The sequence below is a fragment of the Micromys minutus genome, assembly GCF_963924665.1.
Source record: "Micromys minutus genome assembly, chromosome: 1".
Lineage (NCBI taxonomy): Eukaryota > Metazoa > Chordata > Mammalia > Rodentia > Muridae > Micromys > Micromys minutus.
The window spans coordinates 204109978-204231873 of NC_137969.1; the positions used below are offsets into that span (position 1 = coordinate 204109978).

Consider the following 121896-nt stretch of genomic DNA (forward strand, 5'->3'; position numbering starts at 1 on the left):
AGTCCATGGGAGTTTGGGAGGGTTTGGTTGGTTGATGATGTTGTTCTTCCCATGAGGTTGTAACCCCTTTCAGCTCCTAAGGTCCTTTCTTTAGCACCCTCATTGGGGTCCCCGAGTTCATGCTCAGCTGTATCTATATGACTCTAAAATAGTCCCTGAGGAGGCATCTCTATCTGGTTTCTGCCAGTAAGCACTTCTTGAGATCAGCTATACTGCTTGGATGTGGTGGCTGCATATATGGTGGATCCCAAATTAATTAGTCTTTTTGTGCTTCGTTCTCACTAATTTATTTTCCCCCAAAATTCCATGTACATGTAATTGTGATTAGTTCTTTGATTTTTGTCTTGAATTTTACTGGTGATATTTCAATGTCTACATGCACCTTTTTATGTCACTTTTCTACATGGGCTTTCAGAAAATGCTAAAGGTAACATGGCTTAGATAGAAGGGGACAGGTTCAGAATCCTAACTGGAATAGTAACCATTTTCATCCTATCTTTCTGTATGGTTGTTAACCAAGAAGGTCAAATAAAAAATGAGTCACAGTTGAGAGTTTGTTGCTAGCTGGCACATAGGAGGCACACAACCTTGTTCATTATTCTATCTAGATTCAATATTAACATGTCTTGGGTCATAATGCTTCCTTTATTGTTTCCACCATTAACATGGTTCACCCAATGGGAACACTGGCCCAACACTAATGAGCTACTCACAGGCGAACCAAGAGCAAGGTTCCAGGAGCCAAGGTAAAACAATTAGAGGGAAAGGGGGATGGTTTGCTCCTGACCTTAATTGAATTGCTTTTAAGAGACAGAAACAGATTTTTAATTATGTAATCTCTTTGTTTCTCATTTCCTTTAAAATGTAAAGGTCAAATTCCCCTTGCAAATGCCAAGAGCCAGATCCGATATTTATCGTCTGTGATGACTGAGTTGACTAAAACCAGAAGTGCCCCATTTAGCCAGAAGCAGCAAAGCTTGTTTTGTTGTTGTTTCCTTTTTGTTATCATCTGAGTGCTATTTAGAGTAATTAATAACTGGTGTCTTTCTCCTTTCACATCTCATTTGTCTTTCCAAATACCATTCTAGGACAGGGAAAGAAGATCAGTGAAAGAGTGTTTCCCTAGCATGTGTGAAGTTTGGGGTTCCATCCCCAATACAGAAAAAAAAATTAATTACATAAATAAACCAAAATACTATTCTAAGAGACACGTTCTGCTTAAAGACATGAGGATTTAAAATAAGCAGAAGTCTAGCTAACTTCTACTTTTGCAAGTCTTCACTGTACTTCACTGATTGCTTTAATCTACTCTTCTTGGGCTAGCAAGATAGTTAAGTGGATAAAGGCACTTGACTCCCAATTCGATGACCTGAGTTCAATCCTCAAAGTATACATGGTGGAAAAAGAGAACAAACTCCCACTGATTGCCATCTGACCTCTGAGCATGGGTTATGACATATGCACACAAATAAATAGATAAGTAGGTGCAATTTAACAATTTAACAATGCAATTTTTAAAGCTACCCTTCCCTTGTTCACATCTCATTAAATTTTTATTTCAGCAAAGTAAAAGAATGTTCTTCTCGCTGCTGGTCAGCAGCCCTTTGATCCTCTCCCTCTGTACCCATCCTATCTTCTCCCTCTATCCTTGGAAGCCAGTGAAGATAGCCTCTTTAGCTGCAACCTCCTCAGTTACATCAGCATCTTGCTGCTCTACACATTCCTGTACACACTGTCCTTTCTGGCACGTTAGCTCACATTGCTTCATCTTTCACTGACAAAAAAGAGAGAGAGAGAGAGAGAGAGAGAGAGAGAGAGAGAGAGCGCAAGTGAGTTGTATTTGTTCATACAACAGAACAGGAAAAAATGTAAAGGAGCAGATGTACACAGAGCTCAGATCTCTGACATCAGACTCTTCCTCCTCCATTTCTTTTTTTTTTTTTTAATTGGATATTCTCTGTATTTACATTTCAAATGTTATCCTCTTTGCCCCCACTCCCATGCCCCCTCTTCCTTCACTTGCATGAAGATGCTTCCTCTCCCAACCACCTCAGTGCCTTGGCATTCCCAGACACTGGGAAAATGTGCCTTCACTGGACCAAAGGCCTCTTCTCCCATTGATGCCAGACAACATTATCCTCAGGTACATATGCAGCTAGAGTCATGAGTCCCTCCATGTATTCTCAATGGTTGGTGTTTTAGTCCCTAGAAGCTCTTCCTCCACCATTTCTTGACCTGTTTTCATCTCTGCAGTTTCTTTCTCATTTAAGCTCCCCCACAAAGCAGATTATAACTACCACTTGGAGACCCCAAGGAGAAAGGGGCAGGGAACCATCCTGCAGAAAATATGAAGATGTGTCCCCTACAGCAGACAAGCCTGAAACATCAGACAGACTCATTCTTGTCTTGACTTTGCACAGCTTTTTCTGCTTTGCTGTTAACGTGTGTATTTCTTTTCCTGCTGCCCAAACTTCCTAGTAAATCAAAAGCCATCTGGGGAATGATGAACGATGATGGCCTAACAAATCTCTAAAAACACAGGTATTCAGAAGCAAAATCATTCATCAGGGTTGTGGAGAATGAACTGTTGCAGTCTGGGTGACCTTGGAGTCACACAGTGAATTGTCTCCCTCTTAACAGTATCTACCAGTTTCACAAAACTTGGGCTCATTCACTCATGTGTACTAATTCTACTCTGAGACAAAACATTCCATCTTAGAGGGAAGCTTCTTAAGATTCCTGATGCTCTAAAAAGAAATGAGACACTACATCTTACAGGGAAATTTGCTGAAATTCAGAAACTAAACAAAGTAATTGCTTTAGAATGTTCCTGAAACTGAAGAAAATCACTAGGCCTTGCTATCCCCAGGTATGAGCAGTTAGAACTTGTAAGAAATCCAAAACCACAGGCCTGGTGAGACTGTGCTGTGAGTAGCCCTGGCGCTGAGAGGTCTGGGCAAAGCACACGGAAAGCACACCCCCACACCCCAATTGGTTCAGGGGAGCAGGAACTCTGCCTGAGGGACTCGTTTCCACCCAGAGGGCCCATGCCTGTGGACCAAACGCTCAGGCCATCTGTAACATGGAACAGCAGAGATCCAGGGACACAGACAAGGTACACGAGAGAGACGGGAAACAATCATTGACAACAAAACCACATATAATCACAGACAATGAGATGGCAAGAGGAAACCAAAAGAATTTAACCAATGGAAACCAAAACAACCTGACAACATAAGAACCAAGCTCTCCTATCACAGCAAACAGCAGAATGCCAAACACTCCAGAAAAAGAAGACTCAGATCCGAAATGATACCTCAAGATGATGATAGACATCCTTAAACAAGAACGGGAGGAAAGGCATAAAGAAATAGAAGCTTTTAAAGAGGAAACAAGAAAAACACTCAAAGAAATCAAAGAACTAGAGGAAAACAGAACCAAAGAGATGAAGAAATTGAAAAGGAATATAAAATGGAAATGGAAACAATAAAGAAAACACTAAAAGAGACAACTCTAGAAGTAGAAAACCTAAAAAAGAAATCGGGTGTCACAGATGCAAGCATCTCCAACAGACTACAAGAGATAGAAGAGAGCATCTCTGGGGCCGAAGACAACATGGAAAACATAGACAAAACAGTCAGAGAAGATACAAAAGCCAAAAAGCTCATAACCCAAAATATCCAGGAGATCCAGAACACAATGAGAAGACCAAACCTAAAGATAATATGAATAGAAGAGGGCAAAAAATATCAATTAAGAGGCACAGTAATATCTTCAACAACGTCCTAGAAAACTTCACTACCCTTAAGAATGAGATAACCATGAGCATAAAAACAGCCTACAGAACTCCAAATAGGATGGACCAAAAATGAAATTCCTCCTGACACATAATAGTCAAAATGCCAAGTGCCCAAACCAAAGAAAGAATACTAAAAGCAGTAAGGGGAAAAGGTCATGTAACATATAAAGGCAGAAAAATCAGAATCACAAACGATTTCTCAACAGAGACTATAAAAGCTAGAAGATCCTGGACAGACATCATGCAGAACCTAAGTAAACACAATTGTCAGCCCAAGATGCTATACCCAGCAAAACTCTCAATCACCATAAATGGAGAGACCAAGATATTCCAAGATATAAACTTACACAATATCTGACCACAAACCCAGCACTACAACGAATTATAGGTGGAAAACCCAATACAAGGAGGGAAACTACATCTTAGTAAAAACAAGAAAATACCTAAGCAAGAAAACTAAAAGGAGAAAGACACACAGGCACAATTCTACCGCCAAAAGCAAAAATAGCAGGAAAGAGCAACGACTATTCCTTGATATCAGTTAACATGAATGGACTCAATTCCCCAATAAAAAGATATAGGCTATCAGACTGGATACATAAACAAAACCCAGCATTTTGCTGTATACAGGAAACTCATCTCAGAGACAAAGACAGACACTATCTCAGAGTGAAAGATCAGGAAAAAAACTTCCAAGCAAATGTCCCCAAGAAGCCAGCTGGAGTGGCCATTCTAATATCAAATAAAGTAGATTTTCATACAAAAGTTATCAAAAATATAAGGAAGGACACTTTTTACTCATTACAGAAAAAAACTGTCAGGAGGAACTCTCAATCCTTAACACATATGCTCCAAATACAAGCACACCTATATTCATAAAAGAAACCATACTAAAGCTGAAAAATACATTGCACCCCACACAATAATAGTCGGAGACCTAAACACCCCACTCTCATCAATAAACAGATCATGGAAACAGAAACTGAACAATGACACTGTAAAACTAGCAGAGATTATGAGCCAACTGGAATTAATAGACTATTATAGAACATTTCATCCTAAAACAAAAGAATATATCTTCTCAGCACCTCACAGCACCTTCCCCAAAAGTAACCATATAAACGGTCACAGAACAAGCCTAAATAGATATAAAAAGATTGAAATACTCCCATGAATCGTATCAGATAACCATAGTCTAAGGCTGGTCTTTAATAACAACAAATAGCCCATATACACATGGAAACTAAACAATGCTCTATTAAACTGTAGCAGAGTCAAAGAAGAAATAAAGAAAGAAATTAAGGATTTTCTAGAATTTAGTGAAAATGAAACGACAACATACCCAAACCTATGGGATGTAATGAAAGCAGTACTGAGAGGAAAACTCATAGCTATGAGTGCTTCCAAAAAGAAACTGGAGAGAGCATACATCAGCAACTTGACAGCACAGCTAAAAGCCCTAGAACAAAAGGAAGCAGATACACTGAAGAGGTGTAGATGGTAAGAAATAATCAAAATTAGAGCAGAAATAGACCAAATAGAAACAAAAAAAGCCATTCAAAGAATCAATAAAACCAAGAGCTGGTTCGTTGAGATAATTAACAAGATTGATAAACCTTTAGCCAGACTAACTAGAAGGCAAAGAGAGAGCATCCAAATTAACAAAGTCAGAAATGAAAGTGGAGACATAACAACTGAAACTGAGAAATTCAAGAAATCATCAGATCCTACTACAAAAGCCTATACTCAATAAAGCTGAAAATCTGGAGGAAATGGGTGAATTCCTAGACAGATACCAGATACTAAAGTTAAACCATTTAAATAATTAAATAAGAATTCTATCAGACATTTATTGACGAACTAATACCAATACTCTCCAAACTATTCCACGAAATAAAGTCAGATAGAACACTACCTAACTCATTTTTTCAGGACACAATAACACTCATTCCTAAACCACACAAAGACCCTACAAGGAAAGAGAACTTCAGACCAATCTCACTTATGAACATTGATGCAAAAATACTCAACAAAATCCTTGCAAACTGAATCCAAGAACACATCAAAACGATCATTCACCATGACCAAGTAGGCTTCATCCCTGGGATGCAGGGATGGTTTAATATATGGAAATCCATCAATGTAATCCACCATATAAGCAAACTCAAAGAAAAAAATCACATGGTCATCTCACTAGATGCTGAGAAAGCATTTGACAAAATTCAACACCCCTTCATGTTAAAAGTCCTGGAAAGAACAGGAATCCAAGGTCCATACTTAAACATAATAAAAGCAATATACAGCAAACCAACAGTGAACATCAAACTTAACAGTGGGAAACTTGAAGCAATCCCACTAAAATCAGGGACTCTACAAGGCTGCCCACTCTCCCCCTACCTATTCAACATAGTACTGGAAGTCCTGGCTGGAGGAATTAGACAGCAAAAGGAGATCAAGGGGATACAAATTGTAAAGGAAAAAGTAAAAACATCACTGTTTGCCAATGACGTGATAGTGTATGCAAGTGACCCCAAAAATTCCACCAGAGAAATTCTACAGGTGATAAACAAGTTCAGCAAAGTGGCTGGATATAAAATTAACTCAAACAAATCAGGAACCTTCCTCTACTCAAAGAACAAACATGCATAGAAAGAATTTAGGGAAAAGATACCCTTCACAATACTCACAAACAATATGAAATACCTTGGTGTGACTCTTACTAAGCAAGTGAAGGACCTGTATGACAAGAACTTCAAACCTCCAAAGAAGGAAATCGAGGAAGATCTCAGAAAATGGAAAGATCTCCCATGCTCATGAATTGGAAGGATCAACATTGTAAAAATGGCCATCTTACCAAAGCAATCTATAGATTCAATTCAATACCCATCACAATTCCAACCCAATTCTTCATAGAGTTGGAAAGAGCAATATGCAAATTCATCTGAAATAACAAAAGTTTTAGAATAGTGAAATCCATCCTCAACAACAAGAAAACATCTGTGGGAATCACCATCCCTGACCTCAAGCTATATTACAAGGGAACTGTGTTAAAAACTGCACGGTCCTGGTACAGAGATAGGATCAATGGAATAGAATAGAAGATCCAGAAATGAACCCTCACATATATGGTCATTGATTTTTGACAAAGGAACTGTAAACATTCAATGGAAAAAGGACAGCCTCTTCAAAAAATGATGTTGGTACAACTGGCACTCAGCATGCAGAAGAATGAAAATAGACCCTTTCTTATCTCCTTGTACATAGCTCAAGTCCAAGTGAATCAAAGATCGTTGGGGAAAGATGTTTACCAACCCCACATTTGATAGAGGCCTAATATCCAAAGTATACCAAGAATTCAAGAAGCTAGACACCTGAGAATCAAACAACCCTATTTAAAAAGGGGGGTACAGAGCTAAACAAAAAATTCTCAATTGAGGAATATCTAATGGCTGAGAAGCATCTAAGGAAGTGCTCGACATCCTTAGCCATCAGGGAAATGCAGATCAAAACAACCCTGAGATTCCACCTCACACCAACCAGAATGGCTAAGATCAAAAATTCAGATGACAGTAGATGCTGGCAAGGATTTGGAGAAAAAGGAACACTTCTCTACTCTTGGTAGGGTTGTAAACTGATACAACCACTCTGGAAATAAGTCTGCCCATTCCTCAGAAAATTGGACATAGTACTACCTGAAGACCCAGTTATTCCACTTCTGAGCATATACCCCAGTGATGCTCCAACATACAACAAAGACACATGCACCACAATGTTCATAGCAGCTCTATTGATAATAGCCAGAAGCTGGAAAGAACCCAGATGTCCTTCAGTAGTTGAATGGATACAAAAATTGTGGTATATTTACACAATGGAGTACTACTCAGCTATCAGAAACAATGACCTTATGAAATTTTTAAGAAAATGGATGCATCTAGAGACTATCATCCTGAGTGAGGTAACCCAGTCACAAAAGAACAGACATAATATGCAGTCACTGATAATTGGATACTAACCCCAGAAAGCTCTGAACACCTCAGAAACAACTTACAGACTATATGAAGTTCAAGAAAAACAAAAGCCAAAATAAATGAAAAACCATTATGCTTAATCTTTACACACCAAGAAAACTTTGATTATTTCCAGGTTACATCTTGTTTTACATGTACTTTATGCTCATTCTAACTAGTAAGATTTTAAGGCATACTATCAAACCTTTAAAAAAAATCAAGTACTGACAAAAATGTATTCATATACTTTTATGCAAAAATGCTTTTAAAATCTATACATTTATCTTTGTTTTTTAAAAATAAAGTTGTTCAATTAAAGAAATTATCAGAGACACTCTTAGATGAGCTGAGCTGCTTAGAAGAGGCTCAATCCAGAAGACCTGCCTAGAAGAGACTAAGACCAGCCAAACTGCCTGAAAATGGGGCTCTTCAACTTGCCAAACTGGCTACAAATTGTGCCATGAGCTCCAGGTTCCAACTTTCCAGCCTGAATGAGCTGTCACTCATGCTGGGCTGGGCTTCTAGCCATACAATTGTCTTTGACTCATTTCTCCTCCTGTAAGTAACCTCAATCGAACTCAGTGGAAATCCAAAGTATCCTTACCTTGATCTGTTACTGGTTCCCTATCAGAGTAGATGCCTGTTCACGTCTTCTGAGAAACAGCACTCATTGCCATCCCTGACTTTTCCTGAGCAATATCGTGTCTTACAACAGTCTTCCTTAGCTGTGCTTTGGCACTTAAGAAAAGCCCATAGCCTAAACTCTTTCCTAACTCTACCTGTGTATTCTCACTCTCTCCAACTAAGATGTAACAATTAGACATCAATTTCACTCTTCCCATTTTCTTTCCATTATCAATATCTGTGGAAGTCTATGAGTAGCCCCAGTGACCAGTGTCTCCCAGGATCTGCACACTATGTTTTTATCTCATCTACCTGTTATTTCACCATGGGGCCAGCTTCAGTCACAGACTCCAGTAGAGATGATATTGGGTGAGTTTCAGCTCTTGGAAAGATCTGGGACTTCTGCATTTGAGCCCATGGGGATTATGAAGCACTTCAAAGGGGCCCCAACCATCCCAGTATCCGAATACAGTCCAATCTCTAGGTGACCCAAAAGAAGCCAGATGAGTGACAGCAGTAGCCACTGGTGAATCTATGCAACTATATATCTATATCTATACTGAAAAACTCTAAGAATATATGTATGTATACACACACACACACACACACACACACACACACACAATGTTTTAGCTATTATTAGTCATGCATATAACATAAGGATAGTTCAGTCAACATCATACCACATAAACATGGGTATATGTCAGAGACCAGCTCTGGCAAACAACAGGGGTTTCCCAGAGCTGGATCGAGGAGTGAAAGAAAAGAGACAAGTTAGTTAAAGTTGCAGTATGACTTCAGCAGGACTTGAGGCCTAAGTCTTGTGGCTGAAGTGAAGCTTGGTTTAATCCATCTCTTTTAAAATCTCTTTAATTACATGCAAAAAGGTAGCATCAGTTCTGAGACTGGGATCAAGTGAGATAACAACCAAAGATACTGTAAACGTCTTACAGGAGGTCAGGTGAAAAAGGTCAGAGACAAAAATGGATACTGTTGTGTGGACAATCTGAAACCCACCCTGCCCTGAGCTGCCTTCCTGAGGATACTGCCTGGAGCTACAAATACAAATATACTTCCCTATGCCTCATTCTTAAAAGCCCTGCCCTGCACTTCAGATGTAGATGTAGTAGTTCCTTATAGCCTCATTCTTGGAAGTCCTGCCTAGAGCTATAGATGCCAAAGTGCTTACAGGGCATAGCACAGAAGCCAGATTCCTGCCTTGGCCAGCCCCAAGATGTCCTGGGATAATATTAATATTAATATTACTCCACCATCAACTGTTCAGAGGTGCCAAAAATGTTCTCCACAGGTATATATTATTTATCCTAGGTGCGTAGCAAGCTACATGAACTAGGTTTGTGCAAACACAGTTATTCTAGTTAAAAATCCTCCAAAAGTTTCTTTCTATATTTGCATAAAAGTGTCTGTGGAAAATATGTGACAGGGACCATTGAAATGGTTTGCTGGTTAAAGGCCTTTGACACAAAGTCTGATGAACTGAATGTCTTTCCTTGATCCTCAAAATCTACATTGTATAAAAATAAAGTCAATTTCTGCAAGTTGACCCCCATATGTGCAATGTGACCTGTGTATATGCAAAGATAGATGATAGATGAATAGATAGATAGATAGATAGATAGATAGATAGATAGATAGATAGATAAATGTAAATTGTATGTGTGACCAAAGTGACCACACACTCTGAGTGATAAATAACAAGCTTAAATACAAGGAAAATAGTTTAACAGTGCAATATCAAAATATTATTGATTTATTTATTCATTTTTACATTTATCTGCATCTTAAAACCCAGACTATGTGAACAAAAACTGGGTGGGTAAAAAACCATGAGAAAATAAAAATCGGAAAGCAAGTCAACCCTCTTAAGTAAAGTAATCATAGACGTGGCTTTCACTTCTCAGCAACTGGAGAAATACAAGTGAAGGGATGCTCTGGAAAACAAAGGCTTGGAAAGATGGAGCTATATTAAAACAAAGTATAATGGTGTGGGGGGGGAGAGAGAAAGAGAGAGAGAGGGAGAGAGAGAGAGAGTCTAATAAAGATGAAAGCAAAAGAAAATAAGATCTGTATTTCAAAACAATGGAAATGTGAACTATGAAATATGGAAATGAAACATCAAACAAGACGAGAGACGAAATGCGCCAAAGTCAAAGGGCATCAGACAGAATGCAAAGCTGCTGTTTTTAAAGATCCATAGAACATAAAGGGGCATGGATAAGATAAAAGGAAACTAAAAGGGGGTGTAGGAAGGGCAGGGACAAAGAAGCAGTGGTGGAAATACAAGATGAAGGATATTTAATGCCAAGGCATCACATGAGGCAAAAAGATCGCTGTACAGTTCTAGTAAACATCTTCCTTAGGACCCCATTAGTAGTCACGAATGTAAATGCTGGCCAGGACTACTCTGAAATACATAGGAGAAGTGTTTTTAAATGCCTGGATACATTTTCAGTAAATCAGCAGTAGTTAGAGACTGGCACAGCCTCCATTTTGACAAATCAAGTAGGCAAAAATACAATGCTGTAAAAAAAAATTTAATAAGACCAATCTAATGGTCATTATCTGATGTAAATCACGTAATGCACCCCACAAACAAAACATTACCTCTAGAAATCTTCTGGTCATTTGTTTGAGAAAGAAATAAAACTATCACTAGAAGTAATTTAGAAATAACAAAGTTAAAACATGGCTTATAAAAAGATATATCAATGAAGCACTGAAAGAAAATATCCATAAACAGTAATAGTAAAAATAAGATATCAAAATCAATTAAGTGAGCACCTATAAAAATAAACAATAAAGCAGTTTAAGGGTTATCAGGAGGAAAAACTAATGAAAGAAAGGCAGTAAGAAAGCTGAAAATATTAAAGTTGATAAATAAGCTACCCAAAACATGGCTTTCTGAATGAACCAATAAAATAAAGACTTTTTTGCTCTTTAACAATTTCATATATGTATGCAATGCATTTAGAATATAGCCATCCCCTACTTCTCCCTACACCTTCTTCAGATCCCCATACATACACTTCAGCATTGTGCCCTTTCTTTTTTTAATAATCCACTGAATACAATTAATGTTACCTGTATGTAACGGGTTCAAGGCCATCTACTAGAGTTTCAGCAATCTTCCCTGGGACATAGAAGACAGAATGGCTTGACCTTCTGTACATCTTGTGCAGATACTTACAGACACTGTGATATCATGAGTGCAGTGCCCTGTCGTGTCCAGAAGACACTATTGTACTGCTGCGGCAACAGTCCTCTCTGACCAAAGACTCTCGCAACCTTTCCAGTCCCTCATCACCACACGGGCTTCCATGGGAGGGGTGGAGTGTGATGCTGGCGTTCCAGTTAGGGCCTAAGCTATATTTCTGTACTTTAACAAATGTGGAGTACCTGTATCAACTATATTCAACTATTAAAGGAGACTTCTTAGATAAGGAGTGAGAACAGCATTATCTGTGGGCATAAGGATAAATAGTTAGATTAGACGGCAATCTGATGCTGTGTCACTTAGCAGGTCCCCTTGTGACCGCCCCAGCCACAGGTTTTTGGTCAGGTTTACAATGCCAGGTATGAGTTCCCCCTGATGAAATGGGCCTTGATTTAATTAGAAAGCTGTTTTATTAATCCCATAATATGCATCCCACCATTATACTCGTGGGTATATCTTGCTAGACTTGCTAGTCAGGGACCACAGCTGATTAAGGCTAACTTTTCTCTCCCCTGGGGGGTTGTATAGAACCTGTCAGAACAATGAGAGTAAAGAAAAGAAAAGAATTCAATAGTAAAAACATAAACAACTGGCAGAATTACTGTCAAGCAGAAGCAAATGCTACAAAGCCTCAGGAGAATGAACTCCTACTGAGAAGGTGGAGGGGAGAGGAATTGGCCACTGTGATCCTACCCCAGCCCTCCAGTCCGAACCAGCCATCTCTCCTTCTAACAACTTCATATAATTATCTTCCTCTGGATACACCTTTAGTAACAGTTACTTTCCTTGGCTTAAAGAGAAAATCACTTGTCTTAAGGCATTGACTCCATTTTCACTTAAAATATTGTTCTATTAGATGAAATGAGATTTAAAAAAAAAAAAAAAAACACTTTACCCTAAAAATAAGAGACAGATTTGTGCAGAATCTAATCATGCAATAAGAATAAAAATATAAATGTAAAAAAAAAAAACTAGGTGTTCAGATTGGAAAGTATTTTAAAAATAAAAGATTGAAACACAAGGAGGAGAAATAGTTCAACAGGTAAAGTGTTCACCTTCCATGCACAAGGACTTGAGTTCAATCCCCAGGATGTACCAAAGAAAGGAGGGAAGAAAAACAACAACAACAACAAAAAAAAACTGAGCAGAGTGAATCATGTTTACAATTCACATTCTGGGGAAATAATGCATCTTTGGAGTTCACTACCCAGTTATCCTAGCCCACACGACACAGTAAGAGACCCTCTCTTAAAAAAAGAAATGAAAAGAAAAGAAAAGGGAAGAAAGGAAGGAAGGAAGGAGGGAGGGAAGGAGAAAGGGGGGAGGAAATGAGGAAGGGAGAAAGAAAAGAAAATAAGAAAAAAGAAAATGAATCTTTACAAATTTACAAAAGAATCTTTTGAAAGGTCTTTACAGAAAAAGATGCAATACCCTGAAGAGTAAAAAGTTGTCAAAGGACACTGATTCCTTGCCCTAGGGCCCTCTCCTCTGCAGGTATTCGCTCCTAGAACTTTCTTGAGATTTGAGTTCCCAGAATAACCACAGAAGGTCCCGATGACCTCTGTGGAATGTTTCAACGCCCTAGGTGTGCCCCAGGTGTATGATTCATGTGACACATGGTTTAACTAATAAAAAATGTATGATTCTTCCCCTTTGAATTTCCTCATTGTCCCCTTTGAATTTCCTCATTCTCCCCCTGTCCTCCCCCTCTTTTGTGGTTTTTGCCTTTATAAGCCCGTTACAAGTTCAGGCCGGGGTCAAACTCCTCTACCCCTGCGTGGTATATGAGTCTCGACCCCAGCATGCTGGCCTGAGATCTCACTCTGTTTCACTTTCAATAAACTTCCTCGTGCGATTGCAGCAAGTCTGGTCTCGGTGCCTCGCTGGGTGCGCGCCTCTCCTGAGATTTGAGTGAGGGTCTCCCTTCGGGGGTCTTTCAACCCCCCACACACATAAACCAAATTACTCTGCAAAATTCTAACTACCATTTCCTGGATATACCAAATTTGTTCCTTAAAAAAAAAAAAAAAAACTGCTTTGAATTTTAGGAGAGGAAAGACAAGAGATTAAGGAATTCAAGGTTGTTCCCCAAAAGCAGCAAATAGGATGCAATGATGTCTGCCCAGGAGGCACCAGGTGCAGGTGGTTCTCTGTGACTCTGTTGTATTTTATTTCGGCACACTGCAGTCTCTGTCTACCACAGTCAGAGGAGCATGGAATGAAAGGCTCCCTCACTTCTGTCCGCAAACACACTAAAACTGAGAAAACACCTTGAACTCCACCAGTCAACATGGATTACTGTGCCGGCTCTAGGGCTGGGCTTTTATGTGCACTGCGGGATCTAGGAGTTCTATTTGTGCCTGCTCAGGGGACTTCATGAAGAGGCATGGCCATCATCTTTCACAGAACAATACCTATAACACTCATTTTTAATTGATTCATTTCATTCATTAAAAAAGAGAAATTATCAGGCTTTTAGATGATAAACATTGTGATAAGCCCTAAAAGTTCAAGAGTTAAGGATAAGATTACTTGCTCTTAATAGGAAGAGTGAATTTTCATGGGAGGAATAGACACAATGGGAAAACAAATAGGTCATAATATTAATTATATCTGGGGAGCTAAGAAAGCAGGCCATGGAGATGAGCAAACTTCACTGAGATAGGATCTCTAAGAATGAATGTGTGGGGCCAGCAAGTCAGCTCAGTAGGAAAAAGCATTTGCCACCAACCCTGGTAACTTGAGTTCAACCTGAGATTGAACCCTAAAACCTACATGATGTATAGAAAAATTCAGCTCCCAAAAGTTGTCATCTGATCTCTACATGTATACACTACGTGTTCTGGTCGACATGGCCCAGGAGAAATCCACTTTAGGAAAGATTCCTGCTATTTATATGCTTTTCGTGTGTGTGTGTGTGTGTGTGTGTGTGTGTGTGTGTGTGTATCACTAGGTATTAGCCCATTTTTTGAGCAGATTTCTGCAGAACAACAAAGATGTACTGTCTTGTAGTAATACTATGTAGACAAAAAAAACCAAATTTTTATCACTAATGATGATCCTAAAAGAATTCCTAAAATTACATTAATTATTAATTTTTTTTATAACACACTACTATTAAATCCCTTCTGAATTTATGTAAAGTTGTGATGAACTTTTTACCATGTGCTATTTATTCTAAAAGATGTATACATGCTGAGGGCAAAGGGAAGAAAATACACTTCTTATCTTTTTTTCCTTAGCCTGAGTCCCTTAACTGCTTATGCCCCTTTCCTTACAAGCCCTTTTCCCCTTTTTTCTTAGAGGCTTTCATCGGAAACATTTTAGAACTTAGAAATAAACGCTACAAAAAAAAAAAAGAAAGAAAGAAAGAAAGAAAAAGAAATGCTAAAATCACTTTTCAACATGTCCCTTTTTCTTCCTTCAACTTCAACTATCAGGCTGAAAGTTGGAGCTGTATAGTTTTTGTAGAGATAAAACAAAGGCTACATTACTTTATCCCCAGTGGCTTTTAATCCTCAGAAAGTGCAGGAAAGTTTTGGGAACCTTTTAGAAGCTATCTACAAGCATTTAGTTTAGTTAGAGAACTAGAATGTCCAGAGACCATCTGTCTTTAAAGCCACACCTGAATCTGGCTCTGTGTCTCAGTTCAATCCACTCCAGGCTGGGAGGCTCCTGGCACACTTGTACACACAGACACACAAAATAGTTGAAATGTAAAGACAGCAAGTGTTTTTAAGAATGAGTGGGTTAAAGTAAAACAGTGGCACTTTTATCTCAGGTACAACCAACTGCTGTGTAGTTAAGGCCCACTCAACAAGGAACTGATAGCTGTTACTGAAGATGTAGCCTGTTACCCATATACATAGCTGGAGAGGTCATAGGCTCAAGAGGAGAACATACTTGTGCCAGTTTCCTAAACTAATAAAATGTTTTTCCTAAACTTCTATCCTTATACCCACATAAGTATAGCTCTCACCACCACCCCCATCATAGAAGGTTGCAATGTATGGAGACCGTTTCAAGGATCCACAACTAGTCAGAACACAAAGAATAAATGATTCCCCTGTGTCTAGCTCCAACTGATACATCTGCAATTAAACGTACACCTGAAGCTCAGGGGAAAACCACAGAACAGAAGGAGAAAAGATTGTTAAGAACCTGAGACTCTGGATGCCTGTGGATAAGTTGTACCCTCTAGGCACAGCAAAGAAAATACAGAAGCTATGAGAAAGTTTAGAATCAACACACTAGATCTGGGGTGGCAGAGAGCAGCCATAGTGGAAAAAGCTATAGATCAGGAGAGTTATGAAGGCCAACAGCTAGGTAAAGGACAAGGGACCTGGTCACCAGGACATCTGAGCTGATGTCTCCTGGGATGTCATTGAAAGAAAATCCCTAAAGAACAGTGTGACAGTCAGGTGATGGCAACCAGCAGGAGACCAAATGCAATGGCCTCCTAGGCAGAAGCCGTAGAAGACCCAACTTCAGTGAAGGTCAACACAAGCAATAGGAATCCTTGTTACTGGGGGTGTGGGGGGAAAGAGAAGGGAAAGAGTGTGTGTTCTCAGGCAAACATCCTGCAACAGCTCAGGTCATTCACAGAGAATGAATGAGATGGAACCTACGTCAAGGCATTCCTTAGCATGCAGACTGCACTGCGTGCAGGAAGTGCTCCCTTCCTGCTGTCAGTCACTGCCAAAGACATTATCAGTTTGTCCCTTGTAGAGCATCTCTTGTCCACAGTGTAATCTGTGGGTATTACTGTATGCCAGTCATGAAATTATTTCCTTCTCTGTAAAAGGCAGAAGACAAGACAGTGTAGCTCACACACAGTAAAGACTGAACAAGGCCTCCTGTGACCATGAGGACAGATAGTATTTGTAGAGCATTTGCTCCATGCCAGTGTTCTACTGCCACAACCCTCAGCCATGCAGCTCCTCCCCACCTTCTGCATAAACCCAGGGCGCCCCATCACACCTGTGCAGATGTACGTAGTAGCAGATGGTAGAGCTGAGCCTTGGACCCACTGGGTGTCCCAGAGTCTCTGCCACATGCTGTTACTTCATATTCATGTGTAACGTGAACATGAGTGGGACTTCTCCATAAAAGAACTGGCCTGTGTCTGTTTCCCCTCTTCGCTGTGTAAAGATACATTTGATTTTTTTATTCATGTTTAAAGGCTTTGATGCATCTTTTTGTAAGACACTTAGTGGATGAGACATACGAGAACTGTGAACCTATAAACTTGATTGAATATGGGAAATGAGGATACTACTAGAGCAGAAGTGAAATTTCTGAACTCAGGACCACAAAGACAAACCTGATCATAATATAGATGGGGTCTGTTCCTGTTAGAAATAGCACTTTATCTTTTAAATATCCTACATCTACATTGAAATGCATGACCACTAACACTCTAGAACAGTTGCTACATTTATTATAGCTTTTGAAAATAATCACTAAATAGCTTGACTGGTTCGCATAACATGGAGAGAATAAGGGAGAGAAAGGTGGGGGAGGAGAGAGAAGAAGTTCCAAGATAAAGAACCAGGTTTCTTCAAAATAATAACTCCAAATGAGAGGGAGGCGGGGCGGTCTGTGTTCTTTTTCTTTCAGAAGCAGGTTTTCTACTTAGCACATTCATCTTGGTAAAGGTCATTTCTTAAATGGTGTTTAGATGGTTGGACAATTAAAATGACCTCCCACACATGAGGCATTTATTATTTTCTTGCTGATAAGGCAAGCCTCAAAGGAAGGAATCAATTCTTCATTACTGAAAAAGGAAAACAAACCAAAAAGACAAGCAAACAAAAAACACTGACTTTCAAAATTCAAACAATTTTCTTTGCAATTCTGGTTTTAATATTTCATTTAACGATTATAAGAAAGACTAAAAAGCTACCATTATCCTCCAGTCCTGGTAATATAGTTTTAAGATTTATTCTTTTGCTTTATGTATATGAGTATTCTGCCTGCATATATGTAGGTATGTGCACCACAAGTGCCTGCTGATGCCAGAGGACCGCATTGGATCCCCTTGAACAGTTTTTATCGGCTGTGTGGATGCTGGGAATTAAACCAAGGTCTTCTGCAAGAAAAGCAAATATTTATTTTTCTGGGCATTATTTTTATTTTCTTATGGATATATATAAAATTATTATGATTTGCAACATATTATGATTTGGAAAACCTGGATTACTTTTGTATCCTTTTTCTTATTACTAAAATATCCATACAGAAAAAAATACCCATATAGTTAATAATACTCTTATTTTCCTCTCTTCAAAAATAATAGAAATAACCTTTATCCCTTCAACAAAAGCATTCAATTTCTTACTGTGTCAAGTTCAATAACATCTTATACTTTAAGTCTTTTATAAACTTCATAATATTGAAGCATTGTTTTGAACAGAATCTGTTTAACCAAGAAAGGGACAGAGCAACATGTGCTGAGAAAGCAAGGCACAGTCTTTCCCCTTAAATTTCTTAATCTACTGCACATTGTTCATTACTAACAAAAGCTGTGTGGGCACTGTCTTGGTCAACAATGGGTTTCTCAAGAGAGATACTTAGAATCACAAGAAATCCACAAATGGTCTGACAACGTCTCATCCATCTTTTTGGGCTGAGTGAAAAGATGTCAAACTTATAAGGCAGAGTGATGCTGAAAATTTATTTCCTTCTCCTGTTTGGTAGACATTAACTTCTACTCAATTCCTAACTCATCCAGTTGACGATTCAGCCCTTTCCTAGTATGTATTCAACAATAGGTCATTGGAGCATTTTTTATGTGCTGTATACTAATTTTATGTATTTCTCAGCCTTCGTTATATTAGTATCACACCTTGCAGATAGATTTTATCTTACTCCATTGTGGAGGTGAGAAAGTGAAAGCACATGAAGATTTACTAGGTTGCCTAATGAGGCAGCTTGCAATAGAGAGCCGGGAGGCCCACTAAGTCCCTGAGTCCACAGGCCTAGAAGCAAATATTCTCAAGTACTAAGGCATCTCTCCAAGCCTCTGGCAATACTTTTAATAAACTTCTAAGGACTGAAGATTTGGGTCAGTTGGTAAATTATTTTCCTAGCATGTGTGAAGTACTGGGTTAAGTTTCTATTACTACATAACCCCACTGCAGTCACACACACACACACACACACACACACACACACACACACACATACATACATACACACACACACACACACACACACACACACACACACCTGTAATCCCATCATTTCAGAGGTTGAAGTGGGTAGATCAAAAGTTCAAAGTTATCCTTAACAGCATAGTGAATTGAGGTCATTCCAGATTACTTGAGACCTTGTTTTTGTTGTTGCTGTTGTTTTAATGATTTTTTTAAATTGGATATTTTCTTTACTTACATTTCAAATGTTAATTTCCCAGTTTTCCCTCTGTAATCCTCCCATCTCCCCTCTCCCTGCCATTATGAAAGTGCTCCCCCACCCACCCACCTCCCCACCCTGTCATTCCCATACCCTGGGGCATTGAGCCTTCACATGGCCAAGGGCCTCTCTCTTATTGATGCCCAACAAAGCCGGATTATGCTACATTTATGGCTGGAGCCATGGGTCCCTCTATGTGTTCTCCTTGATGAGTGGTTTAGTCTCTGGGAGTTCTGGGGGGGTCTGTTTAGTTGATATTGTTGTTCTTCCTGTGGGGTTGAAACCCCCTTCTGCTCCTTCAGTCCTTTTAATAACTCCTCCATTGAGGACCCCATTCTCAGTCCAATAGTTGGTTGAGAGCATCCGACTCTGTATTTGTCAGGTTTTGGCAGAGCCTCTCAGGAGACAGCTATATCAGGCTCTTGTCAGCATGACTTTTTGGCATCCACAATATTATCTGGGTTTGGAGACTGTATATGGGCTGGATCTCCAGGTGTGGCAGTCTCTGGATGCCCTTTCCTTCAGTCTCTGCTCCACACTTTGCCTCTATATTTCCTCCTGTGAATATTTTGTTCCCCCTTCTAAGAAGGACTGGAGTATCTACTCTTCTGGCTCTAGAGAGTTCAGCAGTTTAGAGTATTTGCTGCTCTTGCAGAAGACCTGGATTCAGTTCCCAGAACCCTACATAGGATGGCTCACAATCTCCTGTGATTTCCAACTCTGCTGGATCTGATGCTGCTAGCCTGTGTGGGCACTGGCACTCGGGTGCATATACCTGGATATATAATACACACACATGCATATAATTAATAATAAAATAAATTCTTTTTGTAACTTTCTCTATATAAACTGTTACCCAAACTGGATCCAGCCAATACTTAGAAACTGCTGATAAGAAACAGCTAAGATTCTCAGTCTTCCCAACATTTACCTAAGTGGCACACCTGTACAGAGACCTCCACTCCTTCACTCACATGGTAATGGAGCAGGAGGTGGCTTTGAAGTATAAAAGTGGCCACTAAATGCAACATTCAGACGTGAAAGCCAGAACAGTCTTCCTGCTGTGGCTGGCTTTTGCTGGATTAAGAGTAGCCTCATACCTCGAGTGTATATTCAGGCTGTAAAGAAAATGTAAATGTGAAGATATGTTAGACATTCTATGTGAAGATGTAAGTCAAACTTGTGGTCACATCTAGAGATGCAAAAATGATGTGACCTTCATCACCACACAGACTTCCACGAGCTGCAGGCTCACAATCACCACTTTTAAATGAGTTGAGTCACAGAGAAAATTAAGGGCTTTCTGTATTTACCATTTTCCTTTGGGAACATAGACTCTGAAAGCTTTTCACTTAACGATGGAGAGCTAAAGTGTTTTCCCATTATGTACCCTTTCAGGAAATTGTATTTTACTTTGAGTCCAATTATTTCAGACAGAAACAGATATTAGGTTTCAAAAATCAAAGATTAGCAAAGCATGAATGTTGGTGGGGAGAAAAATCACAAAAAGTATTAGAAAAAAATCAAAATTTAAAGTCGAGAGTTTTCTGTTGTGTGGTAGCTACTGCCACCTGGTGGAATAAAGGTGCTAGTGCGGCCAAGCTGCTTTTGACTCTTGATGGACATGCCATTCGGAAGTGTTATCCAGTTTACTTTCAATGTATCTTTTCTTATTTCATTTCTTTAGTAATTGCATCTCTTCTTTGCTGAATGTTTCAGAAAGAACCAGGGTAAATGTAAATGTTCACTCAACCCAAGAGCTATGGGAGCAATTCTCCGAAACAGAGGACAACACAACGCAGAGAAACAATGACACATCTCCCAACGGAACAAAACACGCAGAATAATCTGCGTCTCTTGTTGAGGTTTCATCCCCAACCCTCTAAAGTTTAACAATAAAAAAATGCTTGGCATCCGGTTTCTGCCTGCGCCTGGAGCTGACCTGGTGCCAGAGCACTCTGTACCCAGACCCTCCTGGGAGAGAGTCTGTCTCATAGGAGCTCTGACACATCTGAGAGCACAGGGGAGAAAGCCACCCCTGCTCAAATTCCTGGACCAAGAGAAACTGGGCCAGCGCCCTCAAGACACAGGAACCAAGTAGCAATCTGGGACAGGAACCTTCCTGTTTCTGTCTGCACCCTGTGTTGACCCTATGCCTCAGATATATCTACCCAGACACTGCTGAGAGACAACTGCCCCCCCCCATAGTGCTGACACACAGGATTACAGGAGGAGCAAGCCACTGTCAGAATCAGCAAGATCAACTAACAATAGAAATAAGCAGAAGGTAAGAGGGAAATGCCCAAGAACCTAAGCAACAGAAACCAAGGCCACTGGGCATCATCAGAATCCAGTTCCCCTACCACAGCAAGTCCTGAATACCCCAACACACTGGAAAAGCAAAATTCTGATTTAAAATCACAACTCATGATGATATTAGAGGACTTTATAAAGGTCGTAAATAACTCCCTTAAAGAAATACAGGACAACACAGGTAAACAGGTAGAAGCCCATAAGGAGGGAAAAAAAAAGAAAAGAAAAAAACACAAAAATTCTTTAAAGAATTACAGGACAACAAGAGCAAACAGGTGAAGAAATTGAACAAAAAAAAATCCAGGATCTAAAAATGGAAATAGAAACAATAAAGAAATCACAAAGGAAGACAACCCTGGAGATAAAAACCTAGGAAAGAAGTCGAGAGTCATAGGAACAAGCATCACCAACAGAATACAAGAGATGAAAGAGAGAATTTCAGGGGCAGAAGATACTATAGAAAACACTGACACAACAGTCAAGGAAAATGCAAAAACTTTCCCAACCCTAAACATGCAGGAAATCCAGAACATGGTGAGAAGATCAAACCTCAAAACAATAGATATAATAGAAAACAAAGCTTTACAAATTAAAGAGCCAGTAAATATTTTCAACAAAACTACAGAAATCTTACCTATTCTAAAGAAAAAGATGCCCATAAGCATACAAAAAGCCTACAGAACTCGAAATAGATTGAACCAGAAAATAAATTTCTCAGGGCACATAATAGTCAAAACACCAAGTGCACAAAACAAAGAAAGAATATTAAAAAGCGGTAAGGGGAAAACATCAAGTAACATACAAAATCAGACCTATTAGAATCACACTAGACTACTCAAGAGAGACTGTGAAAGCTAGAAAATCCCAGGCAGATGTCATACAAGTCCTAAGAGAACACAAATGCCAGTCCAGGCTACTGTATCCAGCAAAACTCTCCATTAACATAGATGAGGATACCAAGATATTCAATGACAAACCAAATTTACACAATAACTTTCCACTAATCAAGTCTTACAAAAGATAATAGATGGGAAACTGAAACAGAAGGAGGGGAACCAAACTCTTTAAAAAGTAAGAAAGTAATCTTTTTTTCAACTAACCCAAAAGAAGACAGCCACACAAACATAATTCCACCTCTAAAAACAAACAGCAACAACAACAACAACAACAAAAACAAAAACAATCACTGGCCCTAATATCTCTCAACATCAATGGACTCAATTCCCCCAATAAAAAGATATAGACTAACAAACTGGATAGATAAGAAGGACCCAACATTTTGCTGCATACAGGAAACACCTCAATGACAAAGATGAACACCGCATCAGAGTAAAAGGCTGTAAAACAACTTTCCAATATAATGATCCCAAGAAACAAGCTGCCATGGCCATTCTAATATCAAATAAAATTGACTTTCAACCAAAAGATATCAAAAAGAGAAGTAAGGACACTTCATACTACTCAAAGGAAAAGACCACTAGGATGAAATCTCAGTTCCGAATATCTATGCTCCAAATGCAAGGGCAGCTACATTCATAACAGAAATCTTACTAAAAATCACAGTACACATTGTACCTCACAAAATAATAGTGGAAAACTTAACACCCCACTCTCATAAATTTACAGATTGTGGAAACAGTAAATAAACAGAAACACAGGGAAACTAACAGAAGTTATGAACCAAATGGATTTAACACATATCTATAGAACATTTCGTCCTAAATTAAAAGAATATACCTTCTTCTCAGCACCTCACAGTACCTTCTCAAAAACTAACCATATAGTCAGTCACAAAACAGGCCTCAACAGATACAAGAAGATTGAAATAATCCCATGCAACCTACCAGATCACCATGGACTAAGACTGGTCTTGAATAACAACAAAAATGACAGTAAGCCCACTTATGTATGAAAGCTGAACAATGCTCTACTCAATGACAACTTGGTCAAAAAATAAAGAAAGAAAGAAATTAAAGGCTTTTTAGAATGTAACAAAAATAAAGGCACAGCATACTCAAACTTATGGAATACAATGAAAGCAGTGGTAAGAATGCCTCCAAAAAGAAACTAGAGAGAGCATACACTAGCAGCTTGACAGCACATGTAAAAGCTCTAGAACAAAAAGAAGCAAATGCACCCAAGAGGACTAGACAGCAGGAAATAATCAAACTCAGGGCTGAAATCAACCCAGTAGAAACCAACAAAACTTTACAAAGAATCAACAAAACCAGGAGCTGGTTCTTTGAGAAAATCAACAAGATAGATAAACACCTAGTCAGAATAATCAAAGGGCACAGAGACAGTATTTGAATTAACAAAATCAGAAATGAAAGGAAGGCAGACAAAACAAGAAAAATTGAGGAAATTCAAGAAATTATCAGATCCTACTACTAAAAAGCCTATACTCAAAAAAAAAAGGAAAATCTAAAGAAAATAGACAATTTTCTAGACAGATACCAGATAAAAAAGGTTAAATCAGGATTAGATAAACCATCTAAACATTCCCATAACTCCTAAAGTAGTATAAGAACTCATCAAAAGTCTCCCAACCAGAAAAGGCCCAGGAACAGATGGGTTTAGTGCTGAATTCTATCAGATATTCATAGAAGACCTAATACCAATACTCTCCAAACTATTCCACAAAATAGGAACAGAAGAAACACTACCCAATTCCTTCTATAGAGCCACAATTACTATCGAAACCACACAAAAACCCAACAAAGAAAGAAAATGTCAGACAACTTTTCCTCATGAACATCAATGAAAAAATACTCAATAAATTTTTTTGCAAAGACACAGGCTTGGTGAGATTATGCTGTGAGTAACGAAAGCACAGAGAGGGCTAGGCAGAGCTCACAGAAAAGGTGCCCCTCGAGCCCACAGTAATGGCCTGGCCTCTGGCAGAGAAATTCGGGATCTGCCTAGAAAGCCCGAGCTCGCAGACTAAACACACAGGCCCATAGTAAGGCATGGGCCCTTGTCAGTGGAAACCAGGGTCTGCCCAGGAAAAGCAATGCTTGAAGTTCAAGTCTATAGGCCCTCTTATACCTGGACCAGAGGGGGGCCTGGCACATAGGCCCAAGGAGATCACACCGGGAGTTCTCAGAAAGCAGAAAGTACTGTGCTATCTGGAAAAGGGTCCAGTTTGGCCTAGAGAAAGAGCCAGATCCCTACCAGTAGTACTCAAGACCTGTGGATAGAAGGCTGATCTCCAGAACAGTCTCACAAGAACTCCCACACCCGAGCCCACAAAGACAGCTGAGTCCCTGCGACCAGAACTCACTGCTTGCTGACTGAAAGCAGAACACTCAGAAGCAATTTTCTTCCTGAGCCCACGGGCCCTCATATCAACAGGAAATACAGGTGCCAGTTACTGACTCAAACCACATAAATCACAGATAACAGGATGACAAAAGGAAAATGAAAGAACTTAAGCAACAGAAACCAAGATAGCATTGCAACATCAGAACCCAGCTCTCCCACCACAGCAAGCAGTGGATTGCCAAACACTCCAGAAAAAGAAGACTCAGACTTGAAATCATGCCTCACAATGATGATGGAGATCTTCGAAAAGCACCTTTTAACCAGCACAGAAGGACAGCCATAAACAAATGAAAGCTTTTAAACAGGAAACACATAAAACACTCAAATGAATACAGGAAAAGACAACCAAACAGATGAAGAAATTAAAAATGGAAATAGAAACAATAAAAAACAAAGAAAAAAGGACAATCCTAAAAAAAACCTAAAAAAGAAATCGGGAGTTACAGATGCAAGCACCACCAACAGACTACAAGGGATGGAAGAGAGAATCTCAGGGGCCGAAGACAACATAGAAAACATAAACAATCCGAGTAGCCGGGGAGCAGAGAGATCTCTGCCAAGCACACAGAAAGTGCGCCTCCCCCTTTCAACTTGGTTCAGGGAACCAGGAACCCTGCATTGGGCTGTCTGTTATCATCCAGCAGCCCGTGCATACCTAATAGATTCTCAGGCCATCTGCCACCAGGAACACACGGAGATCCAGGGACACAGGCCAGGTACAAGGGAGAGGCAAGAACCAATCACTGAAACAAGACCATGTATAAACACAGACAACAAGATGGCAAGAGGAAAGAGAAAGAACATACCCCAGGGAAACCAAGAAAACCTGGCAACACCAGAACCCAGCTCCCCCATCACAGCAAACAGCAGAATGGCAAACACCCCAGAAAAAGAAGAGTCAGACCTGAAATAATACCTCAAGATGATAGAGATCCTTAAACAAGAGCAGGAGGAAAAGCATAAAGAAATAGAAGCTTTTAAAGAAGAAACAAGAAAAACACTCAAAGAACTCGAAAAACTAGAGGAAAACAGAACCAAAGAGATGAAGGAATGGATGAAGGAAACTAAAACAGAAATGGACACAATAAAAAAAAAACACTGAAAGTGACAACCCTAGAGGTAGAAAACCTAAAAAAGAAATCAGGAGTCACAGATGCAAGCATCTCCAACAGACTACAAGAGATGGAAGAGAGAATCACAGGGGCAGAAGACAACACTGAAAACATAGACAAAACAGTAAGAGAAGATACAAAAACCAAAAAGCTCCTAACCCAAAATGTCCTGGAGATCCAGGACATAATGAGAAGACCAAACCTAAGGATAATAGGAATAGAAGAGGGCAAAGAATATCAACTAAGAGGGACAGGAAATATTTTCAACAAAATCATAGAATAAAGATTCCCTACCCTTAAGAATGAGATGACCATGAGCATAAAACAAGCCTACAGAACTCCAAATACATTGGACCAGAAAAGAAATTCCTCCCGACACATAATAGTCAAAACGCCAAGTGCCCAAAGCAAAGAAAGAATACTAAAAGCAGTAAGAAAAAAAGGTCATGTAACATATAAAGGCAGAAAAATCAGAATCACAAACTATTTCTCAACAGAGACTATAAAAGCTAGAAGATCCTGGACAGACATCATGCAGACCCTAAGTAAACACAATTGTCAGCCCAAGATGCTATACCCAGCAAAACTCTCAATCACCATAGATGGAGAGAACAAGATATTCCAAGACAAAACTAAATTTACACAATATCAGACCACAAACACAGCACTACAACAAATTATAGGTGGAAAACCCAATACAACAAGGGGAAATACATCCTAGTAAAAACCAGAAAACTCCTAAGCAAGAAAACCAAAAGAAGAAAGACACACAGGCACAATTCTACCGCCAAAAGGAAAAATAGCAGGAAACAACAACCACTATTCCTTAATAACTGTTAACATGAATGGACTCAATTCCCCAATAAAAAGATATAGGCTATCAGACTGGATACATAAACAGAATCCAGCATTTCGCTGCATACAGGAAACTCATCTCAGAGACAAAGACAGACACTATCTCAGAGTAAAAGGTCGGGAAAAAACTTCCAAGCAAACGGCCCCAAGAATCAAGCTGGACTGACCATTCTAATATCGAATAAAGTAGATATTCAACAAAGAGTTATCAAAAAAGATAAGGAAGAACACTTTTTACTTATTACAGGGGAAATTTGTCGGGAGGAACTCTCAATCCATAACATATATGCTCCAAACACAAGCACACCTATGTTCACAAAAAAAAACCCTACTAAAGTTCAAAAAATACATTGTACCACACAAAAATAGTGGGAAACATCAATACCCTACTCTCACCAATGGACAGATCATGGAAATAGAAACTGAACAAAGACACAGTAGAACAAGCAGAGGTTATGAACCAACTGGAATTAATAGATATCTGTAGAACATACATCCTAAAACAAAAGAATACACCTTCTTCTCAGCACCTCATGGCACCTTCTTGAAAATTGACCACATAATTGGATCTCAAAACAAGCCTCAATATATATAAGAAGATTGAAATACTTTCATGCATCCTTTCAGATCAACATGGTCTAAGGCTGGTCTTTAATAACAACAAAGACAGCAAAAAGCCCATATGCACATAGAAACTAAACAATGCTCTATTAAATTAAAGAAGGGTCAAAGAAGAAATAAAGAAAGAAATTAAGGATTTTCTAGACTTCAAAAAAAAAAATGAAAACACAACATACCCAAACCTATGGGATGCAATGAAAGCAGTAATGAGAGGAAAACTCATAGCTCCGAGTGCTTCCAAAAAGAAACTGGAGAGTGCATACACTAGCAACTTGACAGGACAGTTGAAAGCTCTAGAAAAAAAAAAAAGCAGATGCACCCAAGAGAAGTAGATGGCAAGAAATAATCACACTTAGAGCAGAAACAGACCAAATAGAAACAAAAAGAACCATTCAAAGAATCAACAAAATCAAGAGCTGGTTCTTTGAGAAAATTAAAAAGATTGATAAACCCTTAGCCAGACTAACTAGAGGGCAAAGACAGAGTATCCAAATTAACAAAATTAGAAATGAAAGTGGAGACATAATAACTGAAATTAAGGAAATTCAAGAAATCATCAGATCCTACTACAAAAGCCTATACTCAACAAAGCTAGAAAATCTCGAAGAAATGGATGAATTTCTAGACAGATACCAGATACTAAAGTTAAACCAGGACCAAATAAACCATCTAAGTAATCCCATAACACCTAAAGAAATAGAAGCAGTCATCAAAAGCCCCCCAACCAAAAACAAACCCAGGTCCTGATGGGTTCAGTGCAGAATTTTATCAGACATTTATTGATGACATAATACCAATACTCTCCAAACTATTCCACAAAATAAAATCAGATGGAACACTACCCAACTCATTTTTAGAGGCTACAATAACCCTCATTCCTAACACACACAAAGACCCTACAAGGATAGAGAACTTCAGAGCAAGCTCACTTATGAACATTGAGGCAAAAATATTCAACAAAATCCTTTCAAACAGAATCCAAGAACACATCAAAACGATCATTCACCATGATCAAGTAGGCTTCATCCCTGGGATGCAGAGATGGTTTAATATACGGAAATCCATCAATGTAATCCACCATATAAACAAACTCAAAGAAAAAAACCACATGGTCATCTCTCTAGATGCTGAGAAAGCATTTGACAAAATTCAAAACCCCTTCATGTTAAAAGTCATGGAAAGAACAGGAGTCCAAGGCCCATACTTTAACATAATAAAAGCAATATACAGCAAACCAACAGTGAACATCAAACTTAACAGTGGGAAACTTGAAGCAATCCCACTAAAATCAGGGACTAGACAAGGCTGCCCACTCACGTCCTACCTATTCAACATAGTACTGTAAGTCCTGGCTGGAGCAATTAGACAACAAGAGGAAATCAAAGGAATACAAATTGAAAAGGAAGAAGTAAAAACATTACTATTTGCAGATGGCATGCTAGTACACTTAAGTGACCCCACAAGTTCCATGAGAGAACTTCTGCAGCTGATAAACAAGTTCAACAATGTGGCTGGATATAAAATTAACTCAAACAAATCAGTAGCTTTCCTATATTCAAAGAACAAACATGTGGAGAAAGAAATTAGGGAAAAGATACCCTTTTCAATAGTCACAAAAAATACAGAATACCTTGGTGTGACCCTAACTATGCAAGTGAAGGACCTGTATGACAAGAACTTCAAACCTCTAAAGAAGGAAATCGAGGAAGATCTCAGAAAATGGAAAGATCTCCCATGCTCATGAATTGGAAGGATCAACATTGTAAAAATGGCCATCCTACCAAAAGCAATTTACAGATTCAATGCAATCCCCATCAATATACCAACCCAGATCTTCATAGAGTTGGAAAGAGCAATGTGCAATTTCATCTGGAATAACAAAATAACCTAGAATAGTGAAATCCATCCTCAACAACAAGAAAACATCTGCGAGAATCACTATCACTGACCTCAAGCTATATTACAAGGCAATTGTTCTAAAAACTGCATGGTACTGGTACAGAGATAGGCATGTGGATCAATGGAATAGAATAGAAGATCCAGAAATGAGCCCGCACATATATGGTCATTTGATTTTTGACAAAGGAGCTGTAAACATTCAATGGAAAAATGACAGCCTCTTCAACAAATGGTCCAACTGGCACTCAACATGCAAAAGAATGAAAATAGACCCTTTCTTTTCTCCTTGTACAAAGTCAAGTGCAAGTGGATCAAAGATCTCCACATTAAACCAGGTACACTGAAACTATTAGATGAGAAAGTAGGGAAAACCTTAGAACACATAGGCACAGGAGAAAATTTCCTGAACACAACACCAATGGCTTGTGCTCTAAGGTCAAAGATTAACAAATGGGACTTAATGAGATTGCAAAGTTTCTGTAAGGCTAAGGACACTGTCAAGAAAAAAAAAAACTGCAATCAACAGAGTGGGAAAAGATCTTTACCAACCCCACATCAGAGAGTGGCCTAATATCCAAGGTATACAAAGAACTCAAGAAGCCAGACACCAGAGAACCAAACAACCCTATTAAAAATGGGGTACAGAGCTAAACAAAACGTTCTCAATTGAGGAATATCGAATGGGTGAAAAGCATCTAAGGAAGCCATCAGGGAAATGCAAATCAAAACAACCCTGAGATTCCACCTCATACCAGTCACATTGGCCAAGATCCAAAACTCAGATGACAGCAGATGCTGGTGAGGATGTGGAGAAAGAGGAACACTTCTCCACTGTTGGTGGGGTTGTAAACTGTTACAACCACTGTGGAAATCAGTGTGGTGATACCTCAGAAAATTGGACATAATACTACCTGAAGACCCAGTAATTCCACTTTTGGGCTTATACCCCAGAGAAGGTCCAACATACAACAAAGATACATGCACCACAATGTTCATAGCAGCCCTATTTATAATAGCCAGAAGCTAGAAAGAACCCAGGTCTCTTTCAGTAGATGAATGGATACAAAAATTGTGGTATATTTACACAATGGAGTACTGCTCACCTATCAGAAACAATGACTTAACCAAATTCTTAAGAAAATGGTTGCATCTAGAGAATATCATCCTGAGTGAGATAACCCAGGCTCAAAAGAGCAGACATAATATGCAGTCACTGATAATTGGATACTAACCCCAGAAAGCTCTGAACACCCCAGAAACAACTCACAGACTATATGAAGTTCAAGAAAAACAAAGACCAAAAAAAGATGAAAAATCATTATGCTTAGTCTTTATACACCAAGAAAACTTTGACTATTTACATCGTGTTTTACATGTACTTTATGCTCATTGTAACTAGTAAAATTTTAAGGCATACTATCAAACCTTTAAAAAAAAAATCAAGTACTGACAAAAATGTATTCATATACATTTTTGTAGAAATGCTTAAAATTTGTACATTTATCTTTGTTTTTTAAAATAAAGTTGTTCAATTTTTAAAAAATGGAGTACAAAGATAAATAATAAATTCTCAATTGAGGAATATTGAATGGCTGAGAACCATCTAAGGAAATGCTTGACATCCCTAATCATCAGGGAAATGCAATTCAAAACAACCCTGTACTGGGTGGTTTTGTGTTAACTTGACACAAGATGGAGTTATCACAGAGAAAGGAGACTCAGTTGGGGGAAGGCCTCCATGAGATCCAGCCTATATATATTCACCAAACCCAGACGATACTGGTAATGCCAAGAAGTGCATGCTGACAGGAGCCTGATATAAATATTTTCTGATAGGCTCTGCCAGAGCCTGACAAATACAAAGGTGGATGCTCATAGCCAAGCATAGAACTGAGAATGCGGTCCTTAATGGAGGAGTTAGAGAAAGAATTCAAGGGGGTTTACAACCCCATAAGAACAACAATACCAACCTACCAGAGCTCCAAGGGATTATACCACTATCCAAAGAATACACATGGATAAATCCATGACTCCAGCTGCACATGTAGCAGAGGATGGCCTTGTTGGACATCAATAGAAGGAGAGGCCCTTGGTCCTGCCAAGGCTAAAATGCCCTAGTGTAGGGGAATGTCATGGCAGGGGGGAATGGGACAGGGGTGGGTGTGTGGGTGAACACCTTCATAGAAGCAGGGAGAGGGGATAGGGCATATGGAGGAAATCTGGGAAAGGGGATAACATTTGAAATGTGAGTAAAATATATCCAATAAAATCAGTAAAAAAAAAATATGCTTGGCTAGAAATAAAACTGCATCACTAATTCTGTGAAATCACAAGATTCAGAAGGAAAGGATAAAGTCTAATGCCTGAGTCACCTAGCATATGGGATAAAAAATCTTCCACTGATCATTTAAGATGAGATCATGATTTTCCTCCCAGAGAGTTTTGAGGAGGACAAATGATTAAATGCTATATGCCTCTCTCCCTGCAGATATATGGCTGGTGGGTTATTTCTATTTCTAACTTTCTCAAATTGTCAGCAACTGGTATTTTTAGCACAAGGCTGTGCTCTGTGAAGCATTTCACCTCCAGTTCATCAGCACATGTTTCACCTACATACATTGCAGAGAAGATGACAGAACACTAGCAGAACAGTATTATATGAGAATGTCGACTCCAAGTAGGGAAGGACTCTCCTCACCAAGTACTGTTCTGTTCCATGGCTGCAGTCTACAAAGGATACCTCTTCACAGAACAAGGCCTAGGGGCAGAAACCCTCAAAACACGTCAGGCCACAAAATGTTGTAACCTCAAGTCACCATTTCACTAGAAGCAGGCAGGGGCTCTTCCAAAGTAGCTTGAAGATACACATAGGTGTTCTAACTATTTATTACACATATATTGTGTAGTACCATACATGTACATGTGCATTTTTACATCCGTCTGCCTGCACATGTATGTACGGGTCCACACATGATTGGCAATGGGTATCTTAGTTGACCATTCTCCATCTTATGTAATGAGGCAGAGCCTCTTGCTGAACCTCTACATTGCTTATCCCTCTAGTCTATCTATTTAGCTTGTCCCATGGATTCCCTTTCCCTTCCTCCTGAGGACTGGGGACCAGCATTTACACGGTCCTCGCACTTGTGTGACGAGTGTTCTTACCACAATCGAATCACAGATTTTCATTCAGTTGGTTGACAACCAATTCTTGCCATTGTACACATGAATGAGAAACCATACTATAGTCCACAAATATATGCAATCATTACATGTCTATGTTTAGGAAAAAACAGCTCTTAAGATTTGGGGGAGCAATTTATAAGCAAAATCAGTGAGTAAGAATAAAAATATTTTTTAAAGTTGTATGTTCAAGAGAAATCATTCTGGGGCAAGGGTTGAACGGATGAGTCTCAGTAGATACCTCCATGAGCCAAGTGAAAAATACATAGAATGGAGCCATTCCAAAGGAGCTAATAAAGAATCATCCTTAGGAGCCATAATGATGAGAATATTACATATCATTTATATTCTTCTTGTACATAAATATATAGCAAATGGCTTGAGCTAATGTCAAGATGATGTAGTAGATCCTATGTGAGCTCTGAACTAAAGCTAAACCATCACATGAAAAAATAGACAAAATGATTTCTTAGCCCAGCACAGGATGAGGTGAAGACATTGTTAAGTGAGGCTGTCTGTAATTGGGGGACTTTTAAGTAATGCAAAAATCAGCAGCCTGGGATCCCCTGAATATAGGCCAGATGCCCCATGTACTAAGAAAATGTAAAGGGAAAGATAAAGACAAAAATAAAGTAGCTTTTTAGGATAGGGTCTGGTAGTGTAGTTCAGTGGTGGTGTGTGCTTATTGTGCATAAGAACACTGGAGCCATAGCTTCATTACTCACACTCAGTCACACCGTTCGGTGTCAGGAGGCAGAGGCAGGCAGGCCTCTTCAAATTCAAGTAAAGCTTAGTGTACAGTGAGCTACAGGCCAGCCGTGGCTACATAGTGAGATCCTGCCTTAACAACAGCCAAAAAAAAAAAAAGTCTACCTTCCATAATTATTTGACTACTGTTTATTCGATATGCTAGTCACAAAGGTCTATGTTGAATCATGTGCATTTCCCATGACTGATGAAGACTGTCTGTTGTTGGGAGGTGAGATGACTCCAAAGGTAAAGGTGTTTGCTGCCAAGCCTGATGACCTAAGCTCAATCCCAGGAACCCGCATGGTAGAAGAAAAAATTAGATCCCACAAGTAGTCCTCAAACCTCCACACATAGCTGTGCACACAAATAAATAAAGTAACTTTTAAAATTTTAAAGTCCTAGTTTATTTAGAAAGCTGTAAATATCAATTCTGCTGATATTATTAAATAAGATAGATACCTCAATTGTATGAAATGTATATTTTCTAAGCAAACGAGTAAGATATAAGAAGGCATCTCCTGAGTGCTTGACATCCCTAATCATCAGGAAAATGCAAATCAAAACAACCCTGAGGTTCCACCTCACACCAGTCAAAATGGCTAAAATCAAAAACTCAGAAGATAGCAGATTCTGGTGAGGATGTGGAGAAAGAGGTACTGTCCTCCACTGTTGTGGGGTTGTAAACTGATACAACCACTCTGGAAATCAGTCTGGCAGTTCCTCAAAAAATTGGACATAGCCCTACCTGAAGACCCAGCTATACCACTCCTGAGCATATACCCAAAAGAAGCTCCAATATCTAACAAAAACACATGCTCCACCATGTTCATAACAGCCTTCTTTATGATAGCCAGAAGCTGGAAAGAACCCAGATGCCCTTCAGTAGATGAATGGATACAAAAATTGTGGTATATTTACATAATGGAGTACTACTCAACTATTAGAAACAATGACTTAATGAAGTTCCTAGGAAAATGGATTCTAAAGAATATCATCCTGAGTGAGGCAACCCAATCACAAAAGAACAAACATAATATGCAGTCACTGATAATTGGATACTAGCCCCAGAAAGCTCTGAATACCCAAGAAACAAGTCACAGGCCATACAAAGCTCAAAAAAAGAAAAGCCAAAAAGTAGAAGCCTCAGTCCATAGGGGGAAAAACACAAGTGAATAGCACCCACTCAGAGTGGGGTACACCTAGACCTTATATCATTAATAACTCAAGAGCTAAGAAGATAACTTTGTGGCAATTTTTGGTATTTAAAAATCATTATGTCTAATCTATACACACCAAGAAAACTTTGACTGTTTCCATGTTACATTTTTGTTCTACATGTACTTTATACTTATGGTAACTAGTAAGATTTCAATGCATACTATTAAACCTCTAAAAGAATCAAGTACTGACAAAAATATATTCATATAGTTTTATGTCAAAATGCCTTTAAAAATCTTTACCTGTATCTCCCTCTTTTTTAAATAAAGTTGTAAGAAAAAAAACTAAGAAAGCATTAACTGTGCTTTGACTGCATCATATATCTATCTATACATATTAATGTATATAAATACCTATTTTTAAAGTTTTTACTAGATTTTTCAATAAATTCAATTCACATCTTTGATATAAAAAAAGAAGGCATCTCCTAGAACTGTCCCAATACTGCCACAATATTTCACTTGTGGCCTGGTCGGGGAATATTAATCCCTATTCATTCCTATGCCATCTGGCCAGAGGATAAGTCATTAGTCATCAGGTAAGTTTAATTCATCTCATATAATGAATAGTTATTTCAACAGTGAATGAGTTTAGGAGCAATGATAAGAGCGATCTGCTGCCATATTCAGGATTTAGCACAACCTGGGAACCATTTGCAGCAGCCATCACTGGTGAACCTCAATATTCCACCATCAGTTCACTGCTTCTAGATGATGTTTCTCCTGTCTCGCCTCTTTCCTCTCATCACAGAATGCCTTGTGACTTCCGTTGTCCCATTCAGCCCTTATATAACAGAGCTGCTCATTAACCACCATTATCCTTAGACTTTCAGACTTTTCCATACTAAGACATACCATAGATCAGCAGCCAGTATACAGTATACAGAGGGTAGTATAGAAAACTGGGGCACACCCCTTGGCTTAAGGGAGAGACTGATAGAAAACTGGGTCACACCCCTCAGCGTAAGGGAGACTGACATTGGTTGCTTAGCTCAGCAGAGCAACAAACGAGAGGATGTGAACACAATCACTGACAGGTCCAATCTCCTGTGCTGAGGACTCGGATATTTTACTCTGGATAGGTAATTATTTATTAACAGGTTTTATTATAGGAATAGGTCTGAATATGACATGCATTAGCTGTTTCATTATGAAATATATCTCATAATCACCTTCTTAACAAAAGTTAGCTTTGCACTTGTTTTAACATATCCCTATTTGACAGTCACTACTTTAATGATTTAACCATAAGAATTGCATCAATTTGGGCATGGTGGCATATGCATTTAGTCTCAGAACTCAGAAGACAGAAGCTGTATAAGTTTAAGGCCAGCCTGGTCTATATAGTGAGCTCCAAGACAGCCAACGCTACATAAAGAGACTCTGTCTCAAAAAAGAAGTAAAAGAAAGAAAGGAAAGGAGAGAGGATGAGAGGAAAGGAGAGAGAGAGGGAGGGAGGGAAGAAGGAAGGAAGGAAGAAAGGAAGGAAGGAAGGAAGGAAGGAAGGAAGGAAGGAAGGAAGGAAGGAAGGATATGCATCACCAAGCTATTATTTTGTAGAAGACCTTGCAGAAGGGTGGAGATTTTCCAATCCAGTAGTCAGTTTCCTTCAGCAGATTCAGAAAGATTCTTCAGTGCTACAGACAGCTAGTAATAAAGATTTCAACCAAAAAGGTGCTGATGGAGAAGCAGATGTAGCTGTCACCATGCAAGTTGAGTAGGCATAGCACGTGTGTTCGCCTTTCTTGCTAAAGAAGCTACAGTAATAAAATCACAGCTCCCTGAGAGCGTGCTAGACTCCAAGTGGGAGCTAACCGTCAGAGGCCTTCACTGTGACCATGTGTGGTGTGTGCATGGCACTCAGTAAATAAATGGAATGAAAATGATCCATTTTAATGAGAGAAGCACTGCACAGCAAACAGAGGGCAGAAGTCTCTGGTCGGCTCACAGTGGATAGAAGTGTGAGCTCACAGCTCACACTACAATATATGTGAAACACGGTCAGATAGAGCCATGTCTATACGCTCTGGAATAATTAACTAACCAATTTCTAAGCAAACCCAAGTAGGAATATTTCATAATATGAGCTGTCATTCTTCTACACAGCCCTACTGAGACTTTTCTTAATTAAAACAAATTTCTTTCTTAACTAAAAACAACTATTAATTGGGACATTTCAAAATGTATTACATGGGATCTTATCTTCTCAACATCCCTCTTAAAATACAGAACATAATTCTGGGTGTTATAATCCAGGATCCAACAAAAACATTCTCTTCGGTTAAATGATATTGTACTACCATTAATATTTCAGCAACTTGATAGCTTTTTTAATAGAATTACTTCCTTGCTGAAAAATATATATTTGATGAATCCATGGGCTTAATGTTCTCATTAAAAATAGAGTTTTAGAATTAAACATCATAAGAGCCCATGTGTGGCAGCATAATCCATGTCCCAAGGAGGAGACTGTGTCTGGCACTTTGTTCCCTACATACCTTAGTTCCTAATAAGTAATTGAAGGGCCACATGCAACTCACCTGCTTGAGTAACTCCAGCTATCAGTTCCATTCCTACGGTCCCCAAATCTGAGTCTCAGGATTCCAAAATGCACATTACCCACTGTCTGTCTTTCTATGAAAGTCCTGAACCAGCCATGACATATTTGACACCCACAGTGGCAGCACTGATACTCCTTGGTGCTATTAAAACTGCAAACTCTCTAACAGCACAGATGGCAGTATTTTACACACACACACACACACACACACACACACACACACACACACACACACACACACTAAGCCCCCCCCCAAACCCCGGCCTTCACATCAAATAAGTGCCGGACTAGGCACATCTTCCCCCAGTGAGGCTAGACAAGGGGCACAGGATATACTGGCAGGCAGGCAGGCAATAGGCTCAGGGACAGTATCCACCAAGCTGCTCACCTGCTACATATGTGCAGGGGCCTAGGTCCAGCCCATGCTTTCTCGTTGGTTAGTGATTCAGTCAGCTTTCACAGTAGGTTGTGTTCTACCAGGATATGCTTAGTCCCCTTGGAATAGAGGCAGAGAGTAAGGAGATAGAGAGTAAGGAGATGTCACAGCAGGCAGTCTGTCACAGAGCTGAGAGACTGGGCAGTTGGATTTGGGGAGGAGGGAGATGAAGATCTGCATGTGCCTACTGCTTCACTGGGCTACTTGCATCTCTGACGGGCTTAACTGGTGAGTTAGCTCAGGGAGTGCCTGCTGGATTTGGGGGATATAACAGGATAAGTGGGATATAAGGTGGGACGAGAAGATGTGAGTAATCCACTGGAGCTGGAGACAGGAAGGAAGACTGTGGTTGGCCACAGAGTTGGGAGTGAGACTGGGGCGCTGGGTCTAGGAGAAAGAAAGGAAAAATGAGGGTCTGCAGAGTTTACCTGCGTCTTTGGCTGGCCTAGCCGGTGGGTTTCCAGGAAATGCCCACTGGAGTTGTGGCCTCGTACAACGTGATACCTGTGTTATCCACTGGACACAGAGGCAGTAAGTAGGGAGAGGTGAGGCTGCAGCAGGCGTTCTGCCACAATGGTGGGAATGAGCCTAGGCATTGATAGCTGCTCTGTGATCCATCGGTGGCTCTTTGCATGCTGAAGATACTGAACGTAAGAACAGCTTCATTCACAAGGCTGAGTTGGAACCTTTTAAAAGAGTAAGTCTGGGTGCACCACAATGTTCATAGCAGCTCTATTTATAATAGCCAGAAGCTAGAAAGAACCCAGATGTCCTTCAGAAGATGAATGGATACAAAAATTGTGGTGCATTTACACAATGGAGTTCTACTCAGCTATCAGAAACAATGACTTTATGAAATTCTTAAGAAAATGGATGCATCTAGAGAATATCATCCTGAGTGAGATAATCCAGTCACAAAAGAACAGACATAATATGTAGTCATTGATAGTGGGATGCTAACCCCAGAAAGCTCTGAACACCACAGAAACAACTCACAGACTGTGTGAAGTTCGAGAAAAGAAAAAAAAAAGAAAAGAAAAGAAAAGAAAAAACCTTTATGTTTACTCCTTACACACCAAGAAAGCTTTGACTAATTCCAGGTTACATCCTGTTTTACGTGTACTTTATGCTCATTGTAACTAGTAAGATCTTAATGCACACTATCAAACCTTAAAAAAAAGCCAAGCAATGACAAAAATGTATTTGTATACTTTTATGCAAAATGCTTAAAACTTGTACATTTATCTTTGCTTTTTAAAATAAAGTTCTTCAATAAAAAAAAAAAAGAAGAAGAAGAATAAGTCTGGGGCTGGAGAGAAAGATGACTTCTGTTCCAGAGGTCCTGAGTTCAATTTCCAGAACTATATGGTGGCTCACAACCATCTGTAATGGAATCTGATTCTCTCTTATGTGTGCATGAAAATAGAACACTCATACATAAATCTTAAAAAAGAATAACAAATATGTAAATTAATTATGAATAGAAATTACATATGAGTAAAGATGTCAGTTCAAAGTGACACTCTACTAAGAACCTCCAAATTTCTTCAAGGCAATTTAAAAATAGCTTAATCCCTAGAGATTTAAAAATTAATCTTGGCGAAATCCTCATGTGATACTGATAGGTTAAATGTCTGGGAACATTTGTGGAGAGGTAAAGTTCAACAGAAACAAGCACCCAGCTTCATGCTGCTTCAGCGTGAGTGTGCACAGAAAGTGGGCTTCTCTTTCTCAAAAGAGAAGGGGAGGAGGAGCTTGGCTGATATTGGTATGTAAAGTGAATAAATAAATAAACTTACAAAATGAAAAAAAAAAGGATCTAGTCTTTGTGACAATTTATTTTAATGGGTTTCATGATTTAGCCGAGACAAATTGTGGTTCCCAAAACATGTTACATGTACACATAGATGTGTCCCCCAAAAGGCAGATGAACAGATCAGGAAAACTATGGAACTAGGGAGATGGCTCAGTGGTTAAGACTACTTGCTGCTCTTGCAGAGGACATGGGTTCAGTTCTCAGCACCACACACACAGGGTGGCTCACAACCATCCATAACTCCTATGCACTCATAGGTGTGCATTCATATACATAAACCTTTTTTTAAGGCCATGCAGGATTTAATCCCAGCGCTTGGAAGGCAGAGGCAGGAGGAACTCTGGTTACATAGAAAGTTCCAGGACAGCCAGGCTAAATAAAAAGTCTTGCTCTCAAAAAAGCAAAAGAGGAGGAGGAAGAGAAAAACGAGAAGAGGAGGAAGAGAAGGAGAAGGAGGAGAAGGAGAAGGGGGAGGAAAGAGAAGAGGAAAGAGGAGAGGAAAGGAAAGAGGAGAGGAGAGGAGAGGAGAGGAGAGGAGAGGAGAGGAGAGGAGAGGAGAGGAGAGGAGAGGAGGGGAGGGGAGGGGAGGGGAGGGGAAGGGAGGGGAGAGGAGGGGAGGGGAGGGGAGGGGAGGGGAGGGGAGGGGAGGGGAGAGGAGAGGAAAGAGGAGAGGGGAGGAGAGGGGAGGAGAGGAGAGGAGAGGAGAGGAGAGGAGAGGAGAGGAGAGGAGAGGAGAGGAGAGGAGAGGAAAGAGGAGAGGAGAGGAGAGGGGAGGAGAGGAGAGGAGAGGAGAGGAGAGGAGAGGAGAGGAGAGGAGAGGAGAGGAGAGGAGAGGAGAGGAGAGGAGAGGAGAGGAGAGGAGAGGAGAGGAGAGGAGAGGAGAGGAGAGGAGAGGAGAGGAGAGGAGAGGAGAGGACAGTGGCTTCTTCAGCACATCAGGCCACATTCCTACAGGAACAGATCCCTAATACCAGGCTTAATAAAGTTCCCTTCTCTGCCTAAATATCCAGGTTACTGCAGTCAGAAAAGGGTTGGCCAGTCCTGTGAACAGTGGATCTCTGATGGACTAACTCAAAACATTTTTTCAAACTAATCAGCTAACTACTAACAGCTGAATTGGGCACCCTACGTTCCTTAAAAAATAATTATTAGAAAGGGCCAGGTGGCTTCAGAGATAAACAGTCACAGTCACTGAGGAACCTGTTGGTTTTGTTAAAGAAATCTAAAGATTGTAAAGTCCTGGTCGAAGGTCACTTGAGTATGTAATATTGGAATCCTACGTGATACATTGTTTTCTGATCTAAAAGTAGGCTACCAACCGCAGTTGGCAACTTGTCTTATTTTGTATTGGACTGGAGGAAATGACAGTGACCTTTGCAGTTGACAAGGGTGCTCTCTAACAGTGAGCAAGGCCAATAAGCTCTGTAGAAGATGGCTATGTTGTATAAATTTTTTTTAAGTCTAGTGGTGTTTGCAAGAAAGTAAGCAATGGTCATCTACAATACTACCGTCATCACTGTGACAGGCTACAAGTTACCTTTTACATTCTCATAAAACACTCTAAAAGCCTGTTTTGTTTTGTTTTTTATTTTACCACACTTTTTCTTTGCTGTTCTTTCATCTTAGTTATATATATATCACATTTATCCTCGATTTTCCTGTTCTGGTGTGAAGTTATGTCCAGATATTTGGGTCTACTGTTCCATTCTTTCCTTTTTGTGTATTGTTTGCATTAGCATATTTTGTCATTGCTGTGAAAAAGACAAAAAGCAACTTAAGGTCAGGTGGACTGATTCTGTCTCATCGTTTGGGGAAGCAGTGCCTCATGGTGGAGAAGACCCTGTGGAAACCATCCTCCAGCTTCCTCCCTCATGGGGGCACTGTGGGAACCGCCCTGACTGCTTGTTCACATCAGCAGATAACAAGCAGAGAAAAGGGGTGCCAAGCTTTCTCTCCCCACATTCAGGACTGTCTCCTAGCCAGTCCTCGATGGAAACAGTGTTGTGTACATACCCAAGCACATCTCTTGTGTGATTCTAAATGTAGCCAAACTAGCAGTGAAGATTAACAATCACAATACTAACATTACAAAGAAACAAAAAAAAAAAAAAAAACAAAAAACAAAAATAGGATAGTGAGAACTATTCTCAACAATAAAAGAACTTCCTGGGGAATCACCATCCCTGACCTCAAGCTGTATTACAGATCAACTGTGACAAAAAGTGCCTGGTATTAGTACAGGGACAGGCAGGTAGATCAATGGAACAGAACTGAAGACCTAGAAATGAACCCACACAACTATGGTCACTTGATCTTCGACAAAGGAGCTAAAAACACTCAAAGAAAAAGAACAGCCACTTCAACAATGATGCTGGTTCAACTGGCAGTCAGTATATAGATATGCAAATCCATCCTTTCTTATCTCCTTGAACAAAGTTTAAGTCCAAGTGGATCAAAGATCTCCACATAAAACTAGGTACACTGAAACTATTAAAAGAGAAAGTGGGGAAGAGCTTAGAACACATAGGCACAGGGGAAAGTTTCCTGAACAGAACACCAATGGCTTATGCTCTAAGATCAAGAATAGACAAATGGGACCTCATGAAATTGCAAAGTTTCTGTAAGGCTAAGGACACTGTCAAGAGCACAAAATGGCAACCAACAAATTGGGAAAGGATCTTTACCAATCCTATATCTGATAGAGGGTTAATATCCAATTTATACAAAGAACTCAAGATCAGACTCAAGAGAATAAAATAATCCTATTAAAAATAGGAGTACAGAGCTAAACAAAGAATTCTCAACTGGAAAATACCAAATGGCTGAAAAGCACCTAAAGAAATGTTCAACATCCCTAGTCATCAGGGAAATGCAAATCAAAACAACCCTGAGATTCAAAAACTCAGGTGACAGCAGATGCTGGCAAGGATATAGAGAAAGAGGAACACTCCTCCACTGTTGGTGGGATTGCAAACTGATACAAACACTCTGGAAATCAGTCTGGTGGTTCCTTAGAAAATTGGACATAGTACTACCTGAAGACCCAGGTATTCCATTCCTGGGCATATATCCAAAAGAAGCTTCAACATATAACAAGGACACATGCTCCACCATGCTCATAGCAGTCTTATTTATAATAGCCAGAAGCTGGAAAGAACTCAGAAGTCCTTCAACAGATGAATGGATACATAAAATGTTGTACATTTACCAAACATTGTACATTTACTAAGATATTAGAAATAATGACTTTATGAAATTCCTAGGCAAATGAATGGAACTAGAAGCTATCATCCTGAGTGAGGTAACCCAGTCCAAATGAACACACATGGTATGCACTCACTGATAAGCAGATATTAGTCCCAAAAAGCTCTGAATACCCAAGAAACAATTCAGAGACCTTATGAAACTCAAAAAGGAAAGCCAAAATGTAGATGCCTCAGTCCTTCTTAGAAGGGAGAACAAAACACTCACAGGAGGAAATATAGGGACAAATAGAGGAGCAGGGATTGAAGATCATGCAAACACTGCCTCACCTTGGAATCCACTCCGTATGCAGCTGATGCCAAGAAGTACTTCTTCTAAGTAAGCACTGCAGGAGCCAGATATGGATGCCTCCTCAGAGGCTCTGCCAGAGTCAGATACAGTTGAAGATGCTTGCAGCTAACACAGGGTCCCCAATGAAGGAGCTAGAGAAAGGACTGAAGGAGCTGAAAGGGTTTGCAACCCCCACGGGAATTATCAACCAAACAAACCCTCCAGAACTCCCAGGGACTAGAACACCAACCTTTGAGCACACATTGAGAGACCTATTGATCCAGTTGCATATGCAGCAGAAGATAGCATTGTCTGGCATCAATGGGAGAACAGGTCTTTGGTTCAGTGAAGGCAAGTTTTCACAGTGTAGGGGAATGCCAAGGCACTGAGGTGGAGAGGGTGGTTAGGAGAGGGAGCACCTTCATGGAAGCAAGTGGGGGGTGGGAGTGTAGGGGAAGAGGATAACATTTGTAATGTAAATACAGAGAAAATCCAATAAAAACACTAAAATTATTACTATTTGGAGGGAAGATAAATAGAAAAACAATTTAGAGACACAGAAAAATGAGTTGAATTTTTAAAATTAGAAGGTTAAAACAGGTACAAAAAAGTGAATTCAGTGTGCTGTTCTAGTCAAGATGATGGTCTGTGTTTAATGTTTTTGCTGCCACTGACAGTGTCATGACCAAGGCAGAATGATATGAAACGTTTGGAAGGAAACAAATAAAAGACAACATCTGGTCACAGCTGTTGTGATTGTATTAATGACAGTGACATAGAGCACTATATAGGGAGGAGTAATCACTGTCCCACTGTTAATTTATGATGATATGAAAATAGTAAAATCAAAGGAAGAAGGAAATGTGAATGAGTGATACAGACACAACCAAATACAAGAATACTCACATTGGTACTATAGACATGGAGGATGAAAACCAAAGATTCCAAAACTGGGGACGGAGAACAAACAGGAATAAGGTGCAAAGGACATGTGTGATGACCCATCATGAAGCACATCACTTTTTATACTGACTTAATACAGACTTCACACACACACATACACACACACACACACACACACACACACACACACACACACGCACACACACGCACACACGCACACACGCACGCACACAAAGTGTAGTATTGTTGAAATCTTAAGTCTGAAATCTTGCTATTAGTAGCAAAACATAAAAAAATACACTCTTTCATATGTAAAGACTTTTAAAGTTAGCCAGAAATGATGGGACATCCGTTTAATCCCAGCACTTGGGGTAGAGAATCACGGATCTCTGAGTTCAAGGCCAGCCTGGTCTACAGAACAAATTCCAGGACAGCCAGGGCTACACAGAGAAACCCTGTCTCAAAAAATAAAACAAAAAAATTGTAATGTTATTTTCAAAATAGAACAATTATTGTGGAGGTCAGTGGTTACAGGTACCAAAATACAAATGCAAGTTCTAGATTCTAGAGCAGTTAGGCTTTAAAAGAACCATCCAAACATTTGCTAAGAACTAGCAGGAGCTCAAAAGTTAATACAAAAAAAAAAAAAAAAAGGAGATAGCTGATAGCCCTGACTACCACATGTTACATGAATCACATTGTACAGCCAAGTATGTATAATTATCTCTACTAAAAGGAAAAATAACAAAAGAAAATATACGTTTGGCTTTGTTACTACACAGATTCGAAATACCACACCTAAAGGTTAATACTTAGATCAAATTAGATGCTCAACTCTACACTACACTGCTTTGTCAACCGTGTGTTATGCACCATTTCCTAGGGTAAGGGTTGAGGTCTGGTGAACATTACACAACGTGAGTAGGCTGAAATGTCTGGACCTTGCTGTAAGGGTAAAGAGAAATGGCACAGTCCAATTTGTGTTTCAGAAACAACATTCTTGGCCATCAAGGTGTCTCAGTGAATAAAAGCATTTAATACAAAAGCCAACAACCTGCATTCAATCCTACAACCCAGGTAAAAAGCTGGATGCAGTAAACACACATCTACAGTCCCAGCACTTCTCTGGAGAGATGCAAGGTGGAGGAGACAGAAGAAGCATCTGGAGGCTCAAAAGGCCAACTACCCTGGAGTAGCAACATGGTAGAAACTAAAGAGAGGGTGCCTTGAGGTACAAGGTGAAAAGTGACTTCAAAGGTGCACGCACGGTGGTACTCATACAGCAGAATTCACATATATGTAACACACACACTTGCTTTCACACTGAAGTAGCATAGTAATCCTTGGAATCTAGGAAGAAGGATAGAGAGGGAGGTTATATAAGAGGCACTAAAGTCTAACTGAACAAAGTTCCAGTGTTCCTCAGCACAGCTGACTGTGGCAGTTCACAACAATTTATTGCATATTTTTATAAGAATTAGGAGAAAAGTATGAAGGTTTCCAGCACAAAAAAATGTTTAGAAGAAATGAAAATGCTAATTAAGGTAATATGATCATCACTATACATAGGAGTTGAATTATCACATTGTACTCATACATGTGTACATCTTGTGCCAATCAAAAATTTAGGCCCAGTGTGGTGGTGTATGCCTTTAATCCCACCACTAGGGAAGCAAAAGTATGCAGATCTCTGAGTTTGAGGCTACCCCAGTCTAATAATGAGTTCCAGGACAGCCAGTAACATAATGAAGCCCTGTCAAAAAACAAAACAAAACAAAACAAAAAACAAAAAAAAAGTGCTCTAAGTTTACATTAAGTTTCCCAGACTTTTAGTAGATTTTAAAATAACTAAGAAAACAGAAAAAGGTATATTTTATTGGCATTTTAGCCTAACACAGTTCAATTGAAATAAAACAGAACAAAGCAATTCATTTAAACAGTTGAGTATAACAACTGGAAGTCTCTGTTGGCCATTATCTGATTGTGTTCATGCGAGTGCACCACAGCCCCTGCTGCGCCCACCAGAGCCCCTTCCATGCACAGCATTTGATACATAGATTTCATTGTCAGACTTATCTGCTTCCACAATGTAAACATTTGCTACAGGTAAACTTTAAAAGGTAAAAGTGAATGATACTAATCAATAAATCAAACAGAACTATCTCCACATGACATAATTAAACATTATATTAATACTGTCTCAGTAAGAACCACAAACTAATAAATTCACAAGAAAACAGAAACAGAGTAAAGTGAAAACTCCTAAAATAGTGTTAAAATACTGAAGAACACAATAGAAACGTATCTAAGAGGGGGAACAATAAAATGATATAACAAAAAACAATGTATGGTCAGCAGCTATACCAGCCTTTAACTGCAAAGAATTTCTCTAATCACCATGACAATATGCTTTGTTTTTCTAGATTCCTTCCTTTAAAAAATTACTCTAGTTAGTGAGTTGGGTTCTCTGTGGGAATTTCACATTTAATGTCTGTTGCAGGGTTGTTAGCTCACTCAAAATTTTTAGCTCGAAATAATTTTTGAAAATGACAAAAAACATTAAATTACCCTCACAAAAATTGCTACTATAAAGTCAAATAACTCCTAGATAAACCATAAAATAAATCCAATTTAACGAAGTACAGAATAGCATATACAATGTATGCTTTAAAAAAAAACAGAAAATTACTTCACAAAAAGGCAAGCTGTCCATACATCATCACTACTGATTTGTTCCTTTCTGGCTCTTATTAAATAGTCCCTCAAAGGTCAGGGGGACTCCAGTGCCATTCTGGGTCTGTCCTCTATACAGATAAGTGTATCCGCAATACAGAGCAAACCATTCTAACTCTTTAAACATAATTAAATCATAAAGACTTCAAAGTTATAAAACCAGTTATAATACTGTATCAGGCAAAACAAACTTGTTCTCATTGCTCTCACTATATGTCAGCTTGATCTACAATCATCAACATTTTTCCATGGCACCTCACACCACACAGAAACTAAACAGGTTTAGAGAGAGAGATCTCTGTTGTTTCCACAGATAAATGAAAAAAGCAAAAGAAACTGAAGTAGCAATTCTTGGGTGTCTGACACATCTGGCATGTCAAGCAGCACTCGACACAGCAAGTTTCTTCAAGTGATCCATGAACACTTGTAAGCTAACATCATCTGTGAGGATGGGTGCCCCGGACTCCTGGTGGAAAAGAAGATTTGTCATTAGAACACAGGTGGTACTGAAGATACCCATGCAAGTCTCTAAAGCAGACAAATTATTTTAAACACAGTAATGGCCACCATAAGGACCCTGGTTCCCAAGATCGAAACTTCTCTAAATCCCTATGATTTCCTGAGTAACAGGACTGTATTTGTTGTATAGGTACTGCTCCCAAAACATTACGTTTCTGCTAGTAAATGAACTGTCTCAGGCTGGGCTGAATTACCAGAGCACCAGTGTGACTGAGTGGATGGTATGGCTCTCCGATGGCCTGACCTGGGAAAGACGCATGGAAAGAGGTGCCTTCATCACTGGTAGAAACTTGACCAGCACCATGGAAATCAGTATAGAGGCTTCAAAAACACTGCTTAATGTTTTCATTTATGTAGAAACCAATGAAAATGTTAGAAATGCATTCAAACAACAAAGGAAAGCCAGAGCTGCCATATGATGGAGCTGTCCTACTCTTGAGCTCTTACCTAAAAGACCTGAGTCCTGCACAGAGATGTGTGCACACTCACATTATTGCTAAACTGTCCACAACAGCTAACTATGGAACTAGCCAAGATGAACAGATACAAAAAGTGTGGTGCACATGCGCACTGGAACATTACTCAGATACAAAGAAGTCATATTTGCAGAAAATGGATGAAACTTTAACTCACTCTTAAGAAAAGTAAGCCACAATCAAAAAACAAACAAACAAACATGCTTCCTCTCATATGCAGAACCAAGACTTGAGGGTGTATGTATATGCATTTTCATTCCCATCCATCTTCATCAGGTCACACATATGTGAAAGTATGTAAAAGAAGACTAGGAAGGAAACTGAGACAAGTAATTTTAATGGGAAAGGAGGTATTTCAATGGGAAACATTTGACATTAGAATAAAGTATAATGAAGGCTAGAGGGATGGCGCCAACCACTCAGGGAGCTTGCTACTCTTTCAGAGGACCAAAGTTAGATACCAAGGAAGGACCCTTATCAGGTGGTGCAAACTTGCCTGTAACATCAGCCCCAGGAATCTGTCACCCACCATCTCTGGCCTTCACAAGCACTGCACAGACGCACACAGACACATACCTATACAGGATATTAAAAACAATCCTGCTAAGTGTGGTAACACACATACTTAGTTCTAACATTAGGAGGCAAAGGTAGGTTGATCCCTGTGAGTTCTGGTCTACAGAGAGAGTCCTAAGACAGCAGAACTACACAGAAAGACCCTGTCTTAAAAAAAAAAAATAAGTATATAAGAAAAATTAAATTAAAAAAAATAAAAACTATAAGTGGAAAATTGGAAGACACCATAAATAAATATAACTGTGCATTCTAACCTTAAAATTAATAATAATGAAAAAATAGCTAGAGTTTAAAGGGCTGGCTCAGCAGTCAATCAAGAGCAGTTGTTGTTCCAGCAGAACATGGCAGTGCACAATCACTAACTACAGTTCCAGCTCCAGGGGATCCAACACCCTCTACTGACACACACACACACACACACACACACACACACACAAATAGTGATAATAATAATAAATCATCTCTCTCCTTGCTAAGATACCTTGGTCTCCAGACTCCCTTCTCCGTGGCATTTTTAACAAAAATGCTAGCCAAAAGGAAGCTATCACATTTCTTTCTTTCTCTTTCCTTTCTCTCTCCCTCTCTCCCTCCCTCCACCTCCTTTCTTTCCTCCTGAGTAAGGTTCTCACTATGCAGTCCTGACCGACCTGGACCACTGCCATACACACAGGATAGTCTTGGATTCACTGGCACTGGGATTAAAGGCATGCATACTATGCCCAGCTTATAATAGCATTTAAAACAGTCTATGCTTATCAATTTCTCTAGTCTTTTTAATTGATTTTCTGTAATTAACAAAAGTGAAAGAAAATTTCTAGTATTCATTTTAATAAGAACTATACTGGAAAACTATTTTAATAACCCAATCAACTGGCAATGAAATTTTACTTTGGCAAAAAAAAAGTATTTCCCAGTTTACTATCTGAATTTTTTTTCACTTTTTCCTAATTCACAAATTCCATCATTAATAAAATTTTTAAGTTTACAAACAGGAAAATTATAGAAATCAGCAGATTAGTGGCAAATATGAGATGAGAATTCACAGCTCCATGGATATCTATCTACTCTGGCATGCCACAGACATGCCAAAATACATTCTGAATAAAGGAAAAATCATGAAGTACATTAATGCCTATGGACGTGAAAGAATTGGCAAGGAAGGAGCAATGGGGCTGAGGAAATGGAGTCAGAATGCCTGGGTTCCTGTGTCTCTGTTGCTTCCTATTCACGTGGCTCTCAGAGCCCATGAGATCTGTTTTCTGCACGTCCACAGTAACAAGACCTGCCTGTGCCCACCAGTGCTGTAAGGATGACCTAAAGCTTAGAGCAATGGGACATCAGGCACACTTAGTAAGCACATGTCAGGATTACGTGTTTGGGAGATCATCACTGTGTGATGCTCTAACACCAGTTCTCGTTCTGCACTCACTCTTTTCCCAGGAGAGCTCAGATGTCAGCAACAACAATCTAGTGACTACTGCTCGTATTCTTCCTGTAGCCGATTTTTTTTTACTTAGTTTACACTTCTTTACATCCACTCCTAGATCTCTGAATCTCCTATGCTGCTAATTTTCACATATTACAGAGATATTATTTCAAATGTATAAAATACTAATGTACAATTCAATTCTATCAAAAGGTAGCAGGGAGTTGATATCTATTTTTCAAGTGAGCCTTTTTTCTGTTCAAAATATGCCAAAAGATAAATGTAAACAACCAACCTAACCCACAAAACCCTTTGGTCTACAATGGTGTCCTTCCTGAAAGATATGCAGGGCAATGGTCGCATAAAACTTGTGGGAGTAAGCAACCAATATCTGTTGACTTAAAGCCCAGTACATGATACGGAACCCATCCCCAATACTGTTGGAGTCACCAAGAGCCAGAGACTGTAGATACATATCCCAGAGACCTGGGATAAAACCAAGTAGTACTGTTCTGAAAACAACAGCACAGCAACAAAATGATCCCTAATGACACTGCTATGCTCATAGATCAGTGCCTTGGGCAGCCATCATCAGAGAAGCTTCCTCCTGCAGCACATGAGAGCAAATACAGATACCCACAGCCAGACCTTGTGGAGACAGTGAGAGACTTTGGAATCCTTATCCCTAAAATAGGTCTCCATCAAATAAATCCCTTCCTTCAGAGCTCAGTGATTCTCTGAGGAAAGGAAGCAGAAAGAGTGTAAGAGCCAGAGATGATGGCGAACACCAAGAAAATAAGACCCTCTTAATTAGTGGCTCTTAACCTTCCTAATGCTTTGACCCTTTGATACAGCTCCTTGTGTTGTGGTGGCCACTAACCATAAAATTGTTTTCATTGCTACTTCATAACTGTAATTTTGCTATGTTATAAATTGTAATATAATTATTTGGAGACAGAGGCTTGTCAAAAGGGTCACAACCAACATGTTGAGAAACACTGCTCTAAATCAACATGATCAACGTTCAAAAGAATTCACAGAGACTGGGCAACATGCACAAGCCTGTGCAGATCTGTATAGCTTTCAGTTTAGTGTTTTATGGGAGTACTGAGTGTGTGAACAAGTGGGTCTCTCTTGTGCCTTCTTTTGGGTTCTTTTCCTTCCCTTTGTTTGTTTCATCCAATTCAATGTGTTAGCTTTTATTGTATGTCATATGCCACATTCCTCTAGACACTGTTTGTTTTCTAATGAGAACAGAAAAGGAATGGATCTAGATGGGAGGGAAGGTGGGAAGAAACTGGGAGGAGTAGAGGGAGCTTACTGGCAGATACTCTTGCCCAGTGAGCCTTCTTGCTGGCCCAGGGCTCTGTTTTTAACCCAGGCCACTCTAGCTGCAGATTCAGAATTTATAGTTTAAGTTAATTTAATGATTCCAAGTTGGGAATTAATTAGCTGAATATTTTGCTAAATATTAATGGAATCTGACCTCGCAACCAGAATGTATTATGTGAAGAGGAAAATCTATTATTAATAAAAGAAGTAAAAATAAGTAAAATATGTTCAGGAGCTCATCAGATAAATGTACTTTTGACATGAAAGCCTGAAGACTTATGTTCAATCCCTGTACCTACATAAAGGTGAAAGTAGGGAGCTAATTTGAAGGTTTCCTCTGACCTCTACATATGTATTGTGGCATGTGCGCGCACACACACATGCATATATACATACATATATACTACGTGCATACATACACACATTCCAATAATAAGAAATAAAATAAATTTTAACAAAGCACATCCAAGATTAGACAGCTAGGCTCAAGTTTTACAACACTAGGATATAAAGCACTGGTAACAATGTTGCAGGGATGCCCTCTGCAGGCCACTCATGGATAACACTTATCACTGGAGTTTTGTTTGTTTCAGTAAGAACATGTGTGAGTTTGTGAGTGGTGTTCATGTGTTGTGTGTGTGTGTGTGTGTGTGTGTGTGTGTGTGTGTGTGTTTTCTCATTATTAAAAGTCATTATTAGAAGTCTTTTTCCAGGGGCTGGAGAGATGGCTCAGCGGCTAAGAGCATTGACTGTTCTTAAGAGGTCCTGAGTTCAATTCCCAACAACCACATGGTGAATCACAACCATCTGTAATAGCCTCCAATGCCCTCTTCTAGTGTATCTGAAGAGCTACAGTGTACTCATAAACATAAAATAAACAAATTATTTATTTTTTAAAAAAAAAAAAAAAAAGAAGTCTTTTTCACCCACAAATTTTTTTTTACGGGCCAAAACCTTGTTTCTATATTTTGATTATTCATCAGTTTTCAGAAGCATGAATATCATCCAAAATGTTTGTGATGTCCTTACTTGTTACTGGCTGAATTAAAGCAGCTAACTTTGAAAGAAGTTCACCATCATTCCCCTCAAGAATTAACTCTCTGTCTGGAACTGAGATACTGGACAGCAGCACGCGTCCTCCCTGGCACTGTTTCCGGCTTCAGTAAGGGTCCCATTCCCAAGTAAGGATGCTGATGGAAAGGTGAGCACGTGAAGGCCTCATCCCGTGCCCTGCTGCGCTGCCATCATGCTGTGCTTGTCGTGTGTACATACTCCAGACAGTCCAGACAGCAGCAGGGCCTTTCCAAAACCACCTTCATCAGTCCAGAGCACATGCTACTCACATCTGTGACTGACAAGGATGTGTCTGAAACTGTGCACCCTTCACAGTGATGCTGCTATTTCCTTGAATGCTGACATCTGGTTGCCAAGAATGGACTTCATCCTCATAGTACATGAGGCAGAAAATATTTTTTTTCTTTTTGAGAAAGGGACATGCAAACCCCAAACTGTAAGGCTGACCTTGAATTCCTAAACTTCTGCCTTAACCTTCTAAGGGCTGGAGTTACAGGGATATACTACCATACCCAGCTATCACTGGATTCTTCATTTCTAGCAATAAGAATCAACAGTAAGAGGTCAGATTCCGTTAATTTTTAGCAAATAATTTAGCTAGTTAATTCCCAACTTGGAATCATTAAATTAACTTAAACTATAAATTCTGAATCTGCAGCTAGAGTGGCCTGGGTTAAAAACAGAGCCCTGGGCCAGGAAGAAGGCTCACTGGGCAAGAGTATCTGCCGGTAAGCTCAGTAGCCTGAGTTCAATTCCTAGGATTATACGGTAGAAGGAAAGAACAACTTCCAAGTTGTCCTCTGACCTCTACACACACTCATACCTGCATGCAAAATAACTAAATAAAGTGTAGTTCTAACTCCAGTTTTCTCCTCCAATGGGGAATTAGTAATATATGCCTCATGTAGATTTTAACAATTAAATGAAAGAGCATAAGGAAATAGTATCATTGTCAGAAAGACAGGCAGATGGCTCAGGGGATAAAGGTATTTGCCCAGTGCTGAATTCTACCCCTGGAAACCACAGCTGGAAGGAAAGAATCAACTCTACTTAGTTGCCCTCTGACCTCCACATTCACTCTGCATGGTGGTATACACCCACATTAAAAAAATACTGATTCTAAGTCACGTGTCAAGAAAGACCGTAGGGCCGAGTGTGGTGGCACACAACTGTAACCCCAGCACTCAGAAATAAAGCAGAAGGATCACAATTTCTAGGCCAGGAACTGCAGTGTTGCCTGTGACGGCAGTAAGAGCGCCTAGCTTTGGCCAATGGCACGGAGGAGAGGGAATGGGTAAGTGAAACAGACAGAATGGATATGAGGAGCAGGAGATGGTTAGGGGAATTGTAAGGAACCAGCTTTGAGTCTTGGAAACAGACACTAGAAAGGTGCTCTGTGGAAGAAAACTAAAATAAAAACCAGGAATTATCATGTACCTATGGTACAGAATTGCTTCTGTCTCCAGTGGACTGGTGCTAAAATTGGAATCTGAAGATGTTCTATGTGACAGAGTCATTTTCTTATTTTCCAAGGTAGCACCAAACACTAGTTATATTTTCTGCTCTTCCCTTCTATTTTCTCACAAAAGTCATCATTAAATATATAGGGAAATGTACCTTTTACTAAAATAACTATGAACAACAACAAAAAAAAAGAAGTTATTTCCACTTACCTGCCCCCAGGCATACATGTTATTATGAGTCTGTGAAGGGTTGACTTTCGAAAGGAGGAAACGCGCCTTAAAAATAAAAATACATAATAGTAGTGATCAGAAACAGACTTAGTAAAATAAGCTACATACAATATACTATCAAAAACCAACTTAACTGAATATATTGTTAAATTTTGTTAAAATGTAACACAAAGTTAAGTTGTAAAATGCATCAACAACAATATAATATAGTCTTTCAACATCATATATTTGTAATATTCATAAAATAATAAACTACTGAATCCCAAACTCAGCACACGAAAGTTGTATGTACAAGACTACAGAGAAGGCTCAGCAGTAAAGTGCACTGACTGTTCTTCTAAAGGACCTGGGCTGGATTCCCAGCACCCACGTGGTAACTCACAACTACTTGTAACTACAATCATTAACCTAGGGGATCTGATTCCCTCTCCTGGCTTCTTTCAGTGCTGTATGAGTATATTGTATGAACATAAATGCAGGCAAAATACCAAAACACATGAAATAAAAACAAGTTTACCAAAGTTTCATTTGTAAACATAAAAACTTATTTTAAAATGAGTTTTACCAACTAGTCTGAAACAAAATAAGACTAAAGCCTTGTAAAAATGATTTTAATCCATAGGTGATAACTTAGGCAACATTTTATCCATCTTCTACAACAGCTAATCAATGAATCAATCAATCAATCAATGAGTAATTAAATAAGAAAAATAACAATACACATTTAAATACTGATGAATGAATTCATCAAAAATCTTAATTCATTCTGGAAAAACAAAAGCAATCTAATCTTTTGAAATTTAAAAAATTTTAAAAATCTTTTTCTATTCCCTAAGTAGCTCTAGTCCTAGGGTAAGAAGCCTGGGATTCAATTATTAACTCCTAGTTAGGGTCGGCAGCTTACAGATGTGATCTCAATATCCAGAAGGCTGAGGGAAAAGGAATGTTCAAGGTCAATCTGAGCTACATGGTAGGTCACTAAGACACTATTTCTTTAAAAAAAAAAAAAAAAAAAAAAAAAAACTAGCTCCATTTAATGTTCTTCCTTGATAGTACAAATAACATGTCTTAATTATATTGCATATAGAGTAGAGATAATAGAATTGGTATGAGGCTCAAATGAAGAGAGCATAGAAAATGCTTGCAAAGTCTCAATACATGATAGGTAGCTCCTATTATAAATACAGTAAAACAATCACCACTGTATATAATAAAGTTGGTGTTGATATATCACTGTGTTAGAGACTAGGGACACAACACTAAACAAACTAGTTCCCTGCTTTATTTATGGGATAAGTAAAATGTGTAACAACTTACAGTCAGAGTACTGTTCCAGCTCTCATCAGAATGGTTCCTGAATGTGTGCTAAGTGGCCCTAACCTGACCGTGTGTGTATGCACAGATCTGTTCACTCCTCTGAGCTCTGAGAACTATAAAGTTCGTTTTAATACCACAATGCTTCCATGAAACTGACAAGGTACTTTCTACAAAACCAAAACAAATTAGAAAATGTCACAGGCCTTAGCATAACAGCTTTAAGAAAAGTACAATAAATTATTTTCCAATCTGCCCTTACGTCTTTGTAGCCCACAGCTGGCACACTGTCTGGAAGACATTAAGGCTGTTCCAAGAGCTATGATGGAAGCAGAACTAGAGAAAACTGGCTGTTCCAGGCAACTAGGCAAAGGTATTGCTTTGTTCCCTTCCCTTCTCTTCCTGCCTCCTTCCCTTCCTTGACCTTGTGTGGCAGAAGGTTCATGTTACAATCAGAATACAAGCAGGATTACCTCACTGCAGCCCTGCACACACGACACAGGGTGTTCCTCACCTGGCTGCCGCCATGCTCGGTGTCGATGTATCTCGGCATTGGAAATCTGGAGTGAAGAATCTCTTGTGCATCATCTACCGGGGCTTGCAGAAGGTGCCGGAAATTTTCATATTCTGGCATGTCCTGGTATCCTGATTTCCGCCACTGTGCTATAGTCTAATTTTAAAAACAATTAAATAAATTATTTTAAATTTCTTAGTGATCTAAAATTCTTGAGTAGATTTTTCTTCAAAGAAAATTATCTTCAGAAAACAAGATGATATGAGAAAATATTCCCACTGACCTCAACAGCAATGGCTTATGCTCTAAGATCAAGAATCAACAAATGGGAGTTAATGAGATTGCAAAGTTTCTGTAAGGCTAAGGACACTGTAAAGAAAACAAAAAGGCAGCCAACAGATTGGGAAAAGATCTTTACCAATCCCACATCTGACAGAGGTCTAATATCCAAGGTATACAAAGAACTCTAGAAGTATGACTCCAGAGAATCATACAGTCCTATTTTAAAATGGGGTACAGAGCTAAACAAAGAATTCTCAATTGAGGAATATCAAATGGCTGAGGAGCACCTATGGAAATGCTCGATATCCCTAGTCATCAAGGAAATGCAAATCAAAACAACTCTAAGATTCCACCTCATACCAGTCAGAATGGCTAAGATCAAAAACTCAGATGACAGCAGATGCTGGCGAGGATGTGGAGAAATAGAAACACTCCTCCACTGTCGTGGGGTTGTAAGCTGGTACAACCACTCTGGAAAATAGTCTAGTGGTTCCTCAGAAAATTGGACATAGTACTACCTAAAGACCCAGTAATTCCACTTCTGGCCATATATCCCAAAGATGCTCCAACATACAGCAAAAACGCATGCTCCACCATGTTCATAGCAGCCCTATTTATAATAGCCAGAAGCTGAAAAGAACCCAGATGTCCTTCAGTAGATGTATGGATACAAAAATTGTGGTATATTTACACAATGGAGTACCACTCAACTACTAGAAACAATGATTTTATGAAATTCCTAGGAAAATAGGGATATCTAGATAATATCATCCTGAATGAGGTAACCCAGTCACAAAAGAACAGATATAATATACAGTCACTGATAATTGGATACTAACCCCAGAAAGATCTGAACACCCCAGAAACAACTCACATACTATATGAAGCTCAAAAAAAGAAAGTCCAAAAAGTGGAATCCTCAGCCCTTCTTTAAAAAAAAAAAAAAAAAAAAAAACAATAACTGCACAGCACCCTCTCAAAGTGGGATACACCTAGACCTTAAATCATTAATAACTCAAGAGCTAAGAAGATAGCCTTGAAGTAATTTTTGGTATTTAAAAATTATTATGTTTAATCTATACACACCAAGAAAACTTTGACTATTTCCATGTTACATTTTGTTTTACATGTATGTTATGCTTGTTGTAACTTGTAACTAGTAAGATTTCAATGCATAATATCAAACCTTTAAAAAAATCAAGTACTAACAAAAATATATTCATATAGTTTTATGCCAAAATGCCTTTAAAAATCTGTACACATACCTCTGTTTTTTTTAAATAAAGTTGTGAGAAAAATATTAAATAATTTAAATTAAATAAAAAATAAAATTGACTTCCAAAAAAAAGAAATAAAAAGTAAAACTATACTGTTTTTACATGTGCATTGGATACCCTTGACCAAACATAGAAACACACATACACACTTAAAAAATAAATCTTAAAAAATACAAAACAAAAAAAAATAAAAACTTAAAGAAGTACAAACAGCAGAAAAAATATACAATACTATGTATCTCATCAAATTAGTATCAACCAAACAACTTTTCCTTTCTGTGAGCGGGTTTTTAATTGCAGACTTCCTAGAGAAGATTAGTGACTTTCAAGAAGTCTTCACCAATGCAGTTACATTCTTTTCTTTTTGTTTGTTTTGTTGACAGACTTTCTAAGTAATCCCGAGACAGGCTGTATAGACGAAACTAGTGACAAACTCAGAGATCTGCCTGCCTCTACTTCTTGAGTGCTATGAAAGCTGTGCACCACCATGCCCAGCTCGAGTTACATTAAGGCATAGATTAAAACTTTACTAATGCTACTGATAATGCTATAAAGACAACACACTGTAGAAGAACAACTCTGAGTCTAGAGGCATGGTAATTAATATAGATGTTAAAGCTGGTTTGGAATCCAAGTTATTTGAGTCAGTTAGTGTGTATTCTGTATAAATTTATATTCTGCATTTCAATGACCAATGCATTTCTCACATTAACAAGTAAAAACAAAAACTGCTACTAAATTTTAAAAGTTAAGAAAAACCCTGTCCCTATTATTTTTCTTAAAATATAAGATGCATTAGAAGCTGGTATCAATTAAAAATAATCAAAAAACAAAAGCAGTGGCTGAAGACTTGGCTCAGTGGTTAAAAGTTCTTCACAAAGGGTCCAAGTTCAGTTTCTAGGACCCACATAAGGCAGCTCATAACCGCCTGTAAGTCTAGCTCTTCTGAACTCCATTAGCACCTGCACTAACATGTACATTGAATACACATGAGCAAACACACACGAGCAAACACACACATACACACACACACACACACACACACACACATTTAAAAAATAAAATAAATCTTTAAAAATATAAAACAAAAAAAATGAATTAAAAAAAATTTTGAGACAGTGTTTGACTGTATAGTCATGGCTGGCCTGGAACTTGCTATGTAGATCAGATTAGCCTCAAACTCACGGAGATCTGCCTTCCAAGTGCTGGTTCAAAGACATACATCACCAAGCCCAGTAGATAAATCCTTGTAAAAGCACAGGATAGTGCTATTTAAAAGGACACTAGAAGGTCAGGTGTGGCTAACACCAATAATCCAAGCATAGAAGGCTGAAGTAGAAAAATCAGAAGAGAAGGCCGGGCTGTCATATCAGCATCTGAACACTCAGCCATCCTCATCAATAAATACAATCTAAAGTAAGTTACAATTCCAGTAACTAGAATACGTTCACCTAATACACAATATCCTACTACAGTACAAGCTCAAGCACAGATCCAAGAAGAATGACTGTGCCCTCCACACTGCCCAGAGTGCTGTCTCATCCATGGAAGTGAACTGAGGTGCTGGCTGAAGGAGTACATGCAGGAACGAACCTCTGCTAAATACCCAAACTAAAGTTTAGCAGCTACCCACACTGTTCTTTCAACCACACATCACTTCAATAACTTACACATTTCCATTTGTGCCTTAAATGTATTCTTAGGTTATATGGAACACATAGAAAAACCTTCCTATTGCAGAGTAATGAAGAACAAATTTGCCCATTGACAAAGGCTGACCTTTCCCCTTTGTGTCTGTATCCCTGTTTATATTTTCATAGTACCATTGCTTTGTGCAAATCTATTCACTCACCAGTATGTGAACAAAACAAACACAGGCAGGCTCAGTATGATTGACACCTAGAATCCTATACCCTAAAGAATCACACGGTATATATACTGGTTGAGTATTCTCCACCTAAATCCTTGAGAGCACGAGTGCTGTGGATTTCAGGCACTTTCACATATTTATGTGCCTATGTAATGTGTATGTATAAATTCTTATTAAAATACTTTGCAGATGGGAACCAAGTATAAACACCAAATGTACTTACATTTTAAATACTTATGTTTCAAAAAGTAATTCTATACACTTGAAATGAATTTGAGCAATAGGGCCACCAAGATGGCTCAGTGGGTAAAGGCAACAGCTTCCAAGCCTGACGACTTAGTTTAATCCCAGGGACTTACACTGATTCCCACAAGTTTTCCTTCAACCTCTGCACATGTGGATAAACTACCCTCTACACATAAAGTAAACAAACAAAACCAATTTAATTTTAAAAAGTTAAATAATAACTTTGAACATGAAAAAAAGAATTTTTATTTGTAACACTTTAGTATTCAAAATATTTGTATTTTTAATTTTTGAACTATACAGTCAAGTATTTTATAAATATTTTATTCAAATTTTATTAAACATTTATATAAATTGTATTTTAAAAAATATAAACCAAAGATCATCATTCCCTAAATATGAGCCACATATTAGGAAAAAATTTTTTCCACAAATAAAAATATTTTACATATATAAATGTATCATCTTACCTCACCATGATAAATCAAAATCTGGAAAAACGTGTCCATGAGAAGAATACGGTCTGCAAGAATGCTGCTGCTGTCTAGAAGAACTGGCTGAAATGAAGCAATGACAGGGTAAGGCTACCATCTCGGTTGTTTTCATTTGTCTTAAATCTGCATGCGAGTATTAGATATTATAGCGCTGTCCAATAGCACGTGCTTTTGTAGCTCCTGCTTCCCCTTCATCTTATCTCTTACATTTGAAAGTTACCAAACATTTCCAGACACTGTGAATTCTCAATGTATTTTAATTTTAATTTAAGGACTCTCTCTAATACTGAAATAATTTTTAAAAGTCAATGTGCCATACACAACTTTAATCCCAGTACTTGAGAGGCAGAGGCAGGTGAATCTATGTGAGTTCCAAGCCAGCCCAGTCTACAAAGCAAGTTCCAGGCTAGCCAAGGCTATTTACCGATTGTCTCCAAAACAAAAAACAAAAAAAAACTTTTTTAGAGATTTAAGAAATCAAAGATGGCCTCTAAACCTGCTGACAGTCAACTGAGGGAAGATATATAAAAGGCCTGGGATATAAGAAATGTAGGGTAAATGAGAAAACAGCTCTCAAAATGAAATGGAGCACTGTGGATTGATTATAAGCCTGTGTAACATGTACAAAGATGGCAACCAAAGCTATGGGGTTAGACTGCATCATTCAGAGAAACTGAAGAGAAAACTATGAAAAGACTGAGCCTTTGCTTATGCCCATGATTGAAGCACTTGGGAGGCTGAGGCAGGAGAATCACTGAATTCCAGGCCAGCCTGGGCTACAGAATAAGACCCTATTTCAAACAAAACAATATTTTAAAAGTATTAATTTTTTTAAGAACTTAGACTTAGAAGCCTAAAAGGTGGAAACCAGCAAAATGAGACTAAAGAGGTCTTTGTGGGCAGAAAGAAAACTGGGAAGGAATAGTAGGTACCAGAATGCCAGAGTAAAAGGTGTTGAAAGAAAGAGCACTCTCCAGAGAAATACTGGTGAAAGTTTGTTAAAGGATGCTGTCCAACATGAATGATGGTGATTATTATATTATAGTATAGTATAATCACAATACTATATTATATTACATTATATTACATTACATTATATTATGTCAGGGACAAATTTTGCTTCAAATAAGTTGGGAAGGAGGTCAAAAGTAGAAACAACAGGGTTGGAAAGAGAACACAGTGGTTAACATTACTCAAGGCTCTTCCAAATGTTCTGAGTTCAGTTCCCAGAACTCACATCATGCAAGTCAGGTGATTCTGGCTACAGAGGACAGCGCAGTCTCTCCTGTCCTCCACGACTACCCACATGCACATCCACATACTAACACACATATATATACATATACAAAAATTTTTTTTTAAGTATGGAGGCTGAAAAGATGGCACAGCAACCACATGTTGACTCTGTAACTCTAGTTTCAGGAGATCAACAAACATCTCATCCAGCTTTCTCAGACACCAAACAATTACATGGTACATAGAAATAAATGCAGGTGTACAAAACATTCAAATTAAAAAAAAAAAATTTAAGGGGCTGGAGAGATGGCTCAGTGGTTAAGAGCACTGACTGCTCTCCCAGAGGTTCTGAGTTCAAATCCCAGCAACCACATGGTGGCTCACAACCGTCTACAATGGAATCCAATGCCCTCTTCTGGTGTGTCTGAAGACAGCTACAGTGTAGACATATAAATAAAATAAATCCGAAGAAGAAGAAGTAGAAGGAGGAGGAGGAAGAAGCAGCAGCAGCAGCTGCCGCTGCCCAAGTCTGGTCACATATATTTTTTTAAAAAATTAAGTGTGTACAACAAATAACTTTGAGTTTAACTGTGTCGAGAAGCAGAGAAATTAAGTGATAATTAGAAAAAATAAAAGAAACAGTGGGTTTTTAATAATTTTCCTTTAAAGATGAGTGCTATTAAAAGTTCTTTGTTAATGAGAACGGTCAAGACTGAGGGGAAGGAACAGGAACCAGGAGATAAAGATCCATCTAAAGGCAAGGCTTCAGACAGATACAGTTACAGAATGGCTGGGACTGGCCAGGTCAGGAGCTCAAGATGAAGGGCTCCAGTTCTCTTCTGAGCTATTTTACAGTTCTCAGGGGTCTACAACATCTATGTGACTCTGAAATAGCAAAGTTATTATAAAATTTACTTCCCTAATCTAAGGACCTGTAAGTCCAAAAGTTACTTTTTGGGGAAAAAAAATCATAGCAGGTCAGACATGGTGACACATGCTTATAATCCCAGTACCAATCCCAGGGACAAAAGCAGGAGAAGCTCTCTGAGTTTGAATCCAGCCTGATCTACCTATTGAGTTACAAGGTAGCCAGGACTACACAGAAAAACCTTATGTCAAAAAAGACACCAAAAAAAAAAAAAAGTTAATAAAAGGCAACATTTTACCTTCAGTTTCCTAAGACTTGAGGTAAAAAACAATCACTAGATATCATAAACACCCAGTTACACTGACCTTTCCTAAAGTATTGTTTCAAAACACAACCTATAGTTTTAAATGGTGAAATGAACAATTCAAACCATTAGGAGGAAAGCTATTTATTTGATAACAGATAAAAATGTATTGAACATTTTTCCAAAACAGCCCAGAGGATGGCTTTACCAACTGTATCTTATATTCTCAAAGGAACAAGGAAAACAAGATTCGTAAAGAGACTTAGTCTTGACAGACTGTCCTGTCAGACATTAAGCTCTGAAACTAGCCATCTCTTCCAGACTCATGATCATTTCTGAGCCTTGTTAAAAAGAGGCAAAGAGTCATCATAAACCCTAGGTAGCTTTACCAACTGAACACTAAACACTATCACTATTATCATATCTTTTATACTATTTTTGTATCATTTTAATACTTTTGTATTACTTAATTATATAACCTACTTAATATGTAGTTAAACACCAATAAATACCTTTAAATGAGTATCTTGAGATAATAATTTAACAAATTCCAACTTCATTTCAAAACAACACCTCTCTGTCTCCTTACCTCTGGCGGGCCACTGAAGGAATAGGCATACAGAATGGGCTGAATCATGATTAGGGACTGTGTCAGATCCTGACGCATGAAATGGTGACGATAGTACGAACTCTCATCAGGACTATTGTTGAAAACTTGCAAGAAAGGAGATCTTCTTAAATGAAACATGAACTACAAGATAAAGCATGTGAGATTTAAGAACCAGCTTTTACTGGTGTTACTATGGCAGCAGTAGTTCTCTAACAAAAACATTTGCTTACATTGTTGTTTCACATCAACAACATGAAAACGCAAGTTCTGTTAAGAACATACTAAAGGAGTACTGGAGGGATGGCTCGGCAGTTACTTATGAACCCTGATTTCAGGGTTTCAGAAGCCCTGGTCTCTGTAGGCATTTGCATATATGTGGTTTATACAGGGACATACACAAACATATTAAATAAATAAATAAATAAATGTGTGCTTTTTAAAAAAGAATATTCTGAAGTACACCACAAGAAAGGCTGTGCCTCAGTGGGTGGGGGTGCCTTGGATGGCCTCAGTGGGAGGGGATGGGCTTGGTCCTGTGGAGGCTGATGCCCCAGAGAAGGGGATGCTACAGGGGTGAGGTGGAGTGGAAGTGGGAGGGGGAGCACCCTCTTAAAGGCAAAGTGGGGGGCTCATAGAGGGGGAACCAGGAAGGGGAATAACATTTGTAATGTAAATAAATAAAATAAAATTTTAAAAGGCTTGTTCTGATGTTTATGAGCTGCCGTGAGATGGCCCCAAAGCTAAGGGAACTCGCTAGGCAAGCATGAGGGATAGAGGTCTGCTCCACCCACATAACAAGCTATATAGGAAGGTCAAGGTATATGTCAGCTGGAGACCTTGCCTCAAAAGAAAAACAGAAAAAGGGCCAGGCAGTGGTGGCACATGCCTTTAATCCCAGCACTCAGGAGGCAGAGGCAAGTAGTCTCCGTGGAGTTTGAGACCAGCCTAGTCTACATAGTGAAGTTACAGACACTCAGGGATCTGTTACACAGAGAAACCCTATCTGAAAAAAAGAAAAAGAAAAAAAACAAAAAAACAATAAAAATACGGGTGGAGACATGGCTCAGCAGTTAAGAACATTGACTGCTCTTCTAGAGGTCCTGAGTTCAAATCCCAGCAACCACATGGTGGCTGGCTTGCACCCATCAGTAATGGGATCTGATGCCTTCTTCTGGTGTGTCTGAAGACAACTACAGTGTACTCATGTATATAATAAATAAATCTTTAAAAAAACAAAAAAAAAAACCAAGGGAGGAAAAAAGCTAAAGTTTCAGGCCAAAGCTTTTATAGGCAAAATGAATTTCACTGAAACACTAAAGGTGCAAATGTACAATCCCAGCACTTGGAAGACTAAGACAAGAACATGACAAGTTCAAAACTAACCCTGGCTACAAAACAAGGGAAAAAAAAAAAGAGTGACAAGCCCAGAGATGGTAAAGGTACTATAGGGCAAGTAAGTTTAAGCTCACACTTCTTACCTGGTGTGGCATTATAAAGTTGCTGACACTCATGTTTCTTCTCTAGTATGGCATTATAAAACTGTTCACAGGTGATAATACACCGTTATCTCACTGGTAAAATAACTTCACACAAATTTATTTGGTATCACTGTAATTAGAACCTCTTATGGCAAGCCAATAGGATTTAACCTTGCTTGCTCCCACAGTAAATCTTCAAGCACCACAAATAAGTAACATCTATCTATAAGCCCCATATAGAGATTTTTTTTCATTGACCACAAGCATAAAACTAACTTGAGTTATCCCAAAAATTTAGTTAAGTAAAAGAATAATCCAATAAAATGTGTTCATATGTGATTACTAAAAGACAAGCAACAAAAAAGATGATACTGCGTGCTACTGATAATAAGAGAAAAGAACATGGTCTTTGACCTACTTACCTGTGGATAAAGGGAAAATGTTTCTGAAAACCGGAAGGAATTTGGATCATCTTTGTGATACTCCCCAAATTTTTGACACTAAATAAAATAAAACATTAGCAATTTATAACTTGTATGGTAAATAAAAATTCTGCCCACTAAAAACGTATTTATAAAAAAACAATGCTACTTTTAAGGAAACAGATGCAACATAGAGTAAAGTTGAAATAACATGTACTGACTTAGCAAGGAATTGGTTACAACCAAAAAAAACTATTTGAATTTCAGAAATGCAGCAACAACTCACCCTAAAGTGTTTAGATTTGCTGTTATAAGCAAGTGTCTTTTGTAGCAAATAAAGAATAAGTAGATGCTAATAGGAGGAGGGAGGAGGGAGAAGGCCAACAGAAACTTCCTAAGATTACCACAGTATCTTTCTTCATACTGCCCAAGGATAGAAAGACACACAATCAATGCACCACAGCAGCTACAAAAGTAAACTTCTGGTACAAAGTATGCTATACTGAAAGTGCCCAAAAGAGTGTCAAAGGAAAACCAAGCCTAGTGAAGAGAAAGATTTACAGAAGCAGAAATTAGAATGAGATAAGGTCATGCCACAGGCAACAGAGAAGCAAGTTATAAATAAGACCATGGCAAGAGGCATTCAGCTGCCTCACACAAGTATGAGCTCCTACTACAACATCCATGACCTCAGCCACCAGCCTCACTTTGTTAAGAAAAAAGTCTCTGCTCCCATGTATTGGAAGCTTGGTCAGCAGCACACAGCACCAGGGGAAGGAAGAGTACCGTATGAGAGGTATTTTGGTCTATGGGGCATTCCCTGATGAGAACTATAGAATCAGTCTTTCTCACTGCAACATTACCACAGGCCTAAAACAACAACCAAAGGTCATAAGCCAAAACCTCTAAAACAATGAACCAAAATAAAGCCTCTTTGTGTTGTGGTGAATGAAATGTGACTAATATTTGGATAATGCCATTCTCTGCTTTGGACCTCATACAACCAAGGCACATAAAACGGGCAATAGATGCTTCACAAAAAGTAGATATAGTCAAAAAAAAAAAAAAAAAAAAAAAACTGTATCTGCCTTTCTCCCAAATTACCTACACTGGTCTCCTCTTGATGTAACACAAGCTCAAAGTAGACTTTTCATTATTCTATCAACAGCCTGTGCTCTGGCTCAGCTACAGTGTACATGTAAAATGTTCATTGTGTGGCTAACAGCTTGCTATACAGGGTGAGGACAGTTTATTTTTGTGCTTGATACAATTGTCTCATTTGGTTATTCACTAGGTCCTAATAATTTTTAATCAGTGTTTCTTTTTTAAAAACACATCAAACAATTACAGCAGTTTGTGAAGCTGAAGTATGAGATAGAAGAGAAGCCTAAACTTGCTAAAAAAAAAAACTCTTTAAAAATTGCAATTCTGAGTCTTCTGCAAAGGAAAAAGGAAAAAAAAATATTTTATAATGTATAACATCTTTGTTGTCCTCAAAATGCCCAAATTGTACTTGTGATCAGAATCTTGTTTCTGGAGCTGGGAAACTGAGGCCTCACTCATCAGCCTGCTGCACGGTTCCCTTCTCAGACACAAAGATGCTGTCCAAACACTTTCTGATGTCCTTGTTTTTAACTGTTGTGGCTGCTGAATCAGAGCTGCTGAATTTGAAACAAGGTCAATATCATTTCCTTCAAGGATTAGTTCATCCTTCTGGGCTTGAAAGACAGAACAAGCAACACCTGTCCTCATCCAAACCCTATGGATTTATTTTTCACCCATGAAATTTCGGATTTCATCCAAAGACCCATCCTCCTGAATAAACAACGTTGATGGGGAAGGAAGCATACACAGCCTCATCTCATAATAAAAGCCCAGCATAAAAGTAACACCCTTGATCATGTTCTGAACATGACTGCAGATGGTGGCCAGTTCCTTTCTGTACCCCACCATTTGTCAACCCAGAGCCTCTTTTTCTTTCCAAGAAAACTCAGCTCTACATTGATGTGATTGAAGTCACTCTGAAAAGTCCCCCTGGGGCCCTTCACAATGACTGTGCACCCCTTCAGAGTGATGTCAACATTTTCTGGAATGTCATCAGTCTGACTGCTGAGAATGGTCTTCATTCTTGAAGTAGATGGGATAAAGAGCAAAAAAAATCTTTTTTCAATAGAAGGTGTTCAGTGGGTTTCATACAAGTCCAGAGTGCAGTATAAAATTGTAGTGTCATACATGACAACCTATGAATGCAATCGCTCCGGCAAGATGGAAAGAGCACTGTAGAGATCACAGCTACTGCCAAGTGCACACACTGGACACTTTAGCTTTTAGACCCTCAAAACAACAGAACATTTATAAAGACAAAGTCATTTAATATGAAAAAGCTCAAGAAGCAAGCTATTTCAGAGCATAACTTGTTAGCCACATGGAAAGTTCACATGGTTGGTGACATCCTAGAAAACAGCAACATGCAAAATTACAGTCAGTAAAATGCTAGGGCAACCCAGGAAACAGAAGCACTTCTACTTTAGAGCTAAGGAGTCAGCGCTGGCTAGATAAGACCTTGAGGACAATTTCCAACACAAAAAAAGCCTTTTTAAAAGTTCCATTTAAAACAAAGTACTGGGGCTAAAGAGATACCTCAGCAGTTAAGAACACTAGCTGTTCTTCCAGAATTCAATTCCTAGAAACATCACATGGTGTGGCTCACAACCATCTATAAAGGGATCTGATGCCCTCTTCTGGCATGTAGGTGTACATGCAGATAGAGCGCTCCCACATTTAAAAGAAAATATGTAAATAAATTTTAAAAATAAACAAGGCAGAGCACTGAATCAAACCACTGGGCACATGCCACATGATGATCAGAGGCCTGTGCTATGAACTGGACATAGCTTCTCTGTCTGGGTGGGAAGTTCAGGATTATGTATCAATCATCTATTGATAGTGGTGATAATCAAGAAAACTTTCTGGTTACAAGAAATTCTTCTGTTGTTTTGAAGGTCCGGTAAAATACTTAAATATTTATCCCCATCTAGAATCCATGGCTGCATGGAGGAGCTGTGCCAGCATTTGTATTGAGAGTGTCCCTTCACTGATGGACTATTCAAGGTTAAAGCTCATTTTAAGAAACATTTAGTACCACGACTCGGACTTCTTCACAAAGATGTGCTGGGAGAAAGGGGGTGTTCTTACAAGGGAAAAATCTAGACAGTAGTACAAAACTAGCTAACTTTAAACAAGTTTACTCATGTCACCTGGCAGACAGGTCAAAGGCACCTCTCTTGAGTTTGGTAACTTAACAGAATTCTCAACAATGTATTTAAGTTGAAGAGTAAATGAAAATGTGCAGGACAGAGTTTACAAAGTAAGAATTAAGTGTTTTGAGCTTCTTAAGTCTATAATCCCAGGACATGGGAGTAAGTTTAAGACCAACCTAGGCTATATTGTTATATTCCACTGAAATTAAAACAGAAAATAAAAGCCAGAGTAAAGACTAAATACACACAAAGCAGTAACAGCAAGTTCTACACAAGCCAAGGCTACAAAGACTCTGTCTCAAAACAAAAACAAAACTCAGAGAATCAATAATATAGAATTAATTTCCACACTCACCTCATACAAGCCAAAATAATAAGTTGCATATTTGCCACTCATCTTTAAGGAAAGGGGCTTTCTAATATATGAGAAGTGAGGGAAGCTGCTATTTATTGCTAGTTCAGTATTGCATGAGTTCTTCCTACAGCTCCCCCACGGGTACTGACTACAGATGAAAGCTGACCAACTGAAGAAAGCACACTGTCCGCTTCTTACCAGTCGAATGAGTTGTCTGTCCAACCATCTAAGCACGTCTGGCCCTTCCTCTGTCTCTGCTCTGTATATTGCCAGCCTGGCCATGAGAATGGCAGCTGCTTCCTGGTCAAAAGATGCAGCAATGTTCTGGATCTGAGTTTGAGCATCTGCCCAGCTAAAGAAATAAGAAAGCACAGAAACACGGCTGAATTGTATCATAATGCTACAGTTGATTACAACTCACAGCTACACTTAGAGAATATAGAACACCACCTCAGTACTTCAAGATTCTAATACCACATGGGTTAATTAGCATTATTAAAATATCACAAATAGTTGTTTATTACACTGATTTTCCTAAAAACAAAACCAAACCTGCCCTCCCACATCCCCTTTGCCTCTATGAGGGTGCTACCCCACCCACTCACACTCCCCTGTTCCACCACTCCAGCAAACCCCTACGCTGGGGCACCAAACCTCCCAGGACCAAGGGCCTCCCCTCCTGTTGCTGTCAGGCAAGGCCATCCTCTGCTACATATGTATCTGGAGCCATGGATTCTTCCAGGTACACTCCTTGACTGATGGTCTAGACTCTGGGAGAACTGGGTGGTCAGGCCAGCCTTCTTCCAATTGGGTTGCAATCCCCCTCCTCTCCTCCAGTCCTTCTGCCAGCTCCCCCACCAGGTCCCCTGAGCTCAGTCTGATGGTTGGCTCCAAGCATCCAAATCTACATTGGTCAGTTGCTGGCCGGGCTTCCCCAGAAATCACCAGCAACTTGTAGTCTTGAACACGGCAACAGTGTTGGGTTTGGTGTCTGCAGAATAATGGATCCCCAGATGGGACAGTACATGGTTGGCCCTTCCTTCAGCCTCTGTGCCATTTTTTTGTCCCTGTTCCTCCTTTATACAGGAACATTTCTGGGTTAAAAACTTTGAGATGGGTGAGTGGCCCCATCCCTCAACTAGGGGGCCGTGCCTATATACTGAAGGTGGTTTCAACAGGTTCTATCTTTCCCTTCTCTGTGCATTTCAGCTAAAGTCATCCCCATTGGGTCCTGGGACCCTCCAGTGGCTATCCCTAGCTCCTCATCCCGCCTGCTACATATTTTTGTTGAATTTCCTGACCCTCTGTACCTCTCTCACATCTCCAGATCCTGATGCTGCCCCCTTATTTCCTCCTTCTCTTTTCTCCTTCCCTGGGAACCCTCTACCTCCACCTTCTACAACTGTCCAGTTCCACCCTCAATGAAGGACTGAGGCATCCAAACCCTGGTCTTCCTTCTATACTCCATATGGTCTGTGAGTTTTATCACTGGCATTGTGAGCTTTGGAGCTAATATCCACTTATCAGTGAGTGCAGACCATGTGTGTTCTTTTGTGTCTGGGTTACCTCACTCAGGATATTTTCTACTTCTATGCATTTGCCTGTGAATTTCATGAAGTCATTGTTTTTAATCACTGAATTGTACTTCATTGTGCAAATGTACCACATTTTTTGTATCCATTCCTCTGTTGAAGGACATCTGGGTTGTTTCCAGCTTCTGGCTATTATAAATAAGACTAATAAAAACATAATGGAGCATGTGTCCTTGTTAGATGTTGGAGAATCTTTTTGGGTATATGCCCAAGAGTGGTATAGCTGGGTCCTCAGGTAGAACTATTTCTAATTTTCTCAGGAACCCCGGACTGATTTCCAAAAGTCGTTTTACCAGCTTGCAATCCCACCAGCAATAGAGGAGTGTTCCTCTTTCTCTACATCCTTGCCAGCATCAGCTGTCACCAGAGTTTTTGATCTTAGCTATTCTGACTGGTATAAGATAGAATCTCAGGGTCCTTTTTTTGATTTGCATTTCCCAGATAGCTAAGAATGCTAAACATTTTTTAAGTGCTTCTCAGCCATTGGAGATTCCTCAGTTGAAAATTCTCTATTTAGCTCTGTACGCCACTTTTTAATAAGATTATTTGGTTCGCTACAGTCTAACTTCTTGAGTTCTTTTACGTATTTTGAATATTATCCCTCTATCAGTTGTAGGCTTGGTAAAGATCTTTTTGCAATCTGTGAGTTACTTTTTTGTCCTATTAACAGTGTCCTTTGCTTTATAAAAGCTTTTCAATTTTATGAGGCCCCATTTGTTTATTATTGCTCTTAAAGCATAAGCCTTGGTGTTCTGTTCAAGAAGTTTTCCCTGTGCCCAAGTATTTGAGTCTCTTCCCCACTTTCTCTTCTATTAGTTTGAGTGTGTCTAATTTTATGTAGAGGTCCTTGATCCACTTGGACTTGAGCTTTGTACAAGGTGATAAGAATGGATCGATTTGCATTCTTCTTCTGCATGCTGGCTGCCAGTTGAACCAGCACCATTTGTTGAAAATGCTGTCTTTTCTCCACTGGATGGTTTTAGCTCCTTTGTCAAAGATCAAGTGACCATAAATGTGTGGGTTCATCTCTGGGTCTTCAGTTTTATTCCATTTGTTCTACATTACTGTCTCTAAACCCATACCACACAGTTTTCATAACAATTGCTCTGTAATACAGCTTGATGTCAGAGATGGTGATCCCCCGAGAAGTTCTTTTATTGTTGAGAATAGATTGTGCTATTCTAGGGTTTTTGTTATTCCAAATGAATTTTCAAATTGCTCTTTCCAACTCTATGAAGAATTGAGTTAAATTTTGATGGGGATTGCATTGAATCTGTAAATTGTTTTAGGCAAGATGGCCATTTTTAATATGTTTTCCAATCCATGTGAGATTGTTCCATCTTCTGAGATCGTTTTCAATTCCTTCTTCAGAGACTTAATGTTCTTGTTATACAGATCTTTCACTTGCTTGGTTAGAATCACACCAAGATATTTGATATTATTTGTGACTATTAGAAGGGTGTTGTTTCCCTAATTTCTTTCTCAGTCCTTTTATCTTTTGAATAGAGGAAGGCTACTGATTTGTTTGAGTTAATTTTATACCCAGCCAGTTTGCTGAAGTTGCTTACCAGCATTCTCTGGTGGAATTTTTGGTATCACTTATGCATACTATCATATCATCTGCAAATAGTGATATTTTTACTTCCTCTCTCCCACTTTCTATCTCTTTCATCTCTTTTTGTTGTCTAATTGCTCTGTCTAGAACTTTAAGTATTATACTGAATAGGTGGGAAAGAGTGGGTAGCCTTATCTTGTCCCTGATTTTAATGGTATTACTTTGAGTTTCTCTCAATTTAGTTTGATGTTGGCTATTGGTTTGCTGTATATTGCTTTGATTATACTTAGGTATGCACCTTGACTTTCTGATCAATCTCCAATACATGAATGGGTGTTTTATTTTGTCAAAAGTTTCTTCAGCATCTAATTAAATGATCATGTAGTTTTTTTTATTTGAGTCTGTTTATATAGTGGATTATGTTGATGGATTTCTGTATGATATTCATAAAGAAAATTGATCTGTAGTTCTCTTTTTTTGTTGGGTCTTTGTGTGATTTAGGTATCAGTATAACTATAGCTTCATAGAAAGAATTGGATATTGTTCCTTATGTTTCTATTTTATGGAACAGTTTGAGGAATATTCATATTAGGTCTTTTTTGAAGGTCTGATAGAATTCTGCACTAAAACCATCTGGCCCTGGCCTTTTTTGGTTGGGAGACTTCTAATGACTGCTTCTATTTCCTTGGGGATTATGGGACAGTTTAGATGGTTTGTCTGATCCTGATTTAACTTTGGTACCTGGTATCTGTCTAGAAAATCATTCATTTCATCCAGGTTTTCCAATTTTGTTGAGTATAGACTTTTATAGTAGGATCTGATTATTTTTTTAATTTCCTCAGTTTCTGTTGTTTTATCTCCCTTTTCATTCCTGATTTTGTTAATTTGGATACTGTTTATGTTCCCTCTAGTTAGTCTGGCTTCAATTTTCTTGAAGAACCAGCTTCTACTTTTGTTGATTCTTTCTTTGTATAGTTCTTTTTGTTTCTATTTGATTGATTTCAGCCCTAAAGACAAGACTTTTATAAGTAAAGATAATATTGTATGGGTCAGGAGGATGGCTCAGCACGTAGACACACTAACACAAAGACCTATAGCCTGAGTTCAAGTACCAGACTCAATGAAGTAGAACAAAAAAACTGACTCCTAAGAGTTGTCCTCTTATCTCTGCCTGCATACAGCAACTGGAACACGTGTATACACATATACACAAAATAAAATCATTTTAATAAAATAGAATGTGTGAATGATATAGAAATCCTTATGGTAACATTCCTAAGAATTTAGGAGTTCATACATACACACACACACTAGATTTAAAAAATACCATATACGTGTGTATAAACTATAGAGAAAGAATCATTCTTTTTAGTTTAATACATAAGTCTATGCTGAATTGTTTTTTATATGAGTACACTGCAGCTATCTTCAGACACACCAGAAGAGGGCATCAAATTGCATTATAATGGTTGTGAGCTACCATGTGGTTGTTGGGATTTGAACTCAGAACCTCTGAAAGAACAGCCAGTATTCTTAACCACAGGGCAATCTCCTCAGGACCCTCTATGATTGATTTTAATGTATTCAATTTTAAAAAAACAAAAAAAATGAATTTACAAAAATAAAGGTTTTATTCTCAATCTTAGTATCATTTGTTACACTGAAGGACAAAACATCAGAATTTTATTCTCATTAGTCTTCAGTTAAACTAACAATAAAATAGAAATCATATAGATAAAACTGTTGTACTTTTCTCCCTGTTAATACACTGACCAAGACAAATCAAAATTAAGTAAGAAAGTTTAGTATGCGAATATAAGCCTATAATTCCAATACTTAGAGTTAGAGACAAAAAGATCAGGAGTTCAAACCCAGAATCAACTACACAGCAAATCTGAGGCCATCCTGGGCTATAGGAGATCCTGTCTCTAATCATGGAAAGTGATGGAGATTCCGTCTCTAAGATTATGGAAAGCAATGGAAATCCTGTCTCTAAGATCATGTTAAACAGTGGAGATCCTGTCTCTAGGATCATGGAAAGTGGTGGAGATCCTGTCTCTAGGATCATGGAAAGTGGTGGAGATCCTGTTTCTAAGATTATGGAAAGCAGTAGATTTTACGGCTCCTCAAAAAGTGAAAACTAGAACTTGTAGGGCTGGAGAAATGGGTCAAAGATTAAAAACACTGGCTGCTCTTGCAGAGGTCCTGAGCTCCGCTCCTGTGCGATGATGTCCCTTTCCTACCTCCACAGATACCTGTGTCCACATCCACATAACCTCACACAGACACACAAAATTCAAAAATAAATATTTTTTAAACTTCAATATAATCCAGCTATACCATTCTCAAACAGCTAAAGTCAGCTTCCTAGAAGAGATACCTACACATCCATGGTTATTATATAATTCTTAATAATCAAGTTAATCAACTTAAGTACCCATTAATGAATGGATGGACAAAGAAGATGTCATGCTGAGTATAGTGTTGAAGGCTTATAATCCCAGAGCATAGGAAGCTGAGGCAGGGAAGGCTTAATGATGCATTCCCTTAATCCCAGCCTTATCTACATGGTGAATTCCAGGATGGTCACTACTACATAAAGAGGAAAAAAAAAACCTGAAGAGGGCAAATCACTGAAAACTCCAACCAGCCTGAGCTATATAAGAAAAGGGAAAAAGGAGAAGGTGGTAAAAAAAATGTGGTCTAACTCCACTGTAAAGGTGAATGAAAATGTATCAGGAAATGTATAGAACTAGAGAGTCATCATGATAATCAAAATAAATCAATCTCATAAAAACAAGCATCATATTTTCATACATGGAAGTCAGAGGGGTAGGAAGTAACACATGACAGTAAAGTCTGGGGGCTGAAGAGATGTCTCAGTGGTTAAGAGCACTGACTGTTCTTTCAGAGGTCCTGAGTACAAATCCCAGCAACCACATGGTGGCTCACAACCATCTGTAATGGGATCTGATGCCCTCTTCTGGTGTGTCTAAAGACAGCTACAGTACTTATATATAATAAGTAAATAAATCTTTAAGAAAAAAAAAGCTGAGCTATCACAGATGTAAAAGTGTTGGGGGAGGGAGCACAAGAAGGAGAAACAGAAAGAAGGATATGACTAAAGTACATTTTAGGTCATGATTATGAAAACCCAGTACCAATCAATAGTGTATGCTAATAAAGTGATGGGGTGGGCTGGGAGACAGCACGGTGGATAAAGTGTTTCTATGTGATCCTATCCTAAGAATCTGAGTCCCGTGTAAAAAGCTGACGCACACTGTGATAGCACCAGGGAAGCACAGACAGGCACAATCCCAGGGGCTCGCTGCCATCAATCTAGAGCCAACAGTGAGCTCCAGGTTCAGAAAGAGACTAAAGTCTCAAGCACTAAGACAGAGACTGATAGAAAATGACACTTAACGCTGACCCTTGGCTTCCACATGATCACACTTGGTGCACCCATGCATGCACGCACACACACACACACACACACAGACACACACACACACACACTAGGAAAATTTTTTTTTTAAAGTTAAAGTGAGAATTTAAGTCTGAGGGGTTGATAGTATTATAAATTGTAACTGTGTGAGCCTGGCTGGCCTCAAACTCAATAAATAAATAAATAAATAGTTCTTCATGTTTCTGCTTCCCAAGTAAGGTGATACGTTCTATAAACTTAATCCAGTCAAACGTTCTCTAAATAGAACCTTTTTTTATTTCAAAGACATAAAGGAGGGGATTGGTTTGTTTTTAATACTTCTGGTGATCCTAGCTGCAAAGCATCTCAGCCTACACAAGACTGGTGATCCTCTGTGTACTTCTTGTGTGTAAGCTGTTGTACATGTGGATGGTCATATGGGGTTGAGTACATACACTGTGTCCAGATGCCTATGGAGGGCAGAGGACAACCCAGATGCCATTCCCAAGAACACCATCCATCTCCTTTGAGACAGTATCTCTTTGGCATGCAGCTCACCACTTAGGCTAGAGTGTGTCTAGATAGCAAGCCATGGGATACTCCTGCCTCTGCTTCCTCTACACTGGGATTACAGCACAAGACCATTTCCACATGGATTCTAGTGAACAAACTCATGTATGGGCAAGGATTGAACCCACTGACCTATCCCCTAGACCATATATGTTACTTTACATGTAATTTATTTTATAGTGACATATTTCATTTTTTCAGCCTTTTAAGTTTTATTTTTGTAGTATGTGTGTATATGTGTATGTATGTATGTACACAAGAGTCCAGATGTCACGTGTGGCCAGAACAGGGTGTCAGGTCTCTTGGAGATGGAGTTATAAGTTACTAACCATCCAACCTAAGTCATGACTCCAACCCTTGTGATGGTTTAAATAAGAATGTCCCCATGTGCTCCTATATTTGAATGCTTGATCATCAGAGAGTGGCACTACTTGAAAGGGATTATGAGGTGTGATTTTGTTGGAAGAAGTATATCAACAGAGGTGGGCTTTGGTCAAACAAACCCCAGTGGCTTTCACTTCCTATTGCCTATGAATCTGGATGTAGAACCATCAGCCACTTTTTCTAGCATCATGTCTGCCTACGTGCTGCCATGCTCCCTGCCATGCTGACAGTGGACCAACCTTCTGAACTGTACGTAAGCCCCAATTAAATGGTCATGGTGTCTCTTCACAGCAATAAAACAGTGACTAAGGCAATGACTAAACAATGACTAATCCTTTGAAGACAGGATTTCTCACTGACCTGGAGCTCGACAAATAAGCTAGGCTAGCTCAAGAGATTACCCAGGATCCACCTGTCTCCAACTCCCAGACCTGGGATTATTCATGGGTTTCACCACATCTAGCGTTTTTTTCTTCCCATGAGCCCTGGGGATCAAACTGAGATCTTCATGCTTGCTTACCAACTGGCCTCCCTCCCCACCCTTAGGAGTATGTTTTAAAACTGCTATTATACTTGTCATTGACTAGTCTACAAAATAAGCTAGGTTTAAAAGATATAAAATGTCCATAATCACAAATGTTTATTTTCTAGTCATAAATGTTACTCAAAACAGAAACCCAACTTGGGAGTTTGACCTAAAATAGTTTCAGTATATAAACTACATCTCTAATAATAAAAAAACTTACTTCCTAGCAATCGTGGTCACTCGGATGCGTCTCTGCCCGCTTGAGTGCTGATACTGGGTCACAAACTGGACTGCGCCACGTCCTCCTTGAGGAATTGGAGCATTATGCTGTATGTATAAAAATAACAAAGTAAGAACTAAGCAAAATCTACTACCGTAATGTCACAGTATCAAAAATAATCTACTCTCCACCAGTAAGAAAATCATTGTAGGACAAAAGTGCAGGGGCTGGAGAGACAGCCCCACATTAAGAGCACCGGCTGCCCATCCAGAGGATGCAGGTTCAATTTCCAGCAACCACACAGTGGCTCACAACCTTCAGCCATCTAACACCCTCATCTGACCTCTGCAGGCACCAGGCACACATATGGTGCACATGCATACATGCAAGCAAAACATTCACACATAGAAAATTAATATAAAAATAAAATAAAGGCCCAGTGTCCGATGCCTTCACTACCAACCCAGTAAATACTTAAAGAACCACCAGAACATAGTCCACAGTCTCACAGTCTCACAAAGCTGTGTGAGGAAATTTCGAAGCCTCTGTGAGAAAACTGAGTAAACGAGACATGAGTTGTTCTTAGAATGGGTTTTCATGCCTGTCCCAGGTGAGCGGACAGAAGTGAGTTCACTTTGAATTGTTCATTTCAGCTGGCTACTGTTTATAGTGCTCTGTGGGAAAACATGTTTTCAGCACATGAAGCTTGTCCTTGTGGTTGAAAGAGTATAAACTAGTGCTCTGAATGATGTTTACCTCATTTTTCGGTCCCCTCCCCAGATCTACCTCACCAGGTAGAGTGACGACAAGGAACTAGCACTAATCTCAGTGTAGGTTTCTTCCTATGGACTGGCTCAATATATGCAAATGAATACAAGATATGATAGCACCGAGTCATTAAAATGAAAAACAAACACCTTATATCATCGCAATGGATTCAGAGAAGGCATTTGTTAAAATTCATAATAGATAATTCTATTTACAATGTCAATGAAACAAAACAACTATAAATAAATCCAAACAAAGTTGAAAGAAATTAAACAAAGATATAAACAAATGGAAAAATATCTTTGTTCGTGGACAGGAAAAACAGTATTGTTAAAATGTACACACTACCTAATGCAATCTAACAATTCATTCCAATCTATCAAAATACCAATGACATGGCTCACAGAACTAGAGAATAAACCCTGTAATTCATATGAAAGATTCAGTGTCTCAATTAAGTATTCTACCTTCCAGTATTAAAGCATTAAAATGTGGAGGCTGGAGAAATGGTTCAGTAGTTAAGAGCACTGACTGCTCTTCCAGAGGTCCTGAGTTCAAATCCCAGCACCCACATGGTGGCTCATAACCACCTGAAATGGGATCTGATGCCCTCTCATGATATGTCTGAAGACTGCTACAAGTATACTCACATACATAAAGTAAATAAATCTTTAAAAAATAAAATTAAAATTAAAGTGGGCTAGAGAAATGGCTCAGCAGTTAAGAGCACTGACTGCTCTTCCAGAGGTCCTGAGATCAAATCCCATAACCACATGGTGGCTCACAACCATCTGTAATGGAATTTGATACCCTCTCTGGTGTGTCTGAAGACAGCTAGAGTGTACTCATATAAAAATAAAATCAATAAATAAAAAAAATTTTAAATTTTTTAAAAAGTATTAAAATACAGTCAGCCAGACATGGTGGTGCATGCCTTTAATCCCAGGATTTAGAAGGCAGAGATCTCTGTGAGTTTGAGGTCAGCCTGATCTACCATAGTTCCAGACAACTAGAGCTAGATACATTGTCTCAAAATACCAAAATAAATAAATAAAAATAAAAATAGATTATTTTTTTAAAGATAGGCAGTCATACCTGATTAACAACCTCAAAATATATGGCTAAAGTTGTAGTGGGACTGAGTCCACATATCTTCCACTGACAAGTGCCACCTGTTCCAATCTCCTGTAAAAAGAAAAGACAGGGTGCTTGAAAGCTAAAGAACCTTATTTACTAATATATAAGAAGAAAAGCAGGGATAAGAATAAACACACACCTTTCAGATTTATTCAGTAAATGTTAAAAGGTTTAATACCATATCACAAACACATAATTAAGTAAGTTTAAGCGATTTTACATGATAAAATATTAATATTATTAAAAAGTTTACTAAGTAAATTGAAAGGATACAAGGCCTTTGAAGGAAGCACTATTTAATGAAGAATCAACCAACCAATACCCTACCTTTCCACCCCACTGTCCTATCTGTATAAAGGACTCTACACATGTGTATATGAACAGCTCTCTGCATTATTAGCATCCTAAGCACCAATTGAAAGCTTGTTATCTACTTTGAACTGTCTTATCATCCTATCTACAACCACATGACAGTGACTCTGGAATGCATCACAGTCTCTAGACAGGCAGAAAAAAGAAAGTTGTTGAAACTTAAATTCTTGGTTGTTCTGTTGCTAATTCTGGTAACAAAAACCATTCGGAATTAATTTTGCCGTTTAAAAAGCTAAACATGTCTAAATTTACTCCAGAGACCACTAAGACAAAGGCTCACATAGCCATAAGAAATAGAACATCGGTGGCAGCATATGTGGGAAAAGGCACATATGACGTACACCCATGGAAGGTCAACCACACAACCACAAAAAGAAACGGCAGAGGCCTCCATGACAGGTATGCCTTTGGGCTAGCCTAGAAATTAACTATATTTTTTAGAACAAACATTACTTACATTTTCAGACACACAAGGTCCTTTAGAATTAAGAGACACGCAGGGTCCAATAGCTCCTGAAATCTTTATTTCCCTTGAGGTCTGAAAATAAAAACACGAGACATTTGGTTCCCTCAAAGATGAAGTCGAGGCTGGCTAGATGTTTGAGTGGACAAAGTACTTGCCACAAGCCTGAGTTTGAGTCCCAGAAGCTATACATACTGGAAAGAAGTGAGTCCTCTAAGCTGTCCTCACATCTCCACACAAGCATTGCAATGTGGCGTCTGGGTGTGCATGTGAACACCCACACCCACACAAATAAATGTAATAAAAATTTTAATAAGTTCAGATGTTTATAAGTGTTTTAAAATATAACATTCTTCATATTTAAAATTCTAAAGTCCATGAAAAGCCAGGTATGGTGGTGGACACCTTTAATTCCAGCACCTAGAGCCAAAGGCAGGTGGATCTCTGTGAGGCTGAGGCTTCCTCGTCTACATAGCAAGTTCCAGGCCAGCCAGATTATAGAGAAAAACATGGCTCTTCCTTAACCTATGTATCTCCAATCTACAACAGTTTACATAATTAATACTATGGTTCTTATATTTCTTTTTTGAGTGATTTGTTTATTTATTACATATAAGTACACTGTAGCTGTCTTAAGACATACAGAAGAGGGCATCAGATCCCATTACAGATGGTTGTGAGCCACCATGTGGTTCCTGGGATTTGAACAAGGAAAGCTAACATATAAATTGAGCATAAATATATAATGTCTCGTGCCAGCCACTGTAGACAGAACACAGCTGCATCACAGCCACTGTGAAGCTGACGTAGGAGAATCAGGAGTCAGAAGACAGAATGAATGAGACTCATCTCTAAAGAACAAAAGTATCCAATATAAGAAACTGTACTTACATTACTTTACTATTATGTAGAACAATCCCAATCTCCTGTACATTTAATGACAACACCTCTTTCTGGAAAACAAAATCTCTAACTCAAAGTTCTAAAGTAACCATTACTTTTTAAAGTTCATCTGAATTTGACTAATATTTTACAATTACTATTACGTCTACAATTCTCTATTGATAAACATATCACACATGTCAAGTCTGGGTTCTTACCTTTATTTCTAATGTGCCACCAAAGCCCATTTTAAACTGGCCATGTATATCTTTGGTGAAGACTCTTTGAAAAGTTTGCTTGAATAAGGAAGTATTGAAAGAATCTCCCATTACCATATAGCCTCTGCACAGAAAAGGCAAACACAACATACAAAACAAATTAACTGAGCTCATGTGTTATCAGAAAAAGTAAATTACTATGAACAAATAGTAAAGACATTCCCCAAAACAAATGTTATTAGTGTTGTTTCTATTAATAATTTTTAATTACACTTACTCACTGTATGTATGGATATGTGCATGATACAGTGTTTATGTATGAAAACTGTTTATGTGTTAACACAACTTTCAAGTATCAGCTCACTCTGTCCATCTTGTGTATCCCAAGTATCCAATCCAGCCATGCCATCAGAACCTTCCCGCTGAGCTGCTTAACCATTCCACATTTTCTCCTTTCATATGCATCATATAAGATTATTCATTTTATAATATGTTTGACGGTGCACCATTCATTCAAGAATGCTCCTTTTCATAGTTAGTGATTATAAAAGTTGTCTGTATTTCTGCTTCTCAAAGTGTGATTTGAACAAAAAACCCAAATTGTATGTACAAGTTAATGCCTGAGAAGCTCTTGTCCGTATCAGCTGCTTCCAAGTCTCAACTCCTGTTTCTTTCTAATTCACTCTAGGTCAGCTTTATAGTTTTAGTAAAGTTTTTTTTCTTTTTTTTGCAATGCTGAAGTGTTTCATCTCCACCTGCACTGTTTTGTATCTGTATGCTTGGCACTGCTGACCACAACCTTTAGTTATTATTGTTTACATTTCCTTAGGCATATATCTAAGAGAATAATGAATGAAGCTAAGCCCCTACTTCACTTTTATTCAGCAATAAAAGGAAATACTGGTATATCCTAAATGTGCATAAACTTAAAAGCATACTGAATAAAAGAAGTGTATGGGGGCTGGAGAGATGGTTCAGTAGTCAGAAGCATTTGTTTCTCTTGCAAAGGACCCAGTTCAGTTCCCAGCACCTACAAGGCTCCTCAAAATCACCTGTAACTCCAGTTCCAGAGAATCCAACACTCTGTTCTAACCTCCTTGGGTACCAGACAGGCACACAGTGCACATACATATATGTAGGCAAAAACATTCATACACATAAAATGTTTTTAAAAGTCCATGGCACAAAACCATTTATTACTCCACTTATAGAAAGATCCAGAAGAGGAGAGTAGTGATACCTAGGGCAGGAGGGTAAGGTGAGAAAGGAGAGAGGAATGGAGATGGACAGGTAACAAGCAGAGTCTCTCCAGGATCATGCAAATGTTCTAAATTAATCATAATAATGGCCATACACCTTGCAAACATACTAAAACCTCATCATACATTTTAAATGGATAAATTTCATGCTATCTCAAAACACCACTAAAACAAACTAGTAACTTTACAATAAACTTTTTCAAAAGAACTTGTACTTTTATAATCCTGTCTTTTCACCAAAAAACAAAAAAAGAAACATGAGCTCCAAAGAAGACACAGCAATGCTGTTATCAAACAACACCAAAAAGCTGTAAGACAAAGAGCTTTTCATTTCCTAAGCTGTAAGCAGTCATCATTAGATCAACATATACATACCCAGTAAGGTTAGGACAACACTTCATCTCTAAGAGACCTGTCTGATCCAACGCACAGGCGTAGATATCAATGACGTGCCCCGTGGTAGCAGCTCGATTAGCCAATGCTTCAAAATGCTACAAAATATTTTAATCAAAATATATATATAACCTAATCAAATATATAACCTAGCCATCCTATAAATCTTTTTCCTATTAACAGATCAAAAAAATTTAAGAGTAAAAGAATAATTCATCATAATTTACATATGATCTAGTCACATTTCATTTTCTATAGTTTCATAAAATTGATAACATAACTTCTAGAAATCTGACTTCCAGACAAACAAGTGGCAGGCATCTGGAATCCCAGCACTGGGGAGGCTACAACAGGAGAATCATGGGTTGCACTATATAAAAAGACTGTCTCAAATAAATAAAGTCTGATATTTTAACATTCCTTGATGTACAAGCCATTATTTTAGACATGTCCTGAGTTGAAGCAAAACTAAAGAGTGGTATACAAAGCATTCTCTGCTCAATAAACACAGAGACAAAACAGAACTTTTTCCCCAGCTAAATCTGCAGTCAAGTAACTAACACATCTGAAAAGAGAAAAAAATAAAATAAAATCAGAAGATCGGCAAATCTAAAGCAGTTTTTACCACTTTAACAATAAAATAAAACTTCTAAGCTCAGAAAAGAAACTAATTAGCAGACAAAAGCATTCTTGTCAAAAATGATGACAATTACTATTAAAATATTAACAATGACCACCAAGAATATCAAACAGTATAGAGAATTAAAGTAAAAGCCTAAACTAAAACCATAAAAATAAAATATCCTAATAGCAGCAAGATCATCAACAAGCAGCAGCAAGGATTCAAGAGTCACCAATAGACACTTTTGCAAAACACTCCCAAAAATGTGAAGTTACAAAACAGAAAACACTTAGAAGAAAACATGAATGAAAAATTACCTTAGTTCCCTTTTTAACATATTTGGCATTGTCCTTTTCAATGTCATGCCAGGATCTTATAGGTGTCTTCAGCTCATCTCCCACCACCATTCCAGGCCCCTGGGTGGCAGGACCACCAATGAACATCATGATCCGAGCACCAGTGTTGGGAAAAGTACACTATTGGAAAAAAGGAACTCATTGAAAAAAATGTAAAGAAAAACAAAAGGCAGGTATATGCATTTTGATAACGAATTTTAATGTATTGTTCCTAGAAAGCAACATGTACTTGATAAGAAAAAATTAAATGCAAAAAGAAAACATTTGTTTGGATAGATTTCTTTTTAAATCCTAAAACATAGTTAGTTTTAAAGCTATCCCTAAACTTACACTGTATAGCCAAGGTTATGTTTCCTGCTTTGTAGCTGTAGAAGCAGGTAAAAGAGAAGGCATTGTCTACTGGGTCTTATTTTTATTTTCTGTATCTAAACTATTGCTGGGACTTAGGTAACAGTACAGTTGCTAGAATGTTTGCCTAGTATTTACAAAGCCCTGGGTTGGATCCCCAGACCCACATAAAACCAGACACAGTCTTCATGCATGTAATCCCAGCACTTAGGAAGTGAAAGAAGATCAGAAATTCAAAAGCAGCTTTGCCTACATGGCAAGTTTGAGTCTAGCCTTAGCTATGAGAATCTGTGTTTAAAAAATAAAAATAAAACATAAGTATTACTCATATTTCTAATTGAAACTAGTGAATTAACTATTCCAATCTACTTTCTGCTTATCACATGATGTTCATGAAATGGAGAAAGGGTGCCTGCCCCTTTAAAAATAGAGAAACAGGCTGCAAGCAAAGTTCCGTGGAAAGCTCTTTCCCAGCAATCTCAAGGCCCAGGGTAAACCCAGCACCACACACAATTTCAGATAAGTAAATAAAATGGAAACAGAAAAAAAAAAGAATGCCATCGGCACACAAGAAATTCTGGAGAATTCAGACTAGTCTGAATTGAAATTTTTCTTAAAAGGAAAAAGTTAAAATCACAAATACATATAAACATGTGTATTAATACATGATATTGTTTGTGAATGGGCCTCGTATTTGGAGTCACATCATAAACACAGCAGCAAAGGGGAAGAAGCCACAGTGTTCAGAAACGGCTGTGGCACAGGCACTCATCGGGTCCTGCTCTACAGAAAGTACGTCAGCTCCTGCAGGGGGTGGGCATGCACAACGAGGCTGAGAAATACAAATGAGCATCTTATGATTGGTGTCACGGCAAACACAGAAAGTGTCTAGATGTCTGGGATTGAAAGGCTTAACAAAGCTTAAAAGAATGAAGAGGCTGGAAAACTGTGTCTGAAAACTGACTTAGAGGTAAAGAACATACAACTGGGGAAAGAACAGCCCAGAAACAGGAACAAAAAAGGAAATTTGAGACACATGAGGGTATGTAAGTTCTAGAAGTCCAGTGTCAGTCTAATGTATAAAATAAAACAAAACAATAAAAGTGACGAACAACAGAAGTCTTCAGACTGAAGGAGGGATGAAGAAATAAGACAAACAGAATTATTAGAAAGTCAAGCCTAAACATCTTACAATATTCAGAACTCTAAAGCTTTTAGTGTGCCTACTAGGAAACTAAGTCTCCTTAGAGGAACAAGACGACCTCACTATACTCAAACCCTGTATGAGCCCTGGAGGGGCCCAACTCAGATCCTGGATAAGATCATTCTGCACATACAATTACAGCCACCCTGAGCTCCTCTCATAGGAAAGGCAAGAGTAAACATTTAACATGAAAGAAAGAACTCTCAACATTTCTTAGAAACAAAGGAATGAAGACAAGCCAAAGAATGGGCCATCTAGAGTGACTGGAAAGTGGTCGTCAACTCTGAGATTCTCATGAAGCAGCAAGACTACAATGACAAAGGGCAGTGTCCTTTTCTCTACATGCTATTTGCAAGGTGCTTAACTCTACAGTTAGTATCTATGTGAGGACATTGAAAAATGGCACTGTCAAGCTAGAAAGATGGCTCAGGGGTTATAAGCCCTGGCTGTTCTTCCAGAGGTCCTGAGCTCAATTCCCAGAAACCACATGGTGGCTCATGACCATCTATAATAAGATCTGGTGCCCTCTTCTGGCCTGCAAGCATACATGCAGGCAGAACACTGTATACTTAATAAATAAACAAATCTTTAAAATAAAAAGTGGCACTATCTTAGTGCTGTAAATGGTAGCTCATACATGTAATTCCAGGACTTTGAAGGCTGAGGCAGGAGGATTCAAAGCCAGCCAAGCCTACATGAGTTTAGGTCAACCTGGGCTACAGAGGTCGTACCTCAAAAAATAAATAAATAAATATACATATATATATAAACAATTTATATTTTTAAATTATAAATAAGATAAACCCTTCAATATTTTTTAATTCTATGCCAAGAGTAAAGAGATGATGCCTGAAATTCCAGCACTTAAGAGATTTAAGAAAAAAAGGACTGGAAGGAAACCAAAACTCTGCCTTTAGTTTTTTGGGGTTTTTTTTTTTTTTTTTTTTTGGTTTTTTTAATAAAACTTTGCATTCTGTATCAAAGTCTTTACAAAGTATACCTGTTTTGGAACTTTCTTAAAATTAGTTTAGGGCTGGAGAGATAGCTTAGTGGTTAAGAACACTGACTGATCATCTAGAGGTCCTGAGTTCAATTTCCAGCTACCACATAGTGGCTCACAACCATCTGTAATGGAATCCAATGTCCTCTTCTGGAATGTCTGAGGACAGCTACAGTGTACTCATGTATATAATAAATAAATCTTTAAAATATTAGTTTAATAAACAAAGATATTCAGCCAGGTGTGGTAGTAAAGGTCTTTAATCCCAGCATTTGGGAGCAGAGGTAGGTGGACTGCTGTAAGCTTATGGATAGCCAGAGCTATACAGAAAAATCCTATCTTCAAAAGAAAAAAAATATTTTTCTTTCTGGTTATCTGAAGTCATGTACAGACAAATCAACAATAAAGAACAAGTGTGTTTGCATAATAGTAGAAAACAAATAACCCACATGTCAAATTTCTTACGGAAAAAGAAAACTTAAAAGCATGAAATTGCAGTGATCTGTCTTTCCATTGACTGGAAGCTTTCATGGGATAACTGGGAGGTAGAGTCAATGGAAAAAGAAAGAGAAGCAGGCGGGCTCAGAACTGCCAAACTCCAATGAAAGCTCAGTGCAAGGGCAGTTGGCCAGTCAGAATGAAATATATAACTCTCAAGGGAAAACAAGCAATGAAGATTTAGTTTGTGTATAATTGCAGCTCAGAAAACATACAGACAAGTAACACTATATCGACTGGGCAGGATATATGTATGATTTAGAAATACATATGTATACATTTGTATATAACAAGAAAAGGAGGCCATGAATTTAAAAGAGAGCAAAGAATAATTTAGAGGGAACAAAGATAAGGGAGAAATTATGTGATTATAACCTCAAAAAGTTCAAATAAAACTTTAGAAAGATAAAAGAAAAAGACAGTGTCGGCCACCTGTAATCACAGCTACTAGGGAAGCTGAGGCAAGTGCAGGATGAGTCTGCTAGCCTGAGCAAGAGTGAAACCCCGTCTGAGAAAGAAAAGAAGGAAGAAAAGGGGCTGGAGAGATGGTTCAGCAGGTAAGAGCACTGGCTGCTCTTGTAAAGCGCCTGTGTTCAGTGCTCAGCACCACATGGCAGCTCACAACCTCCTGCAACTCTAGTTCCAGAGTAACTGACACCTCTTCAAGGGTCGCTGTACACACATGTACACACGCAGAGTTGTAGAGACCATTCCAAACTGCTGTGTCTAGAACACAACTCCTGCACCTAAGACTCAGGGATCACTGTGGAGGAAGGAGCAGAAAGATCTTACGAGCCAGAGGAACAGAAAGTTTGCTATGAGATTGTGTCTCCCAAATTTGTCAGAAAAGTTACACCCGTGATGCCTCAAGCATGACACCAACAGACACACTAACATGGAAGGGGATAGTCCATATGATGTAATTATACTGTAATTTTTAACAAATCAAAAAGTATGTAAAATAGAAAGACATATTACCATAGATACCAATGAAATTTTAGGACATCTAAAAACCTTGATTCTACAAAAATTAGGAAATCTGAAAAAAATGATAAATTTCTAGATACATGTGATGTATTCCAATTAAGTCAAGATAAAATAAGGTAAGCAGTTTGTGCTGGTTTCAATTAGAAATGTCCTCCACAGGCTCAGGCAGGGACAGAATCTGGCAGTGCTGTTTGGAAGGCTATGTGGAAGTGCAGCCTTGCTGGAGAAATATCTGTAGAAGCTCATAGTTGGTCCCACTGCCAGCGCCCTCTCTCTGCTTGCGACTGAATATATGGTTGCTCAGTTTCTTGCTCTGCCTGTCTACTGCCATTCCTCCCCAGCCATTGTGGACTTTCCCTCTGGAATAAGACAAAATAAACTCTTGTATTTATAGAAGGGGACTAGACATGCTAGTTGTCCTGGCTAGTTTTTTTTTTTTTTTTTCTCTTACAGCTTTGTTTAAAAAAAGAGAGATACATGTACAGATTTTTAAAGGCATTTTGGAATAGCACTACATAAATATATTTTTGTCAGTACTTAATTCTTTTAGAGGTTTGATAGCATGCATTGAAATCTTACTAGTTACCATAAGCATAAAGTACATGTAAAACAGAACTTAACATGGAAACAGTCAGAGTTTTCTTGGTGTGTATAGATTAAACATAATTTTTGAATACCAAAAATTGCCACAAGGCTACATTCCTAGACCTTGGATTATTAATGATTCAAGGTCCAGGTGTACCACACTCTGAGATGCCAACTTGATACAAGCTAGAGTCATAAGAGAGAAGGAAAGCTCAACTGAGAATTACCTCCTTAAGATCTAGCTATAAACAAGCCTGTAGGGAATTTTCTTAATTCGTGGTTAATAGGGGAGGGTTCAGCCCATTATGACTGGGACCACCCTGGGCTGGTGGTCCATATTCTATTAGAAAGCAGGCTGAGCAAGCTATAAGGAACAAGCCAGTAAGCCTCCACGACTCTTACCTCCAGGTGCCTGCTCTGCTTGGAATCCTGCCCTCACTACTCTTGATGATGAGCCGTTATATGGAACTGTGAGTGAAATAAACCCTTTCCTTCCCAAGTTGCTTTGGGTCATGGTCTTTCATTACAGTAATAGTAACCCTAACTAGAACACCTTTAATAGTAGTGCACACCTTTAATTCCAGAACTCAGGAGGCAGAGGCAGAGGCAGGCAGAACTCTGTAATACTTTTCCAATCCAGCCAGTAATACACAATAACCAGACCATTAGGTAACGGATAACCAATTTGGTATGCTCTTCCTGGGGAAGATTATTCTTCCCACTGTCAGCATTCCTTAGCTGCCTGTAGTAGTGCTGAGTATAGAAACCTCATCTTAAGAGTGGGAGAGGGAGAGGGGGAGGGGAGGGAGGGAGAAGGAGAGGGAGGAAGGGGGAGGAGAGAGGGAGGGGAGGGAAGGACATGGGCCCACCAGGTTGTAGAGTAAATGTACACAACAATCATCCTAATAGATTTCCAGAATAAAGAAAGATTACAAGTTGAGCACCATTAGGCAATGGTGCAAGCAATCTCCCCTCTGTAGTGAGCGTCCGTAAAGAAACATGGGTTGTGGGAGTACTGAAGAGATGGCTCAGTAATAACAGCACTTACTATTCTTGCAGAAGACCCTAACTTGGTTCCCAGCATCTACACAGCAGTTCAGTCATCTCTAACACCCGTTCTAAGGGAACCAAAGCCCTCTTCTGGCCTCCACGGGCAGCCAGGCATGCATGTGGTATACAGACGTACATGCAGACAAAATACTCATAAACACAAAATTAAAAACAATTAAATCTTTAAAAAAAACAAAAACAAGAGCTAGGGTTCTCTCCAACCAGAAGACCCAAGTTCGATTTCCAGCAACTATAATTTCAGGTGCTCACCAACACCATGACCCCAGCCCTGCCTCTGACCTCTGAGACACTTCTACTCACACACACACAGACACACAGACACGGTTTAAAGTGATAAGAAAAAATCATATAAACTGGATTTGGGGAGTTTAGGGATAGCTGAGCCCATGCTGCTCCTGTGTGTGGTGTGGAGAGAAGACCTGCCCCTCTTCTTCTATCAGGTGTGACTGCTGTCCACTCTCTTTGTGAGTGACACATAAGTACAGGGTTTCCCTAGGTTCCTAGAGCCAGCCACTATAGGAAGTTAGTCAAGCCTGAAGAAACACCCAACTCACAGACAGAGCACAGATGACAACCTACTATCAGTGTAGAGCTTTTGTAAAATTGCTGTATACTGATTACAGAATGAAAGAAGGAAAGACCCATGCATGGTGATACACAGCAGCAGGCCTACATTGAGAAGGCTAAGTTTTCCTGAACTGCTGTTAGTTAAGCTCAGCACTAACTGAGCTATATAGTAAAAGAGAAGAAAAGATGGCAATGATGAAGGTGGAGCAAGGAAGAAGAAAAAGGAGAAAAAAAGATGAAAAGACATCCACCAAACATCACCATGGTGTTTTGCTCACATCCTTCCTCTTTTTAACGCATACATGCATACACACACACAAACTCTTATATTTCAAAATTAAGTTGTCACCATTACTACCTCAAGCAGTCCTACAGCTATAGAAAGCGCCACTCCTGAGGAACGCAAAGGTCTCTTTCCTTGTGGCACAGGCCAAGGGTCTCGCTGAAGTTCCCCCAGAAGATCTGTGAGATTCATGTCGATTTTCTGTACTGGCTGTAAGAATCTGAAAAACAACAGTAAACAAAAGCCATTTACAATTGTGATATTTTACAAATTTCCCTTAAATTAGAAAAAAAGTGATACACAGATACACAATTTTCTGTGTGCAGCAGAATGTACTGGAGTGTTTCTTTGAAAACAGGTTGTTATTGGAGATTAAGACCCTAGGCTGGATCCCCAGCCAAGAGGTATCACACGTAGTAAAAGCAATAATTCTTGTTGAAACTGTATTGAGTACCTCATACATTACTATGCAACACAGAGAAATCCAACGGAAATAAAAATTATTTTTGCTATTTTCATTTTTGACAGTTTCATACGTATAGGCAATGTATTATAATTACATTCGGCCCCAACCCAGCATTTTCTCTCTTCCCTTTCCTATGAACCACTGCATTTCCTCAACTAGTTCTAGTGGCTACACACAGGAGAAATGACACGTCCTTTTCTTGAGGCCCTATTGTTGCATAGTTCTCCACAAACCACATAAAGATTCTATGAACTTAAAAATAAAAACAAACCTACCAAACTCCTGACATCATAATGATAAAAAGATGAATCATTTCAGTAAAAAAAAAAATGCCACAAAAAGTTATAATTTGTTTTTTAAAACTATATACTGCAATTTATTTATATTCTTAACAATACTTAATATTACATATCACCTAATGTCTTTGTCCAAGTTGAGGGCATGGTATGTTTCAAGTACCTGCTTGAACACAGGATTCTGTTTGCTATATTAATTACCTATTGGAAGGAGGTGGTTGCTGTACCTGAGGACCACGTGTAGCCTGAGTAACAGGTACTTTAGAGAGCCCCAGCATTTCCTGTAAAGACACAATTTAAGATCAGTTTGTTTACTTCCACATTATTTATCAGCTTCTTAAGATGTTGAAGGTGCTACAAATTAGAAACACAAAACAAACATAAGGTTGCTTTACCCAGAAGGCAAACAGTCTAGCTGTGGAGACTTAACTCCCTCCGTAGCAATTCACCAGAAGAGAGCAAAATACAAGATATGATGGAGTGAAAAGGATATTAGCTTAGAAGTGCTTCTCATCTAATGAAGTCATAATACATTAATGATGAACAAAAATGTCCTTCTTCTTAGCTCAAATGTATTCATCCCTTTCAGCAACTACTGACTTAAATACCTGCTCTGTAGCACAGATACAGTAGTTTTAAAAACAAGACTCCTGCTCTCATGGTAGTTAAAAATCTGGAAGGATAAAAGTGTAACTGCAGCGTACGAGGAAGCATATAAAGGACAGGAGAGACGGCTCAGCCGTTGAGAGCCTTGCAGCTCTTACAGAAAACCAGGGCTTTATCCAGCACCTGGATCAGGTGGCCCACAACTACACATAACCCAGCTCTGGGGAATTTAGTGCTTTCTTCTACCTCAGCAGGCAATTGTGCTCATATGTGCATGTGTGCACGTACACACACACTTTTTTAAATTTAAAAAATCTTTTTTTAAAAAACAGTACTTAAAATCACATTGGGGATATAAGTCAAGTCATTATTTTCGAGCTAAATGTCTTATAAAAATACTATTTTGTTTTGAATTTCACAGATGTAGATTTCTCAATTTAGAAATGCTTAGTATTATTCACTATTATGGCAAAAGTATTAACAATCTGAAAATCTACATATCTACAAAGAAAAATAACTAACCTAGTTCTACAGTGTTCCTGGTCTGCCATCAGAAGCAGCAACTTTTCACTATGCACAAAATTCTGAGCTAAACTCTTCAGAAATACTATTCTCACAAAAAATAATAATGACAAGCTAGATCCAGTGATGCATGGGCTACTCAGGAAACAAGGGAATTAATGGTTCAAAGCCAGTCTGGGATACGTAAGAAGGCACTATTTCAAAAGGAAGGAAAGAGATGACTGAGCAGGTGAAGATGCTTGCTGTCAAACATGACAACCTAAAACTCAGTTCCCAGGCCCTGGATGCTACACATAAGAGAGAACCACTGCACTCTGTCCTTTGGTTTCAACATGTGCACAGTGGCATGTAGGCACAGACACACACATACAGAGGAAGAGAGAGAGATGCAAAATAAAAAAATGTAACATTTTTTTAATCTTTAAAGGTGGGAGGATAAGAAGACAAAAAGGGCAGTAATAAAATTTGTCTGAGAATACTTAACATAAATAGCACAGAATTTTAATCCAGATTTTGCTACAAATATCAGGGTCTACACTACACTGAATATCATCATGAGGAGAAATTTATAATTAAACAACTAGAAGACTTTAACATAGGAATTTTAGACTATTTGTGATGAAAGGCCAGATTCTATTTAGCTGAACACAGAAAGAAGATAAAAATGTTATAAAAGAACACTTTTCTTGTATGGACAATCACTTACCTGCTCTCAATGCCACATTTGTATTATATAATTTAAGTGACCACAGTGAGAATTAAGCTACTCTTAAAAAAATTTATAACTTACTATTACTAAAAGCAAACATTTAAAAGTATAATGTTTTATTCTTGTGACCATCCTGAAAAGCAGCCATCCTTATAACTGCTTGTATGCCTAATCCAAAAACTCAAACCCTGAAATGCTCCAAAACGTGAATGTTTCTAAGTGTCACCAGAATGCCACAATGGCAAATTCCACACATGACTTCACATGATACACTATAGTCAAAGTTCAGATGTACTAAACATATTCCATAAAGCCACATTCAGGTCATGTCTATAAGCATACATATATTAAACATCAATTATTTTAGCTTATACTTGGATAACAACCCCCAAATCTCTCTTTCTGTGCAATGTCATGCCACAGCAATAATAAACCACACACAATGGTGGGCCCGAGAGTACATCACCTACCATGTCCTAACTTCTTAGTTGACAGAAGTACTTATGTTCACACCATGATGAAACTGCCTAGGACACACTTCTGAGAATCTCATCTTTCCCATACACATGCATTAAAATATTCCAAAAAAACCTAGTACTCATGAGATGAAGCAGGCACATCGCTGTGAATTTAAGACCAACCTTGTCTACATAGAGTTCCAAAACTTTCAAAACACTTCTGTTTCAAAGAATTAGATATTCAACCCGTCCCCACTTCTCCAGCTTCACAAAAACAAACAGCCCTCCTTTTTAAGGTCCTTTGCCTCCTGTCCTCTGAACAGAACCCATCACCTCCTCTGAAGCTTCCCGGGCTCATCTCTTACTTTCCCTCATCCTCTTTAGTCTCCTTCTCTTCCACAGACACACACTCAACCATCTCTCAAAGTATCTTTAACACATTCTCAAACTGTCTCTTTCCTTGTCTTCAACAAACCTACAAAAAGAGCAGGCTTTAGAGACGGGCATAGTGATGCAAACCTGTGCCCTGCACTCAGGGGGCTAAGGTAGAGAAACCAGTGAAGTACCTTCAGTCACTTAAAATATTAAAGATACAGCTAAAAGTAAATAGTCTTGGGCTATCTACTATAGTCAGTAAAGTGTTTGCATCAAAAACATGAAGAACTGGGTTTAATCCCACATTGTACTAGAGTGATAGAGACTGGTGAGTGAATCCCTGAGACTTCAGGGCCAGCCAGCCTAGCCAATCATCAAGTTATAGGCCCACAAAAGACCCTGTCTCAAAAAATAAGCAAAAGACAAAAATAGAGGATGCCTGATAGAAACAATGCCTTAGGCTGTCCTAGCCTCCACCCACACACATGCATCTATACACAAATAGTTACAATCTAAACAATGCACACAGTGAGATCCTAGTAAGTGTATGGAATGAAATTCTAAGAACACCATCACAGAAATGAAACAGGTTATATATGTGGTCATGGAGAGATATTCAAGACATACTATGTAAAGTAGAAAAGTCTTTCATTTGTATGACATTTAAATTGCACATGAAATAAAACTGTTGTCAACACTAAAGTTGAAGCTTTGTCATAATGTAATTATAACAGAATGAGTCATCATATTTTGAAAAATTACATGCATCTAGAAAGAAAGTATTTACTCACATACATAGTACACAAACAAATAGGTTCGACACACCCATGCTTACTCACCTGCAATTGTTTGGCAGACAGATCCTTTGTTCCTCTGAAAACATAGCTTTTTGAAATGCCTTCACATCCAAGCTCATGAACCTGCACCATTCTCCCAAAAGTAATAAGTCCAACCAAAGCTGTAGGTGGCAAAAGGCTCAGTGACATCTGCATGGATTCCTTCAGAGCCTGTAAATCTTCATCCTCTATGCAAGTATCAACCACATAGAGAAATATCAAAGGCATCTGGGGACCACGCTTTAAAAAAATGCAGTAAAAAAAGCATTTATAAAGGTATTTTAGCACATTTTAGCACAATAGTCAAGACAATCAGGAACTAATTAAAAATGAAAACAGTGAAATAAATTAATATTTGTAAACAATGGAATTCTAACAAAGCTATACAGAAATGAAGCATAACATATGTGTGGTCCTGGAGAGAGACCCAAGACACAGCACTGAGGAAAAAAAAGTTTAAAGAGCTGACGAGATAACTGGGCAGTAAAAGCACTATGGCACAAGCCTGATGACCTGAGTTCATCCCCAGGACCCACAACAGAAGGACAGTACCTACTTCTGAACATTGTCTTCTGACCCAACTGCACACTACGACATGCACACATCTGCATACACACACACACAGTAATGTAATAATAATAACAATTTATAAATGTAAAAATTGGTAAAGAATAATTAAATTTAGAAGCATATGTATAGCTGGGCATGGTGATATAAACCTTTGATGCCAGTCAGGAGGGGCAACATAAATTCAAGGCCATCCTGAATTCACAGCAAGACCCTGCCTCAAAAAGCAAAACACACACACACACATTTCTGAGTACGTTAACACACACCTTAAATCCTAGCACTTGTGAGGTAAAAAGCAGGCAGATAGATCTCTGTGAGTTCCAGGCCAGCCAGGGCTATACAGTGAGATCCTGTCTCAAGAAACACAGAGACAGAGACAGAGACAGAGACAGAGACAGAGAAAGACAGACACATACACACACACAGAGAGAGAGAGGGACAGAGAGAGAGAGAGAGAGAGGGACGGGGGGAGGGAGGGAGGGAGGGACAGACAGAGAGAGAGAGAGAGAGAGAGAGAGAGGACTTTGGTTTTCTACTTAGTGACATGCAGTTTAATTTCTTATAAGCATGTATTACTTCTCAAGCTAAGTGTGCACACTTGTGACCCAAGCACTATGGAAACAGAGGCAGGAGGAAAAGGGTTGAAGGCCATCTTCACCTACATAGAAAGCTTGAGGCCAGCTGGACATACATGAGACTAGGCTGCTAATAATGATAATTAATAATAATTTTTGAAGTATTTTTCACATAATACTTGAACAGCTACAAAGTTCGGGCCAGGTAAGGGCACACCTTTAGTCTTAACTACTCAGGGGGGAATCACTTAGAACAATATATTCAAGATTAACCTGGTTTAATAACAAAGTGCAGTGCTAGGTAAAAAAGTGACCAATTAATTTAAACCAAATACTGAGTTCTTGACCAAACTATATAGAATAAGTTAAACAGCATTCTACTAATTAACATGGTTATATTTCTGTAAGTATAATCATTTTTAAAATTATTTTTGTCTAGGTTTATTTCACTGTTTAACTAAGTACTTATGTGTGGGTTTCCATGTGTGGGTTTCATGTGTGGATGTATGAATATGTTAATCAGATCAGAGTTACAATTCCAGGCAGTTTGAACAAAATGACCTGGGTGCTGGGAACTGAACTCAGGTCCTCCGCAAGAGCATCAAGTATTCTTAACAATGAACCAGACCAGCAATTTTATTTAACTAAAAAATAATAATGAGATGATATTTATAAAATAATTATCTAAGACTGAGATGGCTTTTCAGAAAGTCAAAAACTAGCCAGGTATGATAAGCAAAGTGACTAGTTCAAGTAAACCATAACTCTGTTCCTACACCACATTCAGTATTTTTTTACTGGTCCGGCATAATGGTGCCTTTAATCCTTTAATCCCAGCACTTGGGAGGCAGATGGTGGCAGCCTGCTCTACACAAGAAGTTGGAAGCTATCCAGGGCTTCAGAGACAGTGTCTCAAAAATATATTTATATTTTTAAATTTCTACACTTTTTTAATTTTTATTCTTTGGAGACAGAGTTTTATAAAAATCCATGTGGGCCTCAAACTTACAAACCAAGATAATCTTGAACTCCTGATCCACAACCAAAGTTCTATGATTACAGGGATGACCTAATGTGCCCAGCTCTCCACAATTAAATCTATAAGCAACTCTGTAAAGCTGTTCACACTAGGAAGAAAATTATTTTCCAAGTCAAGGGCATGCTCATACATAAACTCAGGGCCACACCAGCAGGCTTATTTGACTAAGTTAATGACAAGAGAACTTCCAATCATAACATGAAGCTCCTACTTCCATGCTCGCTCAACAAGTCACACTGTCCTGCCTAGTATCTGACCAATCATCAGATAATTCCAGTCAGAAACGACCTTCATCATTTGACCTTGACAGTTCTTACCTTTGAAATCCTCAGTCTGATTTGCTGGCATGCCCTTAAAGTCATCTCCATGTTCATAATTACTCTGACATAAGCCCTTGTCTACTTATAGCATTCGTAAATACCTACTTTTCTGTTCTTACCAGAACTACATATTCAATGCTTGAAAACTGGGGTAAAAGCTCGGCAGGCTGGTTCATTTCAGATATCCCTGCATACGTAGGTGGGAACTACAAACAGAAAAAGAAAAATATTATTTGCCAGAAACAGAAATGCAGTTTTAAATGCCAAATTATTTCTTTATCATTTAAATTTTTGCATTTTTTTTGTTGTTCTTTGGTTTTTGCTTTGTTTTTGTTTTTATTTTTGAGACAGGGCATTTTAATTCAGCCCTGGCTGTCCTTGAAACACACTGTGTAGACCAGTCTAGTCTCATTTAATTACTAAGTAGGGATTTCCAGGCTGGTGAGAGGATAGCAGATAGAGGCATTGCTTCTAACCCTCACTTCCTTGATCCCTGAGCCCATAGTTCTAAGGAGAGAACCAAACCCCTCACCTGTCCTCTGCCCTCCACACACTCAACATTGTATATGCACACCCAGCCTCATGCTACCAATAAACTCAATGCAAAGAAAGATTTCTGTCATAACTGTTTCAACCTTTTCTAAACAAGCATTTCCCTCTATGACCATCACTACAGCATTAGCATCTGTAAGATATGTCCTTACCTGATTCCTTTGGTAACAAAAGTTGCAAGCCCAGAGTTTTGCTCGATAATCCACTTGACTGTTGTAAGAAAAGACAGATTAGTTAGACAATGTTTCAGTTCAATTTTACAAGGAACTTATTAAATAAAATTAATTTCATTCAAATGCATAAATGGATTAAAATTGATAATCAAAGTGATTGGTTCTTGTTGGGGCATGAGGAGTTGAACCCTGAGCCTCATATATTAGGTAATCATTTATCACTAAACTGAACTGTACTCTGAGGATGGGCTAAGTTCTCTGGAGTGACCTTTACTATCACACCCAGCTGAAAATACTACTTAAGTAGCAATAATAAAGATTAAAGGGCCAGCAAGATGGCTCACTGGGTCAAAGTGCCTTCAGGAAAGCCTAACAACCTAAGTTCAACCCCCAGAGCCACAGTAGAAGACATCCAACTCCAAAAAAGTTGTCCAGTGACCTCCACACACAGTGCCACACATAAACACACATATACACATCTGCGCACACAATATTTTTAATTAAGCAGATAAAGAAAACAGAGATATTTCTAGAGAATATGCTTGGAACAGCTACTTTAAAGCAGAGTCTTCTTGGCCAGGCATGTCAGTACACCTGCAGTCCCAATCCTTATGAGGCAGAAGCAAGACCACTGTAGCAAGTTCAAAACTAGTCTGGCTACAGACCACGTTCCAGGCCAGCCACATAGTAAGGCTGCCTCAAAAATATATAAATCAAGAACAACAATGATAATGGCAAATAAAAACAAAGGAGTAACTTTAGAACTCGAAAAACAGCCTGAAGGAAAAGAAGCCAACCCCAGGAAAGGTTTCAGACTGTAGGGAAAGTTGGTGTACTCAAGGCTCAGAAAGAGAGAAAATGTCAGATAGCACATCGGTGAGAAAGACAGATTGAGCCAGGGAGAGTGGCACACATCTATAATCCAGCACTAGCAAATGCCAAGTAAAAAACAGAATCCATAACGTTTTGGAGGTAGAACTCACTACATCTATAGCAGACTAGATAGGAAAAAAGGTAGAAGAAAGAGAAATTTTAGAAATGTTTTCTGAAATTTTGCCTTAGAAATGATATCACCTCTTGGTTGGGTAGTAGTGGCACATACCTTTAATTCAAGCACTCAAGAGGCAGAGGCAGGCAAATCTCTGAGTACCATGCCCACCAAGGTCTACACAAAGAAACTCTCAAAATATATTAGCACCTTTTGAATATCACACCAACTCAAATATGACCAAGTCATAAGATGGGTTCATACATAGACAGTACCATTAGTCCATAACCTTAATCAGATATAATAGTTTTTATAATGACATTTGTATCTGGCCTCTTCACATTTCCAATTCACTATAACTAGAATACCAGAACCAATACAAGCTCTTTGTACTTGACTATAACTGTAAACAGAAAAAAAAATGGGTTTCTTACATAATGAACAAGAAATAATCTATTTTTTTTCTCTTTGTTGAGATAATCTCATGTAGCTCAGATTAACTTTGAATTTGCTATGTAGCCAAAGATAATCTTCAGAATTCCCCTGCCTCCACTCTCTGAGTACTAAGATCAGTCTGTGCTAGTTTATGTGAAGCTAAGGATTGAACCCAAGGCTCTGTATATGCTAGTAAGCACTCTATTGGCTCAGCAAAGCCCCCAGCATAAATTGCAGTTCTGAATGGTATTATCACATTCACTTTTCCATGTATTATAATTACCATAAAGGATTCAAAACTGCACGGCAAGTCGTCCTACTGCACAGCACAGGCTCGTACTGGATGGGTGGTAAGTCAGGTCTCTCCTTCAGAGGTGTAAACAGGGCTGCCACTGGAACAACCATTCTTGTAGTTTCCAGACGACTAGACGGCCAAACATTCCAACTGAATCGGACCCCATCTCGCTCTTCGTTTTGTTGGATAAATTCCAAATAGGTTGTCATTGTAGCACTTGATTCTTATTTCCGTCTAAAACATAAGTCAAAAGATATTTAAAAGTCCAAAGCCTCATACGAAATTAAAAGCAATTATATTTTCTCATCTTTTATATTAACATTAAAAACTATGACTAAAAGAAAATAGAACGACTCCGTTCAAAATCTGTAATGCCTCTACAGAGCCTAATTCTCACAAAGCAGTAAGAGGAAGGGATTTTCACTCTTTTAAAAGTGTTGACAGGGCTAGCGAGATGGCTCAGTGGTTTAGAGCACTGACTGTTCTTCCAGAGGTCCTGAGTTCAAATTCCAGCAACTACATGGTGGCTCACAACCTTCTGTAATGGGATCTGATGCCTTCTTCTGGTTGTCTGAAGACAGCTAGAGTGTGTTTATATATAATAACTTATAATCCAAATAAATCGGAACAAAAACCATCAAATTATAGAATATACATGGTTTTGAATTATAATGTGACGCGCTCTCACCAGCCTTCCAAGGAGAGAAGGTGACAGCGTCTGCTATCCTGGATCGAGGGAGAGAACACAAGTAGCGTGATGAACAAAATGCCTTGAGTGGAATCCCCAGGATGCGGGATTTACATTTCACAGAGCCCCTCACAGCAACTGAATCCTAACTTGTCAAAGCATTTGAAATATATAGTTTTAACATAATGTTTTAAAATCATAGGTGGGTTTAGGCGTCCTGGTTATTGTTTGACGCTGTCATTGTTTTAAAAGTCGTAATATATAATCCAGGTGATCCTGAAAACCTCTTTCCTCCAGGTGCAGCCTACCAACTGCTGGGATTATGAACATGCACCACCACAGGTAATAAGGTGTCCTACTACCTTCTAACTGGCTAGCAAGGGTGCTGGCTCTCTCTGGCTCTTAAGCTGGAAAGAGTGGTTAGTCATGAATGAAATCTAAAGAACCCAAACGCACAAAAGTATAGAATTCCAAATACTAATGCACAAAATGAAGGCAATCAGGCTTTAAAAAATGAAGTTGGAGAGAGGGCAATAGTTACAAAATTCATAATTCTTTGCAGAACAACTGGGTTCAGTTTCCAGCACCCACATGGCAGCTAACAACAATCTGTAACTCTAGTTCCGGGGCTCTGATTCTTTCTTCTGACCCCCAAAGACACTAGGCACACAGACATACAGGGAAGCAAAGTACCCATACACATTAAAATAAAACTTAAAATGGGGGTAGGCAGGGATAGAGGGAGAGCTCTGTGATTTGGAGCACTGGCTGTTGGGTTCAATTCCTAGTGCCCATGTGACAGCTTACAACCAGATTCTATGACTCCAGCTCCAGATCTAGGGTCCGAGGTAACATGCACCCACGTGGTTCACAGACATTCATGCAGGCAAAACATCCATAAAATAAAACAACTTTTTTAGTTAAGTTTTAATTAAGTTTAAAAGCATGGGCCTACATTGTCAGAACAAATATGGATATTAATGTTGCTAAGAGAAATGGTGGGGAAAGAACCTGATTTTAAATGAATAGGATTCATGTGGCCTTATTTTTGAAAGACTCCAGAAAACTCTACTGTCTTTTCTGCCATGTAAAAATAAACTACAAAGTGCCACGTTTGCACCAGAAAACAGGCCCTCACCAGATACCCAATATAGCATCTTGATTTGGACTTCTTCCAAAACTGAGAAATAAGTTTCTAGTCAATAAAAATGCTGACAAGACCAAGTTGGGAAGGAACGTAAATGTTGGCGTGTCTACGATTAATTCTGTGAGCCATCCACACTGATGGATGAGGTTGATGGAAACAAGCAGGCTTGAATGAGTTTCCATCTGTTGCTCGCCTGGTTACTAGGCTCTATCCTTGGAAAAAGAAGCGACAAGCCCATGTGGTATAACCAGCAGAAAAAGGCATGGTGGTACATGCTTGCAATCCCAGCACTAGAGGAAAGTAAGCCAGAAGGATGGCTGTAACCTGGGCTACTGGTTGAGAGAATGAGACCCTGTCTCAAAGCAACGAAACTAAAAGTCATGGGAGCAGAGAAAGGGAGCAAAGATTACACCTAAGAAAACGATGCATGAATAAAAATCATCTTCCTTTGCTTTCCCTTCCCATCCTCTGTTAGAATGCAGACTTCACATACTGGTTTTTCTATAGATCCTCAATACTGGTCATAAGTATTTAGAAGAGATTCTGAGAACCACTGCCTCCATTACAAGAGGCTGTGGACTGGACTCTAGAATGCTTCTCTAAGTGACTGATTTACTTGTATTGTATGTGCCCTGGTGTTGGCCTGCATATATGTATTGTCAGGGTATCAGATTCCCTAGAACTGGAGTAACAGACAGTTGTGAGCAGCTGTGTGGAGGCTGGAAAAACTGGTCCTCTAGAAGAGCAGTTGAAGCTCTTGATGGCTGAGCCATCTCTCCAGCCCCTGGACTGAATTCTATTCCACATCCTTATATTCTATTGGCGCATACAAAATGTCACCTGAGCACAATTTCCCTCTTGCTCAGCTTTTTTCTCTCAGCCTCTCTCTCTGCTCGAAAACCACATCTTCACTCACTGCTCTTCCTGAGCTTCTCAGCCCTCCCACTTTCCAGCAATCATCTGAGGCAAGTTGCACCCGGTTCTTACTTTGTCCAGTTACACGGTTATACACAACACTTCCTTACTTCTCTTTCCAAAGTAGTAACTGTTCACGCTGCAAGTCCCAAAGCCCATCTCTAAAATCCTTTCACAAACTTCCTTAATGTGATGACATATTTGGCAAGCACTTTATCACCTAATATGAATAATAGCCCAAAACTAGAGCCAGGCTTGTTGAAACAGGACTTTAGTCCTAGCACTCAGAAGGCAGAGGCATGTGGATCTCTTGTCAGTTCCAGACCAGCCATAATGAGACCCTGTTCAAAACAAACACACACACACACACACACACACACACACACACACACCCTGAAATATTGTTAGAATGCATATTTAACAAACTTTTGTCTTTTTAAAAAGTGATGTAAGACACAAAAAGCCATTCTTAAAAATGTTGCATTTTTCAATAAGTTATAGCAGTGAGAACTATTTTAATTAAATAATTTCTCCTGATAGAACCAAAGCATCATGTCATTTTAACATAACTAGCAAACATTTTCATATGTATACATACATATATATATATGTATATGTATATATAGTGTGAGAGAGATTTCATTTTTGTGCATTGGTGTTTTGCCTATATCAGTCGGTATACTATGTGTGTGCAGTACCTGTGGAACCCAGAAGAGGGTGGACCCTCTATGAATGGAGTTCAGATGCTTTGTAAACCAGTAGTGACCCTGGGAGAGAGGCCCAGAGGGATGTGTGTGGCTGCTTTACAAATAGGTGTAGGTCAGTAATGAGCCACTGTATGTATATATGTATTATAAATGCTTATAAGCCAGTAGTGAGTTATGTGTGTGTGTGCATTCATGTGGGTGAGCAACCAGTTCTCTAAACTTCTGAGCCATCTTTCTAGCCCCAATTGTAAAACTTCCAATGAAATGAACTGAATAACAAATGTTTTGCTCTTGGGTAATAACTTCTTTGGCCTTCAAATTTCACATCAGTTATATGAGAAATTTGGGGCAATAATACTATAACTGGTCGTTGAATCAGTTAAAAGCGAAGGACTTCAGAAGATACTGGGAAGAAGGAAGATTTAATATGCATTTAAATCTAAATTTCTTCCAGCAAGTATGCCTAAGGGTGGGGTTGTGTTAAGACAGGACGGAAGTTTAGCTGACAAGATGAATTAAACGTCTCCCACTCATGTCTACCTATGGATTTATTGTAACTCTTACTCTTCCTTTCCCACAAAAAGTAAAGCTCTACAGACAGAATAAACGCCCATTGCAGTTCTAAAAATTGATCACTAGTAATCAAGGCCTAAGGCACTAGCTATACCTGGTTATTTTTCTCTTTAACCTTTATAAGGCCCAAGGCCGAATTACGGATGATGTTGTCACCTGGGTTCAAAGTCTAGGGCACTTCTGAGCTGTCATGAAACGAACCTAGAGGCCCCAGGGCACAGGAGCCCTGGGCAGGGAAGAGAAAGCGTGTCACCCAGGACGTGGGAGTGGGTGCTCAGACCGTCGTTCTCCATCGCGCTCCTGTTCTTCCACCTAAACTAGGAGCTCTAGAGATGAGAACGCTCTGTCGCCATGACAAGCACAGGGCTCAGCGCTCTAGTTCGGCGCTGGGCCACAGCCTCCGGCACGCTGCTTAGGCTAGAGCACAGCCAGGACAGAGCCAGCACCGTCCTAGCCTCCCGCCCGCTGCCTGCCTCCCTGCTCCGATTCAGACCCGGGTAGAGCAGACGTGGCTGCGACACCAGTCCTTACCACAGTACCTTCCCAGGAGCTCCGTGACGGCCACAGCCTCCGCCTTGCACAGTCAGTCCGCTCCAAAGCCCTGTAGCAGCCGTGGCACCGCAATCAGGGGCGGCACCGCCCCGCCCCCGGCCTCTAGGAGGGCCTCGGCCAGGACAACATGGCTGGTGCCGCCTCTGCCACGTCAAATGGGAGGAGGCGAGGAGGCGGGGAGATGCGACCAACGGAGGGGCGGGGCAAACGGGAGGCAAGAGGCGGGGACAGTCCCGGAAGGGGCGGGGCGCGCAGGAGGTAATAGGCGGGATGAATGGCGGAAAAGAAGAACTAGAGTAATAAAGAGGGTGGGGCGAGCGTGAAAGAAGTCCAAGCAAAGCAAAGCAGAGGGCGGGGACAATTCAGGAAGAGGCGGGGCGAGTAGGAAGCAATAGGCGGGGCGGGTAGCGGAAGAGATGTAAACGGAGTTAATAAAAGGTGGGACGTGGCAGAACACCTCTGCTGCGGAGCTTCTCGGTTCAAGGGTTTATGCTTAGTATTAAGGTTAAGCTATCTGACTGGGATATTGCTAGCATTTGCTAACTACCTGATGTAGCTTTCGCGTCTACTGTTTGCTTGAATGACCTTTTGTTTTCTAGTATATATGAAAAGCCCTTGCAAGTCTTTTCCTGGCATTTTATCCGTGTGTTCAAGCGGAGAAAGAACGAAGCACTAGTTAACAATATTTGAAGTATTCTCTAGAAAAAAAGACGCTAAGATTCTTCTAATTTTGAACTTTCGTCTGTGTCAAGAACCAATGAGAAGGCTTGGTCGGCTCAGTAACCTCACTTGCCTAGAACTCACAAGGCAGGAAAGGAGAATTTACTCCCGAGAGTTATATTCTGACCTCCGCATCTGCTATGACATGCACTCACCTACCCACATAATGTTAAGTTTTTTTAAGTATCTCTCTAGGCTAGTGGTGATGACTTATACCTGTAATCGCAATAGTCAGGGTAAAAGCGGAGGGGGACAGCCCAGCTTAAGTTACATTGCAAACTGTAGACGCTTCTAGGCCACAGAAAAGACACAGTCTCAAAAACCTAAGAAGTATCCAGGTGTGATACTTGGCATTCCGGAAGCTAAAGCCAGAGAATTACTACAGGTTTGAGGCTCTTTGATCTACCTAATGAGTTCCAGAAGAGCCTCAGCTAAACATTAAGAGGCTATCCGAAAAAGTAAAAATCAAATCAAAAGCTCTGCATTCATCCACTCTGTTCTCCGCGAAATCAGAAAATCACCATCTTAAAGGGGTTGTAAAATTTAGATGAATGTTATGTGTTTACAAATGATTAAGACTTTAGGACTCTAAAATAGTGATTATAGCAATATTGTTCGTTGATTTAGAAAATATTAAAGATTACAAAGTTCATCCCAAGTCCCTGCCCCCTACCCAAGTTTTAGAAGAGAAAATAAAATTAGGTAAAACGACTAGAAACTCTTTAGGAACTACTTCTGCCAGGAATTATTCTCGCGCGCCGCATTCCACCACCGGAGCCAAAAGCTTGTTGCAACCAGCTGGTTTGTTCCTGTGCGGCTCCGCCCCCTCACGGTGGCCCCTGGCCACGGCGGAGGTCGCTTTAGCGCCTGCGCCGTACATTCGCTGGTCGCAGGCGCCAATAGAGACTGGCCGGATTAAGTACCATGGCGTGGATTCCAGCCGAGTCTGCGGTGGAAGAGTTGATGCCACGGTTGTTACCTGTGGAGCCCTGTGACTTGACGGAAGGTTTCGATCCCTCGGTACCCCCCAGGACGCCTCAGGAGTACTTGAGGAGAGTGCAGTGAGTGATTTTTGCCCTATGCGAGTGGGCTGGTTATCTGTCGTGCTCCCTGGGCAGAGCCCTGGTGCTGCGCTTGACTCTCAGTGTGCGACAGTCCCGCCTCTGGGTTCCTATCTTACGGGAAGTCCGGGAAATTTAAGATCCCTGTATTACATCCTGCGGTTGAGAAATATCTTTTGAACTTGGTTGCACGTTAAGACGTGTGCTCTTACATTTCTTTGCTTTGAATCCAGATGTCAGGCGTTTTGTTCTTTCATTGTAAGCTTGAATTTTATTTCCCATTTAATAATGAAGTAAAATGCATCTATTCTATAGAGCAAAATAATAAGTATCATAAATGCATTACTTACTTGTAGGATCGAAGCAGCCCAGTGTCCAGATGTTGTGGTAGCCCAAATTGACCCAAAGAAGTTGAAAAGGAAGCAAAGTGTGAATGTTTCTGTGAGTTTTACTAACCACCTGGGAATATTTTAACCGCACACAAGACTAAAGCTTTTCCTATCACATCAAGAATATCAGTTATGGTGTGTACAAGATTAGATTGCTCCTTACAACTTTAGACAATACTTAGAAACTAACACAGGGGCATTTTGGTTTGGAGGCCAGCCTGCACTGAGACCCTCTAAAAAATGTGTGTATCATTTAAAAGATTACCTCCCCCACTCCCCAAAAAGTACTTATAATTGCTTACTAATATTGACCTTTATAAATCAATAAAAAAATTTCTGGATAAACTTATATAGTTATTTTCAAGCTGATGCATTGTGCACTTTCTCAATTTGACCTTTTTTTTTTTTTTCCTGAATGGAAACACAAATGTCTTAGCATCTTGGCAGTAGAGACAAAAGGGTCAGGAGGTCCAGAGCATTCTCAACTACATAGAAAGTTTCAGGCTACCCTAGAATATATAAAATCCTCATCCAGAAAGAAGGAAAAGTTCCATGTGCTTATACAGTATCAGTCTCCTGAAGGGCACAAATAAATAAATAAATAAATAAATAAATGACCAAATAACTACATCATCTGGTCATTGCATGAAGAAAATAAAGGGCTAGAGAGATGGCTTCGTGGTTAAGAGCACTGGATGTTCTTCCAGAGGATGCAGGTTCAGTTCTGAGCACCAGATGGTAGCTCACAACCATCTCTAGCTCTAGTTCCAAGGGATTTGATGCTCTCTTTACACCTTTTTACATACCAGGCAAGCACATGATGCACAGACATGCAAACAAGACACCCACACATATAAAGTAAATAAAACTTTGTTCTAAAAAAATAGATTCATAGATATCAGCCATTTCTGGTAATACATGGTTTTAACACCAGCACTAGTGAATCAGAGACTGGCAGGCCTCTGTAAGTTCAAGGCTAGCCCAGTCTACATAGTGATTTGCAGGACAGCCAAGGCCACATCGGGAGACCCTATCAGAAAACTGCTTATTTTATATATAAGTGCTCTACTGCATGTAAACCTGCATGCCAGAAGAGGGCATCAGATACCTTTATAGATGGTCATGAACCACCATGTGGGTGCTGGGGATTGAACTCAGGACCTCTGGAAGAGCAGCCAGTGCTCTTAACCGCTGAGCCATCTCTTCAGCTCAATACCTGATCATTTGTTAACTGTGTGCTGTTTTGGAAAATAAAAATAAAACCAGGCATGCAGAGTATTTAGCCACCTAATTTGCAATCGTGCCAATTACTACCCCTCCACAAAGTAAAGGAAATCAGGTAGACCTTTCAAGTCAAGCCTCTTTAAGTTATTGGGTATATTTTAACCATCTTCTTCATTTAGGGTAGAACTCTTTTCTTTTTCTTTTTTTTTTTTTTTTTTTTTTTTTTTTTTTTTTTGTTTGTTTCTCTTCACTATTAAAGAAAAACAGAATTAGGTTATATCCTTAAGCTAGCTGATGGTGGTGCATACCTTTAATACCAGCATTTGGGAGACAGAGGCAGGTGGATCTCTGTGAGTTTGAGGCCGGCCTCATCAAGTGATCTGAGTGAGTTCCAGCTATCCAAGGCTACACAGAGAGAACCTGTGTATATTTTTTTCCCAGGTTGATGGCATTTATATTTCATAGAAACTTCATCCATAATTATCTAGTCCTTTTTTTTTTTTTTTTTTTAGTAAAATGACAAAGGTCTCTTTTTTATTAACTGGTCCATAAATTGTCAAGTTACCCACCTGCTTTTTTTGCTTTCATAGAATGTGCCTTTATTTTCATAAATAGTCTTATCATTCACTGAAACATTTTGACTCTAATTCACAGAGGCATAAGATTCTAGTTACAACACTAACACTAACTCTGATTTCCAGCTTTCGGGATGCCAGCCTGCTCCTGAAGGGTATTCCCCAACACTTCAGTGGCAGCAACAACAAGTGGTACACTTTTCAACTGTTCGACAGGCAAGTGTCCCTTTTAATAGCATTAAACTCCTTTGGGTGTATTTCTGTTCTTAGACTAATTAGAAAAAATATAAATAAACAAGTATTTATGAATGAGTTACCAAATTGTTCTAATCCTTAACTATATTAGTATATATTTTCTATAAATCTTTAAAATTTTATACCTTCTAGTTTTTCATTCTTTGAAGATCATTCATTTTTCTTCCTTTAGAGTGTACGTAAGCATAGAAACCACTGGAAATCACAACAGCTGGATAATAATGTGACAATGGTATGTGAGTTTCTTGGCTTACATTTTCCAGTATGTACCTGTGTGAAATAATCAATAGTCTAGTCTTTAAAGGGTTAATTGGTTTGTGTTATTTTTATTTTTCTTCATCTACCATTATGTAAGTTTGTCAGTTTGATATAGTAGTAGCCTGAACCAGTTCATGTTTTTTGCTTTTCTTTTTTTTGAGGATATCACTATATCACCCCAGTATCATGATGTAGCCAGACTAACCTCAGACTCGGGATCTGCCTGCTTCTGCCTCTGGAGTGCTGGGATTAAAGGCATGCACCACCAAGCCTGACCCATGACTTTTAATTCCACTTATCTAGAGAGATGTAGAAAATTGTCGGGATCAAAATAGAGTAGTAATATTGTATCAATAGTAAAATAAAAAGAGGCCATCAAATTGGATTAGATTTAACTCTTAAAAGGTCATATCTCCAGAAGCAGTCACAGCCTACAGTCTGGCAGTGAGAGCTTCCACATAGGAATTTGGAGCGCAGCATGCACAATTATGTCCTAAGCTAGCACCATGCCTTTGTGTTGGGATAGTCATAAATAAAACCTTCAGTTTGTTTTTGTTTTTTTTTTTTTTTAATGAGCAAATTTTTTTGTTTATTTCTTATATTTGTCATCTTCAGTGACATCTTTGGCCTCATGGTTTTTTTTTGTTTGTTTGTTGGTTGGTTTTACTGCTAAATATAAAATTAAATAAATAGAAATAAGGGTTTTTGTTTGTTTTTCTTTTTCTTTCTTTCTTTCAGCCAAAATCTGAAGATGAAGAAGGCTGGAGAAAATTCTGTCTGGGTGAAAGGCTGTGTGCTGAAGGGGCTACTGGACCATGTACAGATGAAAGCCCTGGCATTGATTATGTACAAGTAGGTGGTGACATAGGTAAACACACGAAGTGACACAGGAGTGCAGACATCTATTAGGATGCTGGAACGACCAGTTCTCAGCCTCCACCAAGTTCAGACCACAACCTGCTTGTGTACACCTCATGACCTGAGAGTCACTTGCTCTTTCACAGGTGTTTGTGAAAAACAAGCTGAACCCAGCATTTGGGAGACAGAGGCAGGTAGAGCTCTGTGAGTTTGAAGTAGCCTGATCTACACAGAGAAACCCTGTCTTAAAAAAAAAAAAAAAAAAGTATGACTGAGATGATGTGTGACTGGAAAAGATTAAGTATTGTCCAGCTCCAAGTAGGAAATGCTTGCCAAGCTCTCGAATAGGTAATTCGCTGTTTGACCCAGACAGTGTCAGTCAAGTTTGAGAAATAATATACTGGCTTGTATCTCTTTTGTGTTAACTTTATAATAATCTTATGAATTAAAAGATAATCTATTAATGAAGGGTTATTTTTGTTTATTTGTTTGTTTTGGGGGGACAGGGTCACCTTACCCAAGATAACCTTGCTACCTTCTTCCCATCAGAGTCATTTGAGTAGCTAGGGCCATGAGTGTGTGTTGTCCTGTCTACCTAGGATCCAAGGCTTGCTACTTTGTTTATTTTGATTTGGGTATTTTGTGAAGAGGGTTGGGAATTAAAAAAAAACATTTTAATACGAGTTGAAAGCACAAAGGCTAGTGAAGAAAGAGGTACTCAGAATACATACCCTAGAGCATCAGTGTGATCTTCTCAAGAGTCACTTTAGGGTTTTGGTGCTTTTGTTTTGTTTTTAAAATTATTGGGTGTGGGTTACATACTAAGTTATAAGTAGTCAGAAACAAAGGAAAACATGAATTGGAAAACTCTTGTTTTTGTTTTGTTGACTTATCATCAGATAGAGACTCACTGTGTAGCCCTGGCTGGCCTAGAACTCCTCGGGTAGACCAGGGTAGTCTCAAACTCACAGAGATCCTTCTGTCTCTGATTCCTGAGTGCTGGAAGTAAAGGTATGTGCCACCATACCTGGTCCAATTAGAGTCATTAATACTTATTCACATGAGATCTTGAGAGTACATTTAAGTTTTTGATGACTTTGTGGAAGACATTGAGACAGTCTTACCCAGGCTGGCCAGGAAGTCACCATGTAGCCCAGGATGACCCGACTCCAAATCCTCATGATACCACCCGCAAACCATGTGCATAGCTACTATAATCATACCTTTTGTGTTTTGTGGCTAATTTCTTGTTCTTCACAGTGGGCCTGCCTGCAAGTTTGAAGGCCTTCCCATCAAACACATGGCTTAGTGCCTTCAAGCCTGACAACCTGTGTTCAATCACCAGAACCCACATGGTGAAAGGAGAAAGTCAACTCCTGAAGATAGTCCTTCCATGTACACACACACACACACACACACACACACACACACACACACACACACACACGTATGTACTCACAGATATGTGTAAATTTTTAAAAATCACTCTGATCCTCCTGCCTCAGTCTCACAAGTGCTGAGCACTAAGATTACAAATGTGTACCTCCATGCCTGGCTAAGATATAATTTTAATAAAGTATGAAATTTTTAAAACTGCTGCTTGAAAACATTAACTTTTTTCACTTGAGGCAGTTTTCTATATCCTACAATAGCAAGCCAAGTCAGTAATAGTTGTGTGAGGAGTGAGTGAGGAGGCAAGCCCACATGCCCAGTGCTCTCACAGGCCAGACGGGGTCAGATCCCAGAAACCGGTGTTTCAGGTGATTGAGAGTCACCTGTATGGGTGCTGGGAACAGAACTTGGGTCACTCAGCAAATACCCTTCACTGCTGAGCCATCTCTCCAGCCACTTTTCCTCTTGCTTGTTTGTTTGTTTTCTCCACAGTACCAAGACTTAAGCCCCGTGTCTAACACATACTCACCCACCAAGTGCTCTGTTGCAGAGCCCTTGGATTTTCCTGTCTTTTGTTTGGCAAGAAATTAACTAGTTTACATAGAAGTAAATGAAGCCCCCCTTGTGCTGTCATTTACTAAATCTGTCTCTTCTTTTTCTTTCAGGTTGGTTTTCCTCCCTTGCTTAGTATTGTAAGCAGAATGAATCAGGTAATGTCATGAAGTAATACATACTGTCTTTGCTTACAGTGTATATGAAAGGGTTTGGATCTATTTACCCAGTGTTTACAGCCTTGCCCTAGGCCTGCAGTGATTCCGATTACATTTCAGTGTGGGAAATTATGTTAATAGCTGTGTTTTATAGCCAAGGAAACAGAATTTCATCAAGTAATAAAGGATCCTTTGTGGAGCTTGTGTTCCTGACATGGTGCTAAGTATTCATTTGTGTACATTTCAGTTATAAGTGCTAAGTCTGCATCCAAAATTTAATACTTAAGGCCAAGACACAGTTCTAGTTGTAAAGGGCCTGCCTCAGCATGTAATAGATAACTTATTGGGGGCAGAGGCAGGTGGATCTCTGAGTTTGAGGCCAACCTGATCTACATATCAGTCTCCAGCACAGTGAGTGAGGGCTCTGTAGAGAGGAAAGCAAGCTCGAGACTGTTATTTGAGTTTTTATTAAGTGCCCAGTTACATTTAAGTAAGGAAAAATTCGCAAGCATTGATGGTTTCATTTCTGTAATTTTAAGACATCCTTCTCTAGCCAAGTTTGCTTCTCTTTAAGTTTGGTTTTTAACATAATCTGAATTGGTAAGTAAACTGAAGGCTATTTTTGTAGAAATATTTAAAATTTTTCATTAGTTACAAACTAATTTTATGCCTAAGATTTAAAGCCTAAGTTGATACTTAAGAGTATCAAAATATTTATCAAAAAAGACTTTCTAGCCATGTATGCATACTCATGCCTATAAATGGTAGCACTCAGGAGGCAGAGGCAGAAGGATAGCCACAAGTTCAAGGCCAGCCTGCTCTGTATTGTGAATTCAAGCAGGCCAGGGCTGCATATCGAGACATGGTCTCAAGAAGCAAAACAAAGAGCCAGTTGCTAGGTGTGAGCCATGTAATGAAATTACTCATTACTCACAGTGTCAAGAACAAAGCCATGTCAACCCCAAGAGCTGCTTTTTAACCACAGTTAATAGAACTCATGACGAACTCCTCCATGGTTTACCTCTAATGCCACTGTTTCCTGCCCCTGTCCCACCCACCTACCCACATCCTCTCTTTTTTAAGGCAACCATCACTAGTGTCTTGGAATATCTAAGTAATTGGTTTGGAGAAAGAGATTTTACTCCAGAATTGGTAAGATTACATCTTTTTCTTTTCATTATGCAGGCAAAATTATATTTATGTGAGATGTGACTGCAGTTTCTGTGTGTGTGTGTGTGTGTGTGTGTGTGTGTGTGTGTGTGTGTGTGTGTGTGCATTTTCCTCATTGAGAGTCAGACATAGGAGTGTGAGTGCAGCCTCAGCTATGTAGTGAATTCAGCTCATCCTGGGTTGCCAAAAAAAATCTTGTCTCAAAAGTATAAACAAGGTGCAAGCAGTAGTAGCAGGTACTACATGTCATGCAGTATCCCGTGACCATTTTATACAGTTCATTAGCTCTTTAGAATTTATGAGCTGGGGGACTGGAGAGATGGCTCACTGGTTAGGAGCACTGAGTGCTCTTCCAGAGGTCCTGAGTTCAATTCCCAGCAACCACATGGTGGCTCACAACCATCTGTAATGGGATCCATGCCCTTTTCTGGTATGTCTGAAGACAGCAACAATGTACTCACATACATAAATAAATCTTTTTTTTTTTTTAATGTATGAGCTGTCATCCCCATTTATAGGTAATAAAGTTAAAATACAGCTGAGTTTGGTAGATTGTTTATAGTCACATAGTCTGTCACAGGCAGAGGTCACACTTTAACACTGTATCTTCACTTGGAACAGTTTTATTCTCTTGAGCCATCTTTTTAAAATGAAGTGGAGTTGGAGTTTAAGGATAATTTAATACAAAATTTAAGCACAGGGATTAAGGGGGAAACTTTCTAAAGAAATTGAGGCACACCAGAAATCTGGGTTTGGTCTTGGAGAGACACTTTTACATCCTCTCAGGTATAGTAGCACATACCTGCAATTCAAGAACTGGGCAGGCAAAGATGGCATGTCGCTTGGAGTTCAAGGCTGAGGCCAGCAAGGGCTACAGAGTAGGTCCTGACTCGGTTTTTTGTTTGTTTTAAATATTTATTTGTTTATTATGTATGTGAGTACATTGTAGCTATCTTAAGACACTCCAGAAGTGGGAATTAGATCTCATTACAGATGGTTGTGAGCCACCATGTGGTTGCTGGGAATTGAACTCAGGACCTCTGGAAGAACAGTCAGTGCTCTTGACCACTGAACCATATCTCCAGCCCCCTGACTCAAGTTTTAAGCATATGTTTTTTTCATGAGATAATATACATTAAAATCAATGCTACTGATTTTGCCCTCTAAGGTCAGACCTGTCTTTCACGTAGTTTTAATCATTTTATATATTGTGACATCCTGAATTCCAAACATTTTAAAAATCAGAAATTTTTTCTAGATGACAAAGACCAAAGATACGTTTCTTTCAATTTTCTTAATATTATTAACATTTTTCTGTGTAAACTGTTATTAAGAAAAGGGGTATTCACTTTGGCTGAGTTTCAGGGTCCTCAATCCCACACTGCCTGGCTCCACTGTTCTTGGACTTCGGTAAGACAGAGCATCCTGCAGGAACGGAGTAGCAAGTGCTTTACAATGAATTGTACCCTCAGTTCTCAATTTTGTTTTGAGACACAGTCTTATTAAGTTGGTCTGGCTGGCCTTGAACTTTCAGTCCTCGTGTCTCAACCTCCCAATTAAGAGTTTTGCTTATATACCTTTTGCTTTATACATCTTTAATCATAGCACTCTAGAGGCAGAGACAAACATCTCTCTGAGCTGGTGGCCAGCCAGAGATACCCAATGAGACTGTCTTAAAAAACAAAAGCGATATCTGCTTATAGTTGAGAACCTTAGGACAAGGCATGGTGTGCACCACTCCCGGCATTCATGTGGCAGAGAGAATACATCTCTGTGAGTTCCAGACCAGCCAGAGATACACAGTGAGGCCCTGTCTCAGCGGGCAGGAGGACCTCAGCTATAGTTCAAATGTCCAAAATGAGCTCATTGGGACTCAGGAACTATTTTGAAGCATGTAGTGGCTTAGGTCTGTGATTAGAAACAGAAGAGCATTTGCATCTCTGGACACTCTCTTGATTCATTCATAACATGTAAGGGTAACATTATTGGGCATTTAGAAAAACAAAATAAGGGCTGGAGAGATGGCTCAGCAGTTAAGTGCTCTTCCCAAGGTCCTAAGATCAATTCCCAACAACCACTTGGTGGCTCGCACCCATCTGTAATGGGATCTGATGCCCTCTTCTGGTGTGTCTGAAGACAGCAACAGTGTGCTCATACATGAAATAAGTCTTTAAATATTGGGGGGAAGGGGGTGCTTCATTATTTGTCTATTTATAACTTGTTGAATTTTTACTTAGGGAAGATGGTTTTATGCTTTGTTGGCTTGTCTTGAAAAGCCTTTATTACCTGAGGCTCACTCACTAATTCGACAGCTTGCCAGAAGATGTTCTGAAGTGAGGCTCCTGGTGGTGAGTTATATTGTACTATTTCAGAGTCTATCTGCTATAGTTAAAAAGAGGATATATGAGATTTTTTTAAAATGTGGAATATATTATTAATTGGGATTAAAGAGTCTACAGAAACAAAACAAAAATTCAAATAGAGTACATTAAATGACAAAACCAGATACAGTGGCACATGAGTGTAATCACAAAATCTAGTAGGTAGAAAAGGGACTATTGCAGTTCAAGTCCAACCTGGGCTATATAAAAGACCCTCTCCAAAAAAAAAAAAAAAAAAAAAAGACCTTCTCTAAAGGGGTGGGGGGTGAGAAAGCCAAACATGGTGGTGTGCACATTTAATCCTGGCACTTAGAAGGCAGAGGCTTCTCTGTTAGGCCAACCAAGGCTACATGGTAAGATCTACCTTATGTCAAGAAATGAATATGGGAGGAGGTATAATTTTTTTCTCTCAGTCAAAGGAAGTCTGAAGGTGCAGACAAGATCTAACAGGACTAGATCCCAGTCATTGGTTCCAATACTTAGGATTTCCATCTTTCAGTTTATTTTGTGTTGCTGTGGCAAAATACCTGAAGCTGCTGTTTATAAGCACAGAGGAATTAAATCAGGACCTTGCATATGCTAGGAAAGCACTCTATCCAGCCAACAAAGAAACTGATTTTAGTTCAGTTTTGAGAGCCCAAAATCCAAGCTCAAAGGCCCCATCTGCTCTACCTTCCGATTATATATTAGGGAAGATCACCTACCAAGAGTAAGATAAGAGCAGTTCCTGGCTGATGCTCAGGAGGGGAAGTGTCAAACTCACTTTATATCAACCTCTGTTGTAGTACCAGTAAAACTACAACCCTTGTAAACAGCATTAAGTATTAATCCTGAACAGCCTCGTTCTTTAAATAATAATCTTAGGCTGGTAACCTGAGTTTGATCCCTATATACACAAAACATACACACACTAAATAAGAATGTAATTTAAAAGTAGAGAGACTGTAACTGGGGCTGTAGCGTGTTAATTACAGTGCTCACCTAGTATGCATAAAGCCCAAGGTTCTAAAGACAGTACTGCACATTTCAGGTGTGAGGCCCCAAGCCTATCAGCACTTGGCAGAGGCAAGGACAGCCTGGGGACTACTTTGGAGTTTTAAGGCCCAGCTGGGCCACATGAAACCTTGCCCCAGAACAAAACAATGGGCCTCTTATAAATAACTAATAAACCATGTTATCCTGAGCCCCCCAAATTAATTTTCCAACACCAAGTGGTCAGCCCTAAATTATATGCATACAAGTAATCATATATGGACTGAACAGATTATATATCTAGGAGTGTGTGTGTGTAAAAAGGAATGGGCGGGCCATGATTTTGAGAGAGCTAGATTGGAAGGAGGAGATTCGGGATCAGGGGAAGTTTCAGGCCAGTCGGGAGTCAACAGTGAGACTTTGTATGTTCTCAGGGAATCCTTCAGTTTTCTTCTGTTCGTTTGGAGGACAAGGCTGACTAAACAGAGATCCACTTGCCTCTGCCTCCAGTCTCTGCTGTGTAAGGCATGAATCACCTTGACTAGTTATCCTCATGTAATGTTGACTGTTATCTAATGCAAGCTTTGCTTTTTTTATTTTAAAAGAAAACTTATTAAGAAAATATTTAAGAAAACAAAACTAGCCTTTTTTTTTTTCCAGGGCAGTAAAGACGATGAAAGAGTTCCAGCTTTGAATCTGCTGATCTGCTTAGTTAGCAGGTGAATTAAGAAATCTCATTTATGTTCCTTGTTATCAGTAGAAGGCAGAGCATATTTAATGCTGTATTCATTTTTACTTGCTATATATTTTTATCTACTGTGCTTGATTTCCTCTTTCCTTTAAAGGGTCTTGTACATGTCAGGGAGTCTCTCAACCAAATGGTATCTCCACTCCTTATATCAGAATTCCTACTGAAATTATTTGAAAATAAATTCTATATCTAAGCAAAGGCATACATTTATTTTAGCTTTCTTCCTGGACATGTTTTGCTCCATTGAGCTTGATCTATAATATAATAACTATGTTAATTTTCCTGGTACTTTATGCCAAGCCTTTTTTTCGTGCATCATAATAGAAACTCATTTAATCCTATACCTCCAGTTTAGAGATGAGGAAACTGTGGCAAAAAGATGTGAAGTGACTTTGCTATTTCCTGAACATCACAGGGCTAGTGTATGGTAGAGATAGGACCAAACCTAGGCAACTTTACAGAACCAACGTTCCCCCAACCCCTTTTTTAATGTGTGCAAGTGTTTCCCGTTGGGTAGATGTGCTGTAGGTTAGTCTCTGTTAAGTCATAATGTTCTTGCAGCTACAGTCAGTGGTGTCCTTGATATGTCTACATGCACTGACTTCTTTTTCTTACTAGGTATTTTGATCAACGTGATTTAGCTGATGAGCCATCTTGATAGAGCTTACCTCCTGGAGATGGAAGATAGTTCTGTGAAGGGAACCTAAGTCTGAGGAAGCATCATTCCGGCCTGGGATGGAGTGCACCACTTCTTCAAGTTATGAAGGGTTTCATCCTAATCTGCAGCTCAAGTTGATATTCAAAATATAGACTTGATTGGTTTAAGTGTGTGAAATGTTTATGGTACCTGATGAGCAGCGGGAGCAGTTTTCTTCAGTCGCATGCACTGAAAATAGGCCAAGTGTGACTATTACTTAAGCAGCTTGCATAAGAACTGCTGGCATTTTACACAGGCCCCTGGCGCTGCTTCAGTAGTTTTTTACAAATATACACGTATGTTTATGTTGAAGTGTATTTTGGTTACTAAAATTTAATTTGACTCTTGAACAAAATAAAAGACAGTAGATGTCCTTAGAATTGCAATTCATACAGATGAAAGGCCAAATCTGTTCCTAGTCAACAAAATCAATCCAGTGTTCATGTTTAAACTCAATAGTTTTAGTTTAATTACACCACCAAAACTTTTCCAAACAGATCATTTTCAATAATGTCCTAATACGCTATAACGGTAGTACACAGTTGGAATCCCAGCGTGTTGGGGTTCTAAGCTAGCTTGGGATACATACTAAGACTTTTCCTCAAATATCACTGACTGGAGGTGGAACAGCTGTCAGGATCCCTTGCTGCTCTTGAAAGGACTCGGGTTCAATCTGAACACCTGTGTAGCAGCTGATAACCGTGTGAGACACCAGGTCCAGAGGACTGACACCTTCTGTCCTCCTGATGGCAGGCTTGTACATGCTATACGTAAAGACAACAGTTCCATACATTAAAAATAAATCTTCATACTCACATCTAAAAACAAGAGCATGCATCACAACTGGCCTTAAAGCTTCATGGTTTTGCTGATTTGTTTGGGAGATAAGGATGTACTGGGGTAAACAGTTACTGGGCGGCTTTGGTTATTTCCACAGCTAGAAGCTGAGTATAAAATGTATGCAACTCAACAGGAAAATTCCTGACAGATGGTACTCTGTAGCCCAGCATCGCCTGGAATTTAGTAGCCCAAGATGGCCTCAGTCTCCCAAATACTATAATACCAACAGTCTGTGTTACCTGAGGTAGCTAGAAGATTGTAAACAGAAGTGAGAAACTATAACCACAGGTTTTTTCCACCCAAGCCCTAGGTATTCTCAACAACTCAGAGAATGTATTTGATTTAATAAATGCCTAGGCCATAAATAAGCTAAGCTTGTTCCCACTAGATCATAACTTACTTATCCTGTTCATACTAGTCAATGTCTGCTGCATGGCTAGTTTCCTTTACTCAGTTCAATCTTCCTCCAAGTCCTGGTAGCATTAGTTCCCACCTGACTTTCCCAGAGTTCTTCCCCAGCCTCCTCTCTGCCAGGTGACCCACCTTCTAATCCTGCCTCAGTTTATTCGCCATCAGGTATTTATTGGCAGGTGATACTTCAGAGTACACGAGAGGTTATTCCTACAAGAAACCATTTTTATGATTTAATTTGGAGCCACCATACCTGGAGGCTTTGAGCAGAAATGAGAAATCATTCCTGTGTTTTACTTTGGTATGACACAGACTGAATAAGGATATTTGGGTATTGGAGATAAATAGAAATAAGTATTTAGAACCACAAGGTCATTACACAATAACCTTGCTGATCTCAGAACTCGGGATAACTCTCCTTATTCATCACCTAGCTCCCAGCTTCTCCGAACAACGGAAATGCATTTATTGTGGAGGTAATTAATAGCCCACTGCAGAGGCCTAAATAAGAATGACCCCCCCCCCCCCAGTCATATTTGAGCACTTAAGGAATGGCAGTAGTAGTTGTTGGGTGGCCTTGGAAGAAATGTGTCAAAAGCCCAACCAAGTCCCATTGCTTCTTCCTGCTGCCTGTGGTTCCAGATTTAGGACTCTCAGTCCATGGTGATCTCATAGGATGCCTGGGATCATTTCAGTCTTGTGTTTTTTGAGGCCTGTTTTGTGACTGATTATATGTCAGTTTTGGAGAAGGTACCATGAGGTCATGAGAAGATAGTATATTGTTTTAGGACAAAGTGTTCTATAGATGTCTGTTAAATCCATTTGGTTCATAGCTTCTTTTAGTTTCACTGTGTCTCTGTTTACTTTGTTTCCATGATCTGTCTGTTGATGAGTGGGGTGTTGAAGTCTCCCACTATTACTGTGTGTGGTGCAATGTGTGCTTTGAACTTCAGTAAAGTTTCTTTTATGAATGTGGGTGCTCTTGCATTTGGAGCACAGACGTTCAAAATTGAGAGTTCATCTTGGCAGATTTTTTTCTCTGATGAGTATGAAGTGTCCTTCCTTATCTTTTTTTATAACTTTTGGCTGAAAGTCGATTTTATTTGATATTAGAATGGCTACTCCAGCTTGTTTCTTGGGACCATTTGCTTGGAAAATATTTTTTCAGCCTTTTACTCTGAGGTAGTGTCTGTCTTTGTCACTGAAGTGTGTTTCCTGTAGGCAGCAAAATGCTGGGTCCTCTTTACGTATCCAGTCTGTTACTCTGTGTCTTTTTATTGGGGAATTGAGTCCATTTATGTTGAGAGATATTAGGGACCAATGATTGTTGTTTCCTGTTATTCTTGTTGTTTCCTGTTGTTGTTGGAGGTGGAACTATGTTTGTGTGGCTCTTTTTGGGGGTTAGTTGAAAGAAGATTACTTTCTTGCTTTTTCTAGGGTGTAGTTTCCCTCCTTGTGTTGGAGTTTTCCATCTATTATCCCCGTAGGGCTGGGCTATTCCTAGTAGGAATATGAAAGACTTTGCTACTGAGAGTGATTTGAATTTTGCTGTCCTGGCCTAAGAGGTTTCAATGAGGAATTTCAATATGTGGCCTAGAGACTGTTTTTGTGGTATTTTGGTGAAGAATGTGGCTGCTTTTTGCCCTTGTCTGAAGAGTCTACCTGGGGCTAAGGTAAAGAGATTTATATTAATTTAATTGACAAAAGAAGTATCAGAAAAGCCCAACAGAGACTTTGTTCTCTGGTTAAATCTCATGAAGAGCATTTTGAACAAGAATAGCAAGCTAAGAAAGGAAACATATAAAATACATGTTTTGAGTATTAAAGGGAAGTAAAATGGAGCCAAATCCTGTGTTCTAGAAGATAATAGATGAAGGGAGAGGGACTCTGGGGCAAGATCCTAGCCAGCAAAATTTACATCCAGGCTTGGTGGTACACACCTTTAATCCCAGGAAACAAGCATGCAGATCTCTAAATTCAAGGTCAATCTACAGAGCAAAATCAGGACAGCCAAGCTTAGGCAGTAAAGGAGCTGGAAAACAAAGCTAGTAAAAATGTCATTGAACAAGGAAGTCATGTTCTAGGTCCTGGAAGCAACAGAACTTGGCAGCTTCAGCCATGTGACTCTGGCTTTAAAGTCAAAAATAAAAGAGATTACTGGGACAATTGATGCTGGTTAGCTGGAACTAAGAAATTAGTCATTATTAAGAAGAGACCAGGGCTGGAGAAATGGTTCAGTAGTTAAGAGCGCTGATTGCTCTTCCAGAGGTCCTGAGTTCAAATCCCAGCAACCACATGGTGGCTCATAACCATCTGTAATAAGATCTGATGCCCTCTTCTGGTGTGTCTGAAGACAGCTACAGTGTACTTAGATATAATAAATAAATAATTTAAAGAGAGAGAGAGAGAGACCAGCATCATGAGGTAGAATCTTTGAAGTGTTTTCTGAGAGCACAAAGAAGCTCTGTTCCAGAGATAGCCAAGTCTGTACCTTGTGCTACAGCTGTACTTGGTAATGTGTGAGAGTCACCTAAGTGATACTGGTTTTGAAGGGGTCATGAAGAGCAGCTGAGGCTTGGCACCAGGAGAGTCCACAGAAGGCCATTGGTGTAGGTGCAGCCTCATTGTAGTCCATGTTCAGGACTGAAGGGATTATGTAAAGGATTTGAGGTTTGGCACCATGAATAGTCTATGAAAGGCTGTTGGTGAAGCCTAGTTGCAGTAGAAGACCCCAGTGCATTGAAGATGCCAGTACCATGGGAAAATCACCAAGAAAAGCAGCGGCAGTGGAGTGGATCAACCTGAGCTTAGAGTGCTACAGAAGACAGAGCTGAAGAAATAAAGCCAATTTGGATGATCTCAGAAGATCTGTGGATCCCAGACATTGGAACAAGAAACTGTAACATTGAAGTTGCCTTGGAGACTCCAAGATATCCGAGATACCAGAGCCATGGGCTATCTGCTGAAGAAAGCAGCTAACAGGGAGTAATGTTTAAAAAAGGTTTTTAGGGACTTTCCAGTCATCCCAAGGCTATGAAATCCTGCCCGTGCCTGACAAAGAAAAACAATGGCCCAGAGTAATTCTCAGAAAAAAACACAGAATATATTGACTGATAGCCAGTTGGCCCTCTAGAAAACCCTAGATAGGGTCCTGATGCATGTCATAGTTAACTCATGCTCTAATCACCCAATTCTGAGAAACAAAACAAGGACAAAACCCCTCAAAGTTTTAAAATATATAAACAAGGTTCTGAAAATGTAAAAACACAGTTTTAGTGGTCAAGTCAAGCTATACTGACCAAGCTGAGTTAAGACAAAACAAAAATGACTGCTTTAGGAACAGCTCCCTTACCCCTCCCTGTACTGAATTCCAAGGAGAATGCAAATTGTCAACAACCTTACTACCAAAGTTTCTCCCCCCACTTCCTCTCCTCTTTCTGAAAATTATACAACTGACCAATGGTAAAATAGTAGTTCACTCCCCTTACAAAAAAGTATAAAAGATGTGTGCTTTCTGAGTTCGGGGTTGACTCTCCCTGCAATCCCATGTACATGGAATTTAAAACCTCTTGTTATTACAGCGGTCTGTCATCTAATTGTGTCCTGTGGGTTGTGCTCCTGAGCTAAGACTCCTCGGGGTCTTACAACAGGAGTGGAATCAGCCCAGGAGAAAGAAGTTTGTTGCAGTCAACAAAGATCAAAAAGGAGTTGGAGATCTAAAGACAGCTTTGATATCAGCTTTGTCGATGCAGAGTTTGGAGTTTGCCCAGCTGGTTTCCTGTCTTGATTTGGGGATTACAGTTAAATGGCTGGATGACTTTCAGAAGAGACTTTGAACTTTAGACTCAACATTGTTCAGATGGCCATAGACTGGGGACTTTGGACGTTGGACTAAACACCACCCTCCATACATTCAAAATCACTACCACCTGGGAGACTCTTACACTACCATGTTCAGCTGCCAGCATGAAGTACAGTCTTTGCCATCTCTGGAACACTTCCCAGATTCAGTTCAGTGGTGCTGGTTTCATTTCAGTGATCTCTTCTTAATCACTGATAATTTCTCAGCTACAGCTGACCAGCATCAAGTATCCCAGCAAACTAGATGTTTCACTGTAGTGGTTCTGATGATCTTGTAATCATAGTCGTTCTTCAGCCCCAGATAGCAAGAACCACAGATTCTTAAACCA

At 39.2% G+C, this 121896-nt stretch overlaps 2 protein-coding genes and 1 pseudogene across 5 annotated transcripts; 1 reads left to right on the forward strand and 2 right to left on the reverse strand.

The window, feature by feature from the left end:
- Positions 1-45063: 45063 nt before the first annotated feature.
- Positions 45064-103125, reverse strand: SEC23A (SEC23 homolog A, COPII coat complex component). 3 transcript variants are annotated; one of them, XM_080936048.1, is made up of 20 exons: positions 103022-103125; positions 98449-98694; positions 96722-96779; positions 96137-96223; positions 93517-93753; positions 90209-90288; positions 89321-89465; positions 82664-82822; positions 81707-81822; positions 80073-80196; positions 78967-79047; positions 78096-78185; positions 76233-76339; positions 68160-68313; positions 64347-64424; positions 62426-62587; positions 59405-59491; positions 55260-55415; positions 53411-53476; positions 45064-46800 (listed from the first exon to the last, which is right to left on the reverse strand). In XM_080936048.1, the coding sequence occupies exons 2-20, from the start codon at positions 98667-98669 to the stop codon at positions 46711-46713; spliced, it is 2298 nt and encodes a 765-aa protein (XP_080792174.1). In that variant the 5' UTR covers positions 98670-98694; positions 103022-103125; the 3' UTR covers positions 45064-46710. The 3 variants fall into 3 exon arrangements, with proteins under 3 accessions (XP_080792174.1, XP_080792175.1, XP_080792176.1); XM_080936049.1 differs by having other exon boundaries at positions 103030-103119; XM_080936050.1 differs by lacking the exon at positions 103022-103125 and adding an exon at positions 102692-102747.
- LOC308434346 (large ribosomal subunit protein uL6-like) lies at positions 65902-66472 on the reverse strand (annotated as a pseudogene). The gene has a single exon. The product of its transcript is annotated as a large ribosomal subunit protein uL6-like (transcript).
- A 1521-nt stretch (positions 103126-104646) lies between the features above and the next one.
- Positions 104647-116720, forward strand: GEMIN2 (gem nuclear organelle associated protein 2). Its single transcript, XM_080919539.1, has 10 exons — positions 104647-104823; positions 105180-105264; positions 107138-107227; positions 107439-107498; positions 108263-108376; positions 110440-110484; positions 111568-111636; positions 113892-114002; positions 115668-115726; positions 116377-116720. Exons 1-10 carry the CDS (start codon positions 104687-104689, stop codon positions 116414-116416), a joined length of 810 nt encoding a protein of 269 aa, XP_080775665.1. The 5' UTR covers positions 104647-104686; the 3' UTR covers positions 116417-116720.
- The last annotated feature ends 5176 nt before the right edge of the window (positions 116721-121896 follow it).

Bases quoted from the DNA above. Each gene is read 5' to 3' on its own strand.
- GEMIN2 (XM_080919539.1), top strand. From the start codon at position 104,687: ATGGCGTGGATTCCAGCCGAGTCTGCGGTGGAAGAGTTGATGCCACGG. The intron at 105,265-107,137 runs GTGAGTTTTACT...TCTGATTTCCAG, and splicing joins AGCAAAGTGTGAATGTTTCT to CTTTCGGGATGCCAGCCTGC. The intron at 107,228-107,438 runs GCAAGTGTCCCT...TTCTTCCTTTAG, and splicing joins ACTTTTCAACTGTTCGACAG to AGTGTACGTAAGCATAGAAA.
- SEC23A (XM_080936048.1), bottom strand. From the start codon at position 98,669: ATGACAACCTATTTGGAATTTATCCAACAAAACGAAGAGCGAGATGGG. The intron at 96,224-96,721 runs GTAAGGACATAT...TTCTGTTTGTAG, and splicing joins TTTGTTACCAAAGGAATCAG to TTCCCACCTACGTATGCAGG. The intron at 76,340-78,095 runs GTATGACTGCCT...TTATACATACAG, and splicing joins ATTTTGAGGTTGTTAATCAG to CATAATGCTCCAATTCCTCA.